At 45.9% G+C, this 140,900-nt stretch overlaps 1 protein-coding gene across 1 annotated transcript; it reads right to left on the bottom strand.

Annotated features, from left to right (window-relative positions):
• LOC102176914 (protoheme IX farnesyltransferase, mitochondrial) lies at positions 27,402-136,431 on the bottom strand. Its single transcript, XM_018064681.1, has 7 exons — positions 136,292-136,431; positions 131,574-131,707; positions 129,502-129,823; positions 112,888-113,012; positions 54,375-54,445; positions 41,169-41,401; positions 27,402-29,261 (listed from the first exon to the last, which is right to left on the bottom strand). Exons 1-7 carry the CDS (start codon positions 136,332-136,334, stop codon positions 28,858-28,860), a joined length of 1,332 nt encoding a protein of 443 aa, XP_017920170.1. The 5' UTR covers positions 136,335-136,431; the 3' UTR covers positions 27,402-28,857.

The following is a 140,900-nucleotide window of genomic DNA, read 5'->3' as shown; positions in this document are numbered from 1 at the left end:
ACCCGGGGCGCCATGCAAATCCCGCCGCTTAGCTGAGGGTTCGGCAGCCAACCAGCTCCCGGAACATGGGGGTGTGGAAAGGGTTCGGGGGCGGTGGAGAGCAATCGGGGGCTGCTATTGGCTGAGAGACAAGGGGCGGGCCTGGAGGGGCGGAACCAAGGCTGGTGACAGGCGCAGCTGGGAGGAAGGATGCTGGAGAGACCGCGCGCGCAGGGAAAGCGCCGACCCTCTTATCGCTGCACCCCGGGGCCCGCACACACTTCCGCACTCGTTCCCCAGGAGCCGGGCTCGGCTGCATTTGCCCCTGTGTGCGGACACGTCACCCCATCCAGATGGTTCGCGGGCGGGATCGTGGTGTGTGCGCGCGTTAGAAGTAGGGAAGGGGTGGAAGCGCAAGAGCCTGGTCGGAGATGCCCGCCCATCCCACTCCGGGACTCGGAGGGGGGCCCTTCCGGAACTGGCACGGGTTTAGGAAGTTTAAGTGGAAATCGCTGGCGAACTTTTTTCTTTAAGTCTCCTTCTTAATCTTTGTTGGGAGTTGATCTCTCTCGGGCAGCAGGTTAACGCGATCGGTGGATCGTTAGATAGTTCCTGAGGAACTATCCTTAGGAAAAATTCTTCCCTCGCTTCCCAAAGTGCTGGAGAAAGGTCGGGAGAAATTAACAGGGAGTTAAAGGCTGTGGGAATTTTTCCCGGCGCCGAAAAGTGTGTGAAAGTTGTGTCCGGATATGAGCTGTTGGGGACGTTGGAAAACGTTCTCTTCCCTTCCCATGAATAAATATCAAAGCCAACATTCGCCTGCATCAGGAGTCGGTTTGATTTGCTGACCTGTTACACGAAGTATTAGGTGTTTTCTCTATGTCGAAAGTCAACTCGGAGCAAATCGATCCTGGAGTTGCACTTAAAGACCACTCCAAGTCACTTTCATAGAGTGACCCGTCCCAGCTTGGCGGCGGCCTCGCTGCTACACTGATGCGCCGCGTTCCGGTTGGAAGCTTCGGCTCACCCCGGCGGCACTCAGGAAGTTCTGGATGAGAAGACTCGACCCCAGGGGGGTCAGAGGGCCTCCCACGCTTGGCCCCGCGTGGTTCCGGGACAGAACCTTCCTTCCGATCCCAACCTCCACGCGGCCCCAGGCTGAGCGCGGCCCCCAGCTGAGCGCAGCCCCCGCTGCCTTCCCAGTGCGCGCGGGCGGGCGGCGGAACCGCCGAGCCCCGGTCCCCTTGCCGCGCTGTCCCCTCCCGAGGAAGTTCCCGCGGGACCTGTTCCCCTCCGCCCGGAACACACCGAGGACGCCCCTCGGTCATGAGCTTCTTTTTTTTTTTTTTTAATTTAATTTTATTTTTTTTTAAATTTAAAATCTTTAATTCTTACATGCGTTCCCAAACATGAACCCCCCTCCCACCTCCCTCCCCATAACATCTCTCTAGGTCATCCCCATGCACCAGCTCCAAGCATGCTGTATCCTGCATCAGACATAGACTGGCGGGTCATGAGCTTCTAAAGTTGGAAAGTCTGCCGGAGAGCGGGAGCGGCGACCCTGGAGGGTTCGGGTGACCCTGCGGCCCCCACCCGGCCCCCACGCCCAGCTGTGCTCCGAGCGATCTCCTGGTAACTCTGGAGCCCAAGACATTTTCTTATAGAGTGGCTGCGAGGGAAGTAATTTAGAAAGAGGATTCCTCCCCCTTTTATATTCACAGGGAAATTTTATTCCCAGGGTTCTTTTCCCCTCTCCTTTGTAAGTGACTTATCTCCCCTCAGTTTTTAATTACATTAATTTATTACTAATTTATTTTAAAGTTCTGAAACATGAGAATGTATTTCTGAGCATTAGCTTAGGCCAACTTTTTCTTTTTCTTTTTTTAAGCGAGAGGGAAAATGTGTCTCCGAAGCGTTTCCTCAAATTCATATTATTTCGGGAAATGAAGTCACTGTCTGCTATCTCTAGGCGGCTTTGAGTTTGTGGACGTCTGCGGATTTGGGGGTGGGTGACAGTGGTTTATGATTTGTGCGTGTTCACACGAATTGTAGCTACCACATGGCTAACTTTGGACGTGGTTGGGTGTGAATGTTATGGTTTGTTTTTGGTTTTCTAAATCGGTAATTCTAATTAAAAATGGTCCCTGTCCTGAGGGTGTGCAAAGTCCAGTGTAAAAGAAGAAAAAAAAAGTCAGTTCGCCGGATATATTTAGGACTTTTTTTCCGGGGGCGAAGGGAAAGAGTGGGTGGAAGCAAAGACTTGGGCATCGGAAATTGTCAGCAGAGCGCAGCGGAGCCGGGCGACCCCGGGCCAAGTCGCGGCCGAGGCCAGCCGAGCGCGTTCGATCCCCACCGCCGAGCGACGGGCTGCGCGCCGAGTTGATGTCGGCGGTGATCCTGGCCTGAACAGCGCCCGGCGGGCAGTTCAACCTGGCGGAGCAACCCTGCCCCGCGACCCTGCGCTTTGACCCTTCTTCCCACTCGGCTGGTCAGCCCCAAAGAGCTCCGCGAAAACCCCTGGCGCGGCGGCCGCTGCTGGCTCTGCCCTCGGTCAAAGCCGTCTCCCTGCATCGTTCCAATCAGCTGATGCATAACCCGAGGTCAGCCTGCAAGGATCTGTCAGCGCGGCCGACAGTGAACCCAACTAGAGCTTCTGCCCTTAACCTGTGCTCAGCAGTGCTGGGTCCCCACGCCACGCGACCACCCAGATACGAGAAAGGCCGCCTTTGGATACATTTATGCATAAGTTTCGCCACCCCCGGGAAACCGAGAGAGGAGTGAATGGGATTTCAGCACACGTGGAAGGGCTGTTTTCTCTGGGTTGGTTTTTTGCGCTTACCTAACATGGGGTGCTCACCTAGGACCACGGACGGCCTAACTCGGCAGGCAGCCCCTTCCCCTTAGAAACGCAGAGGCCGCCCCAGGGGCCACCTCCTGTCCCTCTTCACCTCCTGCTGCCTACCACCCTGTCGGCTCACTCTCTGGCGCTAAAATCCCCCATCTGTAAAGCAGGGGACTTGCGCCAAAGTTTTCCGCCTGAAGGTTCTCTGGTTCTGGGCTGCAGCCCCTGACGCTCATCCCGCCCACCCTCTGGCTCCCCCGGCCGGGCCCCCAGCTGCTCGCCGCAAAGGTCGCACTTCCTGGGCTGCCTGAGCTGGTGGCCCGGAGCCCGGTTCCTGTCACCTGAACCCGTGTCCTCTCCCTGCCCCCCAGCCGGGCGACCCCGGAGTTGGCAGCTGCAAGCTCCCTCCACCCTATGCCCCGCTGAGCCCAGATGCCCGCCCGCAGGGGGGCGCTCCGACAGCTGCGGGGTGGGGGCGGGGGTCGCGGCGCCCCAACTCCCAGGGGGCTGTCCCTGGCGCGCCTCGGAGCCCCCTGTCCTCGCGAAAAGCGCCGATCAGAGCTGAGGGCTAGAGGCAGGCTAGCAGACCAGCCATCAGAAACCCCTTGAAAGAGTGGCGAGAAGGAAACGGCCAAGTGGAAAGGGCTTCCCAGGCTGCGCTCCAGCTGCACTTGAGGGACAGTGTGTCTAGCGACCTCAGTTGGATCCATCACCCTGGCGCCGGGGCTCTGGCAGTTTGAGGTCCCAGGAGGACCCTCAGCACATCACAGAAGAGATGACTGCTCCTGTCCTAAGGATAAAAGAACTCACTCTGGTGGTTGATGTCCTGAGGAGTCAAGGTCTTGTGCTGATTCCAGCTCCCTCACAGTGGCCTCTGTGCTCTGGGTTTGGAGCTTCCCCTGTCCTCAGGCTTCCCTTATCCGAAGGCTCCCTCTGGGCTGGGTCATCAAAGGCGGGAAGCTTCCCTCTTCTGCAAAACACAGCCCCTGGCGGGAAGTCCTTCTACACTGCCTTGCTGTCACCAGGTTCTGGAATGGCTGGCTGCTCGCCTCTGCAGATCTAGGCGGTGATGACACCTCCCCTTTCCAGCGACAAATACGTGCCCTCCCCAGGTTCTCCTTCCCCTCCAGCATCTTCGTAAGTGGTCCTTCTGTTACGCAACCTGTGCGTTACTCAGGTGATGTCCCACAGCTTTCCTGCCAGGACCCTGACTTTGTCACTGTTACTGTTAGTTGCAGCCCCATGGACTGTAGCCCACTGGGCTCCTCCATACATGGCATTCTCCAGGCAAGAACGCTGGAGTGGATTGCCCTGCCCTCCTCCAGGGAATCTTTCCAACGCAGGAATCAAACGATGGTCTCCTGCACTGGGAAGTTTATCCCTAGGGTTGCATTACTTTGCCTAATCTGGTTCCCAGCCACTTACCAGCTGTGTGACTTTGAGTAAGTCACACACCCCTTCTGAGCCTCAGTGCCACTGGCTGTCATTGCGCTCTTCTGCTCCAGATGCTGTCAGCTCCCTCTTTCTCCTCTTTCTCCATCAGGGTCTCCTGGCCATGGAAATCCTCCAAGGCCTGTCCTGCCTTCAGTCTTCTGGGCCCGCACTGGAGAAGGTCACGTCTTAGAGATGATGGGTCCAGCTTTAACTTTTCCTCCACAAACTTCCACGGACATGTAACGGTGCAACTCTCCTAAGTGTCCCCAGGAGGCCCACTTCCCCAGCCCCTGAGACAGCATTTCTTATGATCCCTCTGGCATTTCTCAAAACCTCTTTGAGAACATAGATGTCCACACCTTTACACCACCAGACGAGCACCCACCTGACTCCTCCCGACTCCTCCTTCCTTCCTCTTGTCGCAGTGGAGGCAGCTGTGGGCTAGCCTGACACAGAGTGAGCCTCAGGCTACTCTGAACCTGCGCCCTTCTCACCTCCCATCTCCTCAGCCATGAGTCACAGCCCTTCTGTGTGGACACAGGCCACCCAGTCCCGGTCAGTGAAGGGCGAGCTGTCTCAGCTGCTGTGTGCCGCACAGCCTCCAGCTGTCAGTCCCTCCAGGCTGCAGAGGGCTCCTGCAGAGGGCTCCTGCAGAGGCCGGAGGTCATGCCCTTTCCCAAGCAGGGATGGGGGTGGGGACATCCAGTGACCACACAGGAGGATAAGGCTTGGTCATCCTAGTCAGCTCCAGGCATCTCTGAGAGCCTCCTGCTGGGTGGGTGGGCAGAGGATGTGGGGCTCAAGTTGCAGCTGGAGTCTCAAGCCTGCCTTGCCTCCTCCTCCTCCAGGTGTTGGTCCCAGGGCAACCTGCTTGGTTGTCCAGGAGCCCGACCTGACATATTTCCTTCCCTCTCTAGCTCTTCCCCAATGGCTCAAGAGGTAAGAAACCTGCCTGCCAATGCAGGAGGCGTAAGAGATACGGGTTCGATCTCTGGGTCAGGAAGATCCCCTAGAGGAGGAAATGGCAGCCCCACTCCAATATTCTTGCCTGGAGAATCCCATGGACAGAAGGAGCCTGGCGGGCTTTAGTCCATGGGGTCACAAAGAGTAGGACATGACTGAGCACACGAGCAAGGAAGCCTCCCTCTCTCTGTTGTGCCATGTGTCAGAATGTCCTTCCTTTTTGAGAAGGGATAATATTCTATCCTTAAACCATGGATGGCATCATGGACTCAGTGGACATGAATTTGGGCAATCTCAGGGAGATAGTGAAGGAAAAGGAAGCCTGGCATGCTGCAGTCCAAGGGATTGCAAATGGTTAGACATGACTTAGGGATGGAACAATATTCCATCATATAAGCCACACTTTGTTTATCCATTTATCCATCAATGGACAGTGGAGTTGCTTCCACTTTTGGCTATTATGAATAATATTGCTATAACCAGGAGTATAGCCATATTTCTTCAAGACCTTCCTTTCAATTATTCTGGATATCTACCTAGGACTGGAAGTGCTAGATCCTGTGGTAATTCTGTTTCACTTTTTGAGCAACAGCCATACTGTTTTTCGTGGCATCTGCCCTGTTTTACATTCCTACCAACAGGGCAGGAATGTTTCACTCTCACCAAAGTGAAAACAAAGGTTTCACTTTCTCCACACCCTCACCAACAATTGTTATCTTATTTTTTCTCATAGCAGCCATCCTAATGGGTGAGACCTCACTGTGTTTTTTAATTTACACTTATTTAATAATTAGTGCACCTTGCCGTATTTTTGCACATTCATAGTATAAACTTTCTATAGTTTATAAGCCCCACTATAGAATGGATGGGGGGCATCTGATGTAACACAGATGGGGAATTTTCAGTCACATCATTTAATTTTAAAAATAGAACACGAATCCAGATTCCTTACCAATACCCTTAAAATCCCGACCTATTTGTATTTTTCAGCCATCACAATGGGACCTTTTTAGATACCCATCTGGTCTGTACTGAAACCCACCTTCAGTGACAGCTTCTTACTGCACACACAGAGAGCACACCTAGAAAATGGTAGAAACCACCCCCAGGAGTGTGAATGCCCTACAGTCATCCGCTCAGGGAATTTAAAGAGCTTTTCAAGTAGCAGGTGGCCACCTGAAAACCTTTGAGCAGATTCTCTTTGCTTATTGGCTAAACAGGAACCCTGATAATCCTCAGCGGTGTCTGGGGGCACCAGTGCTTCCTATAAATTATCTCCCAAAGGTCTGCATATGGTTCTAGATATTTCCTGCTGATTCCTCTTAAAGCGGCAGGAAGTCACGGGACCCAGTGTCATATGGACCAACAGCCACAGACTTGCTGTATCACACACAGATTTTTCTCAGCCCAAAGCCGCTGAAACATAACTTGCAGTCCCTTCTAAATTCTGAGATGTGTTCAGCCTGCAACTGTCCCCAGAGCCAGGTGTTTGTGACCCTGTTTTCGCATATCATCACCAGTTTCTCCGGTGTGCCTTTAATAAATACCGACGCAGACTACCTCTTGTTCTCTTTTGCATCCGAAAGACCGCTGGCTCCAGGGGTTTCCAGCTCTGCGTCACAGTCCCTTTAGTCTCATGCCAATGTCACACTCACTTCACGATGGACACTCTGTCCTCTTTCGATTCTGACCATTCTTCTCTGCTTTCTACTTCTCCCGCTGGAAATCACCTTCGTAACCTATTCCTCATTTCCAATTCCCAACAGTCACCAAACAGACAGACGTAACAGATAAGTGAGTTGCCCGTCATCATAAATGCCACTCCCTGCCCCGCCCTGTCTCCCTGGCTTTGCTAAGTGCATTATGGAAAAAAAAAAAACTGGCTGTACAGCCAACAAAGATGGATTTCCTGTTGACTTCCATTAGCGCTTGATGAATTTTGAACTTTTGGGAAACCTGCTTGAAATAGGAACGCCTGGTACTTTTTGTGAAGTAAGAGTGTCCGTCATCCACGCATGACAATTAGTTCTGAGGTGAAAGGTGAGCTTTGTCCCCATAGTGGTCTGCCCACCTCTTAAACTCCCAGCAGCAGACTTTCAACCCCATTTCCATCTGGAAGGTATAAAAGCACAAAAGTGAGTCTACCTAAGAACCGGCTTAGTTTATAAAGCCCAGAGCAGTTTCTTACTTGGTTTCCCTAATTTTGTGTCCTGAGGAAGTTACTTTTGTGTTGGAAGTAACACACTGTCCAGGAGAAAAATTCTCTCTGAGGAAATCGCTTTTATCATTAATTCAATGGGTGTTTAGCCCACAGGCTCTGCTGTGCTCATCTTAATTAATTGTACTCATCATCACTCATTTCTGCCTGTCCCTCTCCTGCTCAGAGTGGTTCTTGGTTGTGTGCACTTGTGGCTCTCAATTCTGATTTCATCTGGACGAGACTATCTGGTTCTGTCACCTGCTTTCCCACAACTCTTTGGAAAGTTAGTGATCTCTCTGTGCCTCCATTTCTTTCTGTAAAGTGGGTGGTAATGCCATCAGGGCTTAGAGCAGTCCCAGCCCCATGCTTGCATCTAGGATATGCTGGCTGTTCACATCAGAAGTAAATGACTGTCACCTCACTCTCCCTTGCCACAATGCCCTCCTCTGTTCCGTAACTCATGATGGCCCATGATTCTCAGATGAGCAAGTAGAGAGGGGGTGCCTTCAGAACCTATGGAGCTGAAAACACACTCAGATGTTCTGATCTAACTCCCCAGGGAGCACCCTCCCGCCCTCCACTCCCACGGACATTCCCCCACGAGCATCACTTGAATGCCTCCTGTTCAGAAATGTGTCCTGAAGCTTGGCTGACGGTATAGACCACGCCTGGCCAGGTAAGAGAGGAAGGCTGAGGAGGGGAGGCTGAGAAAGCAGAAAAGCAGCAGGCGCCCTCTGGGCTGGTAAGTCGGTGTTGCCAGATCTTCTAATTTTTCCAGCAAAGCTAAAATACAAAACTGGGTTTTTATGTGAAATTGCCTGCATTTTATATGGGAGGGGATTTAAAAAGTTATATGTTTGAAATAAAATTTTAAAAGAGCCTTGGGGATCATTAAGCCAAACACAAGTAGATCAGACTGAGAAACTCCAACTGGTAACCTCTGGCCTTTACAAACCTCTGTTTCTTCCAAAGAGTTCTTGAGCCCAAGCAGAAATGACAATGTTTGAGTCAAAAAGACTTCTGACTCTTGTTAACAGAAGCGAACACTGATTTCCAACAAAGTGGTCATCTAAGCTGCAGCAAAAGGGGCCAGACAGAGCTTCATCCCCCATGGCCCCCACTCCACCGCGCAAGAGACTCCCAGTCCAGCCTCCCTCAAGGAGAAGCCTGGGCCATTGTCGATGGTTCACTTTCTCCTGTTGGTACATTTCATCATTATCCACAGACCAACTCTCCCACTTTGTGAAAACCCTCCTCCACCCCTGCCCTGGCGCCTGGCACCATCCTAGACTGACCGTGGCCAACAAATTGTTGCTACTCAAAGTAATTAAAGTAATTAAGCACATTGGGTTATTGCATGAGAGTAATAACTTACTTAATGGCCCACTTAAACACTTTTTAATGTCAGTCTGTGGTCTGCTTTAGAGCTCCTGCATTTTAAAGTGAGTGAGACTCTGGATCTTCCACTAGCTCCAAGTCTTGATTCACTCGTTTATTCATTCACGTATTTGTATTTTCTTGAGCTACCTCTTTGGCTAGTCCCTGTGTTAGTAACAGAAATGCAGTCCACTGGACTTCTGGTGGCCTGTGGTTAAGACTCCATCCTCCCAATGCAGAGGGCATGGTTTTGATCCCTGATCAAGGAATTAAGATCCCACATCATGTGGCCAAAAAAGTTTTTAAATAAAAATTTGTCATTTAGTTGATAAGTCGTGTTCGACTGTTTGTGACCAGTGGACTGCAGCACACCAGGCTCACCTGGCCTCCACTATCTCCCAGGGTTTGCTCAGATTCATCTCCATTGAGTCGGTGATGCCATCCAACCATCTCATCCTCTGTTGTCCCCTTCTCCTCCTGCCCTCAATCTTTCCCAGAACCAGGGTCTTTTCCAAAAATAAATAAATAAATCTTTTCCAAAAATAAATACATAGAAATCCAGTACATGCCTTCACACAACTCACAATCTGCAGAACCATCTTGATAGCTTTAAATATAGATATAATAAAGGTATCTATTGATTATACAAATGAAGATGACAGATTAGCTCAATACGTGGACTCTAAGGGTGAATTCCGCTGGAAACAGATAGCCATAGACATGGAATCTCTCCCTACTTCCTGGCCCTCCTAACTGGTGGCTCAGAGACAAACATTTATTCCCTAAAGGAACTGAGGAAGCCTGAATGATTCCTGCACTGCGAGCTGGCATCGTAGGAACACAGATCTGAAAGAGGCTTTGGTGAGCGCTTGGCTCCATCCAGGAAGGAATTAATGACCTTTGAAAGCAGCATTTCATGACCTTCCATCTGTCTTTGGCCTCAAGGACTCCTGAGTATAAACACAGATACTACCTAGCAATGATTCAAGCAATTAGATCCCATTGGGGAAGTCCAGAGAAAGTTTGTTTTGGTGAATTCAGGCTTGCTCTATAAGAAATGATAAAGGGAGTCCCTCACGCTGAAATGAAAGGATGCTGGAGAGCCACTTAAAGTTGGATAAATAAAGATTTTCGATAAAAGTAAATACATGGGCCAATAGAAAAGCCAGTATTATTTTTATTTTCTATATGTTTTAAAAGACAGACACATAAAACTCAATATCATATGATGTTGAACACAGTGTACAGATGTAATCTTTTGCAACAATAGTAACATTAAAGAGGTGGATAAGGAATTGTATGAGAGCAGAGAATGTGCTGCTGAAGTTGATAGCAATTGCAATTAGGTTGTTATAACTTTAAGACTTTAAATGTGTCATAGTAACCATCAAGAAAAGATCTATAGGCACATGGAACTCTGCTCAATGTTATATGGCAGCCTGGATGGGAGGGGAATTTGGGGGAGAATGGATACATGTATACGTATGGCTGAGTCCTTTTGCTGTTCATCTGAAACTATAATATCATTGTTAATAGGCTATACCCCAATACAAAATAAAGTTTTCTTTTTAAAAAAGGAAAAGATCTATAGAAGACACACAAACGGAAGTGAGAAGGAAATCGAAGTGTGTCACTACAAAAAAAATCAACTAAACATAAAAGACGGTAACAATGGAGGAAATGAGGGACCAAAACAGTCTATAAGATGTACAGAATCCGAATAGCAAACGCAGATGTCCTTCTTATAAGTGGCCACGGGATGTGAGACCAGGGAAGGACAGGAGAGCTAGTACTTTGTGGGTGGTGACTTAGAGGAGAGCTGAAAGAGATGGGCAGACTGGCTGATTAGACTTCTTTATTTTTAATTTATTTCCCACTAGCCCTCTTCAGAAGAGTGGAAACAGGTTCACGGGATGGGATGGAGGTTTATCTACCACTGGAGGGGGGTTTCTCTTTCTCTTGTCCCACACTGGTCAGGGCTCATCAGTTGGGAGGGACTCCCTCAGCCTTCCAGCCTGCACTACCTGGCCCTTTGTTGGCAGCAGCACGGCTGTGTGCTGTGTTTTTCAGATTTGAAGTTGGACAGGCACAGAGGTCTGCATGGCAGCCTTCCAGAAGGGATGCCCACCCACAACTTGACAATGCAGCTCTGTTTGGATAAAGGGTCTCTACGGATGTCATGAAGGGTAAGGATCCTGAGTTGAGATCATTCTGGATCAGGGTGAACCCTACATCTGATGACAGGTGTCTTCAGAGGAAAGAGGAGGACAGAGAAAAGTCCACATGAAGATGGAGGCAGAGCCTGGAGTGTGCAGCAGGAGCCGAGGGGCCCCCAGAAGCTAGAGCAGCCAGGGACCCGTCCTCCACCAGAGGCTCCGGAACCAGTGAGGCCACCCACGTCACGAGTGTCAGGATGCGAGTGAGTAAATTTCACTGCTTTAAGCCACCAAGTGTGTGGTCATTTGTGACAGCGGCTCTAAAAACCGAATATGAACGAATACATCCACGGGGCTGTCCACACAAAGACTGGGAGAGGAAGAGACAGCTGAGGAGACAGCAGGTAAGCAAGTGCGTGTCCCAGCTCCTCCTGTAGACCTGTGTGGAAGGGGCAGGACACCGAAGGAGCTGGTCTGTGTGCAAGCGCCCAGTGGAAAGTAAGGTTGGAAGAAAAGTGGGTGGAGGCTGGGGGCTGTGAGATCAAAGGAAGTCACTGGCTCATTAAAAATGGAGCCTGTTGTCCATGCAGATGGTGGCAGGATGGGGAGAGAAAAAGAGACATAAACACAGGGTTGGGATGACCCAAGGAGGGTGGGAAGGGACTGTTGATGGGGATTATCTGGCAAGAACTGAGCAGATGAATGAATGGCTGGAGCTTTACGTGCTGATGATGACATTGAAAAACGTGCCCCAAAGATATCAGGCCCCAACTCCCAGAAACAGTGACTAATATCTTAGACAGCAAAAGATGTGATTAAAGTTAAGGGTGTCGAGATGGGGAGGCTGACCTGGGTTGTCTGGGTGGGTTCTGGCTTAGGATGTACATGTCCTTCTGTGAGAGAGGTTGGCATTGGGGAAGATTCACACACACGCGCACACACACACACACACACACACACACGCACACGGGAGACGGCAATGTGTCAGAGGAGGCAGAGACTGGAGTGTGATGGTCATAAACCATAAACCAAGGAGAGGTAGAGGCTGGAGGTGAGGATGGAGCCTCCCCTCGAGGCTGCGGAGGGTGGTTACTCCCATCAACACCTCTATTTCAGCTCAGTGACTTCAGACTTTGGACCTTCAGAACTGTGAGAGAACACGTTTCTGTTATTTTTAAGCCTCTCCGTTTGCCATCATTGGTTACAGTAGCCCTAGGAATCTCACACACATGGGGTAAGGGTTGGTTTCCCAGGTGGCGCTAGTGGTAAAGAATCCACCTGCAATGCAGGATAGGCAGCTTCGATCCCTGGGTCGGGAAGATCCCCAGAAGGAGGGCACGGCAACCCATTCCAGTCTTCTTTCCAGGAAAATCCCATGGACAGAAGAGCCTGGTGGTCTATGGCCATGGGGTCACAAAGAATGGGGCACGGCTGAAGTGACAGCACACAAGGACCGGTTTGGTCCTAAGTCGTGGCTCCTGCAGGAGGACTTGGGGGCTCGTGTAGAGGAAAGAGAAGCGGGGGGTGGAGGGATGAGGATTTCACCCCATACACATGCTCTGCAGCAGATGCCGCTGGACACTGTGAACTGCACGTGCTCAGCCTTGAAAGACAAGAACAGAAGTATGGAGCGCTAAACGCGCAGTAGAGATTGGAGGAGGAGGTGGGGCACGTGGAAGACTGAGGTCCCCTTTAGGAGGCACTGTTGTGTGAAGGCGAACTCAGCACCAAAATAGAAACAGAAAGGACCAGACGCCTGCAAGGAGGGGGCGGTGGGGACGAGGAGGAGACTCAGGTAGACGCCCTGCAGGGCAGACACACGTGCCCACACTTGAAGGGAGGCTTTGCGGCTCTGTTTCCAATCTCACTCTACTTCAGAGCCGCTGGCAGTGTCTGCCCGAGGCCAGAACAATTGGGCAATTCAGGGAAATCATTCGTCAAACAGTCCCATGGAGCAGCCCAGTACAGAGCAAAGCATAGGAATTCCTTACTCCGGTTCCCCCTCCCGCAACTTCTGAAATGGCAAGAACTGTGCCCACTTTGCAGATAGGAGCCCAGAGAGGTGGGAACCTCTGCCATCACAGCACCCAGGGTCAGACAGACCCGGATTTACGTTCAGATCTGTCTGCCTCCTAATCGTGTGGTTTCTCCATCAGTCTGTGGACAGAATGGATATATATATATATATATATATATATATATATATATATATGGTCCTGGAAGTCTCTGAGGCACTCAGGCTGAGATGAAACACATGTCAGTGTAAGTAAGACACTTGGAAAGAGTGAAGGAAAATCTCTTAAGAGCCACCTCTGCATATTAGGGAGCTTCCCAGGTGGTTCAGTGAGAAAATATCCGCTTGCCAATGCAAAAGGCACAGGAGATGCAGGTTCCATCCCTGGGTTGGGAAGACCCCCTGGAGAAGGAAATGGCAACCCATGTCAATATTCTTGTCAGCAGACTTTCATGGGCAGAGCAGCCTGGTGGGCTACAGTCCATGGGCTCGCAAAGAGTCAGACACGAGCGGGCACAAATTCATGTATGCCCTGTATTAGAGACTGGGGAGGGTGGTGCATGGACCCTCCTAAACTGCAGAACTGTAGTGGCATGGGTTCATTTTCTAGGTGGCAATGGTGTTACCTCTTATGGGAGCCTCAAAGCACGTTAGTCTTACTGCTCTAGACATAAGCCATTGTGCCAAGCGTTATGAGTAACCGTCAGTCTTCCTAAATCTAGCTGGCTGCCCATAACCCACAAATAAAGACGGTGCTTTGGGAAGAATCTATAAAATTGACATATAAATATTTTTGTTTTATTTTCCAGCCTTAGCAGCCTCTGTCTGGGCAGTTCTGATCACATGTAAGTGTGATATAAAGATATAAAAGCCGCCCACTGAGAGGAAACCCAGAAGTTGCCAACTCCTTGACAATTACATAGAGACTCTATTAAAACTCTTTACAGCCTTGTGTCTACAGCCCTGCTCATCTCACTGAAACTTTCTAAACTGCTGGTCTCCCTTCTTAGTGAGGGGACAAAGGTTTATAAATAGGGTGGGGACTTCTCTGGTGGTCCAGTGGCTGACACTCCACATTCCCAGTGCGGTGGGTCAGGGTTCGATCCCTGGTCAGGGAACTAGATTCCACATGCCACAGCTAAGACCCAGCATAAGCAAATAAATAAATAAATAAATATTATTTTTAAAATAAAATAAACTGGCAGCCTCCTCTGTATCAGAGAAGTGCAGCTGAGTGAAGGAGAGAAAGCTTGAGTCAGCGTCAGGCAAGGATATCCTCCTTACACGTTTGTTCTGCTGAAACTCACCTGGACTAGCCTAAGTTCTCCTGAGGAGCAGAAACAATAGGGCTGATGGACTGGCTGGCTGGTAAGGAATTGGCTCCCACAGTTATGGGGAATAAGTCGGAAGACCTGCAGAGCGGGCCGACGCAGGAGAGCCGACGACAGGGTCTAAAGTCAGGGGATGCTCCAGGTGAAGGACAGGGCGCAGAGGGCCACTCTCCCTCTCCCACCTCTCTGTTCTGTTCCCACCTCCCACGGACTGGGCTGGACCACCCGCACTGGGAAGGGTAAGCTACGGAACTCAGTCCACTGATCCAAATGTCCATCTCATCCAGAAACATCTGCACAGATACACCCAGAATGACATCTAAGCAGATAGATATCTGGCCCCCTGCGGCCCAGTCAAGTTGACATATACAATTAACTACCACATGGGGCAGGGGTCTCATGGGATGGGGGGATAAAGTTGGAGTTTGGGATTAGCAGACATACACTACTACATATATCACAGGTAAACAACAAGCACCTCCTTTGTAGCACAGGGAGCTATGTGCAATACCTTGTATAATCTTTTAAGGGAAAAGAATCTGAAAAAGAATATATATGTATAACTGAATCACTTTGCTGTACACCTGAAACTAAGACAACATTGTAAATCAGCTGTGTTTCAATGGAACACACGCACACACCAAGCTGATCATCACACCGTCTGCTTTTTTACCCACTGGTTCACCCCCTCCAGACCCAGAGGAAGAGGGTCCCACTTCCTCTACAGTGAATTCCCCTTCCAGTCCTCCTCCTCATCCTAACCATTCAAGCTCTAAACATCCTCAAGAATTGCCTAAAGGTGTAGAAACCAGAAACCTGGAGCTTTCCACGTGGTTCTAGTGGTTAAAAAAAAAAACAAAAAACACCTGGGTTCAATCCCTGGCTCTGGAAGATCCCTGAGGGAAGGAAATGGCAACCCACTCTAGTATTCTTGCCTGGAGAATCCCTTGGACAAAGGAGCCTGGCAGGCTGGTCTATGGGGTCGCAAAGAGTGGGACATGACTGGGTGACTTAGCACACGCACACGTCAGTCAAGCTGAGGACGAGAAGCTCCGTTGTAAGACTAGAATGCATCCACGGGAGCTGTCATCTGTGTCCTGCAAAGAAAGAAGATTTCTGTCCACGTCTGCTGAGCCTGCTCACAATCTAGCAGCTTAGTGACACCTGCGGGCACTTCAAGGCCGGCAAGAGGCCACAGGTCCCTCCTGCTTCCGTAAACTCTCCTGGAGCTGAAGCCAAGCTTCCAGCCCATTCATCTGTGAATCGGGGATTATAATAATCGAAGGGACCATTTTAGGTCCCAAGTAATGAGGTGGGAATATCCTAGTGGCCAGATCCTAAATCTAGATCTCGGGTGATAGTTGATATACCAGACGGTGGCCACAGGCCTGTGGGTCTTGGTGAAGCAAAGTGGCTTCTTGTTGAAGCAAAGAAGTACTTGGTGAGCCAAGTGGCTCAGCATTTCCCATCAATTCTAAGCTGCAGTGTTTTGAGGAAGTTATCCACCTGTCTGTACTTACTGTCCCTTTGTCCAGATGGGCACCAGGGTCAGAGCTGCTGGAGCTCATTCATTCTTTGGGGCTCCCAATAGTACCTTTGTGTCAAATAGAAGCTGGGGGGAAGCAAAGGGGATGCAAGAGTAAGAAAAGGGACCGGGCTGTGGGGGAGGCACTAAACTGGAGGGGATGGGGGCCAGGGGTAGGGTGGGGCAAGTGTAGCCTGAGACCCAGGGAGCCCCGGGCTAGATGGGACCCTCCTTAGAGGGGGCTGGCCACATGGCCTCCTGCTGTGCCCAGCAGCCAATATGTTTTCACCTTGTCGATGCTGGCGGCTTCGGGTCTATCCCTGGCCTCATTTATCTCACAGTGTAGTGGGCTCAGGGAGCAGAGGGACCATGGTTCCAACTGAGAGTCTGAAGGGGGAGGCCTTCCTCCTTTCCCGAGTCCTGGCTGATCATAGATCAGAACCGGCTAAGCCCTCCCTCCCCAGCTGCCCAGCCTCAGTGTTGGAGCTGCTGCCGGAGCTCCGGGTGCGCGAATGCAGACGTCAGTGCCTTTGATCTCCGAGCACGATGACATAGATTTACCAAATGTTTGCCTCTTTCTGCCTGTTTGAAAGGCTGATTTATGGGATGCAGCCTTAGCCTCCCTTCCTTTCTTGAAATATGAAGTGCTTGTGAATAGCCAGGGTAATATTTAATATCCTGCCAAGGAGCCTCTCACACTGCCTAACAAACACACTACATCCCGCCCAGTGGACCACGTCTGTTGGGCTCCTCTTTTTGGACTCAATAAATTAGCATTAAAATGCTTCACAGAGAATGCCCAGTGTCCCGTTCTAGCTGAGGGATCGGGGACAATTCCAAGGGAGGGGCCCACAGCCCAGGGTTGGGGAGCCAAGCTCTTGGCAGATGCTTTCGTGTTCCAAGTGTCTGGGCAGGAGCTGAACAGAGGGGAACCTGATGCTCACAGATGCTCAGGGTCAGAGCGGCTGGAAGATGGACCGGCCTGGCTCATTCCTGACTCTTCCATCCAAAGTGTTCCCTAAACAATTTCCTGAGAAAGTGGAAGTGTCTTCCAAGAAGCACTTTACTTGAAGAAGATAGCAGCTGAAGTTGAAAGGGGCTGATGCAAACGGTCTTGACGGGAACTGACTTAGCTTTAAGGACAGCTCCACCTCTGTGAAGAGGGTGCAGGCCTGGGAAGTCCCGTGGGTGTGGCTGACTTGCTGTAAAGAGCAGGTAGTGAGATACCCTGGGTTTTCACCTAGTTAATGGCCTTGGAATAAACAGACCTTTCTTACAATGAGTTGGAGACCACAGTGGTATATGATCAGGCTTGCCTTCATGGTGCTGGCCATCTGAGGATCTGCAGTCGCTGGGCACTGCCTTTGCTGGGCCTCTCCTGAGGTCCATTTCCTCACCATCAGGACTCCAAGGCCTCTCTGAGGACCAGACTGCAAAGCAATTCCCCTTTGCCCAGCCCCTTCTTAGCAGGCTCCTCAAAACTTCATGATGGGCAGGGACAGTTGTGTCCTGTACATGGGCTGATGGACATGAACCAGGCTGATGGGATCAGGAATAAGCCCAAACCCCAAGTCAGGCTAATCGGAGCCAGCATCTCAATGTCAAGACCTCCTTTCTCTCCTGTCTTGAATAAGAAGCTGTCGCTAGTCACCCGGCCACCCACTGCAGAGGGGAGCACAGTTACCAAGGCTTCTTGTTTCTTCTCGAGCTGGGGCAGGCAGAAGGCAGGGAGGTTTGCTTTGTTCACTGTGGCACCCCCAGCACCTGGCCCAAGGTACGTAGTAGACAGATATTTGTGAATAAAGGAATGAATGAGTGTCCAGGGGGTGTCTGCTTCTTAAGGGGAGAGAGCCTGCTATGAGTGGGGCCAACGACCAGCAGAGAGAACATTCTGTCGCCTAGATCGAGCCACGCCTGAAGGCAGACGTTTCTGGATCTTTCAACTACAGGAACCAATACATTACTTCTCGTAAGCCAGGTTCAGTTGAGTTTCCTGTCACTGGTAATTATGAGTCTAAATTGGTACAGGAAGGTAGGTTAAAGGCACACACTCTGCTATGACATTAGCTGTAAATTCTTCTCCCATTTCTGTATAGATTATCTACACCTGGATGTGAACAAATGCCACATTCACTCTGAGAGGCCTGAATGAGTCTCTGCCATGATTTAGGTAGGTTTTAGGGCAAACAGTTCCATCCTTATTTGCAAAGTGAGCTCAGGTCCTCTGGGTGGATAGATCACTGGATCATTCAGATTGGAGGGACTCAGCAGGTGGGGAGAGGGAGGGAGGGGAGGAGTGTAGGGAAGCAGTTCCTGCTCTGGAAACTTTTGGGCAGAGGCTTAGGACCCTAGGCCATCCTATCACGCTTGGGAGATCAGTGAAAAGCGAGTGTTCGTTGCTAAGTCGTGTCCAACTCTTTGCGACTCCATTGACTGTAGCCCCCCAGGCTCCTCTGTCCATGGGATTCTCCAGGCGAGAATACTGGAGTGGGTTGCCATCCCCACCTCCAGGGCATCTTCCTGACCCAAGGTCTCCTGCATTGCAGGCAGGTTCTTTACCGTCTGAGCCACCAGGGAAGGACTGTTTCAGGGAGGCTGGATTAGGTGTGGATCGGAGCTGGAGGACAGGGTGAGGTGGGGGATGGTTCCCACAGAAGGTAGGCCCAGCAGTCTGAGTCAACAGTGACTACAGACAGGAAGAGGACATGAGCTGGGGAAGGGGGCCCCCTCTTAGGGAGTGGCACCACCCTGCCTCCCTGGCCTGGGAGCAACCCGGGATCTTCCCTCTGCAGTCACCTCTCCCCCCAAAGTGTGGACCTCTTTCTGTGACCTGCACTCTCTGCCCAGACCCCCTTGGTGTCTCTCCCCTCCTCCATCCTCCCAACTACCTGTCACTCCAAGGCCTGAGTCTTTTTTCTAAAGCACAAAGCATCACAGAAACCCGAGTTGAAACTCGCTGCACTGGAGGGGAGAGAGGCTGAGAGTCTTGAAGGTGCGGAGCCGGACCCTGGTTTCCTGTAGGAACGTCTCTCCAGAGGCCACCCGACCCTGTGTCTGGGGCACTGAGCAGGAGAGGGGCTCATAGCATGAGATGGAGCTTGGCACAAACTCAGGCCTGGAAACTGACACTTCTCTTACTGCAAAGAGAAATTTTAGTGAAAAATAAGCAGCATGATGCCAAACGAGGAGATGAAACCACAAATAATATAAGAAAAAAAAAGGCTAATACTATGAATGAAAGACTTGGAAGATTAGCACTGAGGTCCAGTCCACAAAGGAAATTAAGTTATTTGCACAGCATTGCCATGAATCTATATATCTTTGACTTCTTTTTAATTTAAAATTTTTTATTTATTTTAAAAAATTTTAGCCATGCCACACAGCTTTTGGGATCTTAGTTCCCCAACCAGGGATTGAACCCAGGCCCTTGGGCTGTGAAAATGCCAAGAACTAACCACTGGGATGCCAGGGAATTCCCTATACATCTTTTAAATGTATTCAGGTATTTTGATTTTGCAATAGTCTAATTTTTTTATTCATTTCTCATTGTGTCCTTTTTAAAGTCCCTCTTTTATTTTTCTAGCAGAGTTGCCTTATGGCCAATTAGTTATTTGGCTAAAGAACCTAGAACCTGAGGGCTCCAGGGCAGAAGCAGGAATGGCCTGTCTACTTCCTGCTTCTGCTGCAATCCCCAACCCCCCTTGCTCCAGAATTCTCCAGACAGTAAGCTCCTGAGGTCAGGGCTGAGGCTGGGTTTGCCCCTTTGTCCCACACCAGGCCCAACTCATGGCACCTGGACGGTCACTTGCTCAGTGGACGAGAGGGGCAGGCTTCTTCCCTCGAGGACGCCTTGTTTGACTTGTATTCGTCTGTTTGTTGAAGCTGGGGTGGGGGCTTGTCTGTGTTCGCCTGGCTAATGCTCTGGGGATTGTTTGTCTTGTCACCTGGCTCCTCTTTAGATGTTTGGGATGGAGCTACTCTGCCAGGCACTCCTCTCTGCCTCCTTCAGAGTTTCCCGTCTCAACCCCTGCTTCCCCACCCCCATCCTGAGCAGCCTCGGCGGCTCTGTTCTGGACTTCACTTCAGAGAGAGAAGCTGTGGGTAGAGCCGGCTGTCTGCTGAGGACAGACGGGCTTCTACCGAGACCCTGATGCGCCATCTTCACCCCTCAGTCTAGCCGACCTGCTGTCTTGCACTTGGGGTCCTCCTTCTTTCGCTTTCCACTTCCTAGGCAGCACCTCCAACTCATGAGCTGGGCTGGGGGTCCCATTTCTTTAAACTGACCTGGATGCACGTGTTGGCTCTTACCTGCCGGAAGTGAGTGATGATTAAGGGAGAAGATGGAACCAGACACTAGATTCTGTGTGAATGTGTTTGAAAAAGCAAAGCGAGAGAGAATGAGAGAGAGAAATTGTGGCCAAGAAGGCAACTTGACTAAGAACACCTTGCTGCTAAGTTTTTGGGCGTTGGGCCAAGACAGCCCTGAGGATACAGGAAAGAGTGACCATATACTGCACTTTGGAAAACAAAGGCTGAGTAACTTAAGAAGGAATGGTAGTCACTCATCTTGGCTGGACGCTGGCCATTTTCTTCCCAAAACAGCGAGAGCTGTATCCGCCCTGGACTTAGTCCCACAGGGCCTGTGCCCCACACCCCGACTCGCGTTGGTCCCAGTGGGGCAGAGACAAGTATTCCTCCAGCTCCAGCCCCTTCCCTAAAGCCACCCATTGGCTCCTTTGCTCACTGAAGAGGCGCCACCATGTGGTCACTACTGAGTCCCTTCCATGCCAGGTGCTGGTGGACCCAGCAATGGAAAGCTGACGTGTTTTCCTCACTGAGCTTGGGATCTGATGGTCATGGGGAGGGGAGGCGGGGAACCTGTGAACGGATAGGTGAGTGACACCCGCCGCTGCACACCAACAGGCGCTCCAGGAGACACCGCAGGAATGGCGGTGGGTGGGGGGTGGTCTGCAGTTAGAGAAGGCAGACCCCAGAAGCGAGAGAAGCTGTGGGTGGTGGCCTGGAAGCGGGGGAAGGGCCTCTGGTTAGTGCAGCCCCAGACTGTCCCGTGCGGGGTGGGGGTGGGAACAGGGACTGCCCCCGCAGTGGGGTGAGGGCGGTGTACAAGCCATCTTCTCTCACTTGTTATAAACGGCTTTCCTAGTCAGTTCTGTCTACAGGGGCCTCTTGTAGCCAAGAAGGGGTTATTCACTCAAAAAGCACTTTGAATAAAGAAGATGTGTTCATAGACATATTGGAATATTACTCAGCCATTAAAGAGAATGAAATAATGCCATTTGCAGCAACATGGATGGACCTAGAGATGATCATAGTGAGGGAAATAAGTTGGACAGAGAAGGAGAAGTATCATTATGGCATCCTTCATATGTGGAATCGAAAAAGAAATTACAGAAGTGAATTTACAAAACAGAAAGAGACTCACAGACTTAGAGAACGAGCTTACGGTTGCCCACGAGGGGAAGGATGGGGGGAAGGATAGTTAGGGGGTTGGGGATGGACATGTACACTCTGCTATATTTAAAATAAAGAACCATAGGAACCTGGAATGTCAGGTCCATGAATCAAGGCAAATTGGAAGTGGTCAAACAAGAGATGGCAAGGGTGAACGTCAACATTCTAGGAATCAGCAAACTAAAATGGACTGGAATGGGTGAATTTAACTCAGATGACCATTATATCTACTACTGCGGGCAGGACTCCCTCAGAAGAAATGGAGTAGCCATCATGGTCAACAAAAGAGTCCAAAATGCAGTACTTGGATGCAATCTCAAAAACGACAAAATGATCTCTGTTCGTCTCCAAGGCAAACCATTCAATATCACAGTTATCCAAGTCTATGCCCCAACCAGTAACGCTGAAGAAACTGAAGTTGTATGGTTTTATGAAGACCTACAAGATCTTTTAGAACTAACACCCCAAAAAGATGTCCTTTTCATTATAGGGGACTGGAATGCAAAAGTAGGAAGTCAAGAAACACCTGGAGTAACAGGCAAATTTGGCCTTGGAATGCGGAATGAAGCAGGGCAAAGACTAATAGAGTTTTGCCAAGAAAATGCACTGGTCATAGCAAACACCCTCTTCCAACAACACAAGAGAAGACTCTACACATGGACATCACTAGATGGTCAACACCAAAATCAGATTGATTATATTCTTTGCAGCCAAAGATGGAGAAGCTCTATACAGTCAACAAAAACAAGACCGGGAGCTGACTGTGGCTCAGATCATGAACTCCTTATTGCCAAATTCAGACTTAAATTGAAGAAAGTAGCGAAAACTGCTAGACCATTCAGGTATGACCTAAATCAAATCCCTTATGATTATACAGTGGAAGTGAGAAATAGATTTAAGGGTCTAGATCTGATAGATAGAGTGCCTGATGAACTATGGAATGAGGTTTGTGACATTGTACAGGAGACAGGGATCAAGACCATCCCCATGGAAAAGAAATGCAAAAAAGCGAAATGGCTGTCTGGGGAGGGCTTACAAATAGCTGTGAAAAGAAGAGAGGCGAAAAGCAAAGGAGAAAAGGAAAGATATAAGCATCTGAATGCAGAGTTCCAAAGAATAGCAAGAAGAGAGAAGAAAGCCTTCTTCAGCGATCAATGCAAAGAAATAGAGGAAAACAACAGAATGGGAAAGACTAGAGATATCTTCAAGAAAATTAGAGATACCAAGGGAATATTTCATGCAAAGATGGGCTTGATAAAGGACAGAAATGGTCTGGACCTAACAGAAGCAGAAGATATTAAGAAGAGGTGGCAAGAATACACGGAAGAACTGTACAAAAAAAGATCTTCACGACCCAGATAATCATGATGATGTGATCACTAATCTAGAGCCAGACATCTTAGAATGTGAAGTCAAGTGGGCCTTAGAAAGCATCACGAACAAAGCTAGTGGAGGTGATGGAATTCCAGTTGAACTCTTTCAAATCCTGAAAGATGATGCTGTGAAAGTGCTATACTCAATATGCCAGCAAGTTTGGAAAACTCAGCAGTGGCCACAGGACTGGAAAAGGTCAGTTTTCATTCCAATCCCAAAGATAGGCAATGCCAAAGAATGCTCAAACTACCGCACAATTGCACGTATCTCACATGCTAGTAAAGTAATGCTCAAAATTCTCCAAGCCAGACTTCAGCAATACGTGAACCGTGAACTCCCTGATGTTCAAGCTGGTTTTAGAAAAGGCAGAGGAACCAGAGATCAAATTGCCAACATCCACTGGATCATGGACAAAGCAAGAGAGTTCTAGGAAAACACCTATTTCTGCTTTATTGACTATGCCAAAGCCTTTGACTGTGTGGATCACAATAAACTGTGGAAAATTCTGAAAGAGATGGGAATACCAGACCACCTAACGTGCCTCTTGAGGAATCTGTATGCAGGTCAGGAAGCAACAGTTAGAACTGGACATGGAACAACAGACTGGTTCCAAACAGGAAAAGGAGTAAGTCAAAGCTGTATATTGTCACCCTGTTTATTTAACTTATATGCAGAGTACATCATGAGAAACACTGGGCTGAAAGAAACACAAGCTGGAATCAAGATTGCTGGGAGAAATATCAATCACCTCAGATATGTAGATGACACCACCCTTATGGAAGAAAGTGAAGAGGAGCTAAAAAGCCTCTTGATGAAAGTGAAAGAGGAGAGTGAAAAAGTTGGCTTAAAGCTCAACATTCAGAAAACGAAGATCATGGTCCCATCACTTCATGGGAAATAGATGGGGAAACAGTAGAAACAGTGTCAGACTCTATTTTTCTGAGCTCCAAAATCACTGCAGATTGTGACTGCAGCCGTGAAATTAAAAGACGCTTACTCCTTGGAAGAAAAGTTATGACCAACCTAGATAGTATATTCAAAAGCAGAGACATTACTGACTAAGGTCTGTCTAGTCAAGGCTATGGTTTTTCCTGTGGTCATGTATGGATGTGAGAGTTGGACTGTGAAGAAGGCTGAGCACTGAATAATTGATATGTTTGAACTGTGGTGTTGGAGAAGACTCTTGAGGGTCCCTTGGACTGCAAGGAGATCCAACCAGTCCATTATGAAGGAGATCAACCCTGGGATTTCTTTGGAAGGAATGATGCTAAAGCTGAAGCTCCAGTAGTTTGGACACCTCATGCAAAGAGTTGACTCATTGGAAAAGACTCTGATGCTGGGAGGGATTGGGGGCAGGAGCAAAAGGGGACAACAGAGGATGAGATGGCTGGATGGCATCACTGACTTGATGGACGTGAGTCTGAGTGAACTCTGGGAGATGGTGATGGACAGGGAGGCCTGGCATGCTGCAATTCATGGGGTCACAAAGAGTTGGACATGACTGAGCAACTGAACTGAACTGAACTGAACGCTCAGGAACTTGTGGTCTACCTAGACAATAGGGACCAATCAAGAACCAACATACAACCCTTCGAAAGAAAGTGACCAATCAGACATTCCCCTACCTAGAAATCCTTTTTTCCGCGTATACTCCCTATATAAGCAATGTAATCCAAGACCCAGGGCTCCTCCCTATAGCCGCTGCGTCGGAATTGGTAGGAGCCCCAGCTTGAGCTTGGTAATAAAAACTCTCTTGCTTTTGCATCGGATATCGGCTCCCTGGTGGTCATTGGGAGATTTCGCGATTGGGCATAACAGGCCCTGCCTCCACGGGGCTTATGCTCTACAGAGACAGATAATGAATTAGTCATGAGATAAATGCAGAGATGGACACAGAGTGTCTTACAGCCATTTCAGCGAGGCCAGGGGGTGATCCAGGGGGAGGGGTGGGAGAGGAGCCCAGGAAGAGGGAACGAGAGGCTTTCGGAATTTGAGAATTGTGGAGAAATGGGCAGGATGGTACAAGGGGCAGGGGGTGGTGGTGATGGGGAGGTGGTTCTAAGATCAGAGCGGGGAGAAGGGCCAGATTCATGGAGGGCCTCACAGGCCTTGTAGAGTTTCTGCATTTTATTCATGGAGTGAAAAGAAGCCCTCTGGGGATGGAGAACAGGGGTGTGTTGTGATCTGCCTGGAATCTTGGCAGGATCACAATGGCTGCTACGTGGACCACTCAGTGGTGGGGTCAAGGGAGAGAGAACTTACGAGGCCAAGAGGGTGGCAGAGGAGGAAGTGAGGGGAGGTCAGACACAAAGAATGTTTACAGGGGGCTCAACCTGCGGCCAGACGCTGGGCCTCCTAGACGTCCTGTGATGTGCACGGGGGGACCAAGCAACAGAGTGATGGAACCTGAGTTAGGAAGCGAGTGTCGGAGGTTCTTTGATCCCGAACACCTCTTTACCTCTTACATTTGGTTGGAAATTGTAATCTGTCCAGCATGAGGTCAATTATGCGTGGGTTTTCAACAAAAGAGAAGCGAGTAGGGCCTTTCCTCATGGTCCAATGGTTAGGACCCTGGACTTCCACTGCCCAGGGGTGTGTGTTGGATCCCTGGTTGGGTAACTAAGATCCTGCCAGGAGCGAGGCCAAAAAAAAAGCAAAAGTATACTGCTCCCACTTAGCTTTTCCTCTCGGCAGTTTATAAACTTATTTAAAATGTTTGACAGCTGATGGGAGAAGACCAAAAGCATGCGTGGCAAAGCTGAAGGCAATCGCTGGATCCTGTTTGTCTTCCACTTACTTTGAATTTAGCTGCCTGTTGGTTGTCACCATCGATCCTACAAGACGGATGGAGAAAGTGTGCCCTTGACAGAGGAAGTGCATTGTGGGGGATCGCTAGCTGGCCGATCATGGCAGAGAAAACACCAAGGCAGCAGCACTCTGACCTACTTCTTAAGTGCGTTCTCTTGGGCTCTGAGCATGTTGTTAGAAAGGTCAAGTGGGCATTTCCCCAAACCTTTTCTCCCCTGAGTTCCTCCTGCGGTCAGTTACAAGGGTCCTACTGTTTAGAGTATGTCCAGAGGGGTGGGTGGGTGTCAGAGGACAGAGTCTCCAGCTCTAACTAAATTCAGAGGTGTGAGTCTCCCATCACACTGGAGTCAGCAAGCAGAACAAGCTCTGCTCAGGTCCTGGCATTGCATGGGGTACAGGAATGCTGTGTGTGCGTGCGTGCTCGGTTATGCCTGACCATTTGTGACCCCATGGACTGCAGCCCGCCAGTTCCTCGTCCATAGGATTTCCCAGGGAAGAATATTGAGTGGGCTGACATTTCCTACCTCCAGGGGATTTTCCCAACCCAGGGATAGAACCTGTATCTCTTATGTCTCCTGCATTACAGGCAGATTTCTTACCACTGTGCTACCTGGGAAGCCCTGAGTCCCAAGCTATTTTCTTAGCAAAACAAACAGCAGATGAGGATGGATTGACAGAAAAATAAACTGTCAGAGGGAAATTCAACTCCATACATCCTCAGGGCAAAGCAATCTCCAACAGCCTTGTATTTCTCCTCCAGCATCAGGGCCTGGGGAACTCAAAATGTATTTACAGTGCAGTGAAGATACTTGTATCGGGCAAGACACATCCCATTTTTCTGTTTGAAGACAAACCAACTGTGGCAACGAGCAACAGCGTCCCCCTCACTGTGGGCCCACGGAGAGGGACCCTGGGTGAAATTAGGTTTCATCCATAATGGATACAGTGTTTTTACTGAAAGGAAGCTAGTACAATTTTCCCAGTCAGAAGGAATATTGTGTTGAGTCGTGTTTTTTTAAAAAGCTAAATAGGGAATTGGAACGACCCTTTTCCTTGTCATTAGTTTGCTGTATTATGAAATAACCCAAGTTCAGGTGCAATCTTGTGTTGAAGCTCAGGCTCCTGATCCTGCCTGCGTAGCCCCTCTACCCTTGCAGCCTGGGGGCCTGATGGCCTTATGGCTGAGTGACACTCACGTCCAGACAGTGCGTCCCAGGCTGGGCTCCCGACATGGGCAGGGAAACTCTGAGGTGAGCAAACTCAGACCTTCCTGTCTTTAGCCTTGAGTCTTAGGAGGCCCTCTGCACGTGCTCGTGCCGCCCCAGCATGGACGGCAGACTTACCCAGAGACCTGCCGAGAGGATGCTCGGGCGCCCAGGCTTCATCCGCCTGGCGAGTGCTGGCGGTCAACGGTCAGGGCCAGAGCCCCCGGCTCTACAGGTGAAGCCTCAGGATGTCCAGAGGCCTGGATGAGCGAGCAGCGGTCTGGGCTCCTGGGAGTGTGAATTCCACATTCCCGTGAGGACCAGGGGACAGGGTTTGGGAAGGTGGTCCTCGGAGGGTGGCCCCTGGGAGGTGTGAGAGCGACGAGGGCGGGACAGTGAGGGGTTCGCGCGGAAGGTTCTCAGTGGTCCTGGGGTCTGAGCGCCGAGGAGCAGGGGCGCTGCTCATCGTGCAGCGGGCACTGTATATTCCGAGCAGAACAACGGGTCAGGAGGTGGGGAGGCCCCCAGGCCCACTTCCAGGGCGATGGAAGGGAGACTGGGTGACTGAGCGGAGGGTGGGGGCGGGGGGTTCCTTCAGGCGCGCCGGCTGCTCGTTCCCACCCACGCGCCTGCTGGTCCCATGGCCGCTCGTGACAGCCAGCCCAGTGTCGCCGGTTCTGCCAGGAGCAACAGACGGAGTGGAATGACGCCACACACACTTCGGCTCGCGGCGCAGGTTTATTGCAGCAGAGAGAACCCACGCGCCTTACAGATCTTTGGGCTGGGGACGCCCGCCAGACGCGACTTTGTCAGTTCCCACAGCGCGACCTGAACACAGCCAAGTAAGTGCAGTAGAAAATCAGATGCTACCTGCAATCGCTTTGGGCAGAGAAGGACATATTGCCAGGGTTGTTTGAATGTGGCTGAAACTCCCAAATAAATCCTCCCAGGGCAGCAGTGCCCCGGAGACAGAGTAACTAAAACACCCTGTTAAGCTTCAAGGCCCTGGGGCAAATGGGACATCCGATAACTGGATGATGAGGCGGACTTGGGAGGCTGGGGGAACCGCTGGTGTTGGAGGCCACCCCTGCCTGCAGGGACCCATGCACCGCCCTCCCCCCACCCCGGGGGGAGGGGGGCGGCGACCAGAAGCATCCCCACCACGGGTCTGGCTCTTGCTTCTGCCTCTCCAAGCCGCTGGCTGTGTGGAGGCTAATTTCTGAGTCCTGAAGATAGCAGGGTGGAAATGTGTTTTTCACCAAAGGAACAAGGATGTGAGCAGTGAGGGCTGGCCGGCCAGCTCAGCCCTTCTGACTTCCCTTCTCACTGGACCCTGAGCCCAGCTGACGACTGCAGCAGTGGTTGAAGAGGGACAGGTGGGTCAGAGCCGGAGGGGCTTCTGGCTTTAAGTCTAGCATGCCCCTTCTAGAAGGAACCGTTCTGACACCACCTGTGTGGTACAGTGGACTTCAAAGATGCCCTCGGTTCCTGGGGTTTCTGAAATGCTACCTACCAGGATGAGGACAAGGGCCGGTCTGAGATTCCCAGGTAACCGTTTGAATCCTCCCTGAGAAGGTGGGCGGCAGCCAGTACTTGGTGTTCTATTAGCCTTTGAGGGGGTATGAGGCTGAAAATGTGGGGCAGAGGGAGCTGGGCCCGGCTCATTCAGAAGGGGGGCTGCGGCCAGCAGCTGCATCTACTCTGACGCAGCCTGTGAGGGACCATAGGCCACGGAACCACAGATACCAGCGTGCGAGTGAGCACCTTGTCTGGCCTCCCTGGCCGGCAGGTGGGGAGGGCCGAGAAGCAAGGTGAACCTGCACTTCGACCTGAGGGAGAAGACGAACCAAGTGGTGGGGTCGGAGGAAGGCCTCTGTAACAACCCTCAAAGGAAAACAAGCAAACAAAAACCCCATCCTCTCCTTGTGTCAATCTACAGAGCCACCCCGATTCTCATTTGGGGAACATTTTGGATATCACCATGAAAAAAGTTGTCCAGTGGTCACTGAGCACCAAATTATTTTACAGCGTCGTTTCAAACGCAGCGAGTTTGCTCCTGGTGCTTTGGAATAACCGAAATATTTCTTGCCTAACAGCAGAGTGGAAAAAAAAAAAAAAAGACCGAAACCCTGCGCATCTCCCTGGACGTCTCCTGCTTTTCCCAGAGTGGGCGGCCGTCAGCTCTGCGGCGCCCCCGTGCCCTCCTCCCCCGCCCGCCGCTTGCAGGTGAGCATCAGCAGCAGGAGCAGAGGCAGGTGCCAGAGGCTGCAGAAGAACAGCTTCCGGGAGCTCTTCCGGTCCGCGTCCCGGTAGAACCGGAAGCCTAGGTAGGAGATGTACAGGTTGATGGGCAGGGCGATGACCGGGAAGGTCCAGGTGGTGACGTCCAGGGCGGGCGCAGCGGCGCACATGGCGAGCAATGCCAGGCAGTGGCGCAGGGCGACGCGCCGGCACAGGGCCGGGTGGGTGACGGACATCATGCAGTAGCCGCCCCGGGAGTAGTCCTCGCGGAGGCCCCAGCTCAGCGCGTTGAAGTGAGGGAACTGCCAGGAGTAGAGGATTCCTCCCAGAAGACAGGCCCCTGCATGGAAGGGGAGGCGGGGGAGGTGGGGAAGCAACACAGGCTGTCGTCAGAGGTTTACACAGGTATCCCTTCCGCCCCCCACGGCTGCGGCCCAGCCTGAGTGCTGCGCCCCCTCCCACCACACTCCCAGCCTCGCCCCGGTCCTCTGCTCAGAGGCTGAGATGGAGATGGAGGAGGAGACGAGCTGGGGCGCTGAATCCTCTCCCACGTCCTCGCGGCGGGGGCGGGAGGCGGGCACCTGGGTTCCCATGGGGCTGAGCACCTGCGGCTCCTGCCCGCCCCCGTCCGCCCCCCCCCCCCCCCCGCCATGTGCCCACACCACGACAAGGGAGGACACGTTCAAGGGCAGCACTGTCCCGGTGAGAACGCTGGGCTGAGCTTTTCTCTCTGCTTCCCCCAGCTGGCTTGCGAGTGAGGGGCTTGGGTGAGAGGTGGAAGGACCCTCCTGGAAGCTCCCTACTGGGCACCACAGACAGAACCGGAGTGCCGTGGGCAGCCCGGGAGATGCGGGGGTGGGCGCCACGGACGGGGCACATGGGTAATGGCCTGCATCACCGGGAGGCGGGAGTACTCCACAGCGGGAGTGGAGAACCCAGAGTGGCACAGAGGCACTGTGCCCAAGGCAGGGCAGACACCTGCCTGTCATCTGCAGTTTTTTAGGACAGGTGAACAGCTGAGCATCTCTTCTCTGGAGCTGGGTCTTCCCTAAAACACCCTGGGGTGAAGGCTACCAGTTACTGAGCACCTCCTACTAACAGACACTCTGTCACCTGACTTAATGTGACTGCAGGACTTTAGGCAGATTTTATAATCCTCATAAGGGCTCCCCGGTGGCTCAGAATCTGCCTGCAATGTGGGAGACCCAGGTTCAATCCCTGGGTTGGGATGATCTCCTGGAGAAGGAAATGGCAACCCATTCCAGATTCTTGACTGGGAAATTCCATGGACAGAAGTGCCTGGTGGGCTACAGTGCACAGAGTCACAAAGAGTTGGACACGAGCGACTAAAATAACACATAGTCCTCATGAAGCAAACAGATCAGGCGATGCTAAGTTCTCTGACAAGAGGTGAAGGAGGAACTCGGCAGGAGCATGTCTGATTTTCACCCTGGTTCCCCCGCTACACTGGGGCCGCGTCTCCCCAGGGGGCTGCAGCCACTCCTGGGAAGACAGCTCAGGTTCATTCCTCCTCTCCGCACACAGGACGTGTTCCCTGAGTGCCTACTGAGAGGCCAGCATGGTCTGGGCAGGCTGTCAAGTCCCCCCATCCATTCTGACCCTATCTGTAACTAGCACATATACATCTTAGTTCATGAGAACACTCTCCAACCTGAACAGCAAAAGAAGCAGCTTCTATTTGTTGAATCTGCTGGCAAAGAAAGGATGGCGCCTGCCACCCACTGGGGATGACCCTGGATGCCAGAGAGGAAGCGGCCAGCAAGGAGTCCAGCGGGCAGGGAGCGCACAATGCAGTGACACTGATGGCTGCGACTCAGAGACTCAAATAGGGCGGCAGGATGCAGGACCTGGGAGTGACTGCTCAGGGAAGACCTTCCCAAAGGTGACGGAGAGCCACGACCAACTCCACCATCCTGCGCAGGGTGGCTCAAGTGTGTCTGGGGCGACGTGAAGGCTGCGGTCAGGCTGTGTGTGTGTGTGTGTAGACAGGCTGGTGAGGGTGGGGCTGGGTCACGGGGCACCTGCATCCCCAGATGGGGGGGCATCTCCCCCAGTGCAGGGGTCACCAAGGAGGGGTGACGGGGGCAGACGCTGATGCCTTTCCTCCAGGCGCGGGACACGCACAGTTCTTGGTGGAGACGTGGAGGTTTTCTCAGAGGCTGTCTTAAGTTTGCCCATCAGACATCTGCCCCGTGAAGACCTGGCGGCTCGTCCACAGGCCCCGTGGAGAGGAAACACATCCGGGCTCTCATGCTCCCAGCACCTTCCTACAGGCAGGGCTGCCCTCACCTCACAGATGAGAAAGATTAATCAACTCGCCTGAGGCTCTTCTGCACCCCTGCCACCTTCTCCTACAAAGTTGTTGCCAAACAGAGACTGACACTGGCAGCAGGGGACTCTGCCTGGTGGTCGGGCTTCCCAGGTGGCACTGGTGGTAAAGAACCCGCCTGCCAATGCAGGAGACATGGGAGGTGTGGGTTCAATCGCCGAGTCGGGAAGATCCCCTGGAGGAAGGCAGGCCAACCCACTCCAGTATTCTTGCCTGGAGAATCTCATGGACAGAGGAGCCTGGTGGGCTACAGTCCATGGGGTCGCAAAGAGTCAGACATGACTAAAGAGACTTGGCGCACACACGCATGCCTGGTGGTCATCAGAATGTTGGCCACATTTGGGAGGAGAGGAAGGCTTGTTGGATGGAGAAAGTTGGTTCATTAAGATAAGAGTGCTGGCACCTTAAAAAAAAAAGTTTGTTCTCCTACAAACACACAGACGATATTCTTTTTGACAGTGAGCACCCTCAGGGAATTAGCCGAGACAGAAGGCAAGGGTGGACCACCCAGGTACAAGTGAAGTGGAAATCAGAGCGACAGAAGGCCAGCTTCTCCCTCGTGGTCTGATGGCAAAGTAGAGCCGTCCCCGGATGTCGGAGGGACCAGCATGGAGGAGGCAGTGTGACTGGTCCTTGGGGCACTGGCCACTGGGAGGCTCTGAGCACAGCGCCAGCCCAAGGGGCACCAACAGGACCAAGTTGTGTCCCCTGGGGACTGGCATCGCGATCATGTAGAGGCGGGGGAGGGGACAGGTAAGCCAGGGCTCAGGAGCTGTGCTGCTCTTGAAATGGGAAGTGCAGCTGGGAAACCAGCCTGGAAACGGTAGAAACATCAGGCTCCCACGTGGAGTCTTGCTTGTCTTTCTCGAAAGCCCTCTTTTTTCATGTGCCAGCTGGAGTGTTCTGTTTTGCTCAATACACATTTTCAGTTATACTTCTCCTTAAAATAACATAATTTTTTAAAAAATCATTTTCCTAAGAGTAGCATGCTGCTTCCTCCAGGGGGGAGGAAATTGGGGTAGGGGTTTGGCTCCTGTCACAAATGAAAAGAGCTTTAGAAATCACAGCTTAGCCTTAATGGATTGTAATCACACATCCCCAGCCCCGCACAGTTCTCCTCCACCGGCTGCAGCAGCCTCAGCTCCTATGAAAGATGTGAAACAAATGACTGTCTCCATCGAGATAAGGCGAGCAAGCACAGGAAGCCTGGAATTAGTCCAGGGGCCTTGGGGGAACCCACCTTCCGTGTGGGGGAAACATAAAGCCCTCAGTTTCCTGACTCGAAGGCCTCTGCTCACCCTCGCCCTGCCCCTGACAGGGCAGTCAGCTTGTATTGGGCTTGTGTTCTGTGATGACAGATATTGACTGCACACCCACTGTAGGGCAGGCGTGGTCTGCCCTCGAGGCCCTCTTTCTGCTAGAGTCTGCCCAAGGACAGAGACAACACAGGAGGCTCAGGCCGGGGGATATCACCTTCAGTGCAGGGCTTGAGAGGAGCTCACAGGAGCAAGACCTCAGTCGGCCCTGGGGAGATCAGGGAGGGCTTCCTGGAAGAGGTGATATGTGACCTGAGATCTGAAGATGGTCTCTGCGTTTCAGTCAGTTCACAGAAGCCATGCATGTTCTTCTTGTCAATGTATTTCCTCATTTTCCTGCCTAGCTGCAGAATCTTTGTATCTACTGGGTTTAATCATATCCAGAAGGCATGTCTGCTTCCTTTCTTTTAAGCAAATATCTGTGGGTCGATGAATACGCAGAATACGGCAGTCTGTGATGGTTGCCGCAACTGTGCCTACGACTCTCCAGAGGATGGGCGACTCTACGATCCTGTTTGCAGGCAATTCCGGAGAAGGTCCGAGGCCTGCCTTCCTTCCCTCCGCACACACAGAGAACGCGGGAGCTCGCCGACTGTGATGTGTGTGTGGACGTGAGGAGAACCCGTATCTCCCGGCCCCTCCCCGATTAGGGGGGCACCTAGGTGAGCAAGGCCAGCCAGAGTCTTCCCAGCTCAAAGCCTCTCTCAGCCACCTGCACACTGCCCTAACGTGCGGAGAGCCCCACCCTGTGCTGGGGCCCACAGCGTGAGGCACTTCTGTGCTTTGTGGCAAACCAAGTCAAGGTGGTCCCAGCCGAGCGAGTTCCCAACACAGCGGAGACGAGATGCTCCAAGCTGGAGCTCCAGCTCTGTCGGAACTCTTCCAGAAACCAGTCCCTTCCGAACGGGCTGCAGTGGCTGCAGCTCGCTCACTTTCTCTGCTGCCCTGTGGGCTCTCATTCGGCCCTTTCCACTCCGACCCCAGCCATTGTCCACGCACGGCCTTGAAAGGAGGAAGAGACGCGGCCCCGGAGAAGCCTGTGCTGGGCTCCGGGGCCCTCCCTCCCCGACAAGGGGCTCCCTCTCCACGCGGCCCCCACCCCTTGGGAGCTTCGGGGTGATGGCTCATGTAAACCGGGGGCTGGCTGGGGGGTGGGCTTGGCCAAGCCTGAAGCTTCACGGCCAGCGATTTTGAAGCCTTGTTTCCGAGGGTGAACACGAAGGCGCCCATGAGACCGATCAGCCTCTCCCGTGTGACGAGCCTCCAGGATGCTGCAGAAGGGGCATGGCAACACAGGGGAGGTGAAAAGCCCCCTGAGAGTAAGAAACGGGGTCGGCAGAGGCCGCCTGCCCTTGAAGGTTCTCCGGAAGGGACAGAGAGGGATGGAGAGGCTAGGCAGTAGGGGGAGATGCTCCCCCTTCCCCGCCCCCCACCCCGGCGGTCCCCGCCCGCCATCCACGAGCAGCCCCTCAGTTTTGTTTGAAGCGAAGCCGAGAGCAGAGGCAGCACAGAACCCTGACTCCCAGAAAGTCAGGGCTTCCCTCCCCTTCCTCCCAGTCCCCGGGGGTTTCCTCACCTGCTCCCCACACCTCAGCTCACACTCAAAGGTCTGGCCCTTTATCCACAAACACCAATCTGTTTGCTGCACAGAACTGACTCTGTACTCTGGGCCGGGCGGCGTCTGCCGAGGCCCAGCTCCTGTGATCCTGACCAGCTATGTGACCCAGGGGTGACAAGGCCGGACGCTGTGTACCCACCGGTCACCAGTTATACTGCTGACCTCCGGCTCGCAGTGTGTTTCTCATCCCTCCCTGCTTAGGAGTTTGTTTTTTCGGCTTTGAAGACAATAGAGCTCTAAGTATTGTTTGGTTTGCTAATATTCCTGTAATGTTCCCTGTTCACCCTGTCTTTAGAAATTTCATTTATCTTAATCAATCTAAGGCTAGATATGGAAATACCTCACACAAAAGGAGCTTACTTGTTTTCTAGTCTTGATTTTGCAGCGAGGCAGCATTTTAAAGAGAATCTTCAAAAGTGCCTGGGTTAAACGGCAGCTGGTACTGGTAAGCCCTCAATAAATATTTGCGGAATGAATGAGTGAATGAATTCTGTCCTACCTTCTTATCCTAGAATAAAGGAGGTAAATAAGGTAAGACAGTATCTAACATTTTGTAGTTTACCAGCAGGGGCTAAGAATCCTCATTCTCTTTTTGTTACTAGAACCATCCATCTGTCGAGTGTCACTTCCTGATAAGAGCTTGTTCCCCAGTCCTCATCTGTATCTGAAAGTTGGCTGACATAATTAATGTCAACCACACAACGACATCGGAATTACAGACCAAAGGCAAGTCACAAACCTCTACGAGCCAGTCACCAGACCCATCCCATGAACTCCCAAGACCTGGGACTTACTCAAACTTAGGGATATGACAAAACAGAATCTGAGCCTTTTTAAGAAATGGGGGGTGGGGGTGGGGTGGGCAATGGGAAGAGAGGTGGCTTTGGCGTGGAGGAGGAGGGGAGGGCAGGGACTTTAGCCTGAAGCCTCTGAGATAAACTAGACAGTCTCTGGAGGTAAACACTGTCGAGAGGCTAATGCGTGTGGCTCCAGAGCCAGAGTGTCTGCTGTCGGGCCCTCACCCACGGTCCCCTCCCCCCTCGACCCTCCCTATGGCCCTCAGGTCAGCACTCTCCTCGCTGGCCACTGCTTGCAGAGTCAAACCAAGCACTTCCATGCTCAGATAGCGAGCTGGCTGTGCTAGGCACTGGCCCTCTTACTCAGTCTTCCTGAGTTTTAGGTGGTAAGCATTTTTAATATTTTCTCCTAACAGCAATGGAGCCAAAAAAAAAAAAAAAAAAAAGGCAGTAAAGTCATTGGGCAGGTGGGAGGAAGGGTCTCGGAGGAGAACGGACACAGGAAAAACCCCTTGCCGTGGTCTCCTTTAATGGCACAAAAGAGTGTTTTCAAGCTGAACCCTGGCTGGGCCTGGCCCCTCTGAAACCAAACTTCCCCTGGGAGAGAAGAGCCACCTGTTTACCGTTCTTTGGGCAGCTGCAAAACAGCAGACACCAAGAACACCTAGTGTTTGTTTAGCTTTTACAGTTTCCACCCATTAATCTGTTTGTCTTCACCTTCCACCTGGACCCCAGTCCTGCCTCACAATCACCCCTCCCACCCTGGGCTGGATTCCCAAGGGGCAGGTCAGCACAGGCTTTGTACCCTCACCACTGGGGCACTGAGACCACCACCGGGAGAAGTTCTCTCTCACGTGTGATGAAAACAAAGCAAACAGCAATGATCCCGTCGTGGGGAGAAGAAACTAGAGCCCAGGGCTGTCTTCACGCTTATCTTACATCTTTGCTGGAGGCCAGACAGCAGGCCCTTCAGTGCTCGGGGCCTTGAGGTCTTGATAGCCCCGTGGCCACCACAAAACCACAGAAAGATCCAGATGCTAAGAAGTGAGGTGAAGTTGCTCAGTCGTGTCCGACTCTTTGTGACCCCATGGACTGTAGCCTACCAGGCTCCTCAGTCCATGGAATTTTCCAGGCAAGAGTACTGGGGTGGGTTGCCACTTCCTTCTCCAGGGGATCTTCCCGACCCAGGGATGGAACCCAGGTCTCCCGCGTTGCAGGCAGACACTTTACCATCTGAACCACCAGGGGAAAGGATTAGATGCTAAGAAGGGGGAAGGGTGATTCCAAACATGGGATTTCTTTACTCCGTCAGCCATCTGTGGAGCACTGTTTTCTGCAGCTATTTAATCTGGTATCTTTCCTCCCAACGGGGTGGCCAGTTCCTTCAAGGCAGGACCTTCAAGGTGAGGCTTGGGGATCCCCATTGCACATGGCCCCCAGCTGCAGCCCCTCACTTGCGATCACTGTCCACCGAGCCCCAGGAAAGGGCTTTCGCACAGGTCTGCATGGTCAGGGGCAGTGTCTATAGAGTGCTGGGGCTGGAGTGTGAAGTCCTCGCTGGCCAGCTGGGGAAAGTGAGCTGGAGTAGGGAGGGCATGGATGACGTTCCCATGTAGGCACTCATGCCTCCCGGCCCCTGTGCACACGCTCTCTTCTCTTGGAAAGCACTTCCCCTCTTCAAGTAAATGGGCCATGACTTATCTCAGAAGTCACTTGGCTCTAAAGTCTTTGTGCACAGACTCGGGGCACCAATTTACGAGAGCCCAGAGGCCCCACTAAAGCTCTCTGCTCAGTGATCGCCTGCCTGCCTCCCCCTGAAGATGCTGAGACAGGAGGAGTCCGTGGGAACTGGACTGGGTTTTGGTGACTGCATCTCTCAGGGCCCTGCATGGAGTCGGCTGTGGGGATGGTTCAGCAGGGGGGTGAGACCAGCAGCCTAGCCTCTATCATCACCTTGCCCATCTCTGCAAATGCCACCCCACCGTGCCCCCCAGCAGCAAGTTCAGCAGAGATTTCCAAACACCTCCATCCTCACGGCTGCTCATGGTGATCAGTCTTTGGAGGTTTAAAGACAAGAAGGGTTGGAGATACCACAGAAGAAAGGAAAGATTTCTGGCTGCATTTTTTCCCCCCTCAGAAGGGGTCCTTCAAACAAACACGACCCCTAAGATAAGAACCCAGAAGAGAGATGGCCACCTTGGTGGATAACAGAAACATCCCCGATACCGCATCAGTGACAGGAGCATCTGCCACGCCCTTGGTCCAAATCCCTTGGTGTTTCCAGAGCATTCTAGCAGTGAGAATGCTCTCGGGTTCTGTCTGTTCAGACTGGCGGTTCTCAAATGTGGTCCCTGGATCAGGGGCATGAATATCACGTGGGAACTTGTTAGAAATGCAGGTTCCCAGGCCCCATCCCAGATCTACTGAATCAAAGCTCTGGGGGCAGGGCCCAGGAACCTGAGTTTTAACAAGCCCTCCATCCAGGGACAATGATGTATACTGAAGTTTGAGAACCATTGTTTTGGACTCTGGCTGGTGCCTTCCATATTGGAAAATGCAGTTCTAGAAGGTGACAAAACTGTATCAAATATAAAACTTAGTCCCTAAAGTCCCAGCAATACAAATCATTCAACTATATTCTCTCAGATTCTGCCTTATTTTTGTATGTGTCATTTTCTCCTGTACTCATAGCTGATGCTCAAGAAATACTTGTCGATTGATACCTGGTGACTGGCTTCGGAATATGTTAATTTTTCCATCTCTAAAATGGAAGGTACTTATTCACTGATTCGTTATTTCATTTATCCAGGTCATTCAAAGATTTATGGCTTAGCTTGAGTTGGCTCTGCCTATCAAATCAATGTTTTGAGACTTTTGAAGCAATCTGCAGCATCACATTAAGTAGTATCACTCTTTTTGTATAAACCTGACAAGAGTTTTTGCTGTTTTAGTCACCAAGTTGTCTGACGCTTTGTGACCCCACTGTAGCCCTCCAGGCTCCTCTGTCCATTGGCTTTCCCAGGCAAGAATACGGGAGTCGGTTCCCATTTCCTTCTCCAGGGGATCGTCCTGACCCAGGGATCAAACTCATGTCTCTTGCATTGGCAGGTGGATTCTTTACCACTGAGCCATCTGGGAAAGCCCAATGAGGCTTTAGGTGTATGATCTGATCTGTGGTGGATTAGGATTCCGGGGGCAGTAAACCATGCCGTTACTGTGTGCCCCTCAGTGCATCTTAGAGATCTATAGCGAAGGGATGTAACAGAAGTCAGTCTCAAAGGCCACAGAAGGACTCTGTGTGTGTGGTTACACAGCCTGTCAGGCTGCTCTGTGCTACACCAGGGTCAGTCCAGGCAGCCGCAGGCTTGTTGCTTAGGGCTGAATGTGCATTCTCAGGCTGCGGTCTAAACAAAGCACAGCCTAGCCCGAGCTGCTCTGTGTGAATGAGTTTGTACACAAATGATGAGATCTGGATTGCAGAAACACTATAACTCAAATTCAAGGAAAAAAATTTACTTTAAATATGACTGCTAGCCGTTTAGCCAGATCCAGACTGTGGCTGAACAAGGGCTCTGCCTGGACATGCGTCCTAAGTGGGAGGACCTGAGGAGCGCTTGCTCTCTGGCCTCCGGGGTCGCAGCTCGAGCCAACATGTCCAGAGGCCCAAGCTCCTCACGGGAAACTGCTGGGAGGATGATGGGGCCTCCAGCCTTCAGCGGGAACCTGGGTCCTTGGACCCTGCACAAAGAGCTGGCCGAGTTCTCCACGGCCGCAGACTGACTGCCCTTGCATCCCTCCAGAGGTACCTGCCCCTGGGGCTGTCACACTTGGCCCTGACCCTGGCCCTGGGGCTAGGGTTCCCTAGACAGAAAAGGAAGTTTGGGGTGCCTTGCTCCTTGTGCCAGGTTTGAGGAAACTGAATAGGACCCAGGGCTGCGTCCAACAGGGCAGGTGGCCTGGCGCAGGCGTCCACATGTTGGGGCAGCAGGACCCAGGCAGGAACGGAGCACATGGGGGAGGCAGAGCTGGGGAGCCACTTGCTTGCTTTCGAATGTCTGGGTATCACTGGAAAGGCTTGGAGTGGAGAGGTGGGAGAGGCTAGTTGGGTCAAGGTTGGGGCCCCAGGCAGAGCTGAGCAGCAGGAATCTGAGCAGGAGGTGCCCAGATGTACACTTAAAAGTTTACAATTGAAAACTGGGGGAGAAACTCACATGTCATCTAGTCCAGGGATACCAGATCTGTGCCCTCCACCCCCTTCCCTCACCCAAGACAGAGGTCACTATTGGACCCTGTTAGTGACTTGGTTTTTCCAGCAGTCATGTACAGATGTGAGAGTTGGACCATAAAGAAGGCTGAGGGCTAAAAACTGATGCTTTCAAACTGTGGTGTTGGAGAAAACTCTTGAGACAGCAAGGAGATCAAACCAGTCAATCCTAAAGGAACTCAACCCTGGATATCCAATGGAAGGACTGATACTGAAGCTGAAGCTTCTAATACTTTGGCCACTTGATGTGAAAAGACAACTCATTGGAAGAGACCCTGATGCTGGGAAAGATTGAGGGCAGAAGAAGAAGGGGGTAACAGGATGAGATAGCATGGGGTTGCAAAGAGTTGGATATGACTTAGCGACTAAACAACGATGGACCCCAATGCTCTTCCCTGCTAAGCCAGTAGACATCTCCCTGTCTGCAAAGCCACAGCCAAGTCACAGTTAGGAATTGCTCAGAGCCTGCAGAGGAATGAAATCTCACGACCTTCCTTCATCTGCACTAATACACCATCTCTATGAATGAGGAAGACTTAACAACAACTCCCTGAGTCTTCACAACAGCTCTGGGAGAGGCGGGCCGTGACAGCCTCATGTGGGAGGCAAGGAGATGGCCACCTGAGGAGGTGAGGTTCTGTTCTGAAGGGAAAAAGCTAAGCGGGGAAGGGGGCGCCAGGGTTCCAAACCCAGGCCCCCTCCCCCAGGGCCACCGCTGCCTCCCACTCGCAAGAGACTCTGGCTTCAGGTTCGTCACAGAACAGACCGCCAAGTACACGTTAGGATATTACATTTGCAGATTCGTGAGACTCCGCCATTACAGGATATTAAAGCCTCTCTAAGAGGCCATCCAGTGAAGGTGTCCTTGCCTTTGTGAGCTCGCCAGGATGGAGTGTAAGGGCTTTTATGAAAGTCTCAGGGATGTGGCTTCTGGGGCAATGGTTTATGGTCACCAGCCTTCTGATCGCTCATTTGAAAAATATGTACTTACACAGACTGCAAGAAACCTCACCACTTCCTTCCTAAGTGTCGGTCAGGAACACTAATTACTTGACTAATTAGACTGCGAAACTTCCCTTACAGATGGTAAGAAGGACCTATTTTCACCCCACAAATTTAGCCGTGACATCCCAGCCAAAAACCTGGAGGAACGTTTCAATGGTTTTATTGTAGACAGCATGAACAATTTAAGCAAATCATATAAAAATAAATTAGAAACTAATGAAAATAGTCTGTCCTCCCTGAAGAGGGGGAAATGACCTGGTTCTGGGGGAGGGAGAAACCTGCTGACGGGGCTGCGTCTGCCGAGCCAGGCAGGCGGGGGCCCAGCCCCGACACCTCCTCAGGATGTGGGCCGACCCTCCGCAGACAGGCCTCACTTGGCTCCTGACTTTCAGGCACTTTCTTCTCGTTCTCCGTGTCGTCCCGTTTCTTCCCAGCCGTTCCCTGTGCAGAGAGCGTCTGCTCACTCAGGCCAGGCCGCACGGCCGCCCTGCGGCTCTGCACCCGGTGCCTCCCCTGGCCACATTCGTGCTCTTGCCAGAGGACTGCCATTGCTGTTTAGCTGCTAAGTCCTGTCTGACTCCCTGTGACCCCATGGACTGTAGCCCACCAGGCTCCTCTGTCCATGGGATTCTCCAGGCAAAAATACTGGAGTGGGCTGCCATTTCCTCGTCCAGATTCAGGGATCAAACCTGTGTCTCCTGCATTGGCAGGTGCATTCTTTACCACTGAGCCACCGGGGAAGCCCCTGGCAAGGCACTAGCACAGAATAAAACGTCTGCCACCAAGTACCGCAGCCCAGGGAAGGAAGCGGGCTCTGACTCACACTGGCCACCCATGGGAGCTGGTGTGGGGGGACCCATGCCTTGGGCCTGTGGAGAAAGAGGCTGAAACACTCACCAGCATCCAGGCTGCCTGTGGCTGCGGTCCAGCCCATGACGGGGGGGATGGCCCCCACGACTGCCCCCACCCATGTGTTGGCGATGCTGACCCTCTTGAGCGGGGTGTAGCAGCAGGTGTACAGGAAAATGTTGAAGAGGCCCAGGGCGCCCGTGAGTGGGTTCACGCCCCAGGTCAGCAGAGCGACTCCAGGAACCGCACAGCATGTGGCGAATGACACGGCGAGCAGCGGGCTGGAAGAGAGAGCAGGGAACACGGGTCAGTGTGTGGGGTCAGAGCCGAGCAGGGGCAACTGGGCCTGGGGCGGGGAGTGAGCTGGAGGCAGTGCTGGCCTGGCCTCCTCCTGGGCCCAGGACATCCTCTGGATGTCATTTAACACGAGGAAGGACTTGCCTGCCGGAGCACAGCTGCTCCCTCTGTGTTTGCCAACTGAGGTTCACAAAGCGAGGAGGGCAGAGGCCTCTGAACACTGGGTTTGAAGGGAGGCCCTGCCCCACCCCTCCCTGGCCGGGGGTTGTCTCGACCTCCGCATGCTCATCTGGGCAGGAGCGATGATGACCCCCTCCTCCCCGGGCTGAGGGGAGGGCTGCCCGATTTGTGCCTGTTCTGCACATGGTTCGGCTGCACAGCTGGTGGGAAGCAAGTGGTTGTGACGGATGAACCCCTCGGAAACCAGTATTTAAGATATGGGCACAACCAGCATCTTACTTCTGGCAGAGTTCTCCCCATTTATTTATCCTTTATTTAAAAACATGGCCCAGTTAGCAATAATGGGTAAGACTAGCATGTCTGAGTACACCTACGTATAATAAATTACAGGCTCAGCATGGCACCAGCTCCACACAACGAGGAGACTGTCTGTAGTGATGGCACTTCCTGGGCCGGAGCACGGTTTATGGACACATGACTTTCAAAAGAGGTGGCACAAAGCTGTATGTCAAATAAACGTCTACAGCATAAAGATGACTACAAGCCTGGCCCTCAACAGAGCCTGCTTTCTGAACTGGACTTTGTGTGGCATCTTGTGAAAGGCTTTGTGGGAGCCTGGATGAACTGGGTCCACCAGACCCTGCCTGTCCTCATTCTTCCGGAAGCAATCTAAGCAGGTGCTCGAGCCTGCTTCCCCGAGGAGAGGTCACGGTTCACTCCCAGGCCACAGCATGTGCCCACAGGGACCTGGGAGTCGCCAGTGCGCAGCTCCGAGGGTCTCTGGTTTTGGCGAGGCCATCAGGGCGAGGGCGGTTGTCTGTCCCCTGCAGGCATGGCCTGTGTCTGGGACACTGCCCGCCTGCCCGTCAAGGAATAAGACGAGCTGGGGGTGGGGCAGGAGGGCAGCAGAGCCCACCTCCTGGAGACCAGAGGGTGTCGAGGTGCTGGCATGTGAAGGGGGTAGGACCCTTGCAGAATCCTGGCTCCCACACTGACCTGGGGACCAGCACTGACCCCTCTCTCCCCAGCTGTGACTGCTTGGGCCTGCAGGTGGAACTCAATGAAATTGGAGTCTTGATGGAAAGAGAGACCACCCGAGGGGTATGTTGTCCTGGCAACGGTGATGGAGACCCTCTAACCATACCCGAGACTTGGTGTGTGTTCAATCTGAGAGTGAGTTGCCATCCCCTTCCCCCAACCTCCTTTGCATCTCACATCTGTGACGCCCCCTAGAGGCTGCTCAGCCGCCCTGTCCCCTCTCCATCCCTCCCACCTGAAGACCCATAGCTGGGGCTCCTCCAGGGCTCATCTCCCTTCCCGATCTTCAGAGTGATGGTGGCAGCCCCTCTCCTGCCTTCTCAGACTCCGGCCCTGCAAGAGACAGCTTTCGCTCTTCTGTAAGAGTGACGGATGCCCTCATCTTGACTTCTTCCCCCCCATTTTCGCTCTCATTTTTCAAGGTAGACTCTCCAGTTTTGCTCTCGTGTAACCACCTCCCTGGTCCGGCTTTTTCCTTCTGAGCGCCTGCATCCTCACCTCCACGGCCTTGTTTACTCTTCCCCCAAGGTTCCAGCCATCCTCTCTGAGGCCAAGCCTGCCTGCAGAGCGACTGTGCCCGCGGTCCCACCTCCTGGTCCCTCCCTCTCCTGCTGCACACCATGGAGCTGGACTCCCTAGTGTTCCTGTTGGGCAGAAACATAATCTTCCAGAGGCAGGGGGAGGGGGCTGCCTGGGGTCACTTCTCACACTGCTCGAGAAAGAAGACCCCAAATGGTTGAAAAGCAGGGCAAGCATTATATCTGCTCTTCTTTCGATCAAGTAGTTTATAGCTTATAAGAAAGATATTTTTTTCCCTATGGCACTCTAAAAAGCTAGTTTTACTTTGGGTGGGAGAAAAATGTGGCTCATAAACATTTTTATTTTTCCTGAATTGGACCTTGTGTAAAACAAAACAAAAAAAACTGTTTACTCCTTCTCCAAGCGCTCTGGAAGCCCATCAATTCAAAGGTATCAGTGTTATGAAAAGACCTTTCACAAAAGCACATTTGAATGTAATTGATTGAGATAGGTGATTTTACCCAGAAGTTTAGTTTCTGACCCTTGTCAGAATCACAGAGAATCATGAGGTTCAAGTTTGGTGTTTAAATCTGCGCTCAGGGGCACAAATGAAAACTGGGGAGGCTGACAAGGCACGTAAACAAGAACGAGGATATTTACCCCGGAAGCCACGACCGTCCTCAGCACCTGGATCCTTGAGGGACCCACTTCCTGCTGGTCCAAGGAGCTGAGGTCGGCTCATGTTGTGGGCACAGGTGCTCCAGTGGCTAATTCTGTGAAATTTATTTTCCTGCGGTTTACTTTTCATAAGCATATATGTTTAGCAACAGAGGGATGGATAAAGAAGATGCTTTATACACATACACACACACACACACACACACACACACAGAGGAATATTACCCAGCCATAAAGGAGAATAAAAGAATGCCACTTGCAGCAACATAGATGGCCCCAGAGATTATTATACTAAGTGAGGTAAGTCAGACAGAGAAAGACAAACACCATACGATACAACTTATACACGGAATCTAAACAAAAAGATATAGACAAACTTATTTACAAAACAGAAGTAGAGTACAGAGGTAGAAAACAAACTCATGGTTACCAGGGGATGGAGCGGGAGGGATAAACTGGGAGATAGGGACTGACATATTCACACTACTGTATGTAAGGCAGATGACCAATAAGAACTCACTGAATAGCATAGGGAATTCTACTCAGTGCTCTGCAATGGCCTATACGGGAAAAGAACCTTAAAAAAGAGTGAATATATGTATATGGGTAACTGATTCACTTTGCTGTATACCTGACACTAACACATTATAAACCAATGCTCCAATTAAAACTTTTTAAAAATAAAATGAAAAGTATGTATTCTCACCCTACATTTGAGAAAAGGGGGGGGCGGTAAAAAATCATGTCATAAAAGTAACATACATTCACTTCAGAAAATTTAGAAAATCACCCAAAATATTCTAAATTAGCTATTCAAAGAAACATGTTGGTTTATATCTTTCTAGCTTTTTTTCCAATGATATGTCTACTTTAAAAACAACTGAGAACACAATGAACTGTGGCTTTGCTATTCTATTTTCAATATATCTTGATAATTTCCCTATGCCATTAAGAATAACTACATCGTTATCATTAATGGGGCTTCCCTGATAGCTCAGGTGGTAAAGAATCCGCTGGCGATGTAGGAGGACCTGCAACGTAGGGTCAGGAAGATCCACTGGAGAAGAGATGGGCTACCCACTCCAGTATTCTTGGGCTTCCCCTGTGGCTCAGATGGTGAAGAATCCTGCAATTATCATGAACAGCTACATGGCCTGTTTGGTGGGCAGGCCATGATAATTTCAATCAGTATGTCCACTTACTATTTTTCCATTGTTTTAGTTAGAAATAATGTTGGGATGAGTATGTTACAGACAGGTCAGTGCTTACAGCTCTGATTACGATAAATTCTGAGACTAGGTTCCCAGGTTACTGGGGCAGATGACGTGCACGTTTTTAGGAGTTTTGACTTTCCCAGCCTGTACTCGAGAGTTTACACTCTTTACCTCCCTCCCAGCGGTGTATGAGAAAGTCTATTCCCAGGATCTGTATCAATACTGGGCATGAAATTCAAAACAAAACAAAACTGAACAAACTCAAACAAGTTCGCTGAGACAGTCTTATCCCCATCTTACAGATGAGAAACTGAGATTCGGAACCAGGACCTGGACTCAGGTTTCCTTCTGGGCTCATTCATGTACCCTGGGCGTTCCCCTCTAACCAGTACGTGGGGGACACTGGTCTAATGCCACTTACTGACCATTTCTGGGGTCTGCTGGGGTCTTTAGGCTGGTGGCCTTTGGCTCAGAGCAGCTTCCTGTGGACTCACAGTGCCTGTAGTTCACACCACTGCACACGCAGCCTAACTTCCTACTGCGTCCCCTGAGATGGAAATGACTGGCAGGCACAAATTATTTTCATAAAAAGGGACAGACTTGGGATGTAATACACTGTGCAAGACAGATGTGGTCTTCATCCTGGGAGCGATTATCCTGGGGTGGGAGACGGTAAGATAGGACAGTCTAGTGGGGAGCAAGCTGCCAGGGAGCAGGAACCCAGTTCTGGGGTAGCAGGGGTTTGGGGTGGACACAGGAGGTTCAGGGACTTTTAAGCCAAGCCTGGATGGACAGATGGGGGAGGGGGGAAGCGTGTTTCAGGGGTGGGAGGGGTCAGAGAGCATAGGTTGCGGAGGGCATGGTGAGGCCTCCGGGCGGAAGTCCTTTCTGCTTCTTAAATAGAGGAAGAAAAGGGTCTGACCTGCTTCTGAGAAGGAGCCCTCTGCCTGCCAGGGGGGACACCATTTACTTCCCTCTCAGAAGTCCACGTTAGGTGATTTTTTTGAGGAAAGTGACTTGCCATCACCCCACTATACAATTTTTATCACATGCTTACTTCAGAGAGGACTTCCCATGGCTCAGATGGTAAAGACTCTGCCAAAAATGCAGGAGACTCGGATTCGATTCCTGGGTCAGGAAGATCCCCTGGAGGAGGGCATGGTAATCCACTCCAGTATTCTTGCCTGGAGAATCCCATGGACAGACAGCCTGGCACGCTACAGTCCACGGGGTTGCAGAGTCCGACACAACTGATTGACTAAACAACAAACGTGGAGAGAAAGGGTGGCAGGGAGCAGGCCCCCCTTCTGCCCAGTGGCCTTGGGTAGACTGACATCAGGGCTGTCTCTTTCAAGGCTTCTTTTTTTTAATTTTTTTTTTTTTCCTGGACAATTTTGTTACATTTTACATACCTTACAAGTTAAAGGAAACCTTGTTTGAAATAAGGCAGAATAAAAGAGTTAAATAAAAGAAAAGTGAGGGTTTTGCTTAGAATCTTTGTTTACAGTGAAAATACATCAGTGAAAGAAGCAAAGGGCTCTTTTTGAGACTGGAAACAGGAAGAAGAGGAGCAAGAATAAAGAGAAAATAAATCAAGTGGGGTATCTGGTTATTTTTTTAAAATTCTGATTTACCATGAAATTTTTAAATATCATGGTGATACTAAAGTTGCTTAAGTTTAGCTGTTTTAATAAAGACATCTGTTTTTGATATAGAGAAAGATTAGAAATATATGATCATGTCTCATCTTGGTTACATACAGCTATGGTTTTCTGCCTTATTTTCATAAAATATGCTCAGAGCTAAATCTCAAAGACTTGAAGGGCAATCTTGTCAAACACCGACTTCTTATTATTTTAGGTCAATTATTTATCATACTCTTTCTCCTAACCATACTGCTCAGCCCTTGATCAAAAGACCCACCTCCTCTCCCTGTTCCTATGGGTTCCGGTAAGTACCCTGAACCTGGAGAAGGGCACCCTTTGCCCCATTATTTCTCCTTTTATCAGTTATTCTCCATTTAAAATTTTTGTTTACATTTTTATCAGTCTTTTTTTGCTCCATTCATCATTTAATTTCCTTAGCAGTTCATCTCCACTTCAAGTGCCACTCTGAGGCCTGATTTCTAGACCTAAGATTGGAAGGAAGGTTAAGAAGGAAGCTTCCTTGGGTTTCCCCGGGCTGGGGGTGACCCCAGAGAAAGAGGACCTCCAGAATGTCAATTCTTAACTGTAAATTATAAAGGTAAGAGGGCGTGAAACATGTTTCTAAAGATAACAATTATAACGGAAGAATATTTCTATCTTCAATTATAACTTTAAATCAAGAATTTGATTATAGCAAATCACAAAAATATAAATCAGAGCCAGAAAAAAACTAGGTTGATCACATGCAAAACATTTTTTTAAAATGTGCTGTTACAAATCTACCACAGTAGCTGTGATGGCTTTCATTGAGAACCGAGGAATTAATATGTCTGTGAGTGGATACTGCTGAAACGAATTTATGAAGGAGAGATGATAAAAGCAGGTGAATGGGCATGACAACGTTGCACACATTTCTAATTATCAATAAAACAGGGGGAAAAAAAGTACAAATAAGGAAAACTGCATTACTTGATGGATGGGGAACGGAGATGGGAAAACGTCCAGTAGTTTTCTTGAACTAAAAAAAAAAAATCTTTCATATCCGTTTACTCATTCATGCAAATAGATTCACGGCTCATGCTGAGGGTGGAATGATGGTTCATTTTCAAACTCACATCCAAAACTGAATTACATTTTAAATGGAGAGACCTTTCTACTGAGCACCAGTGTGAGTGAGGTCTTTCTACTCAGGCGTTTCCTGCCCAAGGCTACCACAGAAAAGAAACTAATAGATTCGAGTGGGGGGAAATTTGCTAACATGTTTCTATGAATTATTTATTCTTCTCATAAAATCTAGTACTTCTTTGTTTACTAAACACCAACCTTTAGTAGCTCTATCAAAGTGTAATTTTCTATAGAAATTAGGAACAAATGAGAATACACAAGCTTTAATTTGACACCTACTTATTCCACTTAAACACAATTTAAGTTGCCTGACTTTTAAATGAGTTACTGGAGAAATGTGGCCTTTCTGTTTAAGTAATGTGTCAGAGAGGTCTATGAAATGTTATATGAAATCAAGAAGGCACTATATTCTAAGCAGCTCTGCAGGTAATCGGTTTACACAAAAACTAATCTCATACTGATTGTCATTTTTCCAGAATAAATGATTTTTAAATTATAAAATAAAATTCCCTTTCTTCAAAAACAAACAAACAAAAAACTCAAAAGCGTAATCAAACCAAGCCAATTTAACTTTAATTTCCTGAATGAATCCCACATTTGAGCTTTGACCTGAGTTTTTTTGGGGAAGTCTCCACAAATAACTGTTTTGAAAAGGGGTGCTCTTACAAATCTACTACATTAGCGGCGATGGGTTTTATTGAGAACCAAGGAATTAATATCTCTGCAAGTGGATATTGCTGAAACGAATTTATGAAGGAAAGATCATAAAAGCAGGTGAACGGGTGTGACAGGGATCCCGGATCTTCCAGGGACCTGGGGGTGATAGAGGAATTCAGTAGGTGGTCCCTGCCCTCACGGGTGTGAGAAAACACTGAGATTGGACCACTACCCTGGAAACTTGGTTTTCATGGACAGAAATGAACAACAGGAATCTTCTCCTTAAGAATTCCGGAACCTTGGGGCAAACTGCACACTCTTTTTTAATTGGAGTATATACTTGCTTTACGATGCTGTGTTAATTTCTGCTGTACAACAATGTGACTCGGCTGTATGTATACATATATCCCCTCTCTCCTGAGCCTCCTTCCCATCCCACCTCCTATCCCACCCCTCTAGGTCGTCACAGAGCACCGAGCTCAGCTCCCTGTGCTATGCAGTAGCTTCCGGCCAGCTATCTATTTCACACATGGTAATGTATATACGTCAATGCTATGATCTCACTCCGTACCCTCCTCTGCTTCCCCCACGGTATCCACAGCCCCTCCTCTATGCCTGTGTCTCTATTCCGGCGCTGCAAATAGGTTCATCAGTACCATTTCCCTAGATTCTGTATAAATATATAGGTTAATATATATTTGTTTTCTCTTTCTGACTACTTTATTCTGTATGACAGACTCTAGGTCCACCCATGTCTCTACAAACGACCCAATTTCACTTCTTTCCATGGCTGAGTAGTATTCCATCGTATATATGTACCACACATTTATCCATTCATCTGTTGATGGACACTGTACCGTTCATCTTTATATGCCCTGTACCTAAGGCTGGGGCCCAAAATGTGGACTGAAACAAACCTTTACAAATCAGGCAAGACAGAGAATGTGATCTTAAGACGACTGCTCCTGCAACATCAATCAACGGGAGTAGCATTTGATGATGGCAAATCTTTTCACATCATCTTATTTGAAAGGAAATGGCAACCCACTCCAGTATTCTTGCCTGGAGAATCCCACGGACAGAGGAGCCTGGCAGCTACAGTGCATGGGGTTGCAGAGAGTTAGACACAACTGAAGCGACTTAGCATAGCACATTTGAAAAGAGAGGAAGTGAAGTGACAGGAGGTTAGACCAAATGATTCCAGGTGTTAATAAAGGTGTTTGCTCCTATGATTTATTTCTCATGTGACTGCAAGGGATTGGCTGTGTAACTGTGATGTGATAGTTAACTCTTCATATTCATGGTTCTTAGAATATTGTGGGCATTTTCTGGTTGTAAACAGGGGCCTGGGGCCCAAAGGATCTCCCATCCCAGGACTGCTGTCAACAAATATTGACGACTCACGATGCTTCCAAAAAGTCATGAATGCACTCTTCCTTCTTATGACAATGAGAGAAAGAGAGAGAGATTAGGAGACACCCTTGGCCCTTTCATCCACCCACTGTGATGATTCTGAGTGATGATATGAAAACAGACTTTCTTCTGCCTGTTCTTCCTACTATGGCTCGGCAAGATGGAATGATTTTATTTTAAGGAAATGTTATTTTATTTTATTTTCTGGACATTAGCACCACTGTTCTTTAAGTTGAGACCAAATCTGTTCTTTCTTTTAATGACTGGTGAACACTAAAGAAAAAGAAATTTCTACACTTATAAAATGTTTATGCTCTTATTACATTTGCAGTATATACACACCGAGAGACTAATCATAACCACCCGGATCCTGCAGAGCTTCACCCGGGCCGTATGTGTCTACTAGACCAGCGTGACAGGGGGATGAATAACATTCCCAGGTCCCCTGCAGCCCGCTAAATGTTTACATTTGCTTAAGTGCTTACTGGTAAAACCTTCAGTAAATGTGAAAAATGTCTCCTGTAAATCCCTATAATACTTTGGCTAAACCTCGTTCTTGAAGTTAATAATGCCAACTAAACAATCCATTCATTTCACTTCGAAAACTCAATCTTCATCACTCATTTCACAACCAGGTATGGGCTGCCCCGAATTCCGAGTGTTTTAATTTATCCCCTCGAAGAATAACCTTCCTCTCTGCTCTTATCGCTCCATCTCTCCGCTCACAGCCCACACCTAAAGCTTACAGGTTCTGGATCACTCTCGTTGGATCCATTAAGTTGGGAAAAGTAACGCTGACATGTATTCTTTCCCTGTCAACGTGAGGGAGCTGGAAAATGGGTAATTCAAAGGAGACGGAATGAAAATAACTGAGAAGGCCCAGCCCATGTCTGATTTCTTCAGGGAGCTTTCACTGCCCAGCTGGTCTTTATCTGAGACTTCCCTTTCTGACCTCCCAGAGAACTTCTCATTTGTACCAATTCATTCCATTTCCCTTGATCCATGTTTATGGGCTGCCCCACCTCATCTGCTAAGCACTTTATGCATGTGGCATAATTTTTCCACCCAGATTCAAGGCCTTTTGAGCATGATTTAACAATAAAACTGGCAGCGCTGGTTCCACACTAGGTAATCAATACAGTCTTAATGAATTGAATTAAACAAGGGAATTATTTAATTCTAAAACACAGAGAAACATTTGGTCGTGACATCCTTATGATTAATTTTAGTTAGAAGAGACCAGGAAAAAAGGTTATTACTTAGAAAAAAAATACACAAGCTATATGTATATATCTTAGAAATATGAGTCTGTAGGACTTCAAGTTAGAGAAAGACGTATATCTCTGTTCTGTCTGAAAACTAACAGGAGAGTGAAGAGAAGACAGAAAACCCCAACTAGAACCAGGAAATGCTCCTACAGAAGAGCGGCCGGGTCCAGGAGGACAATGAGAGGATGCGCAGGTCCGTGACCTGACATCACCGCTCAGAAAGCCTCCCCGAGGCTCTGACTCTGAATCAGAGGACTGGGGCATACAGAGGGTGCTCTGGGTGGGGGAGCGGACCCCAGTTAGAAGGAGACCAAGTAGAATCAGGGCCAAGGGAAGCGCAGGCTGCTGGATAAAGCAGCTATGTAGGAGTGCCTGGGTACTGCCCCCCCACGAGACTCCGACCCATGCTTAACTGTCCTCCATGCCTTGCCCTTGGCCCTGGGCCCTGGACCGGGGCTTGGCCAGCAAACCTTCTCTCACTGGGTCTTGGACCTGACACAGAGGACTTAGCCAGCAGGCCTGGGGGTCAAGGGTGAGGTTCCTAGTTCGATGATGAGTCAGTTTAAGTGGAAGCAGGGTTTGAAGGGGCTTCCCAGATGGCATTAGTGGTAAGGAACCTGCCTGCCAATGCAGGAGACATAAAAGACAAGGGTTCGATCCCTGGTTCAGAAAGATCCCCTGGAGGAGGGCATGGCAACCCACTCCAGTATTCTTGCCGGGAGAATCCCATGGACAGAGGAGCCCAGTGGGCTACATCTATAGGGTTGCACAGAGTCGGGACAACTGAAGTGACTTAGCACGCACGCTCGGGGCTTGAAGACCCAACATGCAGAGGAATGAGGTGGAAGCAAACAGTAGCCTGGACACAAGGGTGGAAGGGATGAGGGGACCACGCCTTCTAGAAGACTGGTGGTAAAAAGAGGAGAAGAAAAGAAAAACCAGATGGAGCAGCTGACTGAACAGGCTCCTCTCTGGGACAGAAGGACTGCTCATCCAGATCTGAAGTCAGAGCGGAAGGACCCAGTGGAGTGGTAGGGCTGGCAGAAGCGCTTGAAGGCCCAGGGAGGCTGAGCCGAGGACCCGCCCTCTGCAAGCTGCTCCCCAGGCCCTGAGCTTGGGGATCAGAAGGCAAAAATGGGGTCCCCAGCTGCCAAAAACAGGTGTCAGATTCTGGCGGCGACAACCTGCGGTGGACGACACGTGGTCCCACCCTCCCGGAAGAAACAAGGGCTATCTGAGGAGGAGTTTCTGAGGACATTCACTCTGGACCACTCCTCATCCTCTGACCCCTCCCCTCTGCCACTTAAAAACCACAGAGTCCTCTTTATCCAGTTAGGATCAGTGCTGCAAGCAAAACTCAGAGCTTTATCACACGGACATTGGAGGCGTGCGTGACAGGTAAGCGATGAGAAGGAAGGACGATACTTGTGAGGGTGTAAAACAGCAGGAGAACGGGCGGCCCCGGGCGCCAGACTCCATCTTGATTTTGCCCGCTCCCCCCACACTGCCCCCCTTCCCCTGGCGTCATCCAGGCTCCAGAGCCCTGGTCCCCTGGGCGCAGCCTTGGCCATGCTGATGCTCAGCCTCAGAGGCACAGATGAGGGGGTGTGGCCCCCAGTTAACAGAGGTCAAGTCTGCAGGGAGGAGCTGATCCTGGGGGTATGAGCGCCGTCCTGACCCCAGAGCTCCTCTCTCCAGATGTCCTCAGACGCAGACGCCAAGCTCTCTACCAAATGCTCCGAGACTCCGGTCCAGCCTCGGGCCTCAGGAATGCTTCCTCAGTGATGTGGAGGACACTCTACTCAAGTTCATCAAGTGGCCCCCGAGCCATTAAAGACTCTGATAGATAATCCTGCCACAGAGGCCCGGAGCCAGAGTAAAAGGCAGAGGGCCTCGGGGTCCAGTGTTTCCACAGGAAGTTGAACCAGTCACCTGCAATTACTGCTCTCTGGACGAGACCTCCAGACTGACAACTGGCCCTGCGAGAGTGAGGAGGGATTCACACATGTCATCTTAATATAAAAACACTTTTCCTTTCTGCTAAAGACGTAAGAAGCAGTCTTCTACCAAATAGTTAACGCTTTTTTTTAACCTTAAAAATTTTAGACACGCAGAATTGGCATTTTATGTAGGTAACTGACAGATAGTTAAAAAGTGCTGTCCTCTGTATTCTCCTTGGGAAAACGAAGCAAAGGATAATGCAATGTCATGGATGTTTATGGCCATGAAATGGCATTTTAGCTGTAAAGATTTTTTTCTCTTTGATTCGCAAAAATGTTAGAGAAATTTTTTTGTGGCCTAAGATGTAAAGGGTGTGCTTTTACCGTAACTACTTCAAAACTAGCCCGTTATCTCAATACGCCTTGTTTATCAAGTATGTATTCAGGGTCAGTTTTTCCAATATCTGAAGCGTCAGAGACAAACAGTAGCTCAGTAAAAAGCAAGGCCTGAGCACAAAGTCTGGCGAACGAAACCCTGGGAGGACTTTCTCAAGACGCTGCGAGCCGCATCCACTCAGCCCATGTAGGTCAGCCCTAAGGCGGAAGTAGATTCCACTCAGAGCCATCCTTCGTGATTGCCTGAAGTCACCATAAAGGACACACAGGCTTATGTGTGTACAGTTTTGGGAAACAATGACTAGGTCCACTGAAGTTTGAGGATGGCTGAGTTAAATTAAGAGGGAAAAAAAGGAAAAAGTCTGTATTTACAGGGCTCGGCCCTCAGAGGACCTGCCTCCAAGACAACTTTGCAGAGGCGAGAGGTGGAGAGCCGCGAGGGTTCTATGTCCAGGGGGGTGGATGCCCTTCTGTCTTCACGCTGATGACACAGGCGTGGACTTTGGCTGTGGTCCTGAGGTCAGGGATGGGGGTGAGGGGTGGGGGTGGGGCACGGCGGTATTCTTCTCACTTTACTGCTCAAGGCAAAATACAGGGAAAAGGGGACTTCCCTGGTGGTCCAGGGGTGAAGAATCTGCCTTGCAATGCAGAGGACCAGGGTTCCATCCCTGATCAGGGACCTAAGGTCCCACACGCTGTGCAGCCCACGTGCCACCGTGACAGAGTCAGACCACCACAAGGAAAGATCCTGCAGGACACAATCAAGACCTGATGCAGCCAAATAAATGCATAAATATTTTTTAAAAATACAGGGAAATGATTTGGGACAGATGTGCAATGGAACATTTTGTAACATGGAAGAGAAAGACATTCATGACTTTACCTGATCTGTCCACGAACCAGAGGTCTGTTCTTTGTCCTGTTCATGTTTGAATCAAACGGAACCTCAAAAAACTGCAAAAAGATTGAAAAAAGAATTAAATACAGCATGAAATAGCTATTTTCTTTCTGCTTTAGTTCTACAGTTTTTTCCACAGCAAACTTCATTTTAATTTTGATACCGCAAATACTCCTGGTACTCTTGAGAGAAAAGTTCTCTGTCTGGAACATGCAGTAACTGAAAAACATGGGTTAAATACATGGTTGCGTTCCTCAAAGCCACTGTTTCAGGTTTACAGCATTAGTGCAGTACACGATTTCAGAATCTTTCACGAATCCTGAAGACTGAATCAAGCAAGAATCAGCTGACCTCGGAAAATGGGCTGCTGGAGTCAAAGGCCAGGTCTGAAGGAAATATTAATAAGTCAGATGGGGCTGTACAAAAGCATTTAATCGTCTCCCATTCTCCTACTGCTGAATAAATGTCAACAGCATTTACTCTCACGTTTCAGTATTGAAGTTATAAAGGATAGAGGGAGACCATGACTCAGCTGTACATCCATTCATGCGCTGAATACTGGGGTTGTTTCTCAGTTTTGCCTATTACTACTGGAGTGGGTTGCCATTCCTTTCCCCAGGGGATCTTCCCGACCCAGGGATCGAACCTGTGTCTCCTGCGTGGCAGGTTGATTCTTTACCACTGAGCCACCAGGGAAGCCTCCCATTTCTTATCACTGAATATATGTTAATAGTCTTCACTCTTGTGCTACAGGATTACAGCGACTCAGCTGGAAGAGACATGAACATGCCCTAGAGATGAATAAAGGGGCTTTGCCTCCTCTTTCAAGGAGTCTATCAGTGACTTGTTGGTTGTAAAGGGGAGAATTTAATCCTGTTTATTAATACAATTATTTTGCCATCACCTTATCTGGAAGTATGACTGAAGGGTGTGTCGAGCGCCAGGCTGACCAGGGCGAGCCCTGAGGGGTCAGTGCCGTGTCCATTCAGCTCACCGGAAATGAGGCTGCCCAGACGCCCCCTCCTCCCAGCTCTAGTCTGGGGAACCTGCAGAAGCACCTGTAAGGTGGGAATGCAGGAGCGGCCACGTTTACACCTGCAAAGCTGGCATGAGGTCAGGCATGACTGTGGCTACACATAGCAGCTGGGGCCCGTTGGCTTGCACTGCTGGCCCTGAGGGACACTGGGCCTGCAGCTGCCCTGGCTCCTGCTGGACCTCCCCGGGCTGCACCCCACGCCCGAGCTCATATGTCTCGTGACCTTGGGCCACGTCTGTGTGCTGCTCCATGGCCAAGTGCACCGCTCTCCTGCAGGTCACCTGCACTATCAAAGGTGCAGGTGTGAAAGCGGGAAACGGACACCGTGGTCCAATTTGCTCTCCTACATTTGGGATCCTCCTGCGGATTCTGGGTCACTCCTGTCTGCTTTCTTCTGCCTTCTCCAGGCCCAGCACCAGATACAAGGCCTGCATCCCACCCAGGGTTGCACCAGCCCACAGCATCCTTACCAGGATTGGCACCAGGCCTAACCCCTATGGTAGACCCTCATATTGCTCACAGTACCGCATCCTGATCAAACCTTAACTGATACGGACCTCTTCTCTACTACTTTCAACAGGGCCACTGTTTAAAAAAGTAGTTAATGGTGGCTCAGTGGCAAAGAATCTACCTGCCATGTAGGAGTTGTGGGTTTGATCCCTGGGTTGGGAAGATCCCCTTGGAGAAGGGAATGGCTACCCATTCCAGTATTCTTGCTGGGGGAATCCCACAGACAGAGGAGCCTGGGGGGCTACAGCCCATGGGGTTGCAAAGAGTCGGACACGACTGAGTGACTAAACGACAACACAACAAAACTGTTCAATTTGTCCACCTTATCTATGATCTCAGTGACAGGCTTCCTAACACTTGCGAATTTATCATCCTTAAAGTCAGAGAGAGCTATACAAATAGGCGCTCAATAAATGACAGAGTAAATAAACCATCCCTGAAGGTAAATCTATTTGTAGAGTGAGTTACACTTTGAAATGATTTACAAGTGTTAAAAAATTCTTTGCCTGTGAGAGTCTATATTCCCTATTGAAGGAGTTCAAGTTACACACATGCCGTCTGCTCACCTTCCTTCCCTCCCTCAGTATTCAAACACATTCTCTAAGTATTTCTAATAATCTTTCCTTCATGACCTATTAATTTGATTTCACAGGACTAATGAGGATTCCAATTACAAATCATGTTATTTAAATGTGGGTAAGGTGTTATCCAATATAACACAGAAACTCTTGTGAAAATAACTTTCTTGGCAGTTCTCGAGTGTCAGTGTGCACGCACCCACACACACACTCAGTTCAGGAATTCTACTGAAAAATTTCATCTGGATGAAAAAGAGATGTTATTGTTTCTATGTTCCTGGCAAGTCAGCCATCCAGAGACGGGAACTGAGGTCTAGGACGCAGTGACTGAACCCCAGGGTGCCACAACTTGGCACCAGCTTCTGACTCTCATGGATGCTGAAATGAATCAGGACAAGCAACATCTGGGTAGAAACAGCAGCTAACCAAGACCTTCGGGTCCTTCCAGGGAGGGATCGACAAGTCCTCCCAGCACCATGGATCAGAGCTCATTATGCTGCTTTTCATGCATTTTCTGTAACGCTTTTCAGTTGGGGTCACGGCTTTGGTCTGGCTATCGAAGCCATGTTCCCAGAACATAAAGCAGTGTATCTTCAGGTGAGACATTTAAGCACTTTAGAACATAGACCTAGCTTCATTTACTCACATTCCGCCCCCCCTACCCCCTGCGCTTTATCATCCTTTCATAATGTTATTATCGTTTAAGTTGGCTCCAACTACTTGGAGCCAGAGAAGTAAAACTCCTACAACTGATGGTGAAACTAAAATACCAATGCAGTCTTACCATCCCTTAAAACATACTGTTCACCGACTTTTTCATGCATCCTCCCTGCTTTGAATAATGCCCACAGTGGTTCGCTACTTCAGGAAATGCACGCGGACAACCGCTCAGCCCAGGCCCCTCCTCTGAAGGCTCCGGTCATTAGGTCACAAATGGCCATGCCACCCCGTGCTTTACCCCACATCTGGACACAGTAGCTGGTTTACTGAGAGGGTATCTGATTCAAACAGTCTCTGCATGGGTATTTAACAAACCAAAAGCCCAGGCAAGTATGTCCTCCCCACTCCTGGGTTGCCTGTGGCCACAGAGCAGGATAAATGGAAATGGAGGAGAGGTCCCACACTGACGCCTTGGATCCATTACCTCCAGGGCTCCATCTCCACCTTTTCTAGCCTTGTACACATGCGTGCTAAGTCACTCAGTTGCGTCCGACTCTTTGTGACCCTATGGACTGTAGCCCGCCAGGCTCCTCTGTCCATGGGATTCTCCAGGCAAGAATACTGAAGTGGGTTGCCATGCCCTCCTCCAGGGGATCTCCAGCTTAAGCCAACCCAATATGGGTCTATCCCTTTAATTTCAACGTCCCAACAGAGGAAGACTGTAAGGACATCAAACATGAGAGCAGTTGCATTGTCCAGGAGGGAATGGTATGCTGCTTTTCCCTCAGCAAACAACTTCTTTTCTGCTTATTATGTTCATTTCCAAAATAAGTTTTTGTCCCAGTCTCCCTTATAAAAACCCATCAACCTTTTGGAACTCCTTTCATCAAAAATCTTCCCTCTTACTCAGGGTCCTGACCCCACCATCCACTTTCCCATCTCTCAGATGCTCCTCCCCATATCCTGCCCTCCACGATCCCAGGAGCTGTTCTACGAGGCAGACTCTTGAGGTTGCAAATGGCAGAAACACAACCGAAACCAGCTCAGAGAAAAACGGGCCTTTATGTCCTATAATGGGGCTGTGCCTGCTTTAGGAATTTCTGAGTCTGGCGCCACAGGTACCGCTGTGATTCTGGCTCTTTCCATCTCTCGAGTCTCCTCTGGGTGCTCCCGCATGCAGAGGTCTTCCAGGAAGCAAAATGGCCCTGGCAACCCTAGACGCTCAAGCTCCTAGTTGACCCCAGCAGAAAAGCTGATTTCCTGACAGCTCCAAAACAGAAGTCCAGAACCACCATGGCCATGAATTCCAGGGACAAGGGGGTGATGCGACCACAGGGAGGGAGCAGGTGGAGACACAAAGACACAGTACCCCACTCAAATGACGAGGATTGCCTTCTCCAAGACAAATGCTATCACCGGAAGAAAACAGGAAGATGGTAGACAGATGCAGTGAAATTATCTCTAACTCACTGCAAAGCTAACAGCCCCAAATCATTTCATTTCACATGTCATAACTATAAAATAACTTGCCCACATTCATCCTAGTTTAAGACTGAGAAGTATTAATCACAGAAATGTAATAAACAATTTATATCAATCTTGTCTCAGAATCAGTTTGGGAATCAATAGTTCTGTTTATTTAATAGAGTGGTAAATGGATCATTTTTTTCCTCGTCATAGCCACATGTAGATACAAGTCACTATTATACCAATAGATAAATATTTATCAGATGTCTAACATGGGCTTCCCTGGTTAGCTCAGTGGTAAAGAATCTGCCTGCAGTTCAGGAGATGCGGGTTTGATCTCTGGGTCAGGAAGTTCCCCTGGAGAAGGAGATGGCAACTAGCTCCAGTAATCTTGCTTGGGAAATCCCATGGACAAAGGAGCCTGGCTGGCGGTCTATGAGGTCGCAAAGAGCTGGACACGACTGAGCGATTAAACAGCAACAATAAACATGAGATCCTCACTTTTCTATTATACCATGCTTTTTACATTAGTAGATAATTATTATTACTCCAAAGAGATGTTGCTCTGATATAAAACATACCTATTAGCCTTTCTAACAGATAATTACATACATAAGATACTACTGAATTTTTGTGAGCTAAAATGAAATGGGCCCCAAGAGTGGGGAGAAATATAACTCAGCCCATGTGATGAATTTCCTATTCCCACTCTGATTAATTATACGTTATGCAAAAAGTAGACATATTCTAGAGCTGTCCTTAAGTCGGGCCCAGGAAATATTGACTTTGATAACGAGGTGCAGCTTTTTTCTTTCTCTATGCTAAATAACGGGGGCGACGTTCTTCTGAAGACTCAAAAGAAAAACAAATGCATGAACCTTGTTGGAGTTTGTTTTCCCATCCATCTTCTCAAAGCTGTCAACAAGTGTTTGTCATTCCAAGATGGCCCAAAGCCTCCCAGGTTCAAGATAACGTCTCAGACCTAGTTAAAAGGGATGTTAAATAAATAAGCTAAAGTCCTCAGAGGGGCACCTTTTCCAGCAGAGTCTCACATACTACTACTCGCAGCTCGCAAGTCAGTTAAGATATGCACTCAGCCTGGCTCGCTGGTTGGTACCAGTGTCCCACTGCCGCACCAAGAATCAACAAACTAAGTGGGACTCACTGTTGCCATTGATTCTTCCCCATGAGGTATCTGAAATAAGGTGTGTGTGTTCACACATGCTGACTGGGGCAAAGTTCTCCTCCAAATCTGCTACTCAAGCCATCATTCATTAAGCTGTGTTTTAAGGCTTCACCCCAAAAGGTCACATAACACTTATTAGAGCCCTAAATGACCACATCCCGTGAGTAAAAGAAAAGTCAAAAAGTCACACTGGTTTTCAGGAGCTTCAGAAATGGTGTTCTAGGTCAACCCTCTCTCCTACCAGAGGGCTCTCAATTTATAACACTGTTTTCTGAAAAAAGATGGAAGGAAAGTACACAGAAATATTAACGGCTGGGTAGAGAGGATGGAGAGGTGACTACTCTTTTTGTATCTTACAACTGTCTATAAAGAATATGTATTTTCTACTTACGGGGAAAAATTAATAAAAATTTTTACCTACATGAGACAAATACAAAACTTGAACAGACTCTCTTTAGATTAACCAATAAAGAATTACCAAATGTATCCAGTATCCAGGGCTTCCCTGATGGCTCAGAGGGTAAAGCGTCTGCCTACAATACGGGAGACCTGGGTTCGATCCCTGGGTCGGGAAGATCCCCTAGAGAAAGCAATAGCAACCCACTCCAGTACTCTTGCCTGGAAAATCCCATGGACTGAGAAGCCTGGTAGGCTACAGTCCATGGGGTCGCAAAGAGTCAGACATGACTGAGCGACTTCACTTTCATCCAGTATAAAGCCCATAATAGTGAAGCCTTAGCCAACAAAGTGAACCTTGTTCCCCACAGAAAGAACCACAGGGTGAAAAGTGGATCCTAAATATTTCCAGGGAGACCCATTTCCCCATCCTCTGTGCCACTTCTTTCATTCAGGCAACTATTTTATCATCTGGCCTAGATTACACCTCCCAACACTTCCTGTCTGCAATATTGACCACTTCCCACCCCCCCCATCAATTTCAAACACAATAGTCAACACCATCTTTTCAGGTACAGACCTGATTATTCTAGTTCCCAGCACAAAACTCTCCATGGCTCCCTCCTGCCCACGAGTCAAGTCCAGCGCTCACACATGGCATGGAAAGCCCTTCACAGAAGCTCTGGCCCCTTTACCTCCCCCAACCTTCTCTTTTCTTCCCCTGACATGCTCTGCTCTCAGGGTCTGAACTGCTTGTTGGGTCCTCGGTTTGCTGTCAGTTCTTCCACAATCTCCCACGTTTCTCTGCAGGGACCCATCGTTGTTGCCAGGCCGCATCCGTGATCAGTGCAGGATTTGAGGCAGGGGTCTGCCCTTCATTCTGTTGTTCTGTATGATCTCAGCTGTGGAGCTCTGCCCAACAACCATGCACAGGACCATAAGGATTCACTACAAGTTCACAGTCACCAGCGTCAAAGGGGCTTGTACCACTTACTCCCGGGCCATCCCCTTTGACCTCTCTAGCACCCTGGCTCTGCTCTTCTCCAGAGTTGGTTTTCAGTCTAGTTTACTCTTAAACCTCCCCATGGAGAGAGGAGACTTGCTGGCCACAGTCCAGAGGGTTGAACAGAGTCGGACACGACTGAAGCAACTTGGTAGGATGCATTCTCAACCCACATGCAACCTCCGGCTTCCCCCAACCAGGGCTGGCGACCCCATTCCCTCCCACCTCCCAGGACACCTATCCCACGTGTCAGCCCTCTCCCTACCACACACCCGGTCTGCATCTTCTGGCTGTATCGTTCCTATCCACAGCTCAATGTGCTTCATTTCCTCCAACCCCGCCCATCTCCTGACGCTATCAGCTGATGCGAGGACAAGGTGAGCATTTGGAAACGAAAGGAGATGGTCTCTAACATGATGTGAAGTCTGGGGCCCTCATCTTAGCCAGCACGATTAGTAGCAGGAGGTGTCCATGGCAAGGTTAAGAACCCTCCAGAAATCTCCCAATAAGCTCCAAGGAATTTCTATTCTAACAGCTGCCAAGGACTATAATCCTATCTTTGCAGAAACCATTTTTAAAATAGTTAATTCTGACGGCCAGTTTTGGAGAACAATAAACAAATAAATGCATGAATGTCCACTAAAGGAGACTTATGTGAACAGACTAAATTGCACGTATTCTCTTTAAGCCCACCTTTGAACTCAGATTTCACAGATTAAAAATAAAACTCCTCCTGAACTAGTGATACTTCATCCTAATCTAATGAGGACATAAGACTAGCAAGTTAATAAACTCTTGCGGATTCCTCCACAACTATTAAAAAAACAGGCACGTTCACGGACACCATTAATGGCGATAATATGACAACATTCTGACCTCTGAAATAGTCCCCTAAAATACTATACAGAGTTTAAATGCCACCTAGAGCATAGAAGATGAACATTTTAAAAGGCAAGAAATAAGTAAGATCACCTTTGTCTATAGAGGAAGAAGCAGAAAAATGATGATACTCGACAAGAAAAGGTGGTATCACAAGTTGAGCAATAAGACTGGGCAATCTGCAAAGGCTCAGATGCTGCCATAATAACATCTGGTCCCAGCGGGGTCGGGGGGTGGGAGCCAGAGAAATCATTAAGCCATCTGAGACGCTCCAAACAAAGAAACTGTAAAATTCTGAACTATAAAGCGAAGGAAATACACTTAATCCCTGAGGGGTTGCAGTATGTATTTCAACTGGGTGATCCCTTCTCCAGTGAGGACACGGCGATACGCCGAAACCTGGAGTGACACAGAATCTCAACCGACTGGATGTGGCTCAGAGCCAGCCCGCGCCAGCACCCAGGCACCTGTTGGTTTAATCATCGCATTACTCCAGACACCCAAGGCGGGTGGGGGTCCGGAGAGGAGGAGGCCAGGGGAATGGGGAAAAATACATCTCATTCATTTTGCCTATCAGGGAATGTATACCTTAAAAAAAAATGGTTACATGTGCTTTCTGTAAATGTTCAATAATGTGTTAGAAGAGTAACACATTTCTTCTAAGATTACGGTTTATTTTTTGAACTTCAGATCCTAGAGGGTGCAAAGGGAGATGACTGTGAGTAAGCAACTACTTTACTTACTATATTATCTTAAGCAAAGTGACTCGAAACTCTCTTGAATGACCCTGTTTCCTCCTGTCACTGAGATTCTGCGATGGGGGTACCATTACAGTTGCATTTCAACTTCAATAAAGCTTCTCTGCTGTCCATTTTTCCAGATCATTCTCAAATAATCTCCTGCCAATTAGCTAAAGTTATTTTTAAATAAGCTTCTGCAAGTCTTTGTTGAAAGCTGGTGTATTACAAAATGTGCTTCTTTAGGAACTTAAGTGAAAGAGAAAAAAAAACCGGAATGGTGAATAAAAACAATGACTATTACATCAAAATAGTAACAGAGATAAAATACTTGTATCAAAAAATAAAACGGCACATAAAATATACTGGGGCATTTTCAAAGCCTTAAGAAGGGAACACAGGTGTTATATGTATAAGTCATCACTAAGTGGAACACTTTAGACAGCTTTTCACAATCTTTTCTGTTCCTCTATTTGCACTGCTTTTCTTTCAGTCTGATGACTGGACATGCCTCAATTCTGTGTCTGATATATTCAGAACATATATCTCAGCACAGACTTGGGCCTATGGTCCTCTGCTGAAAGACAGGAAACGGCTGAAAATCCTTTTGGTAGGGCAAGACAGCTGTCATGCACAAGGATGGGATATTGGGTAACTTCCCAGGGCCCTCAAAAATTGAAGTATATATAACTTCTTTCCCGAGGAGCTAAACAAAAACTAGTGATGCAACATGGTTTCCATTTTCTGAGAGCAGAACACATGCACTGACCACCTTACAGAATGACCCAGAAATAACACAGTGGTGGATCCACAGAAGACAAGCTCCATCTGGAACAGAACACCTTCAGCCCTCCTGTTAAAAGCAGACTAGGAATACATGCTTCCTTTTCTAAGATATGTGGATAAAAATTCCAGATTACTCCGAGTTTCTAGGAAGAAAAGGTAGAATAGAGTTCTGAGGTTCATTTTGTGTTTTTCAATGAAAACTTTTTAAAAGTTTTAACTTAATTAAACACAGCATATAGAGAACTTAAATATGCCTAACCTTTCTGTTAAATACTAATGTAATCCCAGAAAGTGGGCGAACATTTAAAAATGCCCATGAATTACAGTAGTTGACTAGTGTCCGTGAATTTATTAGTATGATTATGCAGCTTAGATGAATGGCGAAACCACTTATCAGCCATCAAATCCCAATACTTAAAGAACTGTAACTGATGACATGTCCATGTATTTTCTGTCTGTATCACTGCCTCAGAGGCAATTCTTAGAATATTGGGAATATAATGCTTCTCTATGTTTGCACAACTATCTGTGTGAAGTGGCAATCTAGTTTTCTAAGAGCATTAATGTCTTAATGAAACACTTATTAAGAAAAGGTTTTGATTTTAATGACCACCTTTCTTTCCAGTTTCTTTTTAAATACACTCTTGTGGGAGGGCTTCCTAGGGGGCCTAGTGGTAAAGAACCTGCCTGCCATTGCAGGAGATGTAAGAGACACAGGTTCGACCCCTGGGTCTGGAAGATCCCCTGGAGGAGGGCATGGCAACCCACTCCAGTATTCTTGCGGAAATCCCATGGATAGAGGAGCCTGGTGGGCCACCATCCACAGAGGTGTAAAGAGTCAGACATGACTGAAGGGACTTGGCATGGCACACGGGAGGGCAGGTTTTCTAAGAGATGTGTGTCCTTCCCTCTTTACTGCTGGTGATGCGGGACAGTAGCAGAAGGAAGTCTCCATGTGGCGATGGGCACAACAGCAAATGACGAGGCGCTGGCACCAGGCAAATGCTAACCAGTACCCAGGGTCACACTTTACACATAAAACATGTAAGAACTTCTTTGAATGCACATTCAACCAGAGATTTTACTTTAGAAATACCAAATGGACCACAATTCTCCTATATTTTAAAAAACCTTCCATATCAGGTACTGCTTCTCTCCTGTGAGGTACTGAAAGCCTACATTTATGTGCCAGGATAAAATATTAATAGTAAGCAACAACAGCCACGGCCACCCCCTCAAAATCCACAACAAATGGAAAGGTAAACAGACCTTTTATAATTAAGTCTATAATGATAAAAAATCAATGTTAGATAATAAGTGTCTTTATAAAAGACAGTCTGCCAAATTACCTAACCATTAAGACATTTATTTTAGTTTATCAGTTGACAGTGACTTTTATTCCTCAATGAGACGTGACTAACATACTTCTCATTCTATAAAAGGCAGTCTTTACAGGGATAATACAAATTAACAAGACAAGTCATTCTTGGAAGGAAGGGTTGGGATTTTGTCAACTGATCTTTAACTGATAAATCAGCACTATGACTTACAATTAGGGTTAAAGATCCTAGGCAATATCTGCATATCAATTCTTCGAAGAATGTATGAGGAACAGAAATAAAGCAGAATCTAGTTTATACTAACATATTTTTCAAAATGATAGCTCTTATAATCAAATATATTTGAGACATCATTTTATTTATCATACTGACAAACATTTTTAATTTTTAAAAATTAAAATAAATTCTATTAGAAGTTTATTTTTTTTTAAGAAAATTACCATCATAAATCAAGATTTTGAAAGCTATCCAACCTAGAGATCAGATGTAATATTGCAATTAAATGAACAGGCTGGCTGAAGGTTACTGGTCACACATATTATGTAATATTGAATAATCTAAATCTTGTATTGCTTCATAAGATGTCAATGAAATTAGTATTAAGAATATAAAATGCTTGAAATTAAAACAAAAACAAAAAGGAACATGAAAATAAGAATATATTATTTCAATATCACTTACAAAAGAAAAAACATTCTTACGAAGGGCAGTAAAGGAACTCAAAACTTAATGACTTTAGTTCGTTTTTAATAATTTCCACTTCTGAAACAACATATTAAGGAAATGATCTAGAAGTAGAGGAGAAAACTACATGGTGAAATTTTAAATGGGGACTTTCCTAGTGGTCCAGTGGTTAAGAATCCACCTCCCAATGCAGGGGGGACACTGGTTCGATCCCTGTTCAGAGAACTAAGATCCCAGATGCCACAGGGTAACTAAGCCCGAGAGCTGCAACAAAAGATGCCACGACTAGGACCCGATGCAGCCAAAATAAATAAATAATGAATAAATATTTTTTAAAAGTGTCTGCTGCAGTTGCTTCTAACAGATAAACACTGGAGGAGAACTAAAGAAACGGTTACAATGTGGTAAGACAGCTTTATGGACTATCGGGCGGTCGTTAAAAATGATAATTAAGACTCTTAACAGTCCGGAAAAATGCTTCAAACACTAACAATGCTGGGTCTATGGGTTTTGCTATTTTCCAAATTTTGTTTTTATTATAATAATGAGAAAAATAATAAGCACAGAGAATAAACTATACAGATACATGTGGCTACGTTTAAAAAGATTTGCAGATGGTCTGGGAATATTTTTTAAAAATTAAATGTTACGTTACATTTTCCCAACCACATTAAATCTTTTAGGTTTTCCAAAACACATTAGATTCGTAGAAGTTTCATCACAAATGCCTTTGAAGGTCAGTTTGAGGGAGAAAGTCTTTATAAACACGGCAGGTCAAACAGACTTAGAGAAGAAGCTCCTTTTAGAAAAGGTTTCTTCACGTTTAAGAACTCTTCTTTAAATTATATTTTCCATAGCTTTGTTTATTCATGGCTGTAACTTGCTAAGGCCATATTTCTCAGAATTTTTAGTTTTTACTTTTACAGCATGCTCTAATTTGCTCAAGAATTTACAGACACTGAGACCAGCAAGCTAGGACTACAAGCCAAAACGCTTTCCAATATTAAATATTAGAGGCGACAGAGGGATTCCTCTAAGTGTCAACAGAAAGCCTCACGTGTACACACCTGCAGTTTCCCACTTTGAGCTGTGATGCTGAGGAACAAAATATCTAAGCCTGTAATCACTATGTAATTTATTTTACTTTCAAAAAAACCACTGTCTTGTTTAGACACTACAAAGATAGATAGGTAATTCCATTTGAAACATTCTTTAAGTTTGTTATGAAAGAAATAATTGACAGAGCATGGCTAATCTTGAGAGGGTTCATTCAAATGTTAGCTTCTCATAATAACCAGTCACAACCCGAGGCAGGTGAAGACCTATAGTAGGTTTCATAACCAAATGGATGTAACAGACAAGCAAACACAGAACAGCAATGGGATAGTGCCTTCTTAACACTGATAAGGCTAAAGCAATGCACTGACTTACTCTGAATGAATCAGGAATAAGGTCCCATTAGTGGCTGTCACTCACAGGGGGTTTACTATTTCCACGCCTGGGCTCAGTGTTTTGTGCATTGTCTTATCCCATCCCCCACCCTCCCCATCTTCTTTTTAAAAAATATATTTTTAAAATTATGGATTGTTTTTGAAGTCTTGATTAATCAAACACATCCCCCCTGCACTGGAAGGTGAAGTCTTAACCACTGAACCGCCAGGGAAAGCCCAAACCTTATCTCTGTTAGGTAAGTATTACCACTGCGTTCCTTCGAAAGATGAGGTAACTGAGGCCCAGACAAGGAATTAACCGAGGTTGTAAGGCTTGGATTTGAAACCGGGCAGGCTGAGTCCCTGTGCTCAGTCATGGTCCTACATGCCATTCAGTACCGGAGGACTGAGCAGGACACACCACAGGGATGAGGAGGTTCTAAGGTGCTGAGACAGAGACCCTGGCTCCAGATCAAACGCCAAGTCATGTCCGACTCTTTGTGACCCCATGGACTGAAGCATGCCAGGCTTCCCTGTCCTTTACCATCTCCTGGAGTTTGCTCAAACTCATGTCCATTGAGTTGGTGATACCATCCAACCCTAAGGTCCTTAATTTATAATTTTATAAGAGGCAGCACGGTAAGATCCACAGAAATGCAGATGATCATTGCTGAAAGTCAGGTTCAGGGGGAGGAAAGACTGTGAGCCTCAGGACCGGCACGTCCAAAATTTGGCCCACCAGGACTGGGGTACAAGATTCCTGAGAACTTTTAGCAAAGGTTTATGTTTAAAATATTGTATAATATCACTTATAAGTGCAATCAAGAAAAATAGAACGGATGAACTTATTTGCAAAGCAGAAACAGAGACCCAGACATAGAGAACAAATGTATGGGTACCAAGGGGGAAGGAGGGGGATGGGCTGGATTGAGAGATTGGGATTGATACTATCCATATCTATGTATTAAATATTTACACTACCGATACTACGTATTAAATAGGTAACTAATGAGAACATACTGTATAGCCCAGGGAACTCTACCGAATATTCTGCAGTGATCTAAGTGGGAAGGAAATCCCAAAAGAGGAAATATATTTATGTGTATAGCTGATTCACTAAGCTGTACAGCAGAAACTAACACAACATTGTAAAGCAACTATATTCCAATAAAATTTTTTTAAAAAGTCTATGTTCACTTGTCCAGCTACTGCTTAAGAATGGTTGGGCTAACCCTTCACAAGTAAGAAATAAGAACCTAAAGTAACATTTCTTGCCACCAATATGGCGGTTGTCATTAGGGGTATAACACAATAATCTGGAGACTACATTTCAAATGATCTTATTCATTTCAAAAAGAACCAAAGAAAAAAACAAAAACAAAAAACAAAAAGAACCAAAGATATGCTCACTTGCAGTGGAATCAGTTAAAAATTATTGGACACAATTCCAATATCCAACAATGTGGGCTTAGTTAATGCAAATTTTGCTTTATTTATAAAACAGCGTTAACATACAAAATTGATAAAAAACCTTTTAAAAGCAAATAATATTTAGTAACATGGGAAGTTCATGATTTGGTATTAAGAGAAAAAATAAAATTATGACATGCCATATATAGTATAATGCCTATGTACGTGTACTGAAAAAGATTAGACAAGAGCTATAAACCGATAAATATGCCTTTCTAAAGTAACGCTCAAAATTCTCTAAGCTAGGCTTCAAGAGTATGTGAATTGTGAACTTCCAGATGTTCAGGCTGGTTTTAGAAAAGGCAGAGGAACCAGAGATCAAACTGCCAACATCCACTGGATCATTGAAAAAGCAAGAGAGTTCCAGAAAAACATCGATTTCTGCTTTATTGACTATGCCAAGCCTTTGACTGTGTGGATCACCACAAACTATGGAAAATTCTGAAAGAGATGGGATCACCTGACCTGCCTCTTGAGAAACCTATATGCAGGGCAGGAAGCAACAGTTAGAACTGGACATGGAACAACAGACTGGCTCCAAATAGGGAAAGGAGTACATCAAGGCTGTATACTGTTACCCTGCTTATTTAACTCATATGCAGAGTACATCATGAGAAACACTAGGCTGCAAGAAGCACAAGCTAGAATCAAGATTACCAGGAGAAATATCAATAACCTCAGATATGCAGATGACACCACCCTTATGGCAGAAAGTGAAGAAAAACTCAAAAGCCTCTTGATGAAAGTGAAAGAGGAGAGTGAAAAAGTTGGCTTAAAGCTCAACATTCAGAAAACAAAGATTATGGCATCTGGTCCCATCACTTCATGGCAAATAGATGGGGAAACAGTGGAAACAGTGACAGACTTTATTTTCTTGGGCTCCAAAATCACTGCAGATTGTGACTGCAGCCATGAAATTAAAAGACACTTATTCCTTGGAAAAAAAGTTATGACCAACCTAGACAGCATATTAAAAAGCAGAGACATTACTTTGCCAACAAAGGTCCATCTAGTCAAAGCTATGCTTTTTCTAGTAGTCATATATGGATGTGAGAGTTGGGCTATAAAGAAAGCTGAGCACCGAAGAATTGATGCTTTTGAACTGTGGTGCTGGAGAAGACTCTTGAGAGTCCCTTGAACTGCAAGGAGATCCAACCAGTCCATCCTAAAGGAGATCAGTCCTGAATATTCATCGGAAGGACTGATGTTGAAGCTGAAACTCCAGTACTTTGGCCATCTGATGCAAAGAACTGACTCATTTGAAAAGACCCTAATGCTGGGAAAGATTGAAGTCGGGAGGAGAAGGGGACGACAGAGGATGAGACGGTTGGATGGCATCACTGACTCAATGGACATGAGTTTGAGTAAATTCCAGGAGTTAGTGATGCACAGGGAGGCCTGGCATGCTGCAGTCCATGGGGTTGCAAAGAGTTGGACACAACTGAACGACTGAACTGAACTGAAAGGAAATTTTATTCATGTGCGTCCCTTTGATCGTCATCACTGTATGAAATACTTGAAAGAAATGAAATAAGAGAATTGTGATTTAGTTTATTTTAATGTAGTAAAGGGCTTCCCTGGTGGCTCAAGAGTAAAGAACCTGCCTATGATGTAGGAGATTTGGCAGGAGCCATGGGTTTGATTCCTAGGTCAGGAAGATCCCCTGGAGAAGGAAATGGAAACTCACTCCAGTATTCTTGCCTGGAAAATCCCATGGACAGCTCATGGGGTCACAAAAGAGTGGGACATGACTTAGCGGCTAAACAATAATGTAGTAAAATTGCTAGGTTGAAGAAATATGTTAAAGAAATGTTTTGAATGTCTCTGTTATTCAAGAAGGGCTTGGAATTAAAGAGCTCTGTCTGATAAAAATCACAAAATTGTAGGTTCTGCATGGAGTGAAAAAAAAACCCCAATATAAGTAATTTATTTAAGAACATGCTAATGAATCTAGACATAAACTGTACTTGACAGCTGAAAATAGCAGTGATTTCCCAATATTGGACTGAAAAATCCCCACTCCGCCCCACTGCCCGGAATGTCGGTACTCAAATCCCCCTGTCCTCAGACATCCAGAGCATGGCCTTTCCAGTCTACCTTAATGCTATTTAGTTTTTGCTACATTCACTCATTTATTTTAAAGTGATTTGCTTTAGAAAGCTCTCATAGTTGATAGATAAACGTGCATCAGACTCCTAATCACACTCTTAACGCTATCCTTAAGATTTTCTGTATTAAAACATTAAATATATGGTAACTCTTACAGGGAGAATTATTTTTATTCTCCTTATCTTTGCTCAATAATTTAAAAGAAGTGCTAATTGTTTATTTCTGCTTTGCGTATATTCATTTCCAAGAGGAAAATTACTAGGTTAAAGGCTATAATCAGTTTTGGATCTACCAGTCAGACATACATGTATTGTGTTCACTCTAATAATCTAATATTTGTTTTATAATACTCACAAACTTCGCATGTTGTTAAGTGTTATTTGGAAATGCTGCTGCTGCTGCTGCTGCTGCTAAGTAGCTTCAGTCGTGTCCGACTCTGTGCGACCCCATAGACAGCAGCCCCCCAGGCTCCCCCGTCCCTGGGATTCTCCAGCCAAGAACACTGGAGCGGGTTGCCATTTCCTTCTCCAGTGCATGAAGGTGAAAAGAGAAAGTGAAGTCGCTCAGTCGTGTCTGACTCTTAGCGCCCCCATGGACTGCAGCCCACCAGGCTCCTCTGCCCATGGGGTTTTCCAGGCAAGAGCACTGGAGTGGGTGCCATCGCCTTCTCCGTTGGAAATGCTGACTTTCACGATATTCACAGTATGCCATTATATGGATAAAACATAATTTAACTGAGTCCATTTTGTATGTTGAAATCATGTCCAACAGATTTTAATACATATCATATTTGCAGGTATCTTGATAATTACTTTAAAACATTTCTAGAAATGGACTTTCTTGGTTGAAGAGAATATACATTTTTAACAATTTTAAACTACCAAAATTTCCCTCCAGAAAGATTGTCCCAATTTACATTCCACACAGCACTAAGAGGGCCTGCCTTCCAGTGTTCTCACTAACATTATGTAAAACAATTTAAAAAAAGAGAGAAAAACAAAAGAAAACAAAAGCATATTTACCTATTTAGTTGTTAATCACCACATGTGTCTTTTCACTGATTTAAAAAAAATTTCAACATAGGATATAAACTAAACTTTACAACTTTATAAAAAGGCTTAAGTTAATAAAGCACTGATTGTGAAAATGCAGCCATCAGCACCTGCAAATATCTGTATGAACAGGCTACAGTCATGCATGCTTTTCTCTGTCTTCTTTCACTATAATTAATTCCTAACATTGTGAGTCAAGGTAGATATCTTGTTCTGCTAACCTCATAAATAAGATAATTACAAAAAAAGAGAACACCCTGGCAAAAACTGTGTTTTGAAGGAGGAGATTCACTCTAAGTTTTGACATGCACATATCAAGAAAACAAGTAAGTATAGCAGTCAAACAACCAAAGACTCAACTGGGCCTTAGGGTGAGAAATTTTCTGAAAATATCAGTATACAGTTGCAGCCAAGACAACTGCAAAAAAGAGGGTGAAGCAGACTGGTAATGCATGAAAGCAAATCTAGACGTTTGGGTTAACAGCGAGAGAAACGTCTAGAACGATGTCTATGTAATTACCCAGTCTTTCCTTGAAAGGACGCTTATTACTCAAAGGTCAAGTGCGTAAGTCACACCTCATTTTTCTGTCGTATCTGAAAAAGAAACTGCTGCACACAAATTAATTTTCTAGATTAACAGAGTAATTTTCCATTTTGAATAACCAAATGTTTGTAAAATTAAAGTCAAATTTTGATAGAAATGTTTCTAAAATTTCTATGTCTGAGCTTTCAAAACTATTTACTTCTGAGCCTCATCTGACATTGTTTGCAGTAACTGAGGGTGCCTGTCTTCACAGATTGCTCTAATTCCTCAGCTTTTAAAAATATATCACCTTTGTTTTCCTTTTTTGTTTAATGCCAGCGTTTTCTTCTTATCTTCATCTCTAGCCCTTCACTTACTATTTTTAATTTTCTATCCTTACTTAAACACAAAAAAGGCTAGAAGGGAAAGAAAAAAAAAAAACAACCAACCAAACTACTTGATTAAATATTATATTTTACATACTTGATTAAATGCAATTATCAAAGGCAGAGCTTTTAGGGTAGTTCTCAATCTCTATTCCAACCTCTTTTTTTTCACTGTGCAAATGCCAAACATTTCTAGGTTTGAAAAAGATTTCAATCAGAGGTGTGACTGACTTGCAGTCCTGAAATCTAAAAGTTTCAATATGGCTGAAATGGGTGAACGTGGTCAAAAGGTACAAAAGTCCAGTGAAGAAATATATCCTGGGCATCTGAGGTACAACATAGTGACTATAATAAGACCGTGTTGTATATTTAAATGTTGCTAAGAGAATACATCTTAAAAATCCTCTTCACAAGGAAAACAAATCTGAAACTGTAGGATGATCATTTTGTGATATATATAAATATCAAATCCTTATATTATACACATGAAAATAATAGAATGTTACATGTCAATTATATCTCAGCTTAAAAAGAAATCTAAAAATTCCAATAGGTTAAGTAGTAAGATGATGAGAAACAGTAATTCCAAATTTGGACAAAACTCTGAAAAATGAAGATGATGTTCTTTATATACATTTAGAGAAAAGTATAAATATTTTATTGCTTCTACAATATAATGCTAGAGAGTTTCCATGTCTAATACAGCATTTTTTCAAAGTACAGTTCAGGGGCCATGCGCATGGGAATCCTCTGTGATGCTTAATTACAAACGCAGAGTCCTAGGCCCCACTCTGACCCTCTAAAACAGAAGAACATCTAGGAGTGCGGACAGGAGTCTGCCTTCTCCATCAGCTCTGCAGGTGATTCTTTATATCCATAAAACCTGAAAATTACTAACCTAGCATCTAAAACCAGTGGGGTGCTTGCCACATGCCAATACGTTTTTGTTCCCAATGAAATAGCTGCATGAGCTCCAAAGAAACTTTTTTTTATTACGGTAACGGTTAATTGCCAAAATGATTCAAAGATTTAACTTAATATAATCTGCATGTTCCTCTGATTTAAAAAAACAACAACAAAATAAAATGTGTCAACAGAACCAATGAACTAAACTGTGCAGGAAAAAAAAGGAGCATTTCACGTAAATTTATCTTTAAGAGTCAACTCTTCACAAATGAACAGCTTTACAGTATGGATCTTTGTGCTCACAATGTAGGAACAGAGATCTCATCATATATATATTTTAAAGATAATTTTTATATGCATAGTTACATGTACAGTTGCTCTTTATTCAGAATGAAAGGAAAAAATAGTGCTATAATTTGGCTGTGTGGACCAAAAAGCATTCTGAAAACAAAGGCGAGTGGGTATCCTGACTCTGATGTTGCGATGGTTTTATAAGACACCACTATGGAGGGGAACCCGGTGGAGGGTATATGAGATCTCTTTGTATCATTTCTCACAACTGCATGTGAGTCTATGATGACTTCAAGTTAAAGAGTGTAATTTAAAAACAAACAAACAAACAAACCTCCAAGGGCATTTAGCTTAGGCAAGAACTATCACTTTGAAAGCTGTACTTTCTGCTACTGAAGTTATATGGCACTGCTGGCCTTTTCAGCCCTTATTAAGCCAGTTGATTTCAAAATTCTCTCTGAAACTGTGCCACACCACATATTCCTTGGGAGCAGGTTTAATTTCCTTTTTATGTGCTTGCAATCCCTTTTTAAAGGTGAAAACATCTGTGTCCCACATACAAAGCAAAATTAGGCTTCGTACAGAGTCATTCTGTGCTCTGAAACCCTATCTGACAAACACGATGCTTTTCATCTCCCAGTATGAGCGACCACTAAGGTAATTCTAAGACCCAGTTAATTTTTTCCAGAAAACAGACAGTTTCTAACACACAAGTTGTTTACTAAAGCAAACAGAGACTGTAACTTTGTATTTTTATCTCGATTTTCTTTAAGAATTTGTTAACAAGCATGTAAGCGTATCATCAATAATATTCCAGAAGGTCACAAGTGTCAGCGACGACTGGATGAAATGTGAAAAACTATACTCTTTAAAGACCTAGATGGAATGGATTGTGAATAATCATTGCTTTTCCCTTCAGACATTAACATCTGTTGAATCTGAAGACATTATGCAGTCTATATCATGAAATCTTTTAATTACAAGTAAATGAAAAATTATTATTAATATTTACAACTTAACACTGACTCAAAGAACTGTGGTGAACACCAAGTTCCTCTCTGTGTTAAGTCATTCAGCATCTATGTCGTGTTTTACAAAAAGAAAAGATTTCTATATGGTAACACAGAGCCTCACTTATGCCCCCCCAAAGTCAACGTAGACCAAAATTTCATGAATTAACATTTTATTAGAGTTAATGAAAAATCTGAATTACAGACAAATTTTTTTTTTAAAAAAGGATGTTTCCCTTCCTTGATTTCAACTATGATAAAAGTTTCATAAATTTAAACTTTATTTAATTAGCCATTCCCATCATCCATACTGGAATCAGGGTGAAACTGACATTCACATAGAAAACTCTTTCATTCTATAGAATACCATTTTAAATAATATTTGGTGTTGCTAGTGACAGTAGGCATTTAAAATACTTGATACCAACTGTTTAAGTGTCTTCAAATATATTAATATTTTGTCAAGTTCTCTGTATTACACATCGAGTAAAATTACAGACCATTTTTGTTAATTCAATGAATCACACCATTAGCTATGATAAGGACATACAAACAAAGATAAAGTACCCATACTCAAAGATGACTCCTAATTAAAGAAGCTCTTCAAGTACTTTACTATTCTGATTTAATTTGAAAAATAATATTGGATTTCTTCATAAATATTCCATAAATTGAAGCTTTCACAAATCTAGTTAGTATAAATTAGTACAATTTAACTGTAGCTGCAATAATATAGATTAATGGATAACCAGAGGTTCCCTCAAAACTGCCTTTAATGTATGCCACAGAAGTAATTTATTAACAATTTACTTATTTAGTCCTAAATAGGCATTTTAAAAATACTTCCAGTTATTTTAAAAAATACATTCAACAAACTACAGTTATGAGATCTTTGATTTTTTATTTTCATGGAAAGTACAAAAGTAACTGGTAGCCCAATCCAACTAGATGGATACAAAATCTAGTTACTAAATATAAAGTTTTATTCTATCATTGCTAATCAAGAACCTAGTGAATAAATGGCTTATTTTTAATAAGTTGCTGGGAAATTTTAGGAGAGTTTTTCAAATTCACATTCACACAAGCTTCACCTGGTTCCTCTGGAAAGAATGTTACAAGCACTACACATGCCCTCAACAGAGGGGGAAGCTACAGGAGTTACCACACTACACATTTTTAACTTAAAAAGTACACAATATTGTAAAGTTATTATCCTCCAATTAAAAATAAATAAATTGAAAAAAAGAAAACTGGCTTTTCCCATGGTTGGCACTGTAGTCCAATCAACTAACCTGCAAGAGGCTGAGAGGAAATTACATAAAAGGAAAAAGAAAACAAGAGAAATTATTAGTCTTTGTGCTTGTCCTTTGTATTGTATTTGCTTCACTGCTATTTCTTTTTTTTTTTTCCACTTTGCCTGCTTATCTTCACAACACAAAAAAATTTTGTTACATTTTTTAAGTTATCAAAATCAAGGGTAAGATGGAATTTCTTGACTTCTCTTTATCTAAAACAAGGGATATGCTAGGTTAGACACCACAGTCCTCTCTCCTTCTATTTCTTGCTGCTGCTAAGTCGCTTCAGTCGTGTCTGACTCTGTGCAACCCCATAGATGGCAGCCCACCAGGCTCCCCCGTCCCTGGGATACTGGAGTGGGTTGCCATTTCCTTCTCCATTTCTTAGTCTCTGTTTAATATAAGATGGCTAAAAGTACAAATAAAACTATACTTGAGGATTATTTTTAATATATCTTTTCTTCCCATACTAATTTATTCATTGTAATCATATTTACAAAATTATTTAGACATTCTTTTTTAGTTTTCTGATTGAGAATATTATGAAGATATATAGAAATAATATTATGAAGAATTAAGTAAATTTATATTTATTTCCAGCTTAAAAAAAAAGTTCAACAAAATCTCCAGTTGACTGAATTGTACTTTTTTCTTTCGGAACAAATCTAAAATGAACTAAGCTCAAAATAAGAACAATTAAAAAGTTCTAATGACACAATTCTTTCAACATTAGGTTATTAAATGTCTATAGTAACAGTGCATAATTTTTATCTATTATCTAAAGATTTCTTATGCTATGATTTAGCATCAACATAAGCAGAGAATAAGTAAAACTAACCAGGATTATTCTTTGATATAGTTTCTTAAGGCAACAAACAATTTTTTTCTTCTCAAATGACTTAATAGGTTAGAGGTTAAACTAAGTGAAAATGTAACACTTTATCAAAAAACTACCCTACAATAGGCCAAAATAATTGTAAGATGGAAAATAATACATAAAATTTAATTTTTAAGATCAGGAGAACATCATGGATGGAAAATTAAAAAAACAAAAAAACTATTATGCTCATATACCATGATGACCATTCATTAAATTGCTTATAAACCGAAAGTAAGAGAAAGCACAGAATCAAGTTAAGGTATAAAGGATCATACCTCCATGTTGTTTAAAACTGATACATCAGTTGTTCAACTTCAGATAAAACTTTCTCAGGTGAATAGTTTGACCATCTACATTCATCCTGCCTCGGAATTTAAAATAACAAAAGCACAGAACCTGGTTTCATGTAAGTATCTTAGGCACAAGTGATCGCACAGCTGTGGAAATCTATGTCTCAAATATCAAAAATTCCTGATATAATAAAATGGTGTAAACTTAAACCACCCATTTCTAATCCAATTACTTTATCTCCTCATCTCATCTGCAATGATTTCATGATGTTTGAATAAAGAATGATGTGGCATTTTGTTCGTGATTAAATTCTAACGCCGGATGGAGGAATATTATGGAAAAGGAAACCCAGACAAAAGCAGGCTTAAACATTTTTAAATATATACAATGGATGAAAATGTACAGATCCTTAAGGAAATGTCTAGTTAGAAGGAAGTCGTAAACGACTCATTGGTTCTTCATTTTATCATTTAATCCCCCAGTTTTTTTTTAGCTGGAAAAGCTCTGAATGAAAGGGACTCTGTCAACAAGCTACTGACTTTGGTTTCAGAATCTCCTCTGTGACCACTCTCCCCGCTGAGGACCATCAGCACTGCAGCTCACAAGGCAGCGTTCTTCACTGCACTGAGCCCGTCCAAACACTCCGCACTTACTGCTGTCACATGCTGACCGTGTCGTATGATGATTTTCAGGGAAAAACCTGTTTCATAATTTTTTAAGTATCACTGCTTTCTGAATTACTGCCATTCGAGTATTTGAAATGGAATGCCATCTGTGCCCTTGGCTCCATCCAGCGTATTTGATGGTACAATGTGATCACCTGGTCACATTCAGCGACCTTAACTCCCTGGGAAAAGCTGGGCCCAGAAGAGAGCCCCTTCCCAGGGGTGAAGACTTAAGTTTCCCTGAGGAAAATGAGCTGTGAATTGGAGCTTCCCTCTCCTGCTCCCTTGATTTTTGGCTAAGGGGTCCTGCCAGACAAGGAGGCAGTTTTAATGTCCCCCTAGGTTCTCAAGGGGGCTTCCCAGGTGGCTCAGCGGGAAAGAACCCGGCTGCCAATGGGGGAGACTCAGGTTCGATTCCTGGGTCGGGAAGATCCCCTGGAGAAGGAAATGGCAACTCACTCCAGGATTCTTGCCTGGAGAATCCCATGGACAAAGGAGCCTGGTGGGCTACAGTCCACTGGGTCACAAAGAGTCAGGCTCAACTGAACGACTAAACCACAACAAAGGGGCCCAAGAAAGGAGAAAAGTCAGAGGCAGAGAAGTTCCTCTGGGTGTAAGAAATCAGCCGGGGAACAGAGAGGAAACAAGCTAAGACAGGGCTTTCTGTGTCTCCTCAAATTGTTTCCTGGGCTCTGTAAGAGGACGACCATACCTGGCACTCCAAGCTGCTGCACGGGTTAATTAAGGAAGCATGCAGTTATAGCATCTTCGCCTGGCATATGCTATGTGCTTATTTATCCTCACCCTAAACTCGGCATTCAACAGTTTTTTAGTTTGAATCAACCTATTCTCACAGAATGTTTGAAATTTTCCAGCTTCAAAGATTTATTAATAAATTACCTTTAAATGGCATTTCACAGCTTACATAATATTTTCACGTACATTATTTTGCTTAGAAGTGTTTTTGCATACACACGTCTTTATAAACCTTAGGCAAAATGAAGACGGGTAGGTCTGTGCCATTTTTTGTCTCTGTGTGTCATATCCTGCTTGGTTGCTTCTAGATTTTCTCTTGAGCTAAGATTTAACTGCATAAAACGCAGGTCCTTTTTGCTATAAAGACTTGTTGATGCCAAGTTTTGAACCACAACATGTCAGTGATACATCATGGGGGCAATTCAAAATATCTAACCACCAATATAGCATGGGCCTGGGGCCAATCCAAAGGGATGCTGCCCCCCCACCCCCACTCTCAGGTTTCAGGTCCAGGGAGTCCTGGGTTGGTGGGGATGGGGTGGGGAGAGACTGTCTTATTTACCAACCCATAGGTTAACAGCCAGTGTCTGCCAACTAGCGGCCTTGCACACAAGGTTTTTACCCCTATGCTTAAAGTGGACCGTTTGGCTCTATGGGAACCAATGGGTCCTGAGAACTCCTTCTTCTAATCTCACACACGGTCTCCGATGCCTTGATGTCCCTTCTTGTACATTATACAGTTTTTTCTATTGGCTGCACCAAGAGGCATGCGGGATCAGAGTTCCCTGACCAGGGACTGAACCTGTGCCCCCTGCATTGGGAGCTCAGAGTCTTAACCACTGGACCACCAAGGAAGTCTGTGCACGTGTCTGATGCCCTCAAAATGGCCTCATGATATAAACTCTAACTTTTGTACATCAGCTGACAAATAAAATATCTGAGCTGTTACCAAGTGTGGCTTTCTATCTTCTCGCATTTGACTTTGGTGTACTGCTGTTTTTGTTTCAATAGTAGTATTAGGTTTTTTTTTTACTACTAAAGGTATTTAAATATTTTATTGAGTCTTCTCGCATATTTACCAAGTGAGTGGGTGAGTGTGTGTGTTAGGAAAGCGTAGCTACTTTACTAACGATCAGAGAAATTCTTTTTTTTTTGGCCACAGTGTGTGGCATGCAGATCTTAGTTCCCCAAGCCCAGAGTCCACCAGCCCACCCAGGGAAATCCCCAGAGAAACTTTAAAGGAAAATCTGTGCCTAAAACTTGCACCCTTTGGCTTCTATTTATTGGATTAAGCTGAGAGATGGTGTATTTAACTGTGAGGAAGATGTTGAAAATTTTAAGAGGGAGACGGCTGAGACAGTGAGGACCACAGGGACGACAGCCAAGAAAACAAGTGCGATGAGGACGATGACCAAGGAGGAAGTTCTAAAACCAACAGACCTCACTGAATTCTTAGAGGAAAATTCTACAGCGTAGACGTTAAAGGCCTGAGTTTCTATGTGAGAAAACTGGGGTTTCGTGGGTAGTGACATATAAACACTTTTACTAAGTGGAGCTGGCATTTGATTCTAGGCCTGTTCTGCTCCCAAACTTGTGACCTTCACCGGTATATGATTACATGGGCTTTTGTCTATTAAAAACAAGGTGCTCATTACAGAGGTAGTGATTGGGCTTCAAATCTTCCAATCTCTGATGAGCATTACTGAGATTTTATCTTAAAAGAGGCAAAATTACTGAATAACAAGAATATAACAGTACCTTGACTTGTAATAACATTTTACAGTTATCAGAGCCATGTTTTCCCAGAAAAGTAAAAGTGAAAGTGTCAGTTGCTCAGTCGTGTCCGACTCTCTGTGACTCCAAGGACTGCAGCCCACCAGCCTCCTCTGTTCATGGGATTCTCCAGGCAAGAATACTTGGGTGGCCATTTCCTTCTCCAGGGGCTCTTCCTAACCCAGGGATCGAACCCAAGTCACCTAGCATTGGCAGGTGGGCTCCTTACCACTGAGCCACCTGGGGGGCCTGTTTTCCCAGGAGGGAGGAATTATTCTGAGGGAGGTGCAACACATTCATTCATAGGATACTTATTTCTTCAGTGCAATTTAACTGGGGAGTAAAAACTCTCCACTTTTGTCCAGAGGATTTTACTTCCTTGACTTCTGTTGGAATGCCTGAGTGGCAGGGGCTGATCTCAGCATGTCTACTCCATTCCCCCGGGAGAAGAGGAGATGAGAGAAGATGCCAGGCTCACAGGTATGCACACCTGGGACTAAGGAGTATCACAAGCTAACTTATGTGCCCTTCTCAATATGCGACTACAGGGTTTCCTATACAAGTCGATCCTCAGGCTGAAAAAGGAGGAGGAGGCTTACAATCTTTATTTTTTAATAAATAAAAACAAAGCCACTGATCCTATTTGGCTCTATTTCATCCAGTCATCCTGACCTCTTGCTGAAACAGTTCTGCAAAAGTGGACTTTCCTGCAGACGTGCTTTTCATGTAAGGACGTTTGTTTCTGTTGAGCACCAATAGCCTGCATCTTCACCTCTTTTGCTAAAGGGGCACGTGGCTTACAGCACAATGAAGAAAATGATTGAGGCGATTACGAGTGGTTTTCTCGAAGGGGCTTGAAGAAACAGGATAAAGGCAAACAAAAATATAGGAGGCTGAAAGAAGCTGGTTTACCCAGATAGGCCTAAAATAAAAATAGCTCTCCTACATAACCACAAAGAGTAAGATCCTGGCCAAGATTATAAAGGATGCAAATACCACAGGAAGTTTTAAGCTGATTCAGACAGTATGTGTATAACTAGAAATCAAACAACAGGATTCAGGTAGGAGAAACTGGGAACTTGAATAAATAGCTCTTCATGGCAAGGGGTTCATCCGCTGAGGAAAGGTTACATTATTTATACAGTGATGCAGAAAAACAAAGTACTATTTCATCAAAGGGAAGAAATTTCATTTGTGCAAACTAAAACTGAAGCCTGATGTGCCTGGCTGTATCTTAAATCTACAGAAAAAGATTTATTTTTACTAATGCAAAACGGGTGCTTAAAAGAAAATAAATGTAGAAATACAGATTTTAGAAATGCACCTTGAGATACACTCTTCTTAAAGCTGAACACTTTTGTTTGGGTTCTGTACTCCTGCCATAACTCAGTCCAGCTGTACAATCATAAATCCATCCGTAATGTACTTAACTGACCCCTCTCAAAGCACCCTGCCCGCCTCCTCCAAGAACCTTTTTATTTAATTATCTAAATATTTGAGGTGAAAGCATTTTTACAAGAATTCACGCATGCAAAAAAAAAAAAAAAATTAGAGAATCCCCAAATAGGCACACCCTATTTGGATAATTCATAATTTGTATCATAAGTCACTCAATTTTGATGGTTTATTCTCACCAAAAGAATATTTGTGAAATTATTTCTGTTCAGAAATATAAAACAATATAAGAAGTATAATAAGCATGAATTATAATCAAGTCACAGCTGAAACAAAGCTATCTGACACTTAGCGTTTTTATTAATGACTGCAGGAAAAGCTTTTTGTCAAATGAGCATGTTCAGAGTTCACATTTTATCTTGTAAGTATATGACAAACTAAAGGAAAAAAGATTACAGCTGAAAATGCAAATGCTCAAAACTATAGCATTAAAATGTAGACGAAACAACATTAATTTATAACCCTTTTGTGTTTTAAAATCTACTCATAAGCATATGGTAATTTTTCATATCTTTTTTTAGTTAAAAATTCAGTTAAATGAAATTGCTTATTAAACTATGAGAGGTATCAAAAAGAGTAAAATTAAACAGAAAATGTTTACACTGTAAAAAAAAAACAGATAAATCAGATTTATATACAGCATCTGCAACAAATTTGAGGTACTGGCTAGGGCTTTAAGGTTCCATGCTGTAATTTAAAAACCACACACTCATACAAAGATTCGGATTACTATTAAAAATGCAACTTTTGAACAAATTAAAAATACTTCTGAAGGTGGTGCTAACTTTGATGTGGCCCTGTTACCAGACTGCTTTGGTGCCTGAAGGCAAAAGAGTAACTTCTCAGTAGCATCTAATTAATAGAACAATACCTAAGTGTGCAAGACAAAATTAAAAAAACAATTACTTTTTATTTTTAAGTACAGGATATTAATAATTTAAACATAGGGCAAAATGCATAAATTCTCAGTGAAGCACACTCACATACATAACATTTTAATAGAACTCACTAGCTCAAATAACTAGTTCTTAGTCTTGACCTATCTGAATATAAGAAGTAGAATGTATTTACTGCATTTGAACTTTTCTTGAATAATCTTAAAACTTTCTCTAGGGAGAGAGTATTTAAAGTGAGTCTGGCTTATTTTCATTTATAAATGTTAAGGCTTTACATTAGGATATATCTTATCTCTCCCTCTTCACCATCAGTATGTAAAAACACCAGAAAACTGAGGGATGAATAATAAATAGCTGAAATATGCTTATTATGGCAGAGCTGTGGCCGATCCCATTCGAATGTCTCAATGGTATAACTTTACTACCAGGAAAGTAGATACAGGAAGAACAGTCTTCAGAAAATAAGTTACTCAAAACATTAAACTCACAAAAACATATACCTACAGTAGAGAAGTTGATTTAGTAGTAGAAAGCAAATAACTCAAATTCGTACATTGCTCCATAATCTACTTTAAAATGAACCCTCTTTAAAAGAGCTGAAGTTAATTCAAAACTTATACCATAGTCTTGGTCAAATTAAACTATTTTCTTTCAAGATTATATTTCAAAGATTTAAATACAAAGCCTGGGACTTTCAGTCCTTTGTACCAGACATAGGATTCTATCATTTAAGGAAAGATGAATTACAGTTATTAACAATCTAGTTCTTCTGAAGTTAAAAACAAGTCAGAAACCAAACCAATATGATTTAACATATTTCAGTAATGCCCATACTGAATAATACTTAAATATTTCCTTGCAATTTTAAACATTAACTAATCAAACATCACAGGGAGCAAAAAATATACAGATTTTAATACTGCAAGAGCTTGAGAGAATTAAACAGCAAGTTACCAAAGGAATATTATCAAGTTCACCCCATTGAATTATATCCTACTGCATGTCCCATCCAACAACCCTCAGTCCTCTACAAACACTCACATAATAGTGAGCTCAATAAAGATGATTTTCATTAAAAAAAAAAAAAGAACAGAACTGTAACCACTGTCACCATTACACACACTTGGTTCAGTTAAATGGCTTAAAAAATGTATACCAATAAAAGTATAGAATGCACTATTAGCATTTAAACACATCTGTATAAAGTCTAAAAGTTGCAAAGCGAAAAAGATTTACTTTCAGTTAATTAGTTGTGGTAACAGGATGTTTATTAAAGCTGGATTTATTTTTTTTAAAATATACACTACACATCTTTAAAACGGGGAAGAGGATTATAGAAATCAAAAACTTCTAAAAGTGTGTTTGAATGCCGTAATTCAAGAGTTTATACACTGAACCTTTTATTCAATGGGTCCACTAAAGGAATTTAAATTAGTGAGACCCAAATGGCTTAAGTTTAAATGGATATTGATGGAGAAGTAAACATTTGGCTACGTTTTAAAAAAAAGATAAAATGGTAAAGTGCCTTCAAGCTAAACATATTTAAAATAATAAATAGAAAGTAATGAAAGATGCATCCTTATTAGGAATGAGGGGCGGGAAAAAAAAAAAACAACCCGGCGATGAATCAACACAAGTACCCCCTTATTAACCATGGTGTTTTGTTGGAAGCATTTTTCTAATTGACACTGAATTAGCATTTACTATCCCAGAGAGGGCTCTCCGTGGCAAACACTTTAATGGAGGTTGTCTGATGGCTTTGGCTCGTATTAGAGGTGTAACAAAATAGATTCAGCGCCCAGCGTTGGCCGTGGCGGTAGGGGTGGCCCCGGGAACGGCCCCCTCCTCACCCGCAGGACTGTGAGTGGGGGCCTGCCCTTGACTCATACATACATTGGGTCTCCTAAAACAATGTGTTAATTATGCATTCGCTGTGAGTTCAGACACTGTGCTTAATATGATTAGTGCTGCTGTCTACCCGACTTAAGGGCTGACGTGTATTTTCAAGGCTGAGAGTGAACTGGATGCCTTCGACTACCCAGAACATTCGCTGTGAAGTCTTCTCAGGGGCTGGACAAAGGATGTGGAGACACACAGGCCTCGGCTGCCGAAGCCTGGCTCAGCTCTTCCAAGTCTAGGCATTTCCCTTTGTAATCCCTGCACCAGTTTGTTTTCCTCCCCAAAGAGCTGCGTTTCATCGTCTGGCTCTGGACGCTGGCCTCTGAACATGTTTTAAATTTTACAATGTGGTTTTTGGTATGAAAGTAAAACTTTATTTTTCAATAGCCCAAATGTTTTTCTTTCAATGAACCTCCTTGGTCCAAGGCTAATTTGGCAAAGAATGGCTTGAACGCTGTGAGAATCACCAATAAGCACCTAAAACCTCACTCTTGATGGTTTCAGGAACCTTATTACATTTTTATTAATAAGATGACAATGTGGTATCAGAAGGGCACGCTGTCACCTTCTATCAGCCGCAGGAGCAGAGCCTGCTATTTTCAGTGTGTGCTGAAAACTATGGCCCCCGTGAAACGTTTCAACTGGAGGTGACAGGATAAAAACATTCCTGGAGCTATTTTACCAAGGTGCATTCATCAGTGACAACCTGTGTAAATACATTTAAAGATGAAGTTCACGTTTCATTGTTCACATTTCAAGGGGGGAAGAAACCCAACCAGCGTCTCATAAATCAATTTGTCACCTGCTTTTACTGGCCATTTTCTATTGGGTTTCAAACTGAAGTGAAAACTGATAACGCAGTAGGAGAAAGAATGAGACTGAAATAATTCTACATGAAAAGGAACATTTCTAAAATTGGGGAACACTTGTTTCACGTATAACTTATACACTGGTTCTGATTCAACATTAAACAACAACAAAAAAAACCCCTGGTGTTTGCCACATTCGCAGACTGAAAACATCCAACCCTCACATGGCTGCTAAGAGTGAGAATGGAGATTCCACTTTTGACAGTGCAGGGAGAGGCGGGCAGGGGAGCCAAGGGGCACCTGGAGCATGCAGGGTGCCGGGCACTGGACCCCTGACAGGCAAGACCCTGATGGACACGTCCCCTCTGTACGTAATTCCCACAAGTAATCATCTAACAACGGGTGCCATGAGATGAATCACCACCCTAAGTATCAAGAGGCCCATTAACAAATTACACATGTGACATGGACCACAGGGACCAAGAGCTACCAACAAAGGCCGGCGGGCCAGGCGGCAACACCTCCAAGCTAATCAACTCTAGATCAATTCATGGCAATCCTCCGTTCATGGAAATCAGGGGGGAAAAACTACTGGTGGATTCTTAGAAGAAGGTGCATGTCACTGAAACTATCCCCCACTGCTCCATCCTTGAGAGAGTGGTACTGACGTGTAATAAACATTAAATGCCAATCTCCCTAAAGGGGCTGCCCCCAATTCACAAAGTCTACACCAAGTTCAAGAGATGAAGCAGCTCTTTCTACAGCTAGGATGGAGCTGTCCGAGTCTAACAGAGTGGTCACCCTGCAGTATTTGACGCAACAACTGACCTATTTATAGCAGAAAACCAGAGTCAGGTACCTGATTTATTCTTTAGAGACCCACCGTGGCAGCAGCATGAGAGAGAGAGACGTGAAACCAGCCCCATGCAATCAACTGTAACCGCTGTAAACACTGGACCTGCTTTTCAGTAACACAGGGCAAGTCGGGTTTCACAGCTGGCTACCACTGATGTGGGCACTGAGAAAAGAGGAGAAGAGGGAAAAGCACTTGACAGTGAAGGGCCAATGGTCCACGTCTGCACATCATATGATTTGACTTAAAAACAGACTGATGGGAGATCCTTAAAGGGCTCTGCACGTACACTGCAGGCACCTGCTGTTCGCAGGCTGGCGCCCCTCCTTGGCCCCATGAGCATGAGAACTCTGCTCTCTGCATAGAACACCCTGCTCCCACTGTCTCACGTTGCCTAACTTGGAGAGCGGATTTCTTCCTCAACTTCACAGTTTCTTTGGGATACACGATTTGCATTAGCATGTCATACCAAATAGACCACAGAAATAACATTCACATTCCCTATTGAATGCCTTTCCTTATAAACTGCCTTCCTAGCTTTATGATTGGTATAAAACTTTTCTTTTTAATCAGACAAATTAGTTTCGTATGTCTCCATCATTTTCCGGGCTACTTTATCCGCTCCGGGAAAAAAAGCCCTGAGTTCTGAGAAAAGCTTTCATTTTCACAGCTTGTGCATCAATAATATGACCTATGTGAGTCCATTTCTAGACTCCAACAGTCTTAAGAAAATTACTACGTTGAGGCTGCTGAGAAGAGAGTTACGATTGGGGAAATTCAGATTCATGATGAAGGATTTTGAGTCTGCAACTTAAGAGAAAAGCTCTGAAACCGTCTCCTCCCCAGACCAAACGTTCACTGCACGCACTGTGAACAGGGGGACAGGTGCTGTGACGGGAGAAACGAAGGCCAAGTTTGGGCTCTGGTGCCCCCGGCACAATTTCAACTCTGAGTCTCAGAATCCCGAGCTGTGCTCCTGCTCAGCCCCTTTCCCTGCACCTCAGAGAGCTGGGGAGGTGGGGGGAGACCAAAGATGGGCTCAGGAGACAGCTCTGTGCACTGAGAGGGGCCCCCGAAAAGCCAGGCAGTGCTCGCCCACAGCCCTCTTTCCATCCACATCCTCTCCAGAAGCTGGACAGGCTTGGCTTCTGCGCTTAAGACTGTTCGCAGCAGGAAGGCCCCATGTAGGGGCAGCTCCCCCAAAGGCAAGCGCCAGAAACATTAGCTAAACTTCTTAGGGTTCAGGGAGGATTTAGCTGGTTTCTGGCAGATGCATACTTTATTCAACATGGTTTATTGAATGAATGGTATGCTGGTCAGTGGACCATCCAGCACTTGGCTTTCGTGATGACCGAGAGGCTGAGTCTCAGCCACCCCAGTCACTTGGCAGGACTTCCCTCAGTTGGCCAAGGGCATCCTTCTTCCTCAGAGCATCCCAACAGTCACTGCCACCAACCAAGATTGCGGTTAGTCCTGAGCCTAGAAGACCTCCGACTACAGGGAGAGAGTGGAAAGCAGACAGACGGGGCAAGGCTTCCGTTCCTCATGCAGAAACCCCAGAGGAGCAGGGCAGATCCAGAGACCACTGCTGGTGAAGGGGCGGCAAGACTCTGGGAGCAGGTATCCCCGGTGTTGAGGTTTGGTCAAAGCAAGGCTGGAAATCTGGTGGGTTGAGTCAGGGTCAAGAGAGGGCTCTGAACTCAAGCAAACTTCCAGCTCTGTCATTTGGCCAAGCAACCTGGGGCAAATCACTTAACTTCTCCAAGCACCTGCTCTCTTTTTAAATTTTCTACTTTAAGTTGGGATTGAACCCGAGTCCTCTGCACTGAAGGGCAGATTCTTAACTACCAGACCACCAGGGAAGTTCCTGTGTATCCATTTCCTCATCTGTCTAGTGGTGAAAACAAGACTTGGCTTACAGGGTTGCTATGAAGATAAAATCAGATGAAGAACATAAAGTGCTTGGCGACCTAAAGTGATGCTATTATTAGCACCATTATGATCATGGTTACTTGTGGAGCAACAAGCTGAAGTCGAAGGAAGCAGTGAGTCACCTGGAGGCCTGGCAGGCCACAAGCAGAACAAAAATATATATATAAATTATATATCTGAATATATATTTATTTAAAGCATAACCTACTTGACAAGGAAGAAGGAGTCGCAAGAACTTAGGGGTGGAGGTACCCCTGGGCAGGCACAGGGGCAGAATCAGGATGACCCCTGGCCTGAGGCATATGGCATTCATACTGCTCCAGTGGGGACAGGAACCAACTCTCAAAATCAATCTAGTAACAGATTAGATAGGGGCTTCCCAGGTGGCTCAGTGGTAAAGCATCCTCCTGCAATGCAGGAGACACAAGTTCGATCCATGAAGTCAAGAAGATCTCCTGGAGAAGGAAACGGCAGCCCTCTCCAGAATTCATGCCTGTGAAATCCCATGGACAGAGGAGTCTGGCGGCTACAGTCCATAGGGTCGCAAAGAGCTGGACAGGACTGAGCGACTAAACAACATCAAAAGCAGATTAGATGGAAGATGAAAGCAGATTACTGGGAACACACCTGAACAGACAGAATCGTGTGGAATGAGAAAAGGGGCAGCATCCAGCAGTTAAATGTTAGCCCCATATTTACAGCTCTGATAACAGCGAGGTTCTCAGTGGGAGGTGAGCTTTCATAATAGTTCATGGACACCCACAGGCAGAGTTCCCCTCAGAGAACCAGGCCTCCTACCATCTCCCTCACTGCTCCCTTGTCAAATTGGACATGTGCCAATAAAAAACATCTACAGAAAGAAAAATCATCCAAAATGAAGGATGCCAGTCGACCAGGTTCATTTCCCACTGATGTGACCAACTCTCATCAGCTCAGCAACTAACAAGTTTGTGGTCCCCCAACCACCACACTAGAGCATCAAATGGGAGTAAGAATGCGTAAGAAATGATCTTCAGGCAACCAAATGTGCCTAAAATTAGCACAGCCTAATTTGAACATTTTTGAAATTTCCATGAAAGCAGAAGTTAGGGAATTAACTACTTAAAGAGATTTAAAGAGAAAGTTTGGTGTCTCTTAGGAAAAAAAAATTTTTTTTTCCTAATTTTATGGAAAAGCATTGTTGATCATTTCCTCACCATAAAAAAGTCCAGGAAAAATGCTTCCTCTCATCATAGTCTTATTTATAACTATATTAAACATCTCTTGAGTTTCACTATTTTTAAAACATTAAGCAAAGAAACTACGATAAAACTATGACAAACTATGAAAAGTGGGTGAGCAAGGACTTCGAGACATCACGGATGTCTACCAACAGGCTACCAACGGGCTCTGCGGGGTGACGAGGACTTCACACTGGAGGTTGCCAGAGCTCATCGAAGGTTCTCAGCCCTGGAGTGTCCCTGGAGGAAGGGGACTCCGGTCACAGCACAGTGGCTGCCACCCAGGCCGGCAGATGCATTTGCATGCTAGTACAGTCAAAGCTCCGCGTGAACTGATTTCTCAGAATGAAGGCCTCTTTCCCCCGAAATCCATTTCCTCGTTCTTATTATCACCATCACCTCTGAGGTTCCTGTTTCCTAAGTCACTGGGGCCGAGGTGACAATACGCAATCGGCCACTCGCCTCAAGGCTCTTCCTAGTCAGTGACTCTGCTACTGAAGCAGACCCGACTGAAGACTGTGACGATGGCCTGGCTCTGGTCTGTGACCAGCGACTTCCCCTCTGTCTCCTGCCATCAGAGGCCCCCTCTCCTTATGGCACAGTCACGTCCGTGCAACGCCTGGGCTCAGGTTACTTCTTCCAACTGGATCCATCCTCTCCTCAGCCTCAAATCCTGCACACTCTACCAGGCTAAACCTCTAGAAGCCTGAGACCATCTTTCTTCTGAGACATCCTATGCAACTTTATTTCTCTTATTTATTTTCTACCTTCAACCCAAGTTACCTGTGTGTGTATCTACTTCTTGGGCTTCCAAGGTGGCGCTAGTGGTAAAGAACCCACCTGCCAGTGCAGGAGATGCGGGTCCGATCCCTGGGTCAGGAAAATCCCCTGGAGGAGGGCATAGCAACCCACTCCAGTATCCTTGCCTGGAGAATCCCTGGACAGAGGAGCCTGGCAGGCTACAGTCCATGGGGTCACAAGGAATCAGACACGACTGAAGCAACTTAGCATGCACGCACAGGCGTATCTATGTCCCACTAGGCTGCAAGAACAGACATAATGTTCCATTTGCCCGTCTCCAATGCCAGCACATGATGCAGGCAGATGCCATTATTACCATCTGCATTTTACCAGCGACCAACATCAATATATACAAGACAAAATAGCTGAAAACAAGTCGAACACATGAACCAGTTGCTTCCGTAAAGGTATGAACTACAAACTTACATAAAATATGCAAAGTGGGACCAGGAGATACCACTTTGGGGCAGATGAAGAGCCCCAAACAGCAGAGTTGGTGGGAAGGGGAGACAACCCACGGTGGCAAATCACTGTACCTGCAGTTTCAAGTGAAATCCTGCACAGCCCGCACCAGGGCAGATCTGGGCTGCAGAGACCTCTGTTAGCTGACTGGGGAATAAACGGGGGAAATACCGGTGGGGCCGCTGAAACCTGCCCACACGAATAGTGGAAACAGTACCAAGAGGTAGTAGAATGTACGTTCAAAAAAAAATCCTACCAGTAATAACAAAAGTAATCTTTGGAAAGCATTTACTTTTTACTCTCAATACAGAAAAGAAGTAAAAGAAGACACGACAACACACTTGCATGGGGGGAAAAAGCTTCTTGAGTACAGGTAGATGTAGACAGAGAAACGGGAAAAATGGGACTTGATTTTTTATTCATTTGACTGCACTGGGTCTTAGCTGTGGCATGTGGGATTTAGTTCCCTAAGCTGGGACTGAACCTGGTCCTCCTGCATTGGGAGCACGGAGTCTTAGCCACTGGACCACCAGGGAAGTTCTGGGACTTGATTTTAAAGAAACTGAAAATCTAAGAGCTGACTGAGAAAACTTAGGAATGAACGTTAAAAAAAGGGAAAAGGTCTAAAGTTTAGAAATTACATTTACTAAGAAAACTGTGAGCAAACAGGAAAAAAAAAAAAACAACCCTGTGTATTCTTTTGATTCTTCTATGTGCTTTTCTCCCCTGTATCTTAAACTTTCTGGAGCTGGGATCCATCTGCACATTGGCTGGTCTAGCTAATGCTGTTTCATGTTATATCTGTACCTTCCTGCCCTTAGTTGCTAAGTTGTATCCGACTCTGTGATCCCATGCACTGCAGCCCACCAGGCTCCTCAGTCCATGGAATTCTCCAAACAAGAATACTGGAGTGGGTTGCCATGCCCTCCTCCAGGGAATCTTCCAGACCCCAAGATCAAACCTGGGTTTCCTGCATTGTAGGCAGATTAGCAAATAGTCTTAGGAGCTGGGATACGCTTTTGGATAAGAAGACTGAACAGTGCAAAGATGCCTTTTCCACAAATAAATTCACACATGCAATGCAGTTCTAATGAAAACCCCATTTCTCAAAAATACTTCAAAACAATGATTCTCAACTTCATCTGAAATAATAAACCGATGAGAAGCACCCAAAGAAAGTCTTGAAAAAAGAACTGCGCTGCAAGAGAGTAGCCCCTGACCCCACAGGTATCAAAATACATTACAAAGATAAGCTTCTTTAAGGGGTATGGTTTGGGAAACAACAGAAGGAACAGATTAGTGAAACAGAAATAAATCCAAATAAAATAGAATGGCAGCTATTTTAAGACTGGCAGTTCAAAATGATCCCTGGAAGGACAAGCTAACAATTTAAAACCATATTAAGTTAAATCACCACCTCATAACCTATTTTTTTTTTAAGGTAGAAGGCCTTTCTAGTTAGCCTTCCCAAGGGAGATACCATCACAAAATGACAGATTTGAATATTTGAAAATGTAAGGCTTCCCTATACTCCAAAATAACAAATAAATGTAAATAAAGGGCAATACTGGAAAAATATCTGTAACAAATATTACACACACCAAAGGCCTTTACATGTCATATGAAAAGAAAATGTCTTCATGCTGAACTAGACAAAAGACATGCCAGGACAACCTTGGCCGCTGACAAACAAGAAAGTACAATGACTAATAGATACTTGTACTTAACACACTTCAAACGTAAGACTGGTTTCCTTCTCTTAAGACCTAAGATGCTTCCCTGATAGCTCAGCTGGTAAAGAATCTGCCTGTAGTGCAGGAGACCCCGGTTTGATTCTTGGGTCAGGAAGAGCCGCTGGAGAAGAGATACGCTACCCACTCCAGTATTCTTGGGCTTCCCTTGTGGTTCAGTTGGTAAAGAATCCGCCTGCAATGAGGGAGACCTGGGTTCAATCCTTGGGTTGGGAAGATCCCCTGGGAAAGGAAAGGCTGCCCATTCCAGTATTCTGGCCTGGAGAATTCCAGGGACTGTATAGCCCATGGGGTCGCAAAGAGTCAGACACGACTGAGGGACTTTCACTTTCATTTTTTTCAAGATAAGTAAGATGAGAAAAGTGTGTTGGTTGATGTGAAGAAACTGAACTTGGGGGTAGGAGGTGGGATGCTCACCAGGGCCTGGGGGGTCCCTGAGAGGCTTGGAGCAGAGGACGGCTGATCTCACTCGGGTTTTAGGTCACCCTGGGACGTCAGGGGCTTCCCAGGCGGCTCAGCAGTAAAGAATCTGACTGCAATGCAGGAACCACAGGAGCCACGGGTTCGATTCTTGGGCTGGGAAGATCCCCTGGAGTAGGAAATGGCAGCCCATTCCAGTACTCTTGCCTGGAGAATCCCATGGACAGAGGAGCCTGGTGGACTACAGTCCATGGGGTCGCAGAGTCGGACAGGACTGAGCACCAGAATGTTGTGCTGACAACAGGCTGGACAAGCAGCAAACCCCAGTGAGAAGTTATGCACAACCCAGGCAAATCATACCAACCATCCTCCAGCCACTCTGCAACCTCTACCGCTGTGTGTGTGTGTGTGTGCATGTACACAATCAGCATAATGTCCCGGTGGACTGAATATGGGGTCTGAGAGAAAACCGGGGACTGTGGATGACTCCCGTCTCTGGCCCGAGCAACCATCAACTGGACTGACAGCAGCTGAGACGGGCAGTCAGAGCAGGTTTCTGGGGGAAAACCAGACGCTGGGTTTTAGACATTGCCTTTCTGTTGGCATCTCACAGAAATCCAAGCGGAACTGCTGAGTGGGCAGCAGGATATGTGGAGAGTCTGGGCTTCTTTATTTTTTATCTAATTTTTCCCTCCAGTGAAGTTGTTTTTTTCTCTCTTTCTCTTTTGGCTGCACTGGGTCTCTGTTGCAATGCACGGGTTTCTCTAGTTGTGGCGTGTGTGCTGAGCTGCCCCACAGCATGTGGGGACTTAGTCCCCCAGGCCAGGACAGAACCCACGTGCGTATTAAAGGCTGAGAGTGAACTGGATGCCTTCAACTACCCAGAACATTTGCTGTGAAGTCTTCTGCATTGCAAGGCGGATTCTTCACCACTGGACAGCCAGGGAAGTCCCCACGAAGTTTCTATGAGGAAATGAATCAGTGGATTAGGTTTTCACTAAATAGCTACTTGCTGTAAGCACAGAGAACACAGAATTCACGACCTCCAAATCATTTTGTAATACCAACTGGTGAAGGATAATTTTTAAAAGTCTTCGAATGACAAAGATGAAAGGAATAAACACTCTTTAGTGTTGTGTGAGAAAACCTACTGTGGTATTAGAAATAACTTTTACATCATCATTAACTTAAGCTTGATTCTATCTGCCCGTGCAGTATTACTCAATTTTAATATAACTTGTTTTATCACAATCTTAATGCTAACCCTTTCACAGATGACTAATAAGTTTCCGAGACAATCTGTACAAACAATAGGATTATCCTCTTCTCTACCTTGTAAAATGTGACTTTTTTAACTAACAGCTGCCATGAGGTTAAAATAACAAATGCCCAGGGCAACAATGTTGACTTAGGCCCCTTTGACCACTGAGCTACCTGATCATTTGCCAGCTCATTTTCCCATTCAACAGCCTTCAGTGAGTGCCGGGCGCCAGGGATTAAGATAAGTAAAAAACGCCCTTACAGCCAGAAAGGGGCTCAAAGGCTAGGGAACATTCAGATGTGTAAAACATTACATGCAACCTAAAAAATGGTGTCACAGAAAGCAAAGAGGAATTATGAGATGAGAGTAGAAGGCATAAAAACTCAGAAGAGGTTAAATGAAGTCCTAACACAAAAGTCTATGGAAAACATGGACTCAACAAATACTGATTTAAATGATCTTACCGGTGGGAATTTGCTGTGACTCAGGGAACACAAACGGGGCTCTGTGACAATCTAGAGGGGCGGGATGGGGTGGGAGGTGGGAGGGAGGTTCAAGAGGGAGGGGTCATATGTGTACCTATGGCTGATTCACGTTGATGTATGGCAGAAACCAACACAAAATTGTAAAGCAATTATCTTCAATTAAAAATAAAATGACTGACTGAAAAGAAAACAAACGAGATTGGGAAAAAATAAAAACGGATGAAACAAGAGATTGGAAAAAAGTGATCTTAGTGTAAAAGGTTAATTATATTGATAATATGGGAATATTTTTGTGCTACCACATACTAATCTCTAATGGCTGTACTTAAGAAAACCATTTAAGGTGTTTTCTATCAAGTCACTAAGAATTACATATGTTTATGACTGCGATTCTTCCATCAAACTACTTAATTCTGACGTTTTCCTCAAATACCTAGTGTGGACCTCTTCTGAATTCAATAAACAAGGAGCCCATTAGACTGAGGTTTCTCTAATATCTCAGCAGCATGCATAGCCAAAACAGAACCTAAGCCTGTAAATGCCTCAAGGTGAAGGATTCAGTACGTAAGAACAGCCAATCACAAACAGCCAGCCAGGTTCCCAAATTAGGTGATCCCTGCAGCCACAGCCAATCAGACCATTTCCTGGTTTTACTGGCCTCTGTCTGTGCAAAGTCTTTGCTTGGTTCTGCTTAGTGGTTAGCACCCCTAACCACTTCTGGTTTGGTGTTGCCCAGCTTGCATGGATTTTTGCTCAAATAAACTCTTAAAATATTGAAGACACCTCACTTTACCTTTTAACATCTCTTTCACAGAGGATGACAATGTCAGTGTCATTTGCTGGCAGCCTCAGACACTTTGTAGTAAAAAACATCAACGGTACACCCAGAGACAAGTCTTTGATCAATGAACTATTAATGAATGCTGAGTTCTTTACTCTTCCACTCTCCTCTGCAGATATTTAGAAAGCAAATCCAGAATTCTACGTTCGATGACTGTTTAGACTTCAATTTGACTGAAGTGATAAAAGTGAGGAGGCAAACAGGCATGACAAAAAAAGTAAGAATCACAGGTTTATATTGATATGATTTTCTCTTCTTGTGAAAGGAACAGTGCACTTTACTGGCTACATCAAGTGATTTTGTTAAAAGTTCATGCAAATTGTTTAAAACTACACTTAGAAAAGAATAAAGATACTTAGAGTATCATACTTCATCTGCAGGTGGACATTTGTAGGGAAAAAAATGGGCTAATCATGGAGAGGCTGATTAAGACATGTGGATCACTATTTAAATACTTAAGCCAAGAAATGCACTAATATGGAACGGCACGAAATGTAAATTAACACAGGATCTGGTCTTTTAATTTGACGGCTGTTTGACAACTGCAAAATGGAAAATTGACCTCAGACAACTGCAAATAAATGAGAGACGATTAAGGTAAAGAATTTCACATGGAATGATACAATATCCATTGTAGTAACTTCTCACAGGGGGATAGATAAATGCAGGCTGGAATTTTTATTGTCTTTGAAGGTGCTGGTGCTCAACGGACTTAAATTTCATAGAATACTGTGTGGTACTCTCTCATAGTACCACACACTGGTACTTTCTGAAACATAATGCCACCACCACCACTGGTGGAGAAATAATTGTAAACACTTTTGAAATTTCCAATTTGAAAAATTTCAAATTGTTTCTTGAAGCAATTTTCAGCTGACCTTCCTCCACTCTACCTTTTGGATGCTAAAGCAGTACCACACGCCCTTTTCTAAAACTGAAAATAATGAGCTCTTCTATGGTACAGTTTGAGAAGACACAGGTGTTCAAGAAAGCCAGGCACTTCATCTCCAAGCTAAGATTCAGTGGTGGCTCAGTGGTAAAGAATCTGCCTGCCAATGGGTTTGATCCCTGGGTCAAGAAGATCTCCTGGAGAAGGAAATGGCAACCCGCTGCAGTACTCCTGCTTGGGAAATCCCATAGGCAGAGGAGCCTGGCAGGATACAGTCCATAGCGTCTCAAAAGAGTCGGACATGACTTAGTGACTAGACAACAACAACAAAAGATTCAGTGGCTTGATTCTATCTAATCTACTGAGATAGTCTGTGCTTCGCTTTTCTTGGAGTGATGAAAATAAGGGGAGAAAAGTACATGCCACCATTCAGCTGTGAAGAATTCTATTTTCAGAAGGCAGATTTTTTTCTTCTTCTTCTTAAAAAAAGTGTTGATAAATGATAATATATAAATTGTTACGTCCTATTTCAAAGGCCAGACTTGGGGGTGACCAAAGATTTTCCTTGAATGTTCAGGGAAAATTCAATCCATTGGCAGGTTTTGTCTGGTCTACATGGGATTAAAAAAAAAAAAAAAAATTGAGCCAACATTTCACATGGAAAGCTCAGGAAATTGCCCAGGAAAACCTAAGTGTCTACTGAAAAAAAGACGGAGGTTCTAGCTGCACAGGTCCTGCTCTGATTCAGGCCAAATGTAGCAGCTGCTCCCGGGCACTCGCCTTCCAGCTCATCAAGGCCACCACGCAGCCTGACGAGAAGTAAAATGTGGGAGAAGGAGAGAAAGCATCTGCCTCTGAAAATGGAAAAAAAATTGCTGAGGGTAACTGGGATGGGTTCCCTGCAATCACGGAACAGCTTTAAGAAAAAATCCCTCACCTCTGAGGCATGTCTATACTCACTTTCCAGCAAGACTGCTTCCTACAAACACTGTTAAGAGTCCCAGGAACTAGGCAGCCTATGGGGAAGGGGGTTGCCCAGCCAGATCTGTGCCCAGGGAAGTCCCTCCTCAGGCCCAGATGCCATCCGCAAGAAGACACAGGTGAGTGCTGAGGTCAAGCACAGGCTTCCAGCATCACCCCGATTACCTTCCTCTGTGTGTCCTGAACGCCTTAACTGCTCACCACAGCTGTGAGTTTACGTTTATCCGTGTCATTAATTTTTTTTTTTTTAATTTAGCTGCTCTGGGTCTTAGCTGCAGCACATAGGGTCTTTGATCTTGTTGCAGTATGCAGGATCTTAGTTCCCTGAGCAGCGAGCGATGGAACCTGGGACCCTGCTCTGGGAGCATGGACTCTTAGCCACTGGACCACCAGGAGAGTCTCTGTGTCATTTTCTGACATCAGTTCTCTTGCCAAACAGTAAGCAACATTCATCACCAACTTATTCAATGCCGAGCTCCTACGATGTGTTGGCCAATTTTTAAGGATAAAACCAAGGCTCTGTTCTTGTGGTGCCGACATTACAAGTGGGTGAAACAGACAAGAAACCAAAGGACTCATCACAGGAGAGGAGAGGAGTGCAGAGGGTGGGCGTGCCCTTTCCAGAAGCAGAAGGTGGGATGAAGCCTGGACACCTGTGAGGAGGTGGTGGGCGCGGGAACCTGTGGGACTCCTGGGCAGGAGACTTCCTGAGGGGTAGGGGATGGTGGCAAAAAGCTGCGTGGCTGGAGCGGGGTGAGCAAGGTTGCCAGGGGGAGGAGGGCAACCCTTAGAGGGCACCTGGGGTTTTACTGAGTTGATCCATCACCCATCTCTGACATAACTTCCTTCTTTGTCCAAGATCTTTATCTTTCCATCACAGGAAACACTCTGGATGTTCACGCCACTCCCAGCTTACAGACTGCAGCCCCTCCACTGTTCTCAGGTCCAGGCTGCTCTCCCTTACCCCGACTCCTTCACTCTCGTCTGATGACAACCGCCAGCTTCTGGTTTCAGCTCCATGTTCTCCTTCTGTCTCCTGCTGCCTCTACCCATCTCTACCCAAAATATGCAGCGCCCTCCCCCCCGCCAAAAAAAAAGGCCCAAACTGAACGATCATTTATTTGCCAAGACCTGCTCCTTCTTCTGTGTTCCCCACCTCACTAGATGACGCTCTATCCACCACTCCACATCTACCCAGTATTTGTTTTTTCCAGTGGTCATGTACAGATGTGAGAGTTGGACCATAAAGGCTGAGCACTGAAAATTTGAAGCTTTTGAACTGTGATGCTGGAGAAGACTCTTGAGAGTCCCTTGGACAGCAACGAGTTCAAATCAGTCAATCCTAAAGGACATCAACCCTGAATATCCATTGGACGGAAAGGACTGATGCTGAAGCTGAAACTCCAATACTTTGGTCACCTGATGAGAAGAGCTGGCTCACTGGAAAAGACCCTGATTTGGGGAAAAGATGAGGACAAGAGGAAAAGGGGGAGACAGAGGATGAGATGGTTGGATGGCATCATCGACTCAACGGACATGAGTTTGAGCAAGCTCCAGGAGACAGTGAAGGACAGACAGTGCTGCAGTCCATAGGGCTGCAAAAAGTTGGACACAGCTGAGCGACTACATTTTAACTTTTTTCTTTTCGGCACTAAGACGTTGAATTAAGGATCAAGTCCTCTAAATTGATACCTCTCCTAATGGCGCCCTTTCAGGCTCTCATGATCTCTGCTTCCTGTCTGAACAGGTTTGTCCTCAAGCTTTGCTTCACAGAACAGCTAAATCAATTTTTTATAGAAAGAAAATCTGCCTACCTCCTTTCCTCATTCAATAAATTCCTATTAATAAGAATAGTAGAGTGGGTAACCATTCCCTTCTCCGGGGGGGTCTTCCCAACCCAGGGATCGAACCTAGGTCTCCTGCACTGTAGGTGGCTTCTTTACCATCTGAGCCACCAGGGAAACCCAATACAAAGTAATAATAATTAACATCAATTGCCTACTTTCTAAGTACCAGGCCCTCTGTAAGAACCAAATATGTCATTTAACTTTCTCAGCAACCTCCTCTGTTGGGAAAGTTAGGTGCCCAGGTCACAGGTAGACACAGAGCTAGTACACCAGCCTGGTCAGCGAGCCTGGGCTCAGCCCTCAGGCTCCTGACCTCTCTGAGCACCTCTCTTGCGCAGATAAACAGACGGGGGTGATCAGACACATTCTTACAAATTGTGAAGAGCGCTGTGAAGGGACAGCGTGGGCGTGATGCAGGGCAGCAGTCAGGGGGCGGGGGGGCGTGCTGCCATTGCACTGCCGGGGCCTCTGCTCACCACGGTCCTCCCCTCTGCCTGATGGTGTCTCCTTGTTAAAATATCTATTGCCCATCTTTTGCTTTTCCATGTAGACTCAGAGAGAATTGACCTTCCTGTCAGCCCAGCACACGACACAGGTGCCCAGGGAGTGTCTGCCATGTGGCTAGCACTTGAGCTGCGATCCCTGCGGGGGAAGGAGCTGGGGGCTGGAAAGGGACCAGACCACACAGCCTCCGTGGGTCAAAGCTAGCATTTTCTTCTCTACCCTCTCAACAGCTTGAGAGCCAACACGGGTGTGACGGCTTTACGACCACCCACCAGCGGTTGCCCAGCACCTACAGGGGAGTCTGGGTGCTTGACCCCTCACCGCCGCCGTGGACCTCACAGCACCCTCCCCACCCCATGCCTCAGGCTTCTGCTGTGCTGTGAGGGACACGCACCCTCTGGCTGATGTTTCACACCTCTGGGTCTTTACTCATGACCTTCTCGCTGCCAGGAAAGATCCCCCCTCATAGCGTCTACCTGGTAAGTGCCCATCTCACCTTCAGAGGCTCTGGCCCCTTCTCCAGGAGGCTCTCCTGACCTCCAGAGGCTGAAATGACCCCTCTCGACCCCCCCCTTGCACACCTACAGCATGGCCCGAATTCTGCCCCTGTGTAGAGCTGGTGTGTTGTATTGCTTTACTGCACTTATTTATACAACTGCCTTCCTCTGCCACACCGGAGGCTGCTCTTTTTGATCACTCATGAAAGGAGTCAATACTTGTGTGAGGATCCTTCCTGAAAATAACTTTCAAGAAGACATGGCCACACTGGATGAGCATTTCCTACTACTTAAAGAACTTCTTTCCACCAGGCAGGGGAACATCAAGGGGATTTCAACAGCCTACCCCCCCCCCCCTTGATAATTCTGACTTGAACTAAGCAGAATAAACAAAATTCTGTGCAAGTGAAAACTAGTTCAGTCGCATATTCCTGACTTTCAAAGGCATTAAAGCAAAGTCCTGAAGCCTAAATAAATGTTCACTGAGCACTTAGGGAAAGGGTCATTTTTTAATACAAGCTGACTGTACTTAAGCCAGGATGGCTAAATATGTCTCTGCTAAAAAACTTAGGAACTGTTTTTCTTCTTCTGTGAAAACATGTCAGACTCTGAATTGAAGGCCTGTCTAATTGTTCCAAGTTAACCACATGCTTATTTAAATAAGCTATGTTGCCATTTAGTCATTTATTTAAGAGTAAGTGAAAATCAAGGGGGTAGGGGTAGAATCCATGCTCAGTCCCTTACTAATACCCTAATTTACCAAATCCCTGAATATTTTTTATAAGAATTGATAATCTGGACTTAAGATAGTTTTATATTCTTAACACCCGATGTTTTAGTTAATCCCCATTATTTTAAATTAGGAGTTGACAGCATTAACTTTGGAAGAGAAATCTTTATTCACATATCTTCAGAAAGCTGTTTAAGGTAATTATACACAGCACTGTTTAATCCTTCTTATTAGTTCGCCTAATAACAGTAATATGAACAACTGCAATTTTCTAGATCATCAGCCATAGTTTTGCTAAATGCAACACCAGACTAACATAATTTTTACTCAGGTACGCTAATGAAAATATTAGGATGTCACACTAGACTTTCATTTCAGCGTTAGTTTCCTTTTTTATGAGCTAGCAGGTAAACATCATCCAGGATTAACGGAATCTCATTGGAATAAAAGCATATTAGCTTAGCATTGTAAGGTTACACAGTATATTTTAAGGTACAAAGATACTCTATGTTACAAGTACACATAAATCTTATTAACTACTAAATTTTCTCTTTTGTTTCATCCTATCTTTATGTTCCATCACTCAGATCCTTCAGAACGTCTTTGTTCCCCCTTGTGATTGCTGCTTCCGGGAGAAATCTGGCATAGCATCTAAAGGAAACGCCAGCGCGAGGTTTTCCTTAAGATTAATCACACAGGTAAGCAATTTCCCCTTCTTGCCAAACAGTATTTTCTAAAACTTCTTAGAAAATCAATAAGACAGGGCTGGGTGGTCGTGGCAATGTGAATTTTAGGATTTACTTTAATCCCTTACACACACATTTTAAAGGTCTGATAGCTTGCCTAAAGCAGTATGGAGTTCCTTTCCTGGTTAGAAAGAGCAGGAGACAAAGGATTCTCAGAAGTCAGTCTGTTTTCAAGAGCACAGGTCTCACAGACCTGTTCCACTGTCCACTGCCGACACCCTGAGTTCCTCTTCAAGAGTCTGGGAGTTTGGTGCGGAATTCAGAACCATCAAATGACTCCAATTCTAAAGTATAAATACTAAAGCATCCACTTTTTTCCTGTGTTAAACTTTAAAAGCAGGGACTAAGGCAAAGAGAGTATGAGATGGTCTCCCAAGGTCAGTCTACATGGTCAGGTTTGACATCAGTGTCATCAATGAAGAGTCCATCTAACCTAGAAAACAGCAGGGTCAGGAGGAGGACTGTCTGTGGTTCAGAGCAGTGAACAGACAAGCTGGCGGGATTCAGAACAAGCTACTGGGAAAGGCAAAACATAACTGAAGATTTTGGGGAAAGAAAGATAATTTGGGAAGAAACTCAACTTGACCACTGCTGGCTGGTGAGATGGAGCCAGCCAGGGAAGAAGCAGGTTTCTATCTCCCAAATCACAGTCAAGCACAACCCACTACTTAGAGATGCAGCCACAAAGCCCAGCTCCAGAAACGCAGATAAGCCTCACTTCTGTTATCTCCATGAGAGTCTCAATTAAATATCTGCTTTTTTGATTTATCAACCTTTTTTCACCAATAGTACAAGTGTTAGTCGCTCCGTCATGTCTGACTCTTTGTAACCTCATGGACTATAGCCTGCCAGATTGCTCTGTCCATGGAATTTTCCAGGTAAGAATACTGGAGTGGGTTGCCATTCCAGTCTCCAGGGGATCTTCCTGACCCAGGGATTGAAGGTGGGTCTCCTGAATTGCGGGCAGATTCTTTACCATCTGAGCCACCAGGGAAACCCAATATTTTTCACCGATATTTCTTAGATTTACTGGAACTGACGACACAACTCCACAGGCCTCTGAAATGGCAGAGCACAAATGACACCTGCTGAGCCTAAGTCACCACATGTTCAAACACCGTGGGCAGGTATTACACACTAGGAATAAATACGCATATTCACACACACACACACACACACACACACACACAAGGAATAAACAAACACGCATATTCACACACACACACACTAGGAATAAATAAACACGCATATTCACACACACACACTAGGAATAAATAAACACGCATATTCACACACACACACTAGGAATAAATAAACACGCATATTCACACACACACACTAGGAATAAATAAACATGCATATTCTCACACACACACACACACACACAAGGAATAAATAAACACGCATATTCACACACACACTAGGAATAAATAAACACGCATATTCTCACACACACACACTAGGAATAAATAAACACGCATATTCTCACACACACACTAGGAATAAATAAACACGCATATTCACACACACACACACTAGGAATAAATAAACACGCCTATTCACACACACACACACTAGGAATAAATAAACACGCATATTCACTCACTCACACACACACACACACACACACACACACACACACACACACACTATAGTTTGCAAGGCTAACCCAGGGCTCTGGGTTAACACTGAGGAAAACAAACACATCTCCTTGCCATTCTCTGTATTACGACCGTAACTGGAGACAAACGATGGTGACCAGATTCTCAGAGTGGGCCCAAAACAGGCCAAACTTTAATATTAACAACAATCACAACAGCTAACATTAATGGAGCACTTGGCTTTCACAGAGATAAGTGCCTCAAATCCTCCCATCTCACTAGAGATGGAGATGTCACCAGCCCATGAAGGTCCCCTCGCCTTGGGGCTCCACAGTGAGAATGCCAGCAGTCACCTGAGCAAAAGTGACTTGTTCAGTGGTAACGGCCTGCATCTGAGTGGTGCTGAGACTAAAACATTCCGACTGAGAGGAAGCAGCAGTGAGCTAGGGGTCACATCCACAAATGCTGCTCTCAACCCCACCAGGTTCAGGCGTGTGATCAACAACACAGCTAAACGTCACTTCATTCTTCCACAACACGTGGGATGGTGCCACTGCACAGCCGGTTAATGCGGCACGTAAATCATAAACACTGTCTATGAACGCACGTTCAGACTACTGTCGTCTCTACATCTGCAGGCAGAGCTTCACCTGGAGGCATTTAGGTTATGAATTCCAGTGCCAAACTCACTCAACTCAGCTGGATCATTCTGGAGCAGAGAATCAAATGTAATTTAGGAACTATTTGGGGTTTTATCTATATAAATGCAGGAAAAGAGACTCGGCATTGAACGTGGTTTTCTTTCTGATGTTGCTCAGTAATGCTCATCACTTGCCTTCTATGAAAAACACATTTAGCTGGAGACTCCCATGTGCTACTCAGAGACCCTGCAGATCCAACCTAGTGCCGTAGCTAATCCGGGTTGTCTGAATGAGCCACAAATTGTGGATTTCAGAGGTCTTGGAGGGAATGTGAGTCGCCTACCAGTTAAAACATCAAAGTCCAATGAGTCACAACATTCGGGAAAAAAAAATACATTTCTCGTATATTGATTTTTCTTATACACATGATGTCCTATAAATCATATCACCGGCGCTCGCTGACATCAGTTGGACTCGCCCAGGATACAACACCGGGTTCCCTAACCACTTCTGTCCACCATGGAAGATGAAAGTCAGTTCCTATTGCTTAAGGCGGACTGCAGAGTCAAAACAAAAGAAACATCAGAGAAAGCGAAAATGGAGAGAGACGCTTTAGATATTAATCTCGTATTCGCTGGGAAAACAGGAAAATCTTTATCTGTCTCCCCTCTTGCAGTTTAAAAGCCTGTGGATTTTCTTCTGCCCTGCCCACCCTATAATTCAGAGCTCTTTATCCAAAGCTCTTCCTTTTTACCTTATTTCAGCCGTGAAAAGTCTCTCAAGCATTGTCAGTATCAAACAAAAAACACGTCTCTTCTTGACCCCATTTCATTCACACCTCTTGATCTCTTTCATTTCCTTTCATAAAAATTCTTCAACATCCACAGATACACCAGACCCCAAAGATAACAGAGCCTTATCGCCTTTACCTTTCTAATTATAACCTACCCCTCAGATCTGAAACTTGACTTACGTTTTGGGCCTTTCTTGTAATTTTCTCCAAAATAACATCTCAGAGAACATCAATAGTTCTTAGAGCTAAGTCTAAGTTATGAATTCATTTGTCATCCATTTGATCTTTCAAAAGAGTCAGTTTCTGAAATCCTATAAACCTAGATTTAAACAAGCCCTAGCTAATACATGTGAAATGCTTAGAACATGACTTGGCATCTGACAGGTGTGAAATAAGTATCAGCTATGATTGTTGTTATGATGGAAACTTCCTGCTACTTCCCTTCACTTCCCCCGTAAATATTCCTTTTTTCCAGTATGACTTCCTGGGCAATTTCACCCCGCTGGCCCACTCTCTGCTGTGGGAAGAAGGGATGGTTGCTCGACATCAGGGGATCCTACTTACTGGTATCAAGGAGTTAAGCGTTCCCCTGCAACAACACAAGTGCCTGTAACCACAGTTGGAAACTGACTGGGAGCACCGGTCATGTGGACGAAGGGACTGCGCTTCACAGACAGAAGATGACCCGCAGGTTGAAGGCAGGAGGCCGACCTCCACTCATAGAAGGAAGACATTTCTAGTCACCAGGTTGCCCATCGATAGAGCCAGGTACTCTGGGTTCGATCCCTGGGTCAGGAAGATCCCCTGGAGAAGGGAATGGCTACCCACTCCAGTATTCTTGCCTGGGAAATCTGATGGACAGAGGGGCCGGGTGGGCTACAGTCCATGGGGTCACAAAGAATCAGACACGATTGAGCAACTAATGCACCCTGCAAGCAAGTGACAACTGTAGTAACCGATCTCTGCCAGGGATATTGTAAGAACTAAAGAATTCATCAAACTTCTTGAACAGTTTAGTGATGGCAGAGTAGTAACAGAGGGAAATACTCTGTCTGATTTGTAGGTGCTCACACCCAGAACAACTGTCATGACAGTAGGTCCAACAGGTGCCTACAGAGACGGTGAAAGTGAAGCAAGCCAGGTGGCCTGGGTTCAGTCGGTGCACTTGAGAAGAGAAAAGCCAGCGCCTGAGCCCCGATATTTTGATACGAAGATGCTTTTAGCACAGCTCGTTTATAGTGAAGGGCTTCCCTTGGGGCTCAGCTCGTAAAAATCTGCCTGAAATGCAGGAGACCCCGGTTTGATTCCTGGGTCAGGAAGATCCGCTGGAGAAGGGATAGGCTACCCACTCCAGTATTCATGAGCCTCTCTTGTGGCTCAGATGGTAAAGAATCCGCCCGCAACATGGGAGACCTGGGTTCAATCCCTGGGTTGGGAAGATCCCCTGAAGAAGGGAAATGCTACGCACTCCAGTAATCTGGCCTGGAGAGTTCCACGGACTCTACAGTCCATGGGGTCGCAAAAAGTCAGCCATGATTGAGCGACTTTCACTTTCATTTACAGTTAAAGAGGTGAAGCGTGGGTGGACTATGAATAGAGAGACTGGTGATTTCCTGCCTGAACTGGAACACTTGAGAGTCAAAAGGGGCATGAAGAGTTATTACAGGAGGAACAGCAGCATGAACCAGGCCGTGGGGTCAACCTGGCCATCAGTGGGCAGAAGAGATGTGAGCCAGGCTGCCCAAGGCAGAAACCATAGCCGGGATCGCAAGTGAAATCAGGAGACATCATCAAAGCAGCAGTTCTCATCGGAGGGACTGTGGTTCCCAAGGAACACTTGGCAAAGTCTGAAGACATTTTCATTTGTCACACTAGGGGGGTCGGTGCCAACAGCACCCCGCAGGCAAAGACGGGGACACTAGGAAACACCCCCCGGTACTGAGGACCGTTTTCCAGCCCAACTGTCAGGAGTGCTGAGACTCAGAATTCCTCTATTAAAAATTATAAGATCTGACTGAGTTAACACATGAAACATCGGCATTTCAAAAAAACCCCCCAAACCCCACAGAACATATCCAAACCCTACAGAACAAAAGTTAATCCAGTCTACAGACAGCAAGACCTCTTGAACAAAGGCACATGTCCAACAGCAAAATGGGCAAACACTGACAAACAGAAACAGCAAATAAGCATTTAAAAAGTCTCCTGACAAAAAAAAACCCAACTCTACCTCCTGAGTAATCAGAACACCTTCAATTAAAAGGGCAACATCTAAGGACACCTATAAACCCAGCATAGATTTCCGTGTCAGTGATGAGCAAGCAATCCCATGGCACCAAATGGAAGTATAGGCAGATTAAAGCAAACAAAAAAAAGACCTTCAGGAAGAAATTTAGCTGCACTTAAAACACACATCGTTTTCTTTTAGTGAAATCACACAGTTTCAGCAATCTATCTAAGAAATAGTGAAGGACAGGGTTCAAAGATTCAGCTATAAGAATTTCAGTTCAGGATTATTTATCTGGGCAAAAACTGAAAATCCCTAAAATGTCAAACAAGGAGAAACTGATTAAACACATCATGGTACATCTACAGAAGATTCTTAAAATCATGCTATAAGGCAAATATTGACATGGAAAGACGTTCGTGATACACTAAAGGAAAAAATATAGAGAAACTATGCATATTACATAAACCATTTCTGTGAGATATTAATATACGCCTGAAAGTATGTGTGTGAAAAAGGCCTATACAGCAATAACATAAATCAAAATGTTAAGCAGTGGATATATTTGGTGCTGGGCTACAGGCCACGAGGGCAGGGCTTGTTGCTTTTTCTCTGCTGTGACTCTAACACACAGAACAGTGCCAGGCACAAGCAAAACACAAAACTTTAAATGTCATTTTTACTTATTTATAGTTTCTTACAGATTTTACAATAAACACTTAATTTGCATAATAGTTTCTTCCTTCCTGTGGCTTTTTTTCACATTCATAAAGCAATGGTATTTATTTAATATTTTTACTTACAATGATTCCTCTTTTTTATTGGGATTTAATGGCACAATAATTTTTTCAATGTTGCTTTTAAAAAAATAATAATTCAATGGTAAAACAAAATGTTTAGCAATAGAAATGGAAATAATGCCACCTATCCCACAGGGTTGTAAGGTTTAAATAATAATTTGTGTAAATACAGTCTGTAAATGCTAAAGCACTACATGAATGTTAGAAATTAACTATTCTGCTAAAATCATATATTCCAGAGTTAAACCATTTTCACACATGCTTTGGCTGGTGGCCTTCCTCCCAGCAATTTTACTTCCCGTATTTTGTCCTTTAACAACAAAGGTGTGTGTGGCATCACTTGTAGGAGCAAAGAGCTAAAAGGGTGGAGGACTGGCTCAGCGGCTGTGGCACAGCCATGAAATGAAGCAGTGCGTCATTATTAAAATTCAACCTGTATATATGCACTTATGGACATACACTCTAGATCTTTATTAAAAAACTCATGTATGTGTAACATAAGTAAAATAATCCCACTTCAGTTCAGTTCAGTCGCTTAGTCATGTGCGACTCTTTGCAATCCCATGGACTGCTGCACACCAGGCCTCCCTGTCCATCACGAACTCTCGGCGTCCACCCAAACTCACGTCCATTGAGTCGGTGATGCTATCCAGCCATCTCATCTTCTGTCGTCCCCTTCTCCTCCTGCCCTCAATCCTTCCTAGCATCAGGCTCTTTTCAGATGAGTCAGCTCCTTGCATCAGGTGACCTAAGACTGAAGTTTCAGCTTCAACATCAGTCGTTTCAATGAACACTCAGGACTGATCTCCTTTAGGATGGACTAGTTGGATCTCCTTGCAGTCCAAGGGACTCTCAAGGGTCTTCTCCAACACCACAGTTCAAAAGCATCAATTTTTTGGTACTCAGCTTTCTTTATAGTCCAACTCTCACATCCATACATGACTACTGGAAAAACCATAGCCTTGACTAGATGGACCTTTGTTGGCAACATAATGTCTCTGCTTTTTAACATGCTGTCTAGGTTGGTCATAACTTTTCTTCCAAGGAGTAAGCATCTTTTAATTTCATGGCTGCAGTCACCATCTGTAGTGATTTTGGAGCCCCCCAAAACAAAGTCAGCCACTGTTTCCACTGTTTCCCCATCTATTTGCTGTGAAGTGGTGGGACCGGTTGCCATGATCTTCGTTTTCTGAATGTTGAGCTTTAAGCCACCTTTTTCACTCTCCTCTTTCACTTTCATCAAGAGGCTCTTTAGTTCTTCTTCACTTTCTGCCATAAGGGTGGTGTCATCTGCATATCTGAGGTTATTGATATTTCTCCCGGCAATCTTGATTCCAGCTTGTGCTTCCTCCAGCCCAGAGTTTCTCATGATGTACTCTGCATATAAGTTAAATAAGCAGGGTGACAATATACAGCCTTGATGTTCTCCTTTCCCTATTTGGAACCAGTCTGTTGTTCCATGTCCAGCTGTAACTGTTGCTTCCTGACCTGCATACAGATTTCTCAAGAGGCAGGTCAGATGGTCTGGTATTCCCACCTTTTTAAGAATTTTCCATAGTTTGTGGTGATCCACACAGTCAAAGGCTTTGGCATACTCAATAAAGCAGAAATCGATGTTTTTCTGGAACTCTCTTGCTTTCTCGATGATCCAGCAGATGCTGGCAATTTGATCTCCGGTTCCTCTGCCTTTTCTAAAACCAGCTTGAACATCTGAAGTTCACAGTTCACGTATTGCTGAAGCCTGGCTTGGAGAATTTTGAGCATTACTTTACTAGCATGTGAGATGAGTGCAATTATAATCCCACTTACAGCTTATTAAAACATTATTTGTCATGTCAAACAATCAAAATGGTTGTGATGATAATTTTCTGATAATTTTTATCTTTCAATTTGTTAATCTATTCTACTTGAGCTCACTCAGCTTTTTCTTTTCGGCGTATCTGTTTTCAAGATTAGATCAGTCAAGGCCATCTATAACATTTTATTTTCCAGTCGCTGAATTTTATGGATTGTTTTCATCCCTGGAAGGCACTCCCACTCTCAAGCTGCCCTATGGTTTTAAATGAACCATGTGTATGGTTTACAAAACATGGGTGTAATTGCTTTTTACATTTTCATGTTAGTGGTTTCTTACATACACATGTATCTCTTTATGCATTAGTCAGGACTTCATATATCAGAAGCTAAATCTCATTTTCCCTCCTTAAAAAAAAGGTTAAGAACTGCTTTACAAAGCTTTATGTTTCCTACTTTTACACAGAGAGATCACAGAAGTAGGGTATAAAGAAGAAACACTCAGAACTAAATGAATAACAGCAATGAGAAATATTTTTAAAAACATGAAATGTTACTTGAATCCTTCTATAAATGTGACAGGGGACATTTTCTCCCCACAGAACTCTATCAGAAGCTGGAGATCGGTCCTGCACACCAACCACACTTCTGCACTCTTTTAGTGGGAAGCCAGCTCCTTTAAAAAAGCAGGAAGCTCTTCCTTTTCGACTGTTTCTTTTTCTGCCTGCTTGCAAAAGCTCATGCAAATCCTTGTGGCCTTGTGCTCTTTGATGCTAAAGAAAAGCATTGATGAAAATGGCCTCATGTTCCTTGATTTTATGAGACTGCTTAACAACACTAGAATTAAAATATTCCCAACGTTATTTAGAAAATACTGTTATTTGAGAAGCTAACTGACACTATAATAACGATGAAATCCAAAGAAGGAAATCAGTGAGATTTTTTTTAAAGTATTACAAGGCTTCTGAATGAAATCAGAGCCCAAGACAAGTGGAGGGAAGCAATACGGATAAACAGGAGAGGATGAGGAAAGTATCTGTGCGCCCAATAGCCCTGACTGAGGGTGGACGCCATGCTCAACACTGCTGAGGCCTGTGGTGGGTATGAGAAAGTTCTAGAAGAAGAGTGGGACAGTTGTGTGCGTGAGAGGCAGGCAGGGCTAGGACACTAGCCTGAAGAGGAGGCAGGACAAGACTCTTGGCATTTGTCATCACAGAAAGAATCCCCCTGTGGAGGTTGCAGCTTCCCCAGCAGTTTAAAACGTACAGAACCCAACTCAGCCCCTGGAGCAAACTGAAATAACACGGCCATCTAAACACATTTCAACTTAAAACATTTCTAAAACCTTGGTTTGTGTTCAGCTTCCATAATAAACTTCTGCCTAATATAAATCATTCTACTTTATTTCCTCCAGATATTTCTTTGCTACAATTGAATGGTTTTACTCCATCATGAATCCTTGACCACCTTTTTATTCCTTTTGGTGGTGATGGTTGGGGGAGGGGGGTCAGACAGCTCCAACTCAAGGCCAGTCTATTTTTTTAAAAGACTTTTTGATGTAGATCATTTTTTTTTTAATGATGTAGATCATTTTTTAAAGTGTTTATTGACTCTGTTACATCTGTTTTATGTTTTGGGTTTTTGGCCTCAAGGCATGTGGGATGTTAGCTCCCTGACCAGGGATCGAACTCGTACCACCTGCCTTGGAAGGCAAAGTCCTAACCACTGGACTGCCAGGGAAGTCCCCCACTCTGTGTCATCTTTTATAATATCTAGGGACCATTTGATGTTTATGAGCTTGTGTTGCTATTTTCTGAGTCTCCATACTTTTGTCCCTCAAAGCCTCTATTAAAATCTATGTAACTGGAACAGAAGACAGCAATTGATATTATTAATCTTAGGACCCAGATTTATAACTACTGAATACATATAAGTGATAATTTTAAAAATATTTTGAAAAATAGACCCACAAATAGTCACATAAACCCACTTTGCTTATACTGCTTTTTATTCAAATCGTCATTAAAAACGTGTTCATTGTGAAACCGTCATCAATCTCTTCGCTGGGGAACAAGGGAGGGTGCAACAGGAAGAGATGGCTTGTGGTTTACAGGAGGGGCGTGGAGGGGGGCAGTGGGTAGAGCTGCTTGAACCTCCTGTAGCGCTGTTTTGATGTAAAATCGGAACAGAAAATTAACTTTATTTGAAATGCATTGACCTTTCTCCAAGCAGCTGATAACATGGTAAAAGCACACTGATTCTAGATGTTCCCGAATGGAAAGGCTCATGCTCTGCAGACTACCAGTGCATGCATCCACTTGGCCAAGCTGTTTTCCTGCTGGTAACTTCAATTCCTGTTTTAAAACCATGCCAACTCCTCTTGGGTGTTCTGGTGAGAATAACTTTCTTTACGTTTTAGCCAAGACTTTTCCACCACAATATCTTATGAGAAAGCCACAAGGATGGGACACACACTGCAGTGACCAGGCTGGGGAGGGGGTGGGGCGGGGCGGGGATTGTGGGGAAGGCATTTTAGAGAATTATTTTGACATTTAAAATAATAGGGAGGGGAAGAAGCATTAAAAAATAATGTGCTAATTAATTTTTTTGATATATTCTGATTCCACGGGCCAAGTTTACTGAGGACTGAATTAAAGAACTTTTTTTTTAAAGGTGGATGTGCTTGTTTAAAATACACTGTTTTGCATAGTGGTGGTTTTAAAATGCAAACAAGTCAAGCCAAAGGAAGAACACCACATAATAATGTAAGCTTGCGGGGATGTGCCTGAAGTGGGAAAGAGGAGAGAGTCTGATAGCTCTAAAGCGCTTTTAAAAAAATAAACTATTTTAATTGAATTGAATTAATTAGCTTATTTTTTTGGCTGTGTCATGTGGCATGCAGGATCTTAGTTCCCCAACCAGGGATCAAACCTGCACCCTGTGAATTGGAAGCACAGAGTCCTAACCACTGGACTGTCAAGGAAGTCGCTCTAAAACACTTTTCAACCTCAAACCCTGGTCATTTGAGAAAGATATTCTATTGCTCTCACTTCTGAATATACCTGAAAACTTTTCACCTGAAAAGAAAAAGACAGACTGGTTCTGGGCCCCAGACCTTGCAGGACACACAGTGTTCCAGGCTCACAGGACCTTCCCAGCGATGGGTGTGATTTGGGAGGGTTCTTTTTCTTTTTAAATGCCACAATATGACCATCTCAGAAGAAGCGACGATAGCCTGACCCGGCTGAAAGGTGCTGCACTGACCTGATTGATGGAGTTGGCAGCGCAAGAAGCCAGGCCTGTTCCAACAAAGGTAAGCAGGAAGCAGGACCAGTCAAAAGGTGCTGGAGCCAGGGCGAAGCCGGCCGAGGTGGTGCTGACGACCAGGGCTGCAACACAGAAACAAACCAGGGGCTGTCACCAGGCAGGGCGGAGGGTCCCGGCCACGCAAGCCTGCCTTCAGGCAGGCCAATCCCCACCACAACAGCACGGACTGCAGGCTGACCTTTCAGGGGAAAATTAAGCTTTACAGAACATCATTCCGATAGTAAAAACTCTATGTTTATTATTGAAAAATGCCATTACGCTCAAGAGTAAAAACTAAGATGGGTGTTTCAGATCCAGTCGTTCACTTATTCATTCAACAAACACTCACTGTGAACCTAATCCACAATCGGTACTGTGCTGGACATGGGGCATTGTGCTGAGCAGGTTAGGCTCTATTCTGCCTTGAGGTCCTTGTACTTTTTAATTCCCTCTGCCTCTTCCCATGGCTGGATCCTCCTCATCTTCCAGGTCCTGCCTTAGAGATCATATCTTAGGGAGAACTGCCCCATCATCCCATGTGCAGGAAGCCCTCCAGGGTGACAGCACCCTTGCGCTTCCTTTCTGGTGCTTGTCACTCTCTGGCTTCTGCCTGGAATATAAGCTCCATGGAGGCAGGCGCCCTGACTGTCTGGCTAGCTGCTACTTTCGGGGATCCCACTGTGCCAGGCAACCTATCTATCTCCATATGTCAGTCGTGTCCGACTCTCTGCGACCCCATGGACTGTAGCCTACCAAGCTCCTCTGTCCATGGGATTTTCCAGGCAATAGTACTGGAGTGGATTGCCATTTCCTTCTCCAGAGGATCTTCCTGATCCAGGGATTGAACCCAGGTCTCCCGCATTGTAGACAGCCGCTTTACCATCTGAGCCACCACTGTGCCAGGCAAGGAAGAGTATTTAGTGGGGGCTGAGGAGGCAGGGTGGCAGCTGTCACACTGCAGAACGGCAAGCTGAGGACTCTGCACTCGTCTGGTCGAGAAGCCGTCTATCCCTGGCTGTTTAACCGGGAGCAGTGGGCACCCTGACTTAGAATATACAGAGGGACCATCTGAGAGGCTCGACTCTCAATCCACAGGGAACAAGGGCAGTGCCATGGGGAACCAGATACATAGAAGGGATGACTTTCTCAGCATATCGTCAGCAAAATCTAGAGTTACCAATATAAAGAACAAACTTAGATCAAAAAAACCAGGTCAACATTTTGTATTGTGCTTTGTAAATAGGTTTAAAAAATAAATTACCATCATGGTGGAAAAGACAGTATCATTATCAGTGAAATGTCAAACTAAAAATACTGTAAGAAGAAAATTCACTTTGTTTGAAATCAAAAAGGGTATATAGTTGCACAAAACCAATGGTTTTTCCTTTTATTTGCCCCCAGAGCTTGACTGGGTGATGAGCAATAAACACAGAACATCGAATTTTTGACTAATGGGTCAACTCTTGAACTGAGAAGAGATAGCAAGTAGTTTGCAAAAAAACTGACAGAGAGAAAAGGACAATGCTTTAGTAAGACTTAGCAATGATTAAATCTACAAAATGGAAATACTGCCTCATTTAAAAATATACAAATTGTAAATGGTAACACAGATTAATAAAATGACAGGGGACCATTATTACTAGAGAGGAAAAATCTGAATTTTTGTAACACATTTCCAAAAAAAGATCAAAAGCTAATGAAGAATGTATTTTTACTTCATCAAAGCAATTTAAGAAAGAGAAAGGGAAAGAAAATTGATAAATTGTAAAATTGACCGAAGCAATATTCTCGCACAGCACTGCCATGATGGTAATTAAACTTTTCATTGATTTCCAGGGGATTCATTACGTGGAATCATTTTGCAACACCAGGATCTCATTAAAAGTGAATGTAATATAGTCTTTCATTAATAACACTGGAAATTATATTTTATTTGGTAATCTCGTATTCTGTCCCTTCACAAATAAACAGAAAATCAATGTGGCCGATGAAGCTTGACCCATCCAGTAGAGGCCCAGGAGCGCTGTCCTGTAGTCCCGGGGGGGACTCCAGAGACCCAAGGAAGAGGGACAGCCCCACTCCATGAACTCCCCACAGCAACCCTGCCGGCGGGTGGGCGTCTACCCCACACAGACTCCGCAGGCACCTGGGGAGATGCGGGGTGAGAAGGCAGCCCCAACACCCAGCACAGCTGCAGCCCTGCCCTCTACTCTGCTTGGAACCAACACCAGGTCTGACATTAAGACTGGCGGCATCGCCTCCTCCCACTGGCCAACATCACTGACGAGGAGCCACCAGATATGGTCTCTGGTCTGCCTGCCTCCTCTGGGAGAAGCTCTTATGTTCTCTATAATTTAAAAAAAATTTTTTTTAATTTCACAGTCACAAGCAGGCACGCGCTGGCTGGCCCAGAAGAAAGCAAACCTCCTTGAAGTGGGCTCCCTGGGGGCCATGTGGTAGAGAAGCCGAGGCGGCCTCCAGGAGCACAGCAGTCCAGGGACCTCAGTCCCAGAGACACAGAGAGATGGACTCTGCCAACCACCGTGGGCCAGAAGTGGCCCTGCGCCCTAGGTGAGAAGCAAGGCCCCAACCCACACAGTGACTTCAGCCTGGAGGGACCCTGAGCAGGAACCGGCCAGGTCAGGCCTGGACTTCTGACCTTTAGAAACTATGAAATAATAGCTTTGTGCTATATTAACTTGCAAAGCTTGTGCTCACCTGTTCTGCAGTAAGAGAAAACAGCAATACTGTAGAGAGGGTGGCATTTGAGGAAGACAAGACTGGACACAGGGGACGAACTCGAGTGGAGGGAAGATGGCTTAGGGACCAGGGAGAGGCCTGCAGGGCCTCAGGGACGGGACAAGGGCCTGGGAAGGGCAGCAGTGGTGACGGAGGCAGAGCAAATCACCTGCAGGCACAGGCCTTCAATAGGGAATGAGCCTAAGTGATCACAGCAAAGGAGCCAAACAATTCAGCAACTCAGAGAACAAAAGGACCGCAAAAGGTCAAAGGGAGCCTGGGGTCAGCTAGCCCAATCTCTGTCCCGATGGAGGGGTGGCTTCACCAGGGGCAGCCTCCTGTGGGATGGGTCTCAGTCTCTTCAGCATCGCAAGGACTGATGCTGAAGCTGAAGCTCCAATACTTTGGCCACCCGAAGCGAAGAGCCGACTCACTGGAAAAGACCCGGATGCTGGGAAAGATTGAGGGCAGGAGGAGAAGGGGGCGACAAGAGGATGAGATGGTTAGATGGCATCACCAACTCAGTGGACATGAATTTGAGCTACCTCTGGGAGATGGTGGAGGACACAGGAGCCTGGTATGCCATGGTCCATGGGGTCACAGAGAATTGGACACAACTTGGGTCTGGTCCCTCTGTTCCAGACCAAGTCAAGACAACTCCCTTGAAATACCTAGCTCTGGGTGTAACTCCTATCTCTGGAGTAACACTGCACAACCTTCAGACATGCAAATGGCACCACCGCCAGCCCCAGCCTCTCCAGGCACAGCGTCTGCAGGGACCAGCCACACGGGACCTCCACGCTCCTGTCCACACCGAGTGACACCTTTCAGAGACGCACTAGTTTCTACCATAACAAGAGCACTCAGGCCAGTGCCTGGCAAGTCCTAAGGGCCTAAAAAGTGGTGCTCTTGGTAACTGTCAAAGTGTGGTTCGAGATGATCTATTTTTCCAGCCACTATGCTTAGACTTAATGTTTCAAAGCAGTGCCTTAAGGAACGTTGACAAACAACAAAACACTCCACACAAGCTCCATGCGCCTCGGTTTTATAACATCCAGGGGAGGGACCACAGCGCAGTCCTTAATAACGGTGGACTAACTATGATGATGACAAAAACAAAACATGCATTTGGGAAGCACTCTGCAATGCCGAAGTGCTTTTACATTTATTTAAACCCCGGAAACACGGCACTTCAAAGCAGTGTGTGGATACTTCAGGGTTATGGGAAGAAAACATGAGAACTTTCATTCATATTTCACTTTTTAACTCTTTCTTCTACAACACATATTTTGCATATCATAAAATGAATATAATACACTGGGATGAGAGCACATAAATTTTATTTACAAGTAATAACTATACATTTTTGTTACATATGGCATTTATATACAATAGCATAAATATTTTATAAATATACACACATGCGCTTAAAATTTTTTTACTGATAAAATACACAACCAACAAACTTTGGAGAGGCCTGCTCTAAAGTAAGCAGCAAGGCAAGCACTGGTGGGTAGCATGTTCAATTTTATACGTGGAGATCCAGGAGCCAGCCAAGGGCGGTGAACTCAACCCGCAGCCTGACCAAGGGTCATGTGAGTTACACATGACATATGGCTCTCTGCTATACGGGTTATACTGTAACAAGTCCTGGAAAGAAAGACATTTTCAGAATAAAATTCCACTGAAGGAAGGGAAGACCAGCTGTGCTCAGCTGGTTGGTTGTGTCCAACACTTTGTGACCCCATGGACTGTAGCCCACCAGGCTCCTCTGTCCATGGGATTCTCCAGGCAATACTGGAGTGGGTTGCTATTCTCTTCTCCAGGGGATCTTCCCTACCCAGGGATCGAACCTGCTTCTCCTGCACTGGCAGGCAGGTTCTTTACCACTGAGCCACCTGAGCAAAAACATACACATACACATACACACCACCCAGCTGATCACATCATCACCAGCAGGCCAGCTGTGCTTTCAGGACATCCTTGCACACGAGCCATGATGCTCCTGCAGCAGAGATCCTAAGGGGAACAGACACAAGGCCCCGAGCAGGGAGCCCACACCGAGGGGAGAAGTTCCCCTCGCCCCACCCACTGGCCACATGCCCCTACTTCTGCACCTAGGGTGCTCCATCCCTGCAGAGGGTGGCTCCGCGGGTCCTGGCGCCCCAGCTCCAGCTCATGGTCTGCTTCCAGAGCAGCAAGCAACTGCTGAAAGGTTTTCCCTTCTCCAGTATACAAGAGGTTTTCTTGAAGCAGTGGCTTAATCAAGAATGATTTTTTTTTTTTTTGGATAAAGATAAAGGCTCAATACTTTGAGAACTGCTGGTCTCTGAGTACAAGCATAATGAAAGTGCTCATGCTCCTTCTGAGATCATCCATTAAAAAGAACTTTATCTCTTTTCTGAGATCATCCGTTAAAAATAACTCTAAAGATGATATTAAAAAATTGGTCATCCACATCCTGCTGCATCTCTCTTTTACTGCCTCACTGTTTTTCAGCCCTGGCCCCAAAAAGAATTAGAGTGAAAAACAAAACTCCAATAAATCAATTCAGATAATTATCAACTCTGATAAAAGATTTGCTTGAAAGATGGAAACCGCTGACTAAATGAGAGTTTGAGATTCTCTATAGATTTCAAATTATCCTTGTGATCTATTATATCTCATTATCCTTGAGAGCAGGGACTATGCAATATTATAAACCAAATCCTATAGACCTGAGGTGTATTTTCTTTAAATCTCTTTTATGTACAAAGCAGCCAGAGAACAGACAGTTAATGAATTTGTGTGTGGCTTTGTTCACCGGTGGCTCCAAGCAATGGAATGTTTTCGTTAACGGATCTCAGAGTTCAAAACTATACAACTTAATTAAAAGGCGGGAATTAGGTATTTTCTGATTTTCAAACGAACATGTATTTTTTACTTGATAGCTGTACTTATGACTTCTTCCTCTCTTTTCGTTTCTGTTAACACCATAAGCTTCAAATGGCTCAATTTCTAATTTAAGTGAGTCTCATAGGCTTCACAGCTTGGCTGCGTTCCGTGAACCTTCTGACAATTCTGTTACCCACACATGTATGGAGGAAGGTGGTAATTCTTATGCTTATTGTTTCGTTCAGATGAAAAGTCAATTGATGAGAGACAGGGTACTTTCTTCCTCAGCTACATTAAACACAATCAATCAGACAGTAACTGACTACAAACTGTGACCACTTTGGGTTAAAAGATAAAGACTTCTAATGGAGATTTTTAGTAACACAGCTGCAAAACTAGGAACTTGCAGGGCCTTCCAGTTTTCCTCTTTATTTTTTTCATACTCGGTGACCAGAGGTGGTGGTCTTAAAAATCCAGGACCAAATTGAAACTCCTAACTTCAAATTTACTGAGCATCACTATTACAAAAATGAAGCACTCAGTTCAGTCCCCAGGAAACTCCCCAGGAAGCACTTGGTTTGCATCCACGGCATTCAAAGAAGGAAATGAAATAGCCATCAGGTCTGTAGAAAAAAACATCCAGAAAAGCTGTTTGCATCCAAGTTAATTAGGCAACACTGAGTGAGACCCTAAGACTGTTCTTTCAATCACAGTTTTCCCTTGAACTATCGAAGCTTTTCTACTTTTTCATCCTATTTTTAGTTCTCCTTTTCAACAAAAAAACATTTCTTCTCAGTATACTCAATAACCAACACTTTATGATCTTTGTAATTAACTAAAAAACGTTTCCGTAAAACTGATGCTTATTAAGCATTTAAGAAGTAAAAACAGTCCTTTTGAAAAATCAGTTTGGCAAGAAGAAGCTATTAGTTGAGCAGTTTTTACTAAAATAATGAAGATTTTTCTCAGTTTCATATCAATGGCAACAGGTGAGGGTGACATGGTGAAAAGCAGACAGAAATATGAAACACGGTGGCCCAAGGTCACCTGTTGCAGGTACAATACTTTACAGCTGCCACTGAATATTCATCGCAAGGACTGATGCTGAAGCTGAAGCTCCAATACTTTGGCCACCTGAAGCGAAGAGCCGACTCATTGGAAAAGACCCGGATGCTGGGAAAGATTGAGGGCAGGAGGAGAAGGGGGCGACAAGAGGATGAGATGGTTAGATGGCATCACCAACTCAGTGGACATGGATTTGAGCTACCTCTGGGAGATGGTGGAGGACATAGGAGCCTGGTATGCCATGGTCCATGGGGTCACAGAGAATTGGACACAACTTAGCGACTGAATAACAATAAAATATTCAGCTATTACATCACAGGAAAATGATTGTTTGTACTTAAAAGCTAGCTGTTTTAAATTCTACAAATTTTTGCAAGAGAGTTCATTACAGCTTTTTTCCCCCATAAGCTTCTATTTTTTGAGTATCTATTATGTACAGGGCAGGAGTGAGGCCCTGGGAATGCCACAAGCCAAGGAGATGGATGTGGTCCCTGCCTCATGGTGCCCACAGGCTGGTGGAGATTCAGACAAGCCAACAGGCACAACACAGTGCGAAAGCAGGTCAGAGGGTAAAGTCACGGACGCTGCAGCAGGTAAGGGCTCCCGACCTAGACACCTGCTCAAACCGAGGTCAAACGTGAAGATGAAGGATGAGGAGGAGCTGGCCTGGGAATGGGGAGGAGGGGTAGGTATGAGTGCTAGAGGCAGAAGAAACAGTGACAGGGCCACGGCGTAAGGGAGCACCAGACGGCCTGCCCACCTCCTCTGAAGAGAGCACCACCCATGTTAATACAGATCAAAAAACATGCCTTGTGTTTTAACAGAACACTGCTCTGTTAGCACTGCCCTGTTCATTCTTAACCTCCAAATTTACCATCCCCCGCTTAAGATATAAAAAGAATAATGCTACTGTGCAAAAACTTTTTAGCACTTAAAGAGATAGCCCCGTAGCAGCCTTTTAAATTCACTTCGCTAAGTTTCTCATTCCTTAACCTTAGCAAGTGAGATGCTACCGTACTTCACTCTGAACTAGAAACTAGGCCCTCGAGGACACCCCAGAATGATAATCGGCATCTGCAGGGCTGGGGAGCCATCTATCAGGCCCCTCCAGAGATGTGGCTAATACAGCCGCCAGGGAGTGGGGAGGCCTGACTGTGTGCAGAACCTGAGAGAACGCCCCGGGTGCACATGATGCGGCTGGTTGCTCATAGGAAATGGGGCAGGGAGAATAGACAGGCAGCGAGAAGAAAAGGCAATGACCTGTGAGAATCCAGATAAACCAAGAGTTCCCACTTGATGAAAACCAAAGCTCGATTTTTGTTTGAAATGGGGAGCAAGGTGGTTTGCTGAGCATGAAGCCGAGGTGGTGGAGAGGGTGTTGAGTGAGTTCTTCGGATAATAGTTTCTCAGAGTATGTTCTGGGGACCCTGCCAACCAGGGCCCTTCGTTAAAATACAGATTCCTATGCCCCCACCCCAGACCTAGTGTGAAAGAGTTTATGGAGACGAGGCACAGGAATCTGCATTTTAATAAGCACTCCAAGTTACTCAGACCACACCTGGTGATTCAGAACCATTAAAGGGAGTTCTCCAGGTGGATAATGGAATCTGGGGCAAAGAAGACAACTTAACAGGATGACAGGCCCTCAGTGACTTCTAAGTATAACAAAGGAGCGAAAGAGGGGCCGCCTGGCTTGCTTCTTTGTTCTGCTGAAGTTTCGCCAGCAACCTGAACTATTCAGTGCAGCCTTGGGCCGGCTGGTCTTCCTCCACGGCACAGTCCAGCGGGGACAATTCCCCAGCACACAGGAGGAGTCTCAGACATGTACCCGATGATCAAGACGGCAGGGGAAGACTGTCGACAGACGGCCGCACACCCATAACCACCCCTGGGAAAGTATATGTCGCGGCGGCAAAGCAGCTTTATTTAAACACACTGCACAGGAAGCGCATGTGTCGTGTGGTCCCACAGCAGATCCAGAAGTGTGGTTCTACTGTCTTTGAAAACCGGGGGGTGGAAAGCGGGGCAGCCCGCATCCTCTTCCTGGGAGGGGACGTGCTGCATAAAAAGACAGCCTTGTGGGCACTGTGAGGACATCGCGAAGCTGGCTACACACAGCACTGACCAGGCTGGACTTAGATGCTCTGTTTTTTTTTAAATGACAGAGGTATTCTTTACCCCGTCCCTTTTAGCTGGAGAAGCCATGCTTGCTGTACAGCCCTGGCCAATGAAATGTAAGGAGATATTCCTATCAAAACCTTCCCCTCCCAAGTAAAAAGCCTGTCCCAGCTTGCTCGATCTTAATTCCTGGACCAGGGACTGAACCCGCACCCTTGGCAGTGAAAGCACAGAATCCTAGCCATTGGGCCACCAGCAAATTCCCTAAAAAGGCCAAGTCTTGTTAAGGAGGTTTCTGCCTTTCCACATCATCCCCTTTCTTCATTCTTTCTGCTGGAATACAACATGATGATGGGGGAGTGGCAGCCACCTTGTGGTCTTGAGGACAAAAGCCAGAAGCTAATGAGAACAGAGCAATGAGCAGGGGCCAACTATGTTAACAAAATCCCTGAGCACTAGCTCTCGACTCCTAATCTCAGACTCCTTGATACGAGAGAGTTTATAAACCCTTCATCTGCTTAAGTCACTGTTCTTTAAGTTTTCAGTTACATGCAGCTGAGCCCATTCTCAACTCATAGCTTTTTCTCCTTCTCTTCATAAAAGCTGTCAATGCATTTTTGAGAATGATTATCATCCTCATGAAATTTAGCTCTACATTCCTCTAGCATCTACCACCCATCTCATACTTAAAATCAATCCAATTAATCTTGGGTTCTTTCTCTGGTAGCTCAGCTGGGAAAGAATTAATCTCAAACTGTATTTAAAGCAGTGACATCATCAGAAGACAGAACAGCCCAGATAAAAACAGTTTTCATCTAACTTGGAACACTGGCTGAAGCATCTACATGGCCCACTCCCACCAGAAACCAACTGAAATGATGGAATAAAATGAAAATTAGAGAAAAACCTACATCAGCAATAAATTAAGTAAAGAGTGGATACTAAAACCCTCAAGAAATGTTTGTTAAATACAGTGCAGATGAGATGAAACTGAAGACAGATGCTGAGGGATGACTTGTGCCTTTCACTATTTGAGTAGCAGAAAATTACCAAGTGGTGAGAAAATGGATATGTGTGTGTGCTGAGTTGCTTCAGGTGTGTCCGACTCCTTGTGACCCTATGGGCTGTAGGCCGGCAGGCTCCTTTGTCCATGGGATTCCTCAGGCAAGGACACTGGAGTGGGTTGCTGTGCCCTTTGCCAGGGGATCTTCCCAACCCAGGGGTTGAACCTGAGTCTCTTTTGCCTCCTGCACTGACAGGGGGGTTCTCTACCACTAATGCTGCCTGAGAGGGGAAAAAAGGCTATCTGAGGGGACGCTGTCTTTCTGGCTGCTGTGGAGGGTAAGCAGTGAGGAGCAGAGGCCAGGGTGAACCGTGCTGTCCTGGACCCACTTTATGCAACAGCAGGACTGTGCTGGGGCGGCTGCGCCGCCTGGAAAGGAGAGAGAAGGGGCCGGAGCAGAGAGGATGCAGAGCCTTCCTTGACGTCATTCTCACCAAGTCGAGGTGGAGATGATGTGGAGGACCTCAACCCGACGGGCAGGCCCCCACCCACATGGCCCTCCACAGCGGGTATGCCTGGCAGGGGCGCTGGAGAAAACGCTGAGCACAGACACCCTGTGTACTGAGAGTGGAGGCAGACCACGAGAGAAACCAGACTTGGGGAGCAGGGCGCTGGCACAGTGGTTTCAAAACCACACTGGAAAAACCTCTTTAGAGTAGAAGTTCCCTTGCTGGTAGCTCCCTCTGCATCTCCTTCAGGCCACAGGAATGTTTGACCAGTAACAGACTGAGAGTCTCCGTCCTCGAGCTGAAAACGCAATAGAGGCACCCAGGGATGCCACGTCACACAGGGAGGGGTGTTCTCGTGCGCTTTTGTATCTTCACAAAACACCACTTGTTAAAAGAAAAGGCCACCAAAAACAGTGGCACAAAAAGATATTCACAGAATTAGGTTTTTTTTTGTAACTGTAGAAAATATTTACATCATGATCTTATTTTTGTTTAAAAAGCAAAAGCATTTGAATGGCATGTATGGAAAAACATTCTGTGTGTGCGTGTTAGCTGTTCGACTGTATCGACTCTTTGCGACCCCATGGACTGTAGCCTGCCAGGTTCCTCTGTCCATGGGATTGATTCTCCAGGCAAGAATACTGGAGTGGGTAGCCATTCCCTTCTCCAGGAGATCTTTCTGACCCAGGGATCAAACCCAGGTCTCTTGAGCCACCAGGGAAGTCTCAGAAAAACATTCTAGAATACCCCAAAATCATCAAAACAGGTATCACTTGGATGATTATATTTAGAATTATAAGGAGAGTCCCATCCTTCCCATTTTGGCTTCTCTGTATTTTCTATTTGTTCTAAAAGTAAAACTCAGTAATGAAAATACTGCTTTAACATTTATCAAGCATACAAGTATTAAGGTAATTATTTCAAAATATATATTAAAATTTAAGAAACTATAACAATATTTTTAGGTAAATGTGAAAAATGTTTTATGTGGTATCTGAGAGCTCATAATTACAGTACGTTGACCTTTTCAAGCAACCTAAAATAAAACTGCATCCTCTATTCTTGGGGTTCTTTTTTTTGTTTGTTTGTTCCTTTTAATAAAAAGCAGCATTCTAGGTTCTGGAGAAAGAAGTCCAGAAACTGGCAGGCTGCAGTTCACATCAGTTCTGTCAACAGCCTAATCTATTGGCTTCAATAAACAAACTATTTTAGTGTTCTGGTCTCAGGAAAAAAACGTGCTGCAGCTTTTCAGCACAGACATTATTCAGGAAAAAATTTCTGCTTTTTATTGACCCATATTAAGTGTTAACTTGGTTGAGTCACCAAAGTGTCTTATGATCCTAATCCAAATAAAATTTCTTCTCCCCAGTGTGGTCCTTGCAACAAACTCCAAAAACATATTGTAAATAGCTCGGCTGGCAAGAGAAACTCAAGGGAGACACACTATAACTTCTTTATAAACTCAGTCTTACTTCCTTTCATAGAAAAAAAACAAATCTTTAAACGGCATTAGCTCCTGCAGACTTTGGCCCAGATCCTGGTATAAATGAAAGAGCCCCATCCTGCTGCAACTCTGCTGTCCTACAAATGAATGGGACACATGGTCACTATGTGGCTCTTCCTTAGTCTACAGCTTATTATCCCTGGTGTGTTACAGCTATACACGAAGGAGGCGAAGGAAGAAAGACAAGTTCTATCAAAGTGATCACTGCCTCCCAGGTATTTCTGCCTTGGCTATCATGAGCTATAAATGAATTGCCCAAGATGTAAAGAGTCCAAAAGAAACCAATTGATAAACACCAGGGATTTTCTTAAAAAAAAAAAAAAAATCCTGCAGACTCCAAGACATGTATGAATTCAAGTCATAAAATAAATAGGGAGGCAAGAGGTCAAATAAGAGAGTTGGGGTCACTCGAAGGGTGTTGCCTCTTTAAATGGAATAAGCAGAAGGAAATGACTTGAATTCAATTAGCTCATCCAGAAACCGGGGGCAGGGAATATATAAAATGATATGAGAGACGTCCACTGCCGGGACTTTTCCATCTGTGGCTGCAGGGGAGGCTGCTCCCCGACCCACGTGTGCATCTTGCCCATGCACACCTCTCCTGTGTGGTCCAGACCTCCCCTCCCACCCCCTGCCCGCAGCTGCTCCCATGCCAGTCGTGGCCAGGGTTGCTCAGGCTCTCACGGGAAGGAGGGGGCGAGCCACCCACGCCTGCCAGACCACGAGGGTCCGGGCCGGCCCTCTGCCAGCATGGCGCCTCCCTCGCTCTCTCGAAGGGTGGCCCAGGAGCACCTGCATGCCATCATCTGCACCCGTGCCAAGGTGCAGAGCTCTGGGTCCCGTCCTGGGGCTCCAGGATCTGATCCCTGGGGCTGGTGTCCAGGAAGCGCCATGGGAATACACACATGTGCCATGCGTGCATCTCAGCAGACGGATGAGTCAACGCACACTCTACATACAGCACAACCGCCGCTAAAAGAGCGATTTAGTCATGGCTGGAGATTTCAGACCATGTTTTAAGGATGAAGTCCTGCTTGGATACACAACACTCTAAAGGTACCGAACAGAAAAAGCAATACAACAGCTTACATGAAAGGAAGGAAGATGCTCCCCACTGACCCCCCAAACTGATCCTAAACCAACTATTACCCTTTCCCATAAACCCTTAAAGAACTAGAAAACAAACTTTAAGACATCATTCTAAATTAAATATTTAAAAGTACCTCATTTGAGACTCTAAGAAGAAGAAACACTGATAATTAGTTCCTGATTTAGCAGCCCGTCAATGCTGACTTCCTAACTGCCAGATAAAACAACTCCATGGCCAGGCTTCTCAGGAGACCTCTAGCATTTAAGTGTTGATCACTTCCTTTATGGGCCCTTTCCGTGATGAAGCCCTCTCCTGTTTCCCTTCCTCTGACCACATATTCCCTTGCAGGCCCCATTATACGTTCTGCCCCGTCCTTAAAAGTGGACTGGCCCCAAAGTCTTGTCCTTGGCTTTCTGCTCTGGCCACTTTACACCTGACCTGCTCACCACCATGGCTGCAAGTCAACCCCATGCTCTTCCAGCCCGGGGGTCCCGTCCTTCACAGCTAGCGCTCCCAGGGCAACTCCAATTCTGCGTGTCCAGTACTGCCCTCCCCTCACACCTGGTTCTCCTCCCTTCAGTATTGCCATTCTTAAGTCTCAACACATTCCTTCAGTCTTCCAAGCAGAGGGCTGGAAGTTCTCCAAAGGCACGGCAGCAAACTCAAGGGTCTGCAAGTTACATCACCCAGGTGATGAATTTATTTTTTATTTAAGAAACGAGTGTATAGGTTTTAACATGGTCGCTTCTATGCAGTTTCCAGACGTCATTCTATTTAACACTCAGTACACCCCTAGGAAGTAAGTTATCATTACTAATCCCACTTTACAGATGGGTAAACTGAGGCACAGACGTATGGAACTTGCTCAAGGTCACTGAACTAGTAAGAGCAATGACTTGAGAGCAGGGACTCTGGCCCAGAGGTCACTACACTCACTTTCCAGGCCATGACTTTTCTGAGGCAATGACAAGTCTGCCGAGGTAGTGTGCCATGAGCACAGAACCAACAGCTGTGGCTATGTTCCAATAAAACTTTATTTACAAAAAGAGGCAAGCCTCGCTCAACAGTGCTATCACCAGTTTTCTAATCACCCCTACACCATACAGTGAAATACCTTCGACATGGTCCCCAAACCTTAAAGAACACAGTAGAAATATAGAAGTGCCTGAAAAAAACATAAGTGGAGGCTTCTATAACCTCAGGGTGGTGAAAATATTTCTAAGCATTAAAAGAACTAGTAAGACTTAATACATGAAAGTTAAAAATTCCAATGGGGCAAAATAAAATGGAACAAAACATCACCAAGTAAACATCATAAACAGAAAAAGCAAAATGTGACAGAAATATTTTCATGCATATGATGGATGAAATACTGATGCTCTTTATTGACTGTCAAGAGCAGGCCAGAGCAGGACTAAGGGAAAACCCTTGAAAAGATCTGACTGGATATGGGGGCAGACCTGTCTCCAAGGAGGTGGGAGGACTGAGCACAGTGGGGAGGACAGACACACCCAGCTGCTAGGACATGGGTGGGAATGGGGGACAAGGGAAAGGGAAAAAGTCTGTTTCTGGGGAGGAGCTTAATCATTCCAGGTTACCATGTTCCTTTAAACTCGGGCAGAGTCCAGGCAGGAGGCACCATGAAGGGAAGGTACTCTTGAGTGGGTTATGAGTAGATGAGAAAAGGAAAGTCAGTATGGCAGGAAGATGGAACAGAGAGGGTAGTTAGGACCAAATGCCTCAGGAGTTCTGGACCTCAGCTTGCAGAGAGGGGGTGCAGAACCTCGCAGGGCTAACAAAGGAGGTGAGACTGGAGATGATGCTCTCAACAGAGAGCAAAGAATTAAGACTGACTCCAGCGTTTCCTGTCTGGGGGAAGTGAAGAATGCTGGTATTACTGACAGAAGCGGGGTGATAAGAGAAGTAACGTGCCCGGCGGGATGGAGATACTGTAGTGCACACAGAGAAAGATGTCCCGCTGCTGGGGGAACTCGCTTCCGACACCTGCAGACAGAGCGGTCTCATCTTGGAGGTGACATCCTTACGATCGTATCTGGGGTCATTCTTAACATGTCAACACATGATTCGCACACTGCTTGTGTAAGTGACACAAGATAACTTCTGCAGGAATGTGATGACTGCTCAGCCATCGTGAGACACACAGATAGCACCTGTGATCAGGCTCACTGTTAGTTACCCTGTGCAAGTCTTACTTGATTCCTCAGCTCGTTTGTCAAATTCCTGTGTCTGTCTGTCATCCCCTCAAAAGATTTAAAGTGAGTTTGGTGGCTGAGGAAAGAACTCATCTCCTTACCTCCTTCTACCCTGAATTTCAAGCTCAACTCTTGAAAAACAAACAACCACTACTTTTTCCCTGATTTTCTCTACTCTGAAAATGCTCTGTCTCATCTGTTCCTTTCCCATTTCTGCCTCAGTAATATCACTGACCACTTTCTGTCTTCGAAGAATACGTAGTGTTACTATATTATCCACCCATTCCCCACCTGTATTCTTCACCTTATTCTCTCCAAGGGCTTCTCTGGTGGCTCTGGCGGTGAAGAATCACCTGCAATGCAGGAGACGCAGGTTTGATCCCTGGATCAGGAAGATCCTCTGGAGAAGGGAAATAGCAACCCACTCCAGTATTCCTGCCTGGGAAACCCTATGGACAGAGGAGCCTGGTGAGCTGTAGTCCATGGGGTCGCAAAGAGTCAGAGACGACAGCGACTGAACCACCACCATTCTTATCCAAGAAGGAAAGGGGAGACCAGGCCGTGTCTGCAGGGTGGGCCAGAACATGCCTTCTAATAGGATTAGCACAGAATAAGCTATTTTGAGGCTAAGCTATGAGATGAGGTGACAATAAAGCTCGGCCAGACTCCCAAGGGGGCTGTAACAACTGAACGACATGACTCATGGGTTAATACCCAAGCAGATACAATAAAATTTGGTGCAGTCTGCTAGACTTCAGCAAAAACATCTGGTACCAAACCTCTTTGCAGAGAAGCAATCTACATCCCTGGGTACGTGGGACAATCCCAGAGGCCCTATGAGAAGCAACCACAGCAGCGAGCTGGGGGCCCCAGCGCCTGTGGGTTCACAGCCCATCAAGCCCAGCAATGTGGCCCTTCTTGGTTTCAGAACTGAATCAGGATGCATTCTCTTACTGCGTCTTTACAGGACAGAAGGTGTAAACACACAAAAGACAAGGAAACAAGCAGGATAGACATTCCTTTTAACTGCAAGTGAAAGACTCTTTCTAGTACAACGTTTTGTTGTTGTTTAGTCTCTCAGTTGTGTCTGACCTTTTTGCGACCCCATGAACTGTAGCCCACCAGGCTCCTCTGGGAGTGGGTTGCCATTCCCTTCTCCAGGGGATCCACTGCATCCAGGGACTGAACCCAGGTTTCCTGCACTGGCACACATATTCTCTACCACTGAGCCACCAAGGAAGCCCACCGCATGTTCAGGGTAATGCTATTTACAATTCTGCATAAACAAAACCAAAAGTTTGATTTCAAATCCAAGTTAAGTTGAAGAGAGGAAAAATACTAAAAGAGGACCTGCAGTTTAAAATATTCCTTTGGGGCAGTAATAAATTTAGTAGTTTGTTTAACTAAAAGAATAGTTTCAAGTAAGACTGACGAGACCAAAAAAAATTCCAAAGTACCTGTGAGTTTGATTTTGGACAGCCGGGCCAGAATTCCTGGCAAATCATCTGCACGGAGCTTCATCTCTTTCCACTGCTTCTCTTCTTTCATCTCTTTCTCCAGAGCTATGGAGCCCTCAGTTACTGAGGTGGGTTCTAGTTCTATCAGTGCTTTTTCACTTGGCTTTCTGGACAGAGACAGGCTGGAGGGTACAAGAGGTCTCATCTCACATATTTCGGCTTTGGCCTCATCCAAAGAAGTTTTTGCAAGGAAAGGAGATTCTGCTGGTTCTGGCTTTGGTTTTATTTGCTGCTTGAGGCTTCTGTTTAGTTGTGTGACATACTGAATTGAAAAAAAAAAAAAAAAAAAAGGTACACATAACATAGGAAACTGCGGCCCAAAATGCTCTTAAGTGGTTGTTCAGTAACACTTTACATCAGTCCAACTTCTACAGTACTTAAAAGATTTTCCTGCACCTCTATAAATATTCGCTGAAATAACTCCTATTAGAGTGTGTTACATGGAGGTCACTCGACTAAGATATGGAGAAGACAATTAACTGGTTTTCAGATTCTATGACTTAGAAAAAATCCTAGGGGTTTAAGTTCCCAGAAAGAAAGATAAATTGATTTCTTTTTCATCTCCCCCAGGACTTCCCCTGACATAAGACTCAGAAGTTGCAGGTTTAACATTCCAAATACAGTGCAAAAGTTTTCTAGACTCAAGAGCCCAAGTCAACCTGCTGACTTTCCTTGTTGCCCAGCCAGCAATGCAGAGAGGCTCCAAGGGGACCACAACCCAGGGCTCAGTACCATCAGGGCAGTGGGTGTGTGGATAGAATTGGGCTGAAGACTCAGACAACCTCTGTTACTTACTAGCAAAAAGGAGTAACTGTGGCTAACATCCATGAGGCACTTTACAGTTTTAAACAACATATATCCTTAGAGTTTATAGGGGACATATCTCATTCAGTCTTCTCAAAAATTGTGAAGGAAGACAGATTGTTACTAGTATCTCTTAACTTTCAAATGAGGAAACCAAGGCTTGGAAACAATCTGACAGAGCCAGGAATATAAAACTATTTAGTTACAGATGCTCCTAGAACTGAAGCCCTTTCCTGATAACTACCTAAGTGACTTTTTCCAATTACATCGCGAAGGCTTGAAATTACATACACTTGTCTGAGGAAGGAGTTACAAACTCAGGAATGAATTCAGAGTTCTGTTTACATATAAAAAGCATCCTATGTATTCGAGTTTCTCTTCTAAATATCCATTATCCTCCATCCCCAACTTTACAAGTCTGATTATTATTGGAAACTAAAATCTCTCATCAAAATGAGTTTTATTAAGTTAAAAGATTTTAAAAGCTAAAATGGACATTGTAAGGTTAAAAAAAAAAGATAAGAGAAATGTCAAATAGGACTTCAGATTATGAATTTGCTATTCTTTCATGCTTGCACAGAAATTATGAGTTTTTAGCTGTGGCTTCTTCATTCTACGATACTTCATGATTTGAGAAAGTGGCAAATGTTAAGTTACCATGCTGACGACAACACGGAGTCAACCGGGTCCAAGGTCTAGAAACAGACTGAGCTATATTATGAACACCCACTGTAAAATGCCCAGAAAATCACAAGAACTCAATTTGTTTGAATCTGTTCAGAAGTGCATGTTTGAATCTCACTGCTGATGTAAAATAACAGGGAGGACCTACTTTTGAGGCAATTATTTCTGTATTACTGATGTATTCACAGAACTTTAAAGAATTTAAAAAGATGAATTATAACAGTTCAGCTTTTCCTAACTGTGGCCTACTCAAAACATGCAAGCCGCTTTCCATCTTTCTCCAGACTTAATCAATAAGGTCGAGATCATACTTTAAAACTTAAGACACCAGAGTTATTCTGGTTTCAGTTAAGCATAATCAAAACAAGGGATTAACGTTGTGAAAAAACTTAAGAGGGCAGGAAATAAAAGTCTTTTTCAAAGAGTACTTGTTGCAGCTCTTCTGACAACAGGAATTTCTAAAATCCCCTTGAACAGGGAAAGTAAAGGCAGAGAGCCCAGTGAGCATGGTCTTCTGAACCTACCATGCGCCGGAGGAAGTTAACATGTTGAAATGTGACCCACTGCTGATTGACGTTCCTGAGAAGATGCAGGAATCTACAAGGTGACTCTCGCATGGCTCTTCTTTCTAGATACCAGATGCATCCTCCTCCCCAGCCTATCAAAGAAAAAGGAAAAAAATTAAAATGGCCATTATATCTCACCAAGCGATGACTGGACCTACCCAGAAGCAGAGCCAGCACCACGGTGGGCAGCGCATGTGTGATGGGTCTGAACTTTGAAATGATCTGATCCAGACTCGTGAATGAATGGTTATTGATCGGCCCTGCTCACTGTCCGAGTATAATTCTCCAGCAGAGTTAGGGAACTTGTTCATCTCAGGATCATTAAAAGTGAAAGTGTTAGTCACTCAGTTGTGTCCAACTCTTTGCAACCCCATGAACTGTAGCCTGCCAAGCTCCTCTGTCCAAGGGATTCTCCAGGCAAGAATACTGGGGTGGGTAGCCATTCTCTTCTCTAGGGGATCTTTCTGACCCAGGGATTAAACCTGGCTCTCCTGCATTGCAGGCAGATTCTTCACTGTGAGCCAGCAGGGAAGCCCTCAGGATAATTATGCTTTTATTACATCAAAGGTTGAAATGACCAAACCATCAATCTCTTAGAGAATCAAATGTAAAACAATCAGCTTGGTCACTTTCTAAAGAGGATAAAATGAGAAGCCCAATTTTTCTCAATAAATAACCATAAAGTAAGTGAAGTCGCTCAGTCGTGTGCGACTCTTTGCGACCCCATGGACTGTAACCCACCAGGCTTCTCCGTCCATCGGATTCTCCAAGCAAGAATACTGGAGCGGGTTGCCATTTCCTCCTTCAAGAAATAAGAGTAAACCGGAAAATAAATTTCAGATTAATATTTTGGCCGTTATCGGGTAAGCCAACTAAAAGACAGAGGAAATTGCTCTCACTAAAGTATGACTCTATCAAGCTAGTTAGGAAGAAGCTATTTTCGGTGTATCCAAATGTGGCTTTTAGTCATTCGTCTCTAAACCTTCTCTCAAATGTCAACAAACCCAGTGCTTCTGTGTAAAGCCTCATCCTGGGAAAGCCTCCGACAGGAGCACAGCACAGACATTCCCCCCCACCAACCCCTTCTTTTAAGTCTTTTCTCCTGTGGCTTCCATGACCCTAAGGACTCCCGGTTCTCATCCACCCATCAATTCTCCATTCCTGAAACCCTAAGGTAATTTTTAATCTCCAAGCCATTTCTAGAGTTGCTATGCCTGTTCCATCTGCTGAGGATCTCCACGTGGATGGCTTGTAATGTCTCTCAAAACACTTTAGTCTCATCCTTATCTCTACTCTGTCCTCTACTGCAGATAAAACCATCACCTATGTGAGATTCCAAGACCACCTTGAACTCTTCCTTCATCACCTAATAACCATCAGCTCCAGTCAACTTGGAAACACTGGTCAAATCTGTCCACTTCTTTCCCTGCCACTGAGACACACAGACCCTTATTATCTCACACCTGGATACCATAGAGCTGTGGGATGCAAACCACTTGTCCTGACTTTGGTTAACGCCTTTCCTCTCCAATCCCAGTCCCACAGAGCCAGACAGTTTCCTTCTGAAGCCTAGAATACACATCATCTGCCCAATCACGTACGTGTGACTCACTGTCCTGCCCCACAATTTCAGTTTGCCCATCTTTGTTTATGCGTCTCCTTGCTTGCAGCGTCCTGTTTCCACTCTGCCTGTCAAATGTCAAAGTTTCTTTCAAGCAGTCTAGCATTTCATACTGGTTTTTGTAGCACTTCTTAATGCAGATTGTTTCTACATCATTTTTTTTTTAGTTCATTGAAAGTGGGGACTCCATCCTGACCTCTGCTACAACAGCTAGCAGACTGTCTTCCATATAAGAATGAGATGAGGGCTGATGACTCGGTTGCCCACATCGCTCACCTGGACAGGGGGAAGGAGAGCTATCACCACCCCATGGTAACCACGGCAATTATTTTAGACTGGAGATAAGTCCCCTCTTCACTGAAATCATATCCTCGGCCCTCGGGTAAATACGACATGCTTATTTTCCACATCCATGAATATGTGGTGTCTGTATATGTATATAGAAAGGAATGGTAGTGTTGAAATCAGTCCACTGATTGAAATTTCCTTTGAATTTAGTCCTCTGATAGTCTATCTTTTTTTTTAATGGTATGTATTTTTCCTTTCTTTCTCATTGTTCTCTGGGATAACAGGATTTCAATATTAAAAGGTTATGTCAAGAAGACACCAAGTTTTATCGTTCTACACCTTAATTTCAAAACCAGTTGTGAGATCCACTGGTCCAGTGAGAAATGTATGTTCCTGGGAGGAAAAGAACCATCTTGGAAAACATCTCTCAAGATTATGTGGATTAAAAATGAGACTTTATGGAAACAAAACCAGCTTGGAAACAGCACTTTTAAATGACAAAAATACTTCATTTAGTCAAAACAATCAGTGTCCAGAAATTTAAAGACATTTTGGCCCTGTGTAAAGAAATATAGGTTTGAAGGTACACATGGCTTATAACAAAGGCATTAAAAATCAGGACACAAATGATCACATCCATTATTCACCATCAACACTGAGTCAAGATTGTAGGACTTTAAAAATGAAGTGCATGGATATGAAATGGAAAGGTTCTGAAAGTTTTCAACGGCTATAAAACACTGCTAAGCTTTTGAAGAACAGTCGGGCATGACCAAACCCAGGAGGGCATGTAGACACCTGATACAGTCCCAGTGTACCTTTCGGCCCGCTTCCCACTGTGCTGCTTCCACACCAAGCGCCAGCAGTAGATCTTCCCAGTGTATCGCAGCAGGCTGCACAGGCCACTTAAGAGCAGATCTTTTGCTTCATACCTTCAGGAAGCCAAGCTGTCTTGGCTATTCCTCCCATACCAGCATCAAAAAGACAGATCCAGCAACAAACCGTTTGAACCATAAGCAGCCCACTTCCTGAACTGGGGAATTCTGAGTAGCGAGGTAGATCTGTCCTATAGGAAGCTGAAAATACAGAAATGAAAGCAGACAAGAACCCCATCTTGAGCAATGCATGCTGGAAAAAACCTCCCTACAGAGGAGATAATTCCAGCACTAAGAAAGGATGAGCTCTCTGAGAATGAGTGTCTCAGGTCAGAATTGAACACTCACAGTCAGGGATGGGAGAAGGTAACAAATTCAAAAAGAACCACAGACCCTTCAAATAAAATGTTTCATCGTGGAAAATTCCAATCATATGCAACAGCAGAAGAATCCAATGAGCTCCCATGACTGATCCCCCAGGTTCAACAATGCTCAAGTCTCCGCCAATCTTGTTTTCATCATCTATACATACTCCCACTTCTCACCCTCCTCGCGCCCTTTGAACCAGAAGAGACCTTTGAGATCATCTAGCTGAACAGCCTCAGTTTATAGAGGAGTAAACTCAGTTCCAGAAAATAAAGTTGATATGCCCTGAGATCACACAGCCAAAAGAGACACACAGAATAACAATATTAGGAGAAAAGAAGAGAAAGGAATTTCAGAGTAATTGTGATCAATATTGCCAGATGGGAATTCCACTGAAGGTCCAGTGTTTAGGACTCCAATCTTTTACTGCCATGGGCCTGAGTTTGATCCCTGATTGGGCAACTAAGACTTCACAAGTCCCGTGGCTGAGCCCATAAACAAAGTTTCTGGGATTTCCAAAGGGAGTCCATTTGAATATGGACAACCAGTGACACATTTCTCACACATCAGTTATCACCCTAAACTACTGGGACAAAACAATGCCCAACCTCCACCTTAATATCTCTATCAGGACAAATTTCATTCATTCATAAATAATTACTCAGCACCAACAGTGCACACCAGGTATTGTTTCAGGCACTGGGGACACAGAGATGAACCAGAGAGAGACCATCCCAGCCTTTACAAGATTCAATCTTGCAGTTGGGAGAAACACATAGTAAATCGGGTATAAGTAAGCAATCAAAGGCTGTTCTAACCGTAATGAAGGAAAGAGGGTGATGAGATAACAGAGGGCCAGGGGTTCTACCTAGATAGTGTGCTCAAGCCTCTCTTAACAGGAAACACTGGAGCTGAGACCCAGCCAAAGGGCAAGAAAGCACATCTACACTAAACAAGTAATTGTGACGGGTGGGCCTGGTGGGATTATATCAGGGACTACGATAATGGTAGAAAGACAAAAGCCTGGGGGGCGGGAGATGGTTATGGCCCGCAGTCCGAGGTGGTCACCGTCTTTATTATTGTCATCATGACCCTTTATATTGGAACAAGGCTTCCGGGTTGGGGGCGGGGGGGCGGCGGGGAAGCTAAGCACTTGCCAGGTTCTTACAAGTGCAACGTATGAGTAACTTACACATCGCTAGAACCTAAGGCCCTGAGAAGCCAAGAGGCTCGGGGAGCCTCCAGCCTCTGAAAACTGAAAGAAGCACCAGACATCGCGTCCGCTACCCACCTTCGGGGGCTAGGAGATGGACGCGGTGTGCGGACCACCGGAACCCCAATGCAAGACTAGGCCCTAGCTCCGAGGCCCCTTCACTTCAGGCAGCCCCGTAGGTCACTTCCCTCACCGATGCCCCAGCCGACCTCGCCAAGGGCTCCCAAGGTTGCAGACAGGCGGAACCACGGTGTAGCACGTGGCAACGAGAAGGGAATTCCCCCAAATCCGTGCCCGAGGTGGTGTGCAGTACCTGTCAGGAGGCGTGAGGAGAGAGTGTGCGGGGATGCGGCCATCACGCAAGAGTCCAGCCGCCCCCTGGGAGCCCCGTGTCCTCTCTCCTCACCGGTAGCTGGGCGCCGCCATCTTCCTTCCCCGCCCCCCCGTGGGAAGAGCGACGCGTCCGGTTCGTCACTTCCGGCAGGCGCAAGGCGGAAGCGAAGAGCTGCGGTTGGGGTTAGGGAGACCGCAGGGCAGAGTGGCCCCGGGGCAGAGGGGCCGGGGTCTGAGGTGCTTTCTCGGGGACGCGAGGTACCCGGGGGTGGCAGAGGCTTCCGAGGAAAGGCTGCCCGAGACGGCGAGCCCCCGCTTCCTGCCCCGAGGCCGGCATCCCTGGCGGGACCCGAGGGGCCTGGTGCTAGGCTGGGCTGGGCCGGCCGGGGGCTGCTCGCGGGCCGCTTGCAGTTACCTCCTGGTCCTTCTGGACTGCCAGGAGGAAATGGTTCTGGGGACGGTGCCTCCATCTTCCCGCATCCTCAGTTACAGCGTTACCATAGTCGCCGTTAAGGCGGGAAACGATGAACTCGGGCTCCTGGACCCCGAGCCACCCTGAGGAATCGTCTGAGCATCCCGGGATGAGGAAGGTGCGTGCAGAGTTTTAAGATTTCGGGCTCTGGAGTGACCTCTGTATCCCTGGCTGCACCTTCTGGCCTTCTGACCTGTTAAACAAATGGCCCAAGTCCCCTGAACCTCGGCTTTGTCGCTGCACGACGCAGATCCTAATAGTATATATTCTTTAAGATGGTTGAGAGAATTAAAAAATGTCTCTGCAGTAGATAGCCAGCCAGAAGCCTGCCACGGCTAAGAAGTAAGTTAACATCTGTGCCCTGATTAGGAGGGCAGTGGTCAGCAGCTCTCTCTTCCTCTGGTTTTGGTGTTGGATTTCTGCAAGTAACAGTGCACTGAAGGAGAGAGATTCCGTTTCTGAAAGAGGAGAGAGAAATAGGTAACTTGGTTCTAGGAGGGTAGTTTCTCTATCTTCAGTGATAAGGTTGTAGGTGGGTCATCTGAGTAGATGCTAACTCTTTCAAAGCTTGATGAATTTACTGCAATAGATAAAGACCTAGCTTTCTGTAGACAAAATCCTAACCTAAAATGTAGGATACACTCAGTTGACACAGAGCTATCTCTCTAAAAGCAAAATAGATTTCAAAGCCTAAGGATAGGCAAAGGATATGAATAGAGTTTTTCCAAAGAAAATATACAAGAAGAGTGCAAAGAGAAGAGGTGTACATCATTAGCCGTAAGAGAAATATAACTTAAAATCTCCTTTAGATATCACTTCATGCTCCTTGAGGTGGCCCCAGTCAAAAGTACAGATAAGAGATAACACCGAAATGAGTGTGGGGAAACTGGAAGCCTAGTATGCCACGGATGGGAATGGAAAATGGTGGAGCTGTCTTTGAAAACAGTCTGGCAGGTTTTCAGAAAGTTAAGGGGCTGTCACATGACTCAGCCATTCCACTCCTAAATGGAGAAATGAAGACATACTAACTCACCAATAGGATAGGTGGTGACAAGACAGGCCTTGTTTGCTTCTTGCTTGAGGGAGGCCTCCTGCTTAGAAAGGGGCCCCCGGAAAAGGTGGATGCTCAGGTACTTCAGGAGCTGGGCTCCCTGGGAGGGCAGGGGAGGCTCTGCTCACGCCTCAGGGCTCCTGGGTGGGGGTGTGGGTGTGGGTGTGTGTGTTCAGGGCCACAATGTAATGATAAGCAGTGGCTTCACCTGCCCTCTCTGGAGGCTTAGTAAAGTTGACTGTTGTCACAGTAGGCAGCTCTGGTGTTGGGAACCAAGGATATTTCTGGAAGTTAAGCCCCTTTCCTTTGCCTGTGGCTTCATGGCAGTGCCAAATCAGGTCAGAGACAGAAATTGCACCAGTAGAATTTAGCATAGAGATGAACACATACAGAGTTGTTACCCAGGTCATAGAAAAGGCAAAAAAAGAACTCTTAAGGTGTCACCCAGGTAGCAGCTTCCGGAAGCGCTCCTGCGTCTGTGCCTGGGGGACAGGGACGAGTTCCGGATTATCACAGTGTAGAAACCAGGAGGAACTGCCATTCTACCAGTGCTCTGGTCTCAATGCCCACCCGACCAAGCGAGAACGTCACTTGTTAGGAAAGCTGCATGCGGCCTCTGCTGCTGCTAATGGGGTGAAGAAGCAGTGGAGGGAGGCGCCCTGAAGCTGCAGGCTGGGAGCCCCTCCCCTCCATCCTCAGGCATCGCTGTCCCTTCTTGGCAGAGCAGAGCAGTGGGCATGGGGAGCCTGCTAATGTGGTTTGCAGACTCCTGACGATAGCACCGCAGGCCCAGGATCAGGCTAAGTTTGGAGCCAGGACAGAGAAGCTCTGCGAGTTCTCAGGTGAACAGCTGTTCTGCTGTAAGTGTACAGGTGGTTGTTATTTAGTCGCTAAGTCGTGTCCGACTCGTTGTGACTCCATGCAGGCTCCTGTGTCCATGAGATTTCCCAGGCGAGGATTCTGGAGTGGGTTGCCATTTCCTTCTCCAGGACATCTTCCCTACTTAGGGATAACCCTTGTCTCCTTCATTGGCAGGCAGGTTCTTTGCTGCTGAGCCACCTGGGAAGTCTATAAGTGTACAAGTCCACCTTCTCCAAGTTCGAATAACCTAGATTGGCTCCTCGTTTCACTTAATTCCTCCAAGATGACCAGTAGCGATCCTGGTGCAGGGTCACTCCAGTCAGACATTACCCCTCAGCTGTAACCTTTTCCAGCTCTCCACCCCAGGGCTGATTCCATCCAGGAGCTTGGGGATATCAGAAGTGGAAAAGAGAAGTTCAGGAATGCAAGAAAAGGAAACGCAGCAAGGGAATACACTAGAGTTAACTCTGTTCCCTGCTGTGGCCTTCCACCTCTTTAATCAGCAGACTCTGATATTTGGGGAAGCAGTACAGGCAGCCCAGGAGATGAGTCATGAGTGCCTCCCTCCAGTCCGTCAGAGAATCTCAGTCACACTTGCCTTGAGTTTCTGACAGCCAGGGAGGCCCTGTGACCCAGTTCTGGTCCCAGAGAGAGAAAGAGAAGCTCTCGCTCGGGCAAGGTGGCTGGGAATAATCTCCTTTACCACTGAAGCTGGGCATGCATGGGCAGGGCTCTGGGCCTTTCCCCTACTTTTCCTCCCCAGGAAGCAGTGCTGAGCCCTCTCACAGCTGTGAAATGATGAAACAAGCTGCTGAGGGAGGCAGGGTGTGAAAAGAGAGCCCAGGCTCTGGATGAAATTGCTGGGGCACCACTGGAGCTTGGCTGCAAGTGGACTGTTCTGCTCAAGCCGCTTCCTGGGTTTCCCAGTCACTGCGTCCCAGATAATACAGTCACAAGTGGGAACTGGAAGCTGAGGGTCCTGCCCCAGAGCTTGCTGAGGAAGACAACGTGGAGAAGCAGCCCAGATTGTTCCAGATGGCCGAGACGCATATTGCATCTCACAAAAGTAGCACAGACTCAGTAGGGTGGCTGTTTCCCCTAGGACGTCAGTCCACAGTGGTTTAAATGACATGCAAATAAAAGAGGCAATTTTGTGCAAACTAGCTTCCTGTCTTGTTTCTTGGCTGTTGAATGTGTACCCAGTTCCTTTGCTGATGTCAGAATGTCCACATCAGGAAAGCATTCCTTTCCGGGTTTCCTCCTTCTCAGAATCTTGAAGCCTGATGAAGAATACGGTAAGATGTTCCAAGTGTCGCAGGAAACAAATCCTATTAGGCACTACCGGTTGGGAAAATCATTACGTATAAAGAGCATCCATAAACACGTAGGTTTCTGTTAGCTACCAGGAACTCCTAAAAACTGTTCTTACATGTTCTGGTAAGTGACCTGTTGACGTTAAACTGGAGAATCCCGAGGTACAAGGAGATTCACTAAAATTAATAAGAAGGATCCCAGAAAGGTTATTCTCAGAAAAAAGAATTAGCAAACTACTAGGAAAGCATAAACATCACATCTTTTCTAAATTTAGTTACTTGTTCTCATCAATGGAGGCATGATACCTCCCTGCATTTGTACCTGTAAAACAACAGTAGAAAATTAAGATTCTCAGAACAAAAGTGATTAGCAAGCTACTAGGAAAATATAAACAATTACATCTTTTCTAAAGTTAGTTACTAGTTCTCATCTATGGACCTTCTTTTCCCCTACATTTGTACCTTTAAAACAATAGCATAAGATGAAGATATTGATTTTTTTGAAGTATCAATGCATGTTTGCAAAAGCATGCCATTTCTTTACCACTTACTGTGTGTTAAGTTCCTTAACATGACATTTACCTTTCACAGGAACCCAGATGAGTGTCATTCTCATTTTCAGAAAATGAGCTTGAGATCTTAAAATATTTTAAAAGAAAGAATTTTTCCAAGTTCACATAGCTAGAAAGCATGTACCACAACTAGAATTTAAACCTGCCTGATTTCCAAGGCATGTGTTCTTAATCCTAATTCTGGGCCGTCTCCCATATTTTATGTATTATAGAGTCCTCATTATCTGGCCTTTCCCCTACCAGTCAAGTTTCACATTTCATCAAACAAGTGAAGTTATTGAAGTCCAGCCCCCCAAAATTATTCGATTTTGCATTTTCTG

The sequence above is a fragment of the Capra hircus genome, chromosome 19, assembly GCF_001704415.2.
Source record: "Capra hircus breed San Clemente chromosome 19, ASM170441v1, whole genome shotgun sequence".
NCBI lineage: Eukaryota > Metazoa > Chordata > Mammalia > Artiodactyla > Bovidae > Capra > Capra hircus.
Note: the sequence above shows the minus strand (reverse complement) of the source record. Positions and strands in the feature narration are given on the sequence as shown.

Excerpts from the sequence above, each read along its gene's own strand:
- LOC102176914 (XM_018064681.1), bottom strand. The coding sequence starts at position 136,334 with ATGGCCGCATCCCCGCACACTCTCTCCTCACGCCTCCTGACAG. Across the intron at positions 131,708-136,291 it reads CTCCTCACGCCTCCTGACAG|GCTGGGGAGGAGGATGCATC; the intron begins GTACTGCACACC and ends TTTCTTTGATAG. Across the intron at positions 129,824-131,573 it reads TTAACTTCCTCCGGCGCATG|TATGTCACACAACTAAACAG; the intron begins GTAGGTTCAGAA and ends TTTTCAATTCAG.